This window comes from Mytilus trossulus, chromosome 8, assembly GCF_036588685.1.
Source record: "Mytilus trossulus isolate FHL-02 chromosome 8, PNRI_Mtr1.1.1.hap1, whole genome shotgun sequence".
Lineage (NCBI taxonomy): Eukaryota > Metazoa > Mollusca > Bivalvia > Mytilida > Mytilidae > Mytilus > Mytilus trossulus.
The window spans coordinates 38,375,681-38,519,859 of record NC_086380.1 but is presented as its reverse complement, the minus strand read 5'-3'; the positions used below and the strand labels follow the sequence as shown (position 1 = coordinate 38,519,859).

The 144,179-nt window shown below is 31.2% G+C and overlaps 4 protein-coding genes across 12 annotated transcripts in view; 2 read left to right on the top strand and 2 right to left on the bottom strand.

The window, feature by feature from the left end:
- The window catches only part of LOC134727643 (slit homolog 2 protein-like), an 11,292-nt gene extending 2,211 nt beyond the window's left edge, over positions 1-9,081 (bottom strand). The window contains exons 1-3 of the mRNA XM_063592024.1: positions 8,941-9,081; positions 6,257-6,453; positions 3,410-3,481 (exon numbers count right to left, since the gene is read on the bottom strand). Coding sequence (XP_063448094.1) covers positions 3,410-3,481; positions 6,257-6,453; positions 8,941-9,081 — 410 coding nt within the window. The remainder of the gene's footprint in view (positions 1-3,409; positions 3,482-6,256; positions 6,454-8,940) is intronic.
- A 17,288-nt stretch (positions 9,082-26,369) lies between these two features.
- On the bottom strand, positions 26,370-83,272 carry LOC134680917 (neurofibromin-like). 8 transcript variants are annotated; one of them, XM_063540214.1, is made up of 56 exons: positions 83,210-83,272; positions 82,615-82,690; positions 82,267-82,370; positions 81,831-81,896; positions 81,101-81,277; positions 78,574-78,780; positions 77,985-78,131; positions 77,263-77,397; positions 76,726-76,839; positions 76,369-76,448; positions 75,695-75,872; positions 74,041-74,227; positions 72,931-73,172; positions 72,323-72,495; positions 71,467-71,638; positions 70,945-71,084; positions 70,209-70,415; positions 68,311-68,418; positions 66,587-66,703; positions 65,869-66,047; positions 65,279-65,490; positions 64,854-64,937; positions 64,209-64,390; positions 62,866-62,958; positions 61,329-61,465; positions 57,958-58,132; positions 56,983-57,147; positions 53,369-53,461; positions 51,106-51,291; positions 50,643-50,766; positions 49,527-49,664; positions 48,907-49,071; positions 48,432-48,533; positions 47,857-47,994; positions 46,912-47,092; positions 44,410-44,593; positions 43,010-43,051; positions 42,309-42,396; positions 41,725-41,811; positions 40,920-41,039; positions 40,340-40,457; positions 39,507-39,647; positions 38,887-39,107; positions 38,310-38,371; positions 37,567-37,681; positions 36,968-37,048; positions 36,405-36,545; positions 35,670-35,796; positions 34,904-34,991; positions 34,677-34,720; positions 33,862-34,214; positions 33,357-33,590; positions 32,800-32,900; positions 31,895-32,034; positions 31,449-31,495; positions 26,370-29,494 (listed from the first exon to the last, which is right to left on the bottom strand). In XM_063540214.1, exons 2-56 carry the CDS (start codon positions 82,679-82,681, stop codon positions 29,162-29,164), a joined length of 7,842 nt encoding a protein of 2,613 aa, XP_063396284.1. In that variant the 5' UTR covers positions 82,682-82,690; positions 83,210-83,272; the 3' UTR covers positions 26,370-29,161. The 8 variants fall into 8 exon arrangements, with proteins under 8 accessions (XP_063396284.1, XP_063396283.1, XP_063396282.1 ...); XM_063540213.1 differs by having other exon boundaries at positions 38,310-38,392; positions 51,106-51,273; XM_063540212.1 differs by having other exon boundaries at positions 38,310-38,392; positions 57,001-57,147.
- Positions 83,273-91,067: 7,795 nt separating this feature from the next.
- LOC134680919 (protein spinster homolog 1-like) lies at positions 91,068-135,069 on the top strand. Of its 2 annotated transcripts, XM_063540222.1 has the most exons (13): positions 91,069-91,243; positions 106,093-106,281; positions 108,719-108,921; positions 110,336-110,487; positions 111,920-111,986; positions 117,709-117,845; positions 124,769-124,897; positions 125,685-125,880; positions 126,877-126,942; positions 128,461-128,559; positions 129,736-129,916; positions 130,399-130,500; positions 132,852-135,069. In XM_063540222.1, exons 1-12 carry the CDS (start codon positions 91,156-91,158, stop codon positions 130,497-130,499), a joined length of 1,608 nt encoding a protein of 535 aa, XP_063396292.1. In that variant the 5' UTR covers positions 91,069-91,155; the 3' UTR covers position 130,500; positions 132,852-135,069. The 2 variants fall into 2 exon arrangements, with proteins under 2 accessions (XP_063396291.1, XP_063396292.1); XM_063540221.1 differs by lacking the exon at positions 130,399-130,500 and having other exon boundaries at positions 91,068-91,243.
- Positions 135,070-138,690: 3,621 nt separating this feature from the next.
- On the top strand, positions 138,691-143,356 carry LOC134727642 (uncharacterized). The gene is made up of 2 exons (XM_063592022.1): positions 138,691-139,126; positions 142,983-143,356. The coding sequence occupies exons 1-2, from the start codon at positions 138,736-138,738 to the stop codon at positions 143,354-143,356; spliced, it is 765 nt and encodes a 254-aa protein (XP_063448092.1). The 5' UTR covers positions 138,691-138,735.
- Positions 143,357-144,179: the final 823 nt, after the last annotated feature.

Here is a 144,179-nt window from a genome sequence, read left to right as displayed (position 1 = left end):
TTTAATCAGATAAATTGTTATTATTCCAAAAAAACTAGTATTTATTATAATTCCGTAATACGACTTTTGTGGCGTACAAACAACTTAATCAGTTATAATTCCCGTATAATATGTCTCCGTCTGGAACAAAATGGACGAAATATGTCACTTGAGGTTAGCACAAAATTAGCGAATCACAAATTTCATTTAAAGCTATACTTAAAGGAAATTAAAAGTTAAATATATAGTAAACTTTATACATAAGTTTCAGGTTAATGTTTCTGGAAAACAACTCCACTGGAAGACTGCTTAAAGCGTTGTCGGAAAGAACTCTGGAAAAATATAAATGATTTGTTTTAAAATTAGTTCATCTCAGTTTTTACAACTCATACAAATCAACGTGTAAGGGACTGTGCAATATTTATCTGAGGGTGGGGTCGGTGCAAAAATGGACGGGCAAATACTTTTTTCATGCAATGAATGAGCAGAGCGCAAAGTGTTTGTAACAAACATTTGGCAGGGCGCAAACTTTTTTAAAAACTCTTCGTGTGTGCATAAAAAGATTAAATCAGACTATAACAGATTAAAACTGTCTTAATGCAACATGTTTATAGGTCTAAATATTCTTATCAAAACATATATTTGTGATTTCTTCAGGAAAAGGTAACTTGATAGAAAAAAACCACAATAAAATCTAAAACAAAATATCCTAATACAGTGCTTCAATATATTGATATGTGTTTATACTTTTAATAATCATTTATTAAAAAACATGAAATTCTGAGCAACAGAATGTATAAAAAAAAACATGCACATTGTACGTACTAAGAATTTTAAAACTAAAATAAGAAAAATAAATTATTGGTAATTTAAAAAAAATATTAAATTGCTTATACTACATTATTATTAAGCATTGTTTATGTTGTCTATATAAATACAATATCTGGAAAACTATAAACAATGTTTTGTAAATTAAACATATGACATAACATATGGTAAATAAATGCTCAAACATAAAACAACTTTAATTGTATTTTAAATAAATCTTTAACATAATAAAATTAAATTCTTAAACATTAAAAGAATTACAACTTAATCTATGAAAAAGCATAATTATGTCCCTTGGGAGTATTAATTTCCAACAAAAGTCCTTGCAATCATTAGAAAATGAAAAATTATATATGCCTGATATAACATGTATCATAGAATATAGAAACTACAAAATCAAGCACTATTGATATATTTTCTGCATGAATTGCCAAGAATGTGTACAATTCTTTACACAGGAGAATATAAATTCTATTTAAATTTGGCCTCAAGTGAGCATCTTTTTTTCTTAGAGGGACAATTTTAACACTGAAAATGCTTCTAGTATGACTAAATATTGCCTCTTCCATAAACAGTACAGTTAGTTATCAAATGTACCAGGATTATGATTTAATACATTAGACGCGCGTTTCATCTACATATGACTCATCAGTTGACGCTCAAATCAAAATATTTATAAAGCAAAACAAGTACAAAGTTGAAGAGCATTGAGAATCCAAAATTCCCAAAAGTTGTGCCAAATACGGCTTAGGTAATCTATGCCTGGAATAAAAAAATCCTTAGTTTTTCGAAAGTTCAAAGTTTTGTAAACAAAATGACCACATTATTGATAATCATGTTAACACAGAAGTGTTGACTACTGGGCTGGTGATACCCTCGGGGACGAAACGTCCACCAGCAGTGGCATCGACCCAGTTGTGTAAATAGTTATCAAAGGTACCAGGATTATAATTTACTACGCCAAACTTACAAACTTAACTGGAATATTTCCCATTTTGATAGATTATAGTTAGAGAAATACCCAAGTGATACATTTGGGGAATTACACAGCAAAGAAGGCAAATATCTCAGTTAAAACATTTATTGCGACTTGAATTCTGGTGTCCTCATTGAACTCTACATGCGAAAGGTGAAAAGAAATACAAAAGAACTATAGTTTGGTGTATTTTATATATTTATATATTTTACCGGATTTGATATCACATAAGTAACACGAGGGTGCCACATGTGGAGCATGATCTGCTTACCATTCCGGAGCACCTGCGATCACCCCTAGTTTTTGGTGGGGTTCGTGTTGTTTATTCTTTGATTTTCTATGTTGTGTCATGTGTACTATTGTTTGTCTGTTTGTCTTTTCCATTTTTAGCCATGGCGTTGTCAGTTTGTTTTAGATTTATGAGTTTGACTGTTTCTTTGGTATCTCTCGTCCCTCTATTATACAATATAGGTAATATTGAACTCCTAGCATAAAGTTTTATATGAGTAGCCATCAATTTGACTTATAATGATGAATCAACATTTTTCTCAACACAGCATTGTTCTTAGTGAATATTTTTTATTCTTTGTGATAAAAATCAAATGTACTAATCAAAAGCTTCAAAATAGTACAACATAACTGAATACTGATGCCCACTGTCATTTTCGACCAAATTTATGAAATTTTGAAAGTCTTTTCAAATAATTATCTGGAAAATATTTCAAAAGGTTTCAAAATTTATATTGTAAATATACACACTGCAGTTATTCATAGATAAATACACACAAATATATTGTACCCTTACATTCAATCACAGTACTCCTAAATTGACTTTCTTGAATAAAATAAAATCTTTATAATATTGAATTATATATGCATTTGAGTAATATTTACTCTGATATACATGTATTATTGAATGTTGTCTATTTTAGTTTAAAAAATATCATGTTTCCATATTTGTGTTTCATTTTTTACAGCGGGGCAAGGCCTTTTTTTCATTAATTGAAGCGGAGGAAGAACTTTTTTATAATAAATATTGGCGGGGCGTGAAGGTTTTTTTTTAATATTGCTGTACACCGGTCCCATCCTCAGATAAATATTGTACAGTTCCTAAGCTGATCTTAGTATTTATAATAAAATAATTCCGCTCTTTAGAAATTGTTCCATGATAGGAATTTTTCTTTAAAATCGTCATCTGTTTTTTTTTAAATTCCATATCTATTTAGAACTAAAAGACCGGAAAGAGATTATGTGCAATGTAAAATGGTAAATATTATTTTAAAAATGCTACTTTTAGAACCATCTATGTTAGAAGAAAAAAAATCTTCATATTGAGTTGTATGCTCAAAAACAGTTTAAAAACTCCATTTGAAGTAGTTGCTGTATATAAAATAATGATTAGTTTGATTTAAATTTACTGAGTAACAAAGTTGAATTGGTGCATAAATTTTTCATCATTTTCCTAGCTGCTTCATTTAGCTAATTGGAAAATAAATTACAGTACTGACACAGGACACATATGACCTAAACCATGACATTAACTGAAAAATGGCCCTGAATTTAACTAAATTGTGTGGTAAAGTTGCAAAATTGAGCAAAATTATTTATCATGACTATATAACTTACATGCTTTCCAAAGACACGAGATCAGCAAATGCATCTTCTGCTAAAGTCGAAATATGGTTGTCGTCTAAGTCTCTGAAAAGAAAAGTATAAATTGTATACAGGGAAAATTGTATAAAATATTAATAGTGGGTGCAACACGTGTTTTTGGATTTTCATATATCTGATCTGCATTGAGGTTTTGATTATACACTTTCAGATGGATAAACATCACGAACAGGATCGTGTGTTTGCTGTTAAATAATAGCATGTTCTGTATACGTCATTCCTGCATTTCAAAACAGAAACACCTCTGAAGTTATTATTTTACAGGTGTTTTAGATTATAAGACAACGGGTCACTGATAAGATTTTTTAGGCGAAATGTTCGACTCGCGAACAATTTTTTTTATCATAGCAACTATGATCTCTCTGTTAACAGGTGTGTTACACAATGTTGCTTATGATTTAAAGTCGAAGTGCAGAATGGAAGCAGAAGGATTCGACCCATGTAATAAATTTAAGGGAACTAACTGAATATTTAAGGCAAATGTGACAAAGGTACAAACATAAAGGGAATTATCTTGAATGCTTTATCAAGCAACCTAATCATAATCCTCTTGCAGTGGCTTTCTTAATACTTGTTCTATTGTTACAATTAATTCAACTGTTGTATAGCTGATCACAAGGAAGTTGAAATTATCTCTTTGTAAATTTTACGGACGCCATCACGAGGTGGGTGGCCGTTGTTGAATTACTGTTTCACAAATGATATCGTATTTTATCCTTACGACGTAACTACAATCCCCGTCCCTTTCATGAATGTGACCTACCGAATATGACTATTTACCAGATTTGTTATAACATAAACATTACGACGAGTGCCACATGTAGAGCAGGATCTGCTAACCATTTCCTGAGCACCTGAGATCACCCCTATTTTTTGGTGAAGTTCTTTTCGCTTATTCTTTAGTTTTCTATGTTACGTCATGTGTTCTATTGTCCGTCTGTTGTCTTCTTTCATTTTAGTCAGGCGTTGTCGGTTTATTTTTTATTTATGAGTTTGACTGTCCCTCTAGTATCTTTTGTCTCTCTCTTGTATAAGTTTTGCACATGTTTCATTTTTATTATTCGTATTCGATATGAACTACTATTAATCGTGCAATACCAATTTTCGAGGATTTCATGGTTAAAGATGAACCAGTATGTTGAACTAGGTAACTGTTGATATAGACTTGTATGTAGACTTTGGCAAACTTCAAAATAAAAGGGCCAGAGAAAACATACTTTTTTAATCCATATTTGGATGAACAGAACGTGCCGTTATGTAGAACTGTGCACACATTTGATGATATTGGTAATATATGCATCTCAAGCCATGTATGCGACTTGAGATAAAGTGAAAATTAACTCAAACAACTGATCTAATTGTATTCGTTCAGGAGTAGTCACATGTATAAACAATGTTTTCGAAATAAGATAGAAAAAACGCCGGATAGTAAAAGCGGCATTGCACAGTTTCTAAATAGTGTATATTTACAGCGGAATTTGATGAGACTGTTATTAAAGTGAGAGGGTTAGCGCTATAGAACCAGGTTTAATCCACCATTTTCTACATTTGAAAATGCCTGTACCAAGTCAGGAATATGACAGTTCTTGTCCATTCGTTTTTTTGTTATTTGATTTTGCCATGTGATTATGGACTTTCCAAATTGATTTTCCTCTTAGTTCAGTATTTTTGTGATATTACTTTTTATGGTCGGTTATTTAAAAAATCTTCAAATACATCATAAGATGTATACGAACAAAATACACCAATTATCGAAGTAACAACTAATATGGTGTTTTTGTCAAAGTGACATATGATTTTTATTAATTCTAAAAAAGATAAATGATCGAGAGAAAAAAAGAAAACAATGTATTGACAATTTTGATACAAATATGGTCGGGAATTATTAATATAACAATTACAGTTTTAGTATGAAGTTAATACAGGATATATCGACCCACAGACGTATATCGACTCGGACTTCGTGTTCAATCAAGATACTTATATTAGGTCAATATATACTTCTTTCGACCTCATACAAAGGTTTCAGTTGTATATCATTTCATATCGGTTAAGAATGAGTTTCTCTTATTTGTAAACAAGGGGCCCTATGGCATTATGTATTTTTCAGTCATAAATTCTATCAGTCTTTAACAGAACAAACAGACCGGGAAAAACTACTTTGACATGATAATGACCGGTAGGGTGTGGTTTCTCTGTTTAGAGTTTTAACAAAACATATCCCCGATTTCAATTTTATATTTAAGTTGTTGAATTGTTTACCATATATTGTATTTTTTCACGAATAATAAAAGTATAGAAAACTTTATTTTGTTCCTTATACTGACAAATTGCACGTAAATTAATGGTAGTGACTTATAGTGACTGGTCTTCACTCTTTTTCCTATAGAAATTGTTCAATAACTCGAGTTTGTTTTGAACAATTTGAATTGATGATAATTGGGGAAAAAACATGATTCCTCAATGAAATAAACGTAATAGTTATTGAAGAATTCGTCATTATCGTGATACATAATATATCACGATAAGGAATAGTTTTTCAACAACTTTTATGTAAATATTATCACCAACATGCAATATCTTATTGAATAGAACTTATTGACTTAACCCCACCAAAAATCCTCATCTAGATAAAAATTGACACAAAACAGTTACTGAAGTCGAGATGCTTCCCTTAATATAGAACGGCATTAGAAATCAACCTAATTTTTAAAGTAGTCAAATAAGTATTTGAATGAATTCTTAACCCAACGTGTACACATAACAAACAATATTAAAAATTGTGTGGAGTAGCATACTTACAGACGGGTTGTAGTTATTGGTATATCACTAGGTATTGTTGTTAAATTTCTGCCATTACAAAAGACTCTTGTGTCTTCACAATTACATACAGATATTTGTGTTCCACTACATGGCGCAGCATTAGTCTGTTCTAATAAACTGACAATCACAATAACTGTAACTACATACAGCATCTTCCAACTTTCTTTTCTGTATTCCTAAAAAGATTGTTAACCAAGCATGAGAACAGTCAGACACTTATTCTTGCTGAGAAATGCAAAATACCGCTGAGGACTGAGTATAGCTAAACTGTCAATATGCATCCATCAGTTCAAAGTCAAGGGCATATGCATATTTCTCAGAAACAATCGAAATAACTTAATATCTCTCTGCCATTTCAGTGTATAAAATAATTACTTGTTTGGGTTTATACATTATTTTGATATGAGCGTCACTATTGAGTCTTATGTAGACGAAACGTACGTCTGGCATAGTAAATTATAATCCTGGTACCTTTCATAACTATATAATAAGGTCGTGACAACTCTCAAATCGTACAGCTTAAATCGGGGCTAGTGTGGGTCGTGGGGCACATGACAGGCATTGAAATTCCCGACCAATACATCATAGACTTTGAAAATGTGTGTCTCGATATCGTAACACATTCTTTTTCTAGTAGGTGAGTTTGACCTCATGCGATTTTAAATTTCTCCAAAAAATAAGGTACGTTTTAATCACTTATTAGCTTACTGTAGCACGAACAATAGCTAATTTTAATTCAACCTTCCTTCCTTATAGCGTTCATTTCTTTAAATTAGTTTTCACGTTACTGTCATTGAAAACTATGTGTCAAATATTTTACGCAAGTGCGTCCGGTGAGACTCATACTTTGAATACAGCGATAATTTCATGATTTGCCGAATTAGAATGATATAAGACTCTTATCAATTCAACCTGTATAAGGGATTTTATCTTTGCATTATAGTTCAATGAATATGATTTCGTCCTCCTCGTTATTCTGGTGTTCATGAAAAGAGTGTACTTATGCTTCTGAACTTCCTGCCGACAAAGTGCGAAAGATCCGGACAATAGTAGAACTCAGAACGCATACTTGCCTTCAACAGTAACCCCATTACATCTTGGTTTGGCATGACTATTATATCTTGATTTTTGGCTCTAAAAATTTGATTGAATATCCAAACTCTCATGATTTTTGTACATCTTACTCTGAAGTACGTAGATATCAGACTTGTTTTAGAAATAGACAGAATCCTAGACATGTCCTACATACCTAATAGTATTGCTCTGTTTATATGTGGTCGAGTTATACAGGAGGGAGCAAGATATATCTGTCATGACTTTGGAATTTCTCCGACTTTTTTGTAGACAGAACTTAGATTCAATTCCCTTTTTTGCATAAAACACTAAACAAATTGTTCCATTTTGGACCGGTTCTTACAAAATGCTATCAAAGGTTAAATCTGAAATTTCGTTTGTAGCCTATGCTCCGGTTATCGATGCCAAGCCTAGCGACATGGCAATAGTATTTACAACTACGAAACACTGTTTATATATATCAAAACGTGTCGGTCAAGAATATGGTGTGCAAACGTTAGACAATTACGTGTATGCTGTTGCCTAACAAGTATAATGGTCTATACCAGACGTTTGTCAATCAACCTTTATAAGACTTGAATGAAATCATGGCCTTCCATGTTCTATAGTAACAGTTGTCACGTCATGGGTATCAGCTTGGCCTTATGACCTTTTTGTTGACTTTGGAACTTATGCTCCTAACACGGTATATCAGACGATTGTTGGAAAACAATTCAATCGTGGTGTTCGAGGATTACCTTTGGCATATGAAGCTCTCAAAGCTCTTTTGTTTAATTTGATAAGCATTCTTCAAACTGTGTAAAGACGAAAACCGATAAAATAATATTAAACCAAATGAACAGGAGGCGTTCTTTGACTGTCACAGTTCATTTGCTGAAACACACAAAAGCACTGAAGCTATCGAAAAGTTCTTCGTGCAGTTGATATATTGTTACAGAACATTAGGGCTGAACGGAATAGGTTCTTGCTTTTACATATGCAAATGTTAGCTGCAATGTTGCAATGCTTTTTCATTACTTATCAATCGGACGAACTATGCTAGGTGTACACTAACCCACATATTGGATATGTTGGAACGCTAATACCTGTCGTTTTGTCCGATGCGTTTCAATAAAACAAAAGCCTAGAGTCTAAAATGGTATCTGAAGTAATATGGCTACAGAGAAAACTATTATTAAAGATTCCATAGGTTATCCCCTGGTTTTTGGTGGGGTTCGTGTTTATTCTTTAGTTTTCTATGTTTTGTCATTTGTACTATTGTTTTTCTGTTTGTCTTTTTCATTTTTAGCCCTGGCGTTGTCAGTTTGTTTTAGATTTATGAGTTTGACTATCCCTTTGGTATCTTTCGTCCCTCTTTTAATGCGGCATCATAGGACTGGCAAGGAAAAACCCAGTTTTACTTCGATTGATTCTTACAAGACACATCATGGCGCATTTAGGTCTGAAATGAGATTGATAGGCATGTTTACAGAGATGCAAGTCTCAATAGATGTTCGTTGCAACCAGATAGTTAAATCTTTTGTAGAAGGCTGCTATAATGAGTCTGAAACCTGTGTCTACATTCCTATTTCGAAGTCTCCTCTTACTACCTGCGATGATATGAGCAAGACCTGAACACTAATGTGTAAACCAGGTGACTTTGTTAAGGCACATATAAATCCAGTAAAATTATTTCTTCGTGCTTTAGTTTTTGTTAATGTTCCTAGGAATGTGACTGTAGACAGAACCATGGCATATCATATTGGTCCCATACCTTCAGTTCTGTTCCATGATGATGGTACCATGTTGAAGTGTTGTAAATCTAATCTAATTCACCTCCTTCAAGAGGAAATTTGTTCTTCTTTCATTTTTTTTTAATTTGACAATAGTTATCAAAGGTACCAGGCTTATATTTTGATACACTTACACGTGCGTTTCGTCTCCACAAGACTCATCAGTGACGCTCAGATCAAAATAATAAAAAAACCAAAAAAAAGAAAAATGTAAGAGCATTGATGACCAAAATTCCAAAAAGTTGTGCCTAATACGGCTTAGGTATGCCTGGGATAAGAAAATCCTTAGTATTTCGAATAATTAATTCTTTTGCAAACAGTAAATTTATTTACTGCAATTAAATTCTAAGTGTTTCTGCAGATTTTAGAAATATACCTAAGTTATTCAATTCTTTAAGCAGATCCTGCTCCACATGTGGCACCCGTCATGTTGCTTATGAGACAACACATCCGGTAAATATGATTGATTGATTGATTGTTGGTTGCTTAACGTCCAGTGGCAAATATTGCATGCATATCTAGGACGAGAACAAGTTCACAATAAATACAATAGGTAGGTTGATACAATAGAGGCCATCTGGGATGATGGTCGGGGAAATTTTGACTGCCACTGGAAAATTAGGGTATATTGGATAGGGACAGACATTTTGCCTTGCAACAGGCCACCTCAACGGACCCCTCAAAGAGTTGTTGCAAGGGTTCTTAACGTGCAAAGAGCGTGGCACTCTCTCTACACGGCGCATCGAATTTAACGTCCCCTTCTGACCGGACGTGACTGCGAACTTAAAACATCCCGCACAGCCAAACGGACGCCCCATTTCGGCGTGCGTTCTAATGTCGGTCGGGAGAAGACCAAGTGACCATATTTCTATACCCCAGTCACTTTTGGGGTGCGGTAAATATGTGTTAACTGATAAGTGAGCAAATAATCATTTGAGAACAGTGGAGCAAATCACTTAAAATGAAATATAATATGGGCACGAAACCCATCATAGATAACAGGTTTAAATGTGCTTTCCGCCAGACGCACGCTTCGTCTACAATAGACTCATCAGTGAGCTCGAATCAAAAAAATTAAAGGCCCAATAAAGGACGAAGGATTGAGGACCCGATTCCGAAATGGTTTACCAAATACAGCTATAGTAATATATGTCTGGGTAGAGAATCCTTAGTATTTCGAAAACATCAGTTTTATTTACTATTAGATTATAAGTTTTACAAAATCAATGATAATTCTTGATGTTAATTCTAGATACTGCACAAGGTCGTTTTTTGGTTAGAAAAATATGTAAATCTCTACTTACAAGTATAATAGTTGTCAAAACTGGAGAATTCCAATCACACAACCGTATTCTTGAAGAAAACCTTCATAAATGACACGTTAGAAGAGACGTTATACTGATATAATATACAAGTATTTGCGAGGTGTGCTGCTGTAACACATGGTTGTGTCAGTTTCAATGGTTTCACACGAACAATAAATGTTCAATTTTTTATATAAATAAAGAGCATTAAGTATGAAGTCAACGTTATGTAAGACTAAAGATATCAAAAATAGAAATTTTCAAGTAACATATTGCAAATAGCTGTCTGACAAAGAAAATTTTTTATTTTGTTTTTAAGACTTGAAAAATATTTATTGAAAATCACCTGAACATAATTTACTTTGTATAACCAAGGGAAGTATACACAATGGGTCCTTTGTTTACAATGACTCATCGTCCGGTGATAAACGGTGGGCACTATTATAAAATTTATATATTTTCTATTCTTAGCACATAAGTTACATTTATATTCATCACACAAACAAAAATTACGTACAAACGATTTGATTTGATTTTTCGTGTTTTAACGCCATTTTTAAGCACCGCATTTAGGTTATTTCGTGACGGCCAAAATTGCATGGTAGAGGAAGCCGGAGAGCCCGGAGAAAAGCACCGACTTTCGATAGAAAAACTGACTATCCTAGTCAATTAAGATTTGAGACAAGTGCACCCGCACAAGCAGGGTTCTAACTCACAACATCAGTGTTGACTGGCTAGTGATTACAGTAGTTAAAGTTAAATTTAAAGTGCATTGAGGACCAAACATTCCTAAAGGTTTTTGCCAACTACGACTAAGGTAAACTATTCCTGAGGTTAAAAAAATACGTTAATAGTTCAAACATTTAGTGTTTTGTAAACAGTTTATTTTTTGTATGACCGTATCAATGATAGTCCATGTCAACACAGAAGTGCTGACTACACAGCTACTTTTACATAGGTACTATTTCTGTACTTAAAATCTGTTGAACTGGAAATCTATTTCTAATATTCAGTACTATTTTGTTACTTTAACATTATTGTAATATTTAGGTACCTGTTTTTTACAGTACTTAATTTGTACTTGAAATTTAGGTACTACAGATTTTTGGTTACTCCCTTTACATTTTCAGCATTTTGAAAGTTTTATGTTTCAAATCCCTTAAAATTATGATTTTCAAACAGGGAATATTGTATTATTTCTGTTCCAAAATATTTAGTACAAATCAAGTAATGTAAAATACAAGTACATGTACCTTAATATTACAATTAAAAACCAATTCTTCAGAGAACAATTGAAGGTCTTTCCACCTCGATAATAAGAATGAAATTTAAAAATGTTAGAAAAGGTCACCCCTTGTTGATTTAATTTGGTACCTCAAACTGATATAAAAAAAATAAGATTAATAAGTATATGCAGAAGACTTGATTGTTTTATACTGAACAAGAAAGAATTTTAAGCTAAGGTCAAAATCTAGAACGTCAAGTTGACCTTTTGACCTTGAACTCATTTTCAAGGTCATAGGTCAGTGATCTCAAATCAAAAGACCCCAGGTCGATCACTTGTATGGTTGCGGAAAAATACCGATTTCAAATACAAAAGGGGAGAAAACTCCTATAAGGGTTGAACAAAACTCTTCGACTTAAATGGGTTGTGCCGTATCGTAAACAGTTATTTTGAAAACATATCATATCATTAACTGTTACAGTTTCCTTTGAATAACGCTAACAAGTAGAATTCAAAATTTATGACATGACCTTGACGTTTGACCTTGACCTCAATTTCCTTCAAATTGACCAAGGACTTCATATGAAAAGACTGTAGGCCTCTACAACTTATACCGTATGAATTTATCCATCATATCGCCTATCTTAAATTTTCAAAGGCAAACAACTCCCATAAGATGTCTTCCTATCACTTCAGTCCAAATAGACCAAATCATTCTCAAGAGAAGACGAACAATTTGGTGAAAACTGTTTGTAAAATTCTTTTACCGTTTTAGAGATATAGCGATAACAAGAAAAAGGGGACGCGGGGAGATAACTTCTATAAGAATAAGTGTTCTGTCACACAGGGTGAGTTTTGAAACCTTCATTACTGCACAACATCATTGGCCAAACAAACATTCGATATGTTGTAAAAAAAAAAGCAGCATCTTAGACAGCAGGAAAAAAGAAAAACAAAAGGGTTTCCACGAAAAGTGGAAAGACCTAATAATTTTTAAGTAAAAAAATAGTACTAAATGTTAAAAATAAATTTCCAGTACTGCATATTTTTAGTACAGAAATAGTACCTATATTATGCGGGAACTTGGTCCCGACTTTGTGATTCGTGTTGTAGTCTTTCTTTCATGGTTTTATCGATTCTTTTGCGGGGAACTGCTCACATAGATGTTACATTGTTTGGGAACTAGCTTGGACTCGGCATGACAACGGGACCTTTAAAAGACAATCCAGTCTGCTAACTACATTTTATTCTGGTTCACAGTCTAGTCATATATTTACAATAATTAAAATAAAGATTACATAACTTTTCCATCATAGTTATACATCAAATATTTCGCGATATCAATCGAACAATAATACAAAACCCGACAATAGTATACGCGCCATAAATGAACAGTCGTGTAATCTGTTATCTCCCCTTATTTCGTTTACTTTTAATATTCAATCAAATATCAAATGAAGAATTGTATTTTCAAAGTTATCTATACGAATAAGTTAATTTCTTTTTTTATATGCTAAGAATATTTTATACAAATCATTTACCTAAATTTTATCTCAAACTTTGCCTCTTATTTATTTAAACTGTACCACGATTTTACTTGTGAATGTGATTAAAATTACTTTACTAGAAAACATCTTTTAATTATTTAAACTCTTTTCTGCTAAAATTTATAAGATAAACTATTAAACAAATTTAACATTTTTACTAACCTTTAAAAGACAATCCAGTCTGCTAACTACATTTTATTCTGGTTCACAGTCTAGTGAACCAAATAGTTTTGCACGACTTTATATAGCAGACTGGACTTAATTTGACACGTAATATTTTATTACTCATTACAACAGCTTTCTCTGATCTCTTTTAATAAACAATGGATTTCGTCGGTTAAAGGCAGAATTACTTAATCTTAATTGTTCAAGTCTATTAATTTTTAAAAGTATATACAATTATCTTTACGCCTTCGAAGCTGACACATTTATCAATTAGCTTGGGGACATTTTTGAGACAACTTTATCAAATATGCTTAAAAGATTAAACACTTTACATTTATATTTTTAGGAAATTGTTCTATAAACAAGTTAAACTTTCTTTAATCTATTTTATTTACGTTTATTTTTCTGTCATTTAATTTTACAATTAAATGACAAATATTCTCTTTAACTTCTGTGTAATTCTTCCATTATTCACGAATGCTTTACTTGTAATTTATTAATAAATATTATCTTTAAATATCACGCATTTTTGCATCATTATATTACCCCTTTGTTTCAAAATTTTTGTCCCTAAAAATTAGTTATGATTACTTAGTAGAACAAGATGTATTTTTATATGAGATAATAATTAATTGCAATAATAGTTCAATGGTTCTTGGTTGTCTGTCATCTTGGTTCGCTGGCTGTCTGCTCCGTCTTGAATAAATCCTCTGATTTGAAATTTATCGTTCTATATACATTATTTTACACAGTTTTTCTATTTCTGTCAATTTTCACAGAGTCATCTAAAATTTTAGGTTTCATTTTTTTGTCACTATGTATCTATTTTTCTCTTTAAGTGCTTCTTGTTTTCTCTAAGCTGATTATTTTTCGGGGCTGTAGTCCCGGACCAATCACCATGCAGGATACTCAGGCATATGAAACGACAATAGAAATAGTTAGCTTATGCATACACAATATAAAAAAATATTAAGTAATAAAACAATTTATGTACATCACAGAACTTTAAAAAATTCGAACAATTTTTTTTTTTTATTTACAATGTTTTGTTTACATGCAGTTTTATTCGTATATCAAGATATCTATATACTTTGGTTGTATTAAGAGGTAACAAGGTCGCGCAATTAAAACAACACACAAGTTTCCAGACACTTTACACATATTTGGCCTATTTGACTCAAATAATAGTTGCGAGTGCAGCTACGTCTAAAAGCTTGATTATACTCAGATATATATAATTATAGTAAGCTTACACAGTGCACTGTAAATTCATAAATGTTTTTAGGACAAATAACTGTCACACTCATACCATAATTTTGTCAGTTAACAAGTTTGTATTTTTTTTTTTATACAATGAAGTTATTTGATACGTATTCGAGTGCACACAAAATTTATCTCACAAATATTTGTCATAATCGGTTTCGTAAATCAACTCTTACCCTGTCTTGCAGGTGGCAGCTCAACTATTTGTAACTTTAAGCTACTTTTCTTCACAATATCTTATTTTCAGTATTCTAATACTCCTTATACACTTTAGCTAATTATTTTCTTTTCTCATTTCTATCATATTTAAGTTATCTGTACTATGGAGTGCAAGTTTACCACAAAACAGCTTATTGTTCTAAAGTATGCGACCAACCTAGGTTTTATAAATCATGTATGCATTTTTGAAGTTGAAGTTGAATTGTGTCAAGATGAATCACGGTAGCTGGTCTAGACTTCAGCTGAGCACTAATTTTAAATACTACTAAGATAGTAGTAAAAATTCTTATGCTTCATACTTGGCCTAATTCAATATCAGTCGCCTAAATTTGAGAGCTCTTAAATTCTGTGATGTAACTTGGTCACTAAAGAAAGCTAAATTGCATTATTGGTAGCTTGAATCCGACAGATGTTTAACATATAAACACTACATATGTTTCATAATATTCAATTTTTTATGGATTTGTCTGTTTTACAAGTAAACTAGCTGGTCTCTTTCTCTTCGTGCCAGATTTTGTAAATTTAGTGTAAAACTCAACCAATAGACCTTCACCTATGTTTTCTTCAGGTTCCCATGTAGTCTTTTTATAACCTACCCATTTGACCTTATAATAGTTTTTGCCTTGCCTACGCTTTTTGGCAAGTAAATTTTCTGCTATGAAGTCATTATCTTCATCATTAGTCTCATCATTTTGTTGCAACAATGCATCATTTTGTTGCATTTGTGCATTATCATTTTGTGTTCTATCTATATTGTCATTTTGAACATCATCTATATCATCTACTCTATCTCTGTCATTTTCAACAATATTTCTTTGGCTTTCAGGAAGATTCCTATAATCTCTTGGGTCAATATATGGTTTCATTCTATTTGTGTGTATTCGAGACTTAATCAATTTGTGATCTGAACATCGTCTTAACTTACATGTATTATTTTGTCCAACATTAATTACATAAAATGGACCATCCCACTTTGGATGTAATTTGGGTGACAAACCTTTTGGTACTTTCATAGATTGCAACATGACATAATCTCCAACTCTAAATTTTGGTGCTTCAGCTTTCTTATCATACCTATTTTTAGTTTTCTCTTGTGAATTTTCTACTGACGTTTTTGCAATATCTTTTACAATTTTTAGTCTATCAATAAGGGTTTCGAGATGATTCTTAGCAGTTTTACTCATACCATCTTTAGGTTGAACAGAAATATCAAATGGCAAGTTCATTTCTTTACCAAACAACATTTGAAATGGAGAATAACCAGTTGATTCAGTATTTGTGGACATACGTAAAGCCATCATAACGCTAGGGATCAACTTGTGCCAATTTGACTGATCTTTCGCCACTAATGTTCGTAAGGTTTGTGCGATCGTTCGATTCATTCGTTCACATGTTGAATTGGTTTGCGGATGGTACGAACTAGTATGATACCTTTGAACTTCAAATAGTTCACATAAAGCCTGAATAAGTTTACTACAAAAATTAGCTCCTCTGTCAGATACAATTGCTCTTGGCGCACCAAATCTAGAAAACACCTCATTGTATAATACTTCAGCTATTTCGGTAGCTTCTTGAGTCTTAAGAGGGAAACATTCGGGCCATCGAGAAAAACTATCGACTACTAATAATAAGTGTTGATATCCGTCTTTTGTTTTGGGTAGACATGTAAGAATGTCCATGTGCCATCTAGACAAAGTGTCTTCAATAGGAAGGGGAAGCAATGGTGCCGGACGATGGTGTGTTGGTTGTTTTGACCTTTGACATTTATCACATGACGTCACATAATTATAAACTTCTTGATACATACCTGACCAATAATATTTAAGATGTATACCAGCGTATGTGCGTTTGATGCCTGTATGACCATTGTGGTCATGATATGCTAACAAAGCATCTTGTCTTAGACATTTCGGTAAAACCAATTGTTCAATCATGCTTTCAGCTTTAGGTATCCCTTTTGTTCTTGACCTATGTAAATGAATTAACTCACCTGATTGACTTAATCTATAGTGGTCTCGTTCATAACATATGTTGCGAGCCTCTTTTTGATTTTCGGGCAACTCGCCCGTTTCAAGGTATTTTATCAATGGGATCAACTGATTACATTCTCTTTGTAATTTTGAAATATCTGATACATCATTCAGATCAACCTCATTATTTTCAATAGCTGCAATTATTGGCTTTTCATTTGCATATTCAAACTTAATTTCAGTTTTGATCTTATTTTCCAATAAACTGTTTACAGACAACTTTGGGTGTATTTCATCTTCAATTTCTTTATATGGAATTCTTGACAAAGCATCCGCATTTGTATTCTTTTTACCTTCTTTGTAAATAATTTCAAAATCATAATTTTGCAATTCAAGAGCCCATCTACCTAGGCGTGAGTTAGTATCTTTTGATTTGTGTAACCAAACTAAAGCTTGATGATCAGTATACACTTTGAATCTAGCATGAGACAAATAAACTTTGTTTTTAGTGATACCTTCAAGAACTGCTAAGCATTCTTTTTCAGTAATAGTCCAGTTTAATTCATTATTTCTCAAAGCACGACCACTGTATGATATTACTCTTTCTTTACCATTTTCATCTAACTGACCTAGAATATAGCCAATGGCTGAGCCTGATGCGTCACAAGTTAAAATAAATTGTTTTGACATATCTGGGTACGTCAAAACAGGAGCAGTTGTCAAAGCCTGTTGAAGACTTTCAAACGAGATTTGACATTTATCAGTCCAAACATATTCTTTGTCTTTTTGTAAAAGATTATTCAAGGGAACTGTGATTTTAGCATAGTCCTTTACAAAGCGTCTATAGTAATTACACAGACCTAAAAACTGTCTGACCTCGGTCTGATTTTTAGGCCTCGGATAGTTTTTCACTATAGTAATTTTAGATTCATCTACCTTGACACCGTCTTTTGAAATAATATGACCTAGATAATTGACTTTCTTAACAGCAAAGTGACATTTTTGTGGCTTAAGAGTAAAATTTGCTTTTCGTAATCTAGCAAAAACTTCTTCAAGATGTAGCAGATGCTCTTCAAATGTTTTACTGAAAATCAAAATATCATCAATATATGCAAGTACATACATCCAGTGCAATCCTCTTAATATTTGTGACATGACCTGAGAAAAAGCTATACTGCTATTACGTAGACCATACGGCATTCTATTCCATTCATAGATTCCAGAATGAGTTACAAACGCTGCTTTTTGTTTAGAATTTGGGTGCAAAGGCACCTGCCAAAAAGATGAAGATAAATCAATAGAACTAAATATCTGTGGTTGCATTTCTCCCATGGTATCAAAGACATCATGCATGTTTCCAAGCGTAGCATGCATCGGGGAAGTAAAAGCATTTACCCTTCTATAATCAACGCAAAATCGCCAACTGTTGTCCTTCTTACGAGTCAGACAAACGGGGCTATGCCAAATAGAATTAGAAGGCTCAATAATTTTGTACTTCAACATCTCTTCAACTTGTCTTTCAATCTCTGTTCTAATATTGGGTGCAGCTCTATGTGGAGGTAAACTTACAGGAGGGTTATTCCCTGTGTCAATTTCTTGAAAGTGTACATCTGTCATGCCAATTTCAGACAAATCTGTTGCAAACACATTCCTATTTTTATGAACAAATTTTCTTAATTTATCCTTTTGATCATTTGTTAAGTCTGCTTCAGAAAGATCAATGTTTAAGTTTTGTTTTTGCTTTTTATGACCCTTTTCAATGTTATTTATATGAACTTTTTCAGTTTTATCTGACCAATTTTGAATAGAGTTAGGTTCAATTTCTGATATTAAAGCAACAATTTCATTTCTGTTTAGCACCACTTTATCTTCATTTGGATTTATGACTTGCATTACTGCTTGCTGGGTTGAAGACGACACAAGACAAGCAGCACCTACAATGCTTTTATTTTGCAAAGACTGGCTGGTTTCAAGTATTATTTGCTTCCCTACATATTGTTTAGGAATTTTAACAGGAATAATACTTATTTTCCTAGCTGGAAGCTCAATGTGTTTTAGAGTTTTAGCTTCATTTTGTCTAGTACTTATGAGTGCGATCTGTGCAATTCCATCATACAAGTTTAATGTTTTCGTAGGATAATTAATGTTAGCTTTATTATATTCCAAAAAGTCATTTCCAATAATTAAAGAGTGTTGAATTTTATCAATTATGTAAAAATTCTGGTAAACAACTGGCTCTTTATCAAATTTAAGTGGAAGTTTTACTTGTCCTTTGACAGAAATTCCTTCACCGCCTACACCATAAACATTGTTTATACTTGACAAATTTACTCTTATTTTAGTTTTATCTAGTTTATTGAATAAGTAACTTGAAATACAGGATACAGCAGCTCCTGTGTCAATCAATCCTTTTGTTTTAATTCCTAATATATCAACATTTACAGTGTTTCCTTCAATATTAGTCATTAAATTTATATAGATATTTTCTCTCTTTTTCTTGTGTGGTTTCTGTCTACTTTTAAAACTTTTAGTTTTTACCACATTTTTATAAGATTTAGTGAAACAAACTCTTGCTAAATGTCCTATTTTTTTACAATTAAAGCATTCTTTATTTCTTGCTTTACATTTATGTTTTTTATGGTAATATGACATACCACAATATTTACAAGCATAATTTTGCTTTGTCATCCTATTGACTCTGCTATTTCTATATGCATTTACCTGTGGCATCTGTTCTTTTATTTTCAAATTTAATGTATTAATTTTCTCAGTTGTTTTATTTAGATCTTTATTTTGCTTTATTACATTTAGATTTGAGCAATCAGAATCTTTTATCATTTTACGTACGTTAGCACATTTTTCAGCTATTATTGCCGCTTGCTTTAATTTATTCAGATTTTTCGGGTTACTCAAAGTTATGCTAGTATTTAATTTAGGAAGTAATCCCTTTTTACCCATGATGAATTCTAAATTTTCAGGTATTTTTAAATCCTTTGCAATTATTCTTAGTCTGTCGAAAAATTCTAAAACAGATTCGTTTTCCTTTTGTTTGGCATCTAATTCAATATCGTCTTCATCTCTTGAAAAACGTTCAATTAAACCAATTTCTAAATTTTCTGTACTATTCTGAATATTTTCATGTAAACCATCAAACCAAACTTTAGCTGATTCTTTCAAATAAAACGGCAAATAATGACAAGCATTTTCATTTGCTATTGAATTAATTTTGATCCATTTTCTAAAGTATAATAACCAATTTGACGGGTTACCCGAACCATTGTACATAGGAGGTGTTATAATGTTAAAATAATTAAAATGTACATTACCATGTGGTTCAGCCATGTTGTTCTCTTGATATTATTATGTTTTCATTTTCTTTTCTTTAGTTGTCCATCAGTTGACTGCAATTTGTAATTTGTCGAACTGTGCCGAAGTCCATCTTTACATGTTGTTCATTGTTGTAGGTACCGATGATTTTACCACTCGTCTCCACCAAAATATATTATGCGGGAACTTGGTCCCGACTTTGTGGTACGTGTTGTAGTCTTTCTTTCATGGTTTTATCGATTCTTTTGCGGGGAACTGCTCACATAGATGTTACATTGTTTGGGAACTAGCTTGGACTCGGCATGACAACGGGACCTTTAAAAGACAATCCAGTCTGCTAACTACATTTTATTCTGGTTCACAGTCTAGTCATATATTTACAATAATTAAAATAAAGATTACATAACTTTTCCATCATAGTTATACATCAAATATTTCGCGATATCAATCGAACAATAATACAAAACCCGACAATAGTATACGCGCCATAAATGAACAGTCGTGTAATCTGTTATCTCCCCTTATTTCGTTTACTTTTAATATTCAATCAAATATCAAATGAAGAATTGTATTTTCAAAGTTATCTATACGAATAAGTTAATTTCTTTTTTTATATGCTAAGAATATTTTATACAAATCATTTACCTAAATTTTATCTCAAACTTTGCCTCTTATTTATTTAAACTGTACCACGATTTTACTTGTGAATGTGATTAAAATTACTTTACTAGAAAACATCTTTTAATTATTTAAACTCTTTTCTGCTAAAATTTATAAGATAAACTATTAAACAAATTTAACATTTTTACTAACCTTTAAAAGACAATCCAGTCTGCTAACTACATTTTATTCTGGTTCACAGTCTAGTGAACCAAATAGTTTTGCACGACTTTATATAGCAGACTGGACTTAATTTGACACGTAATATTTTATTACTCATTACAACAGCTTTCTCTGATCTCTTTTAATAAACAATGGATTTCGTCGGTTAAAGGCAGAATTACTTAATCTTAATTGTTCAAGTCTATTAATTTTTAAAAGTATATACAATTATCTTTACGCCTTCGAAGCTGACACATTTATCAATTAGCTTGGGGACATTTTTGAGACAACTTTATCAAATATGCTTAAAAGATTAAACACTTTACATTTATATTTTTAGGAAATTGTTCTATAAACAAGTTAAACTTTCTTTAATCTATTTTATTTACGTTTATTTTTCTGTCATTTAATTTTACAATTAAATGACAAATATTCTCTTTAACTTCTGTGTAATTCTTCCATTATTCACGAATGCTTTACTTGTAATTTATTAATAAATATTATCTTTAAATATCACGCATTTTTGCATCATTATACCTATGTTAAGTAGCTGTTTACAGGGCTGGTGATACCCTCGAGGTTTAAAACTATCAGTGGCATCAGTGGTTGTAAATGGACTCATCATAGATACCAGGTTTGATATCAATATTGAAACATTTCATCATTTAAGATTATATAAAGTCTCTTATCCTGCATCTTTCTCCAGTTCACATCTTACTGTTTGTTCATCTATCCATAAAGTTCACAATTTCTATCTCAAATGGTCAGTTCAGCAATCTTGTGGCGATAAAATCATCCCTAACAATCAATCTACCATAATTTGCATATATGAACTAGAAGTTTTTAATGTATGAAGTTACCATTTAGTTATATTACCTGTTTTGAAAAACTGACAGCTTGAAACTGTGTATTGCTTAACTTCCAAGCAAGTTTGTTTTTTTTCTATACAAAAGACTTGTATAACTATAAAATCATAACCTTAACAGGTAATCTTTTTATGACAAAGGGGTTAGTAAGTGTTTTGCCTCTGGGGCCTCGAGTTTGCTGAATAATTCTGCTGTTTCTGTGACTATGGAATACTCAGTAGAATTTTAGGATATGAAACACTATAGTTAGTTTTATAGAGGTATTCTTTATATGTATATCTTGTATTTGTGTATGCCTCGGTTACAAGAGAGAAAAGTCAGGTGTTATAGCTCACTTATCGCTTTTCTACAAGGCAAATAGTTATCAAAGATACCAGGATTATAATTTAGTACGCCAGACGTTTCGTCTGCATAAGACTCCGCAGTTACGCTCATATCGAAATAGTTAAAATGCCAAACATGTACAAAATTGAAGAGAAATGAGGATCCGAAAATCCAAAACGTTGTGATAAATCTAGCTAAGGTAAACACTTAAGATAAACGAGAATTGGTGAAATTCTACATGTTTTTACCCAATACAGATTGCACTTATGTAAATATAGACAATGCAATTTCCCAGAGGAACTCCATTTACTTCTAAATATGTGGCATTTTTACTATGAAGTTTCATGTTTTCAACAAAACTTCTAAGACTTTGAACTTATACTAAAACTATGTACTACCCTTCTTCTTCTTTGGGTCTTCATCAGAATTTAATTTGGCAGCTCTCCGTGTGTATTTATACTGGTAGCATTCTTAAATTGTGCCTTTACGAGACGAAGCATAAAGATCACATCTGAAACCAGTAGCTAGGTAAACAAAACAAAGTATCTATGAATATTAAATTTCTCCCCAAAAGAGGCGTGGTTTGTGAAACAGTTGTATTTCCGAAGTCCGGCCTATATACAAATGAAATCATAGTTATCAAAAACTTTTCAGTTTATGCTTATAATTTTAAAATTATGAAAATATAATACGCAGTTTTATTTAGTATTTATCTTTAATAGCTTTATAATACACAAAAACAAATTGCTTATCGTTTTTGCTATTTACAGTTTATGTCCATAATATATATCCAAATATGAGGCAAGAACATTAAAAACAAAGAGGTAAAAATCGTCATTAAGGTAGCACAATAAAAATTTCTAAGTAGAAACATTCCAGCAGCACCTGCATACAGGGTATATATCTCCCAATTGATACGATATTCCCGTGCTTCCTATCGTGATTTTCTTGATAGAGGGTTGCTACTCACAAGGAAGCTATTAAACCATGAGTTCCAAATGGTGAAGTTGAAATCATCCCTTCGTAAATTTTTCGGACGCCATTAGGAGTTAGTTGACCGTTATGGAATAACCGTTTCACAAATGATATCGGATATGTTCCTTACGTCGTAACTACAATCCTCTTCCATTTCATGAATGTGACCTTCCGAATTAGACTATTTACCTGTTTACCGGATTTTTTATCACATAAGCAACACGACGGGTGTCACATGTAGAGCAGGATCTGCTTACCCTTCCGGAGCACCTGAGATCACCCCTAGTTTTTGGTGGGGTTCGTGTTGTTTATTCTTTAGTTTTCTAAGTTGTGTCATATGTACTGTTGTTTGTCTGTTTGTCTTCTTCATTTTTAGCCATGGCCTCGTCAGTTTGTTTTAGATTTATGAGTTTGACTTTCCCTTTGTTATCTTTCGCCCCTCTTTCATATAAGGAGTTGTCTGGTAGTATTGATGTAAATGGACAGTAAATAAGCATCATCCAAGTCAGATTTTCTATTTATAGCAGTTTTCAAGATGGCAGTGTCTGCGCGTACCCGCATGCGGGTACAAATAGTCAAACTGACGTCCTAGGCTGCGCGTACCCACATCCAGTTTTATGATAAAATGCCATCGGATCGGGAATGAAACGTGAAATATATACTGAATGTGTTGCAATTAGTGAATAAATTGATTAAAACTACTTAGAATTGTTATAAATATAAACATATCTATATATATATAGATAAGTGAACAGTAACTTTTTTCTCAGTAAGTAAATATTCTTAAAATCGAAGAGAGTGATATTTTAACGGCTGTGGGGAAGACATTTCAGACATATCATGAATTAGAAAAATGTGTACAGAACTATTTTGATAGGGTTATAAAATTTCATACAATTGTATAAAAGAAATTCGGAGTCTTTAGAAGGCAAAACAATCATATTGGATATGTAAAATTTGTTCCAAATCTTAATTAGTTACATGAATCTTTTATAATGGGGTTAAATTGATATTATTACTTGCTTTCGTTTAATTTTTATAAATGCAAGCTTTACTGATTTTAGTATTCTTATTATTTTTAAATTTTCAGTTTCCGTTTTACATTTTACTAAAAGATTGTTTTAAAATATCATATGAGTATATTTTTAAATTATCAAAATTTTATTCTTTAGATTTTCATTTAAATTTTATAATAGTATTAATTGCTATCATGTTTTTCTTTTATATAGCGACTGTACAGTTACATTTTCCATCATTGTGCATTTAATTTTTCAATGTTTATTATGTACCATTATTTAATAAATCCAATTTGAAACTATTATTTTTCATACTCTTCACTCGTTCTAAACAAAATCACCATATTATCGATAATTTCCATATATATTTCTAACCCGAATAATTCAGTCGTTATATTCCGCTGATCTACGATTGCTACATTAACGTGTGGGAGAAAATCGGACACGGAAAGGGCTTGATATATTTGAGTGGGTCCAAATAAAATGCGCCCGGGAGAGCCCGGGTGAAGAAAAAGCGCCCGGGGAAAAGAAAAAGCGCCCAGAGAAGAAAATATAGCACCCGGGGAAAATATATAGATATTTTATTGACATGAGTTATGGATATTGATTTTTTTTTATTTTAGACAAGACATTTGCAAATTCAGATAAAAGACATTTGTAATAAAGCACAACAACAAGTATGGATATTTCAATTTTAACAATAATATATGAATACTATTTCGAAAGACTTATAATAATGGATCACAGTTTATGCGGAAGATTTATAACGTACATGTAAGACATCAAAAGACAATGTTTTTTCAAAAACAATATCAAAATGAAAAATGTATATTAAGACAACTCAAATTTCACAGATACATATTAATTTAATCAAAATTAAAAGAGGAACACATAATAAATCAGCAAAAAAAGCAGTGCTATACATGTACCGTAGTTAAAACAAGGGGGTAAAAAGCAGGTGTTTGGTTTAAATTTAAGTCTAACGCATTAAAACCCTTATAACCATAGCCATTGAAACAGTTTTAGTTTTATAAAAAGATATAATAAATCTATCTCAGCATATGTAAAAGAAAGTGTTCACCATGCAGTACGAAAATATTAGACCTCAGGCACCGATTATTTTTAGCATAGATGTAATTCATCTATGTTTTAGTAACACAATATATATTTTGATCGAAGCCAATGTCTTTCATGATTCTTCTATATACTCTGATTTATATTTATTTACTTACTTATATGTAATTTTGAACTATAAAATGTAAAAGTACAACAACACTTTAGATGTAGCATCGAACATCTATCCCCATTTATATTAAGGACAAAGCAAGCAATGATTAGTTATTTTTTAAGGAAAAAAAATAATGTTATAAAATATTATCATTTTCTTCTCCCGGGCGCTTATTTTCTACTCCGGGCGCTAATTTTCTTCTCCGGGCGCTAATTTTCCTTCTCCAGGTGCTTTTTCTTTTCCCAGGCGCTTTTTAGTAGGACCGATTCGAGTTAATATATTTCACGTTTCATTCCTTATCCGATGGCTTTTTAATAGAAAACCGGATGTGGGTACCCGCAGTCTAGAACGGCAATTTGACTATTCGTACCCGCATACACTGCCTTTCAAGATATAAATAGCATTTTAACATCACTGGGTCAATGCCTCTGCTGGTGGACTATCAGTCCCAGAGGGTATCATCAGCTCAGTAGTCAGTACTTCGGTGCTGACATGATTAAACAAACACTAAAATTGTCCCTTTATAAATTTGGAAATGATTAAGAAACTAATGTGTCAACTCCCTTAGGCAAAGTTTGCTTTAGATGAATTTGGCTATTTATTTTAGGTATTTTTGACATATACATGTAGCTTTTCAACAGTTTCGGTTCTTATCCATCTTCGGATTTCAAATGTTTGGCTTTAAGCGTTCCTGATGAAGGTAATCCAGAAAAGAGCTTCAGACGCAAGAAATTATTAAACACGTTGTTCTAAATCTTTTAACACCTATGCTCTGCTTTCAGCAATGTTGGTCTAAGTAGGGCGTTGTTATCTGATTTATTATCTATTTTGGTTAAATTTGACCAAATAGTTTCAGAGTTTGTTACAGTTAATGTACAACGAGGGATGCCAAGTGATGAAAAAAGGTCTCATTGCAATATGGGCCAGGGGAGCTAATACTTACAAGACAGAAAATCTACTTGGACAAATGGCTGTTTCTATTAAATAAGATTGTATATTTTGAATCTATATTTTATTCATACAACAAATTTCAATAAAATTGACAATAATGAAAGACAACAATAATCTATGGCTTCATATTGTAGGATAAATGTAATTCCCCTCCCTCTGTATCATCCATTCTTAACATCTCACTCAACCTACATTCCATCCAATCATGTCAAAGGATAATTGTTATTCCCCTCCCTTCCATCCAATCATGTCAAAGGATAATTGTTATTCCCCTCCCTTCCATCCAATCATGTCAAAGGATAATTGTTATTCCCCTCCCTTCCATCCAATCATGTCAAAGGATAATTGTTATTCCCCTCCCTTCCATCCAATCATGTCAAAGGATAATTGTTATTCCCCTCCCTTCCATCCAATCAATTCGAAGGATAATTGGTATTCCCCTTCTGTTACATCACAACCTCTCCACATCTCATCCAATTACGGTATAAGATAATTTTTATTCCCCTACTGTTACATCACCCACTTTCAACATCCCAACTTTTCGTAATATTTGATAAATGTTATTATCTCCTGTTACATCAACGACTCTCCAAATCCCTCCCTATCTACCCCTTTAATATACTTTACCTTCTAGTTTCACCTCTAAAGGTCATATACAGTGTGTAACTGTTTCTATGAAACTTGGATATTCAAAATATACTTGAACACAAAAATTGTCAATTAATTTTCAAAATCAATCACAAGTCATTGATTTCTTTTATATTACGAATGCAGATATGAATTGAACAAATTTTAAAACGATCTTGCTATAATTGGCTCTAACATTTCAAAATACACTGTTTAATGCTGTACATTTTTAACCTGTGTTTGTTGTTTGCTGTTTTCAAAGCCAAAAATAATTTTCTTTACAAAAGCTTGTTTTTTCTTTAGAAATATATATTCCAAACTATCATTTTTATGTTTCATGAATGTGAAATAATTTCATCATACAGTTTTCATCCCAGAAATAGTTGCTGTTCAAAGATGGATATCAAAGTTATACTTTCCCCTTTAATACATAATTATCATTTCTTTAACCTAAAACAGAATGTGTATCAAATTTATTCCAGCCTATAAAATGACTGTAACATGATTACTTAATTTTCTGTCCACCAATAACCTCATTAGATCACAACCATATTCATTCTGCTATGGACAAGACTTGATATTAGAACTTTATTCAGAAATTATCAGTATATATGAAGTATGTGCTAATAAAATACTTCTTCCACATTTGTGAATTATAAATTTTCATACCTTCCCCTTTGATGCTGAGAATATATACCTTTTTTTAGTTCAAATATGTCAAAATCAAAACAGGATTAATAAAGATATTTGTCATAGACACATGGGATATTTAAAAAGAAACTTTAACCAGATTGAATGTTAGATGACAGGCAATATTTCTCCGTCTCTGACCAATCTTTTCTCAGTTAAGAAATGACCCCAGATTAAATTTTACCATTTCCAGCCCACCTTTTCTCAGTCTAAAGATAACCATGGTAAGGTTTCCCTAAATCTTATCCCAGGGTAAATTTCCTCGTCTCTAGTGCAGCTTCTCCCAGTAAAATGACCTCGGGTAACATTTCACAAATCTCTGATGCAGTTGTCCCATTTATATGACCCAGGGTAATACCCCAATCTCTGACCCATCTTGTCGAGAGAAATTTTACCAGAAAGTGTCTGAAAGTAACAGGTGTAAAATAATCTAATCATTGGGATGTTGTGTTCTCATTGATGTATACTGGTCATCTCTTAACTCTCATGAATCAAGAAATTAAGAGATTTCACTAATATGAATTAAAAACCCTAAGGCATAATTGTTGTAATATGGTACAACTCAATGAATTCATGTGTCCTCAACCTACAATTTTTGGGTACAGACGACCAGCAAAAAACTTTTTAATTATGTCATAATTGAGAAGCAAACAATGCTTTAAACATTTATATATCAATGACTTTGTGGTAGATACAGAAAATGCATACCTGAGACGAGGTGTTATGAACGTTTTATTGCACTTTTTGATGGTGCAGAATCTATGTTAGTTTCTGCAAATGAAAAAAATATATTCTTCGTTTATAGCACTGCAAAACTTTTTGGATGGGACTTAAAAAATTATAAAAAAAACATTTCCAGAAGTCTTTTATCCTTAAGTTGTAATATCGGGACTGTTGCCAGCAACGTAAAAATAAATGATTGGTTTAACTTCCAAGTCTCATTTTGAACCAACGTAACATAACAATACAGTATCTAATCACCATTTGGGCTATTCCATTTCAATGTATGAGGGATATTTTGAAGGGACTATCAACAACCAACATTCTTTCTCAGATAATTTTGAATACATTAAATGTATAAACAACCAAAATTGACCTATGGACCATGTCTAAAAATAAAACATTCCTTCCTGCTCTCCCATATTCATTAAATGGAATAGCCCTAAATATATACTTAATCTTGATAAATTCTTTTCACTCACAACCATTCTCTTAACAAAAATGTTCTCCCTCTCCCTATCTCACATATAGATCAACTATAGCACTAACAAGCAAATAGAAGAGGCCCACATTGGGAAAATTTAGGATTTACAATTGCTTTATAATGTACAATGTAAATGAGTTTAAGCTTCTGTAATGTTTCTATGATGATTTGTAACAAATTAGACAAAAATGTAAACATAAAAATTTGAGATATTTCTTATTTGAGAGTAATAATTCCCCAAAATGGGCCTCAATAACAACGGAATGAAAGACAAATGAAGAACAACTAGACAACCCCAGTACAACAGGTATACAGTCATTCAATGGCTTCAATGTTTGTTTTCTTTTTACTGTCCTTTCTCTTGAAACTTCCCGTTCTGTTCTTTGATTGGATATTATTGGCAGAACCATGCCTCATTCGATTTCCACCAGCGGCACCATTTTTGTCCACAATTTCCTTATCTGTCGGAGAATGCATGCTACTAACACTCAAACTTGACATGGAACTAGACAGATTCAAATTTGATGAGATCCCCAATGAACTTGGGTATGGATTCAAAATGTCAAGGTCATCACCAGGTAAACAGTTCTCCATCATCATAGCCTCTAAACAATTGACTAATAGTTCTGCAGTGTCACTTGGAGCAGACTAAAAAAGGAATAAATTTCATGTTAATTATCTCAAAAAATAATCTTGATCTGTTTTAGTATGCACTTTCATATGAATGTATTTCATTTATAGTCTAGAATAATTCACTTCACTGAAACTAAATCAAAGAGCTGATAGCTCTGAGGTGGAAGAAGGTGAATAAAAGGTAACTTGAATTACCATAAAAGCAGCCCCTCTTACCCAGGCTGCTTTGTTCCAATATCGTTAAAATGTAATTTTTTTCTTCAGACAAGAAAAGGTCATAAGTACATGGATTTCCCATCTGTACAATCATTTTCTATGTTCAGTTGACTATGAAAATTAGGTAAAATCTTTAATTTGGCAGTAAAATTAAGAAGATCATATCAAGAGGAACACATGTGTACTAAGTTTCAAGTTGATTGGATTTCAACTTCATCAAAAACTACCTCGACCATAAACTTTATAACCAGAAGCAGGACGGACGGACAGACTAGAAAACATATTGCCCATAAATGGAGCATAAAAATAGTAAGACTTGTTACATACCCGCCAACTTTTTGAAAGTTCCCATATGGGTTTTTACTGCACAACAACAATTTTAAAGGTTACAATTTTTAGCGACGTATTTTGCAAGATCTGGATTGTCTAGAAAAAGTGTCATATTTGTATGATGAACTTACATGCATTTTCCTTAAGTCTGTTTGCATGATTCTAGTTATATATTAAATCGGTAGAAAAAATATACATGAAACTAGCAGACCAGGGTTTATTTTCCAGATTAAGAATATTAGATGCTTGTTGAAATTTCCAATTTTGAATTATGCACAAAGATGGACCTTTAACAACACTCCAAATGACGGTAACCTAACTGGAAGATCATCACAACCCACTGTAAAAAATGAGCACAAAAAAAGTCATTTATATTCATATTATTTGATGAAACTTTTCCCCAAGAACTATGCATCTATTAAGTACTGAATGGTCAAAACATTATGTGATCAACATCCTTTTATGATTATTTGATTCAAATATTAATCATTTATAGTCTTTTTACAATTTACATTTTTAAAAGCAAAATAACTGAAAACAGGATAAAACAAAGGGAAGTAACAAAAAAGTATTTCAATATTCCAAATACACATCGTTTTGATAACACAACGACATTTAGCCGGAGGTAAACATCGTTGATTACCAGTATGTTTGACACCCAAGCTGTCAAGTGAAGCCATTTAATTATACATCTTCTATGATGTTCAGGTAAAATTTAACACAGGTGTCAATTACACCCGTACAGTAGTAAGAAATGATCAAATATGGCGTCTGAAAATTTTCATTCATGAAATATTTCATACACGGGAGTTTTTTCTCCTAAACGGGAAGCGGGAGGTTCACATGTATGTTACAAAGGACAAAGGAAAACCATGAATAAAGACAACACTTTATTTATCCTTTTTATTTATATAAAAACAAAATCTTCTTGTCTGCAGGATTGCAAATTCGTAACTTCAAGGGCGAACTTGTAAACAGGGCGAGTTGTCCCGATACCAAATTCACGCATGCGTAATACAATTATCTACAGTTAAAACATCATGTTACAAGTAAACAAATAACGTTCATGTGGATGAGATGAAATCCAATAATTTACATAAATAAAAGGGATATATTTACGATAGTGATTGTTTTACAATCATAATTTACGTTTAAATGATTCAGATGCCTAATCATGTGTAAAAATCGGTGTCAGGAATCTAAGTTGTTTTGAAATTGTAATACACGAAATGAATGTGGCATACGGAGACTCAATGCCAAGGGTCAGCCCCTTAAGTCTTCAGAAGACTTGACGTCTTCTTCCACTAAAAACGTGTGCAATCTTGTGTTAAAACATATGCCCTAATTGTGGAGGACTAACTAGCCTTAAAATTGTGGACAATAGATACATATACTTTTAATCAAAAAAGTTGTATGACATTACCTTGGTAAATGTTCCAGCAAATCTCCATAGGCCACCAAAACCAATACCTAAAAGATAAAAGAATAATCAATAACCATAATTTAGTGAAACATATCTGGAATTTTTAAAGTTTCCAAAGTAAAAATGATAAAGCAATTGACTATATTTTTTAAAACACCATGATTGGCAAACACTTGAAAGTTTAAAATTTGAACATGATGAGGTATAAAATTAAATTAATAGTCATGTGCCCATCTCTAAGAATCATCACAATGTAAACTTCTTATTTTTAAAATTAATAAAAACATATTAAATAAATAAAGCATTATGGTATGTTTTACGAATTTTTTCATAGCTGCATCATTTGGTTTTCTCATTGAAGAATTTCTTGGCCAACAATCCCCTCTCCACTTTTATTGATACAGATGAGGAAAAGCTGTTGGGGACAAAATGTTCCCTCTACTTACTTTGTAGATATGAGAGCTGTTGCTGTGACACGTCTTCACAGGCTATCATGTTTTGTATAATACTCTGTACAGCATTGAGAATGGCTTGGTCATGACACAAGGATAACACATTGTTTATCTTAGCATCTAACAATGAATGGCTGAAAAAGAAACAGTTAGAAAATCCTATAACACTAGCAAAAATATAGGTTTACAAAATAAAACAGAATAAGTGTGATTTTGAACACACCATATGGTATTTATACTGGTTACAACCCTTTTTTTACCTGTAAATGTCTTTTTTGTTTTATAATATGACATTCTTCTTTCCTTTTGGAATCAGTCATATTATAATGTTATTTGCAATGTCAGTTGTATTTTAAACATTGAGATCAAAATGGACATTTAAGTTGGTGTTGTTTGATAGGAAACTAAAAAAAAATATTCTATAAGTAATTTTCATTTATCTTGTTCATAATTTTTCATCATGAAACAGTGGATTTTTTTCATGGTTCTGGCTTCATCTAATCAAAATGACTTCATTTCTAAAATGTATCACAAGTCTGCTTCAGAGTAAAAAAGTTCTAAACTCTCCTATTTGAATCAAAATATTTCAATCATGCCATGCTCTATGGATATATTAACATGGGTAGGCATTACATTTTTGACTCCCTAATGTGCAGAATAAAGATACTGACTTATATAATGCCTATAAATGAGCTTATGAAAATGGTATTAAGAGCAAACATTTTTAAATATTGTTTGATTAAATAAAGTAAATTTAGTAAAAACTGTTTTCTATTCAGGTGTATAAAGTAAGTTGCATTGTGTGTATGGAATTGAAACTTTTGTTTTCCTTTACCTGAATTAATCTATATACAACTCATTGCCTCATTATCCAAAATCCAAATATCACTTCTACTTACATAACCGGGAATACTCGAGGAAAAACTACAGAAGCTTCTGCCAAATACTCGTATAAAATTCTGGCCTCATTTTCATCTGTTGTGTTCCGTACTAATGTTGCCTGAATAAATATTCATAATAATGTAACATCTAAATAAAATCTATTACTATTAACTTTTAAATGCCACAGCTTTTCATGGTCAGAGCTCTTACAGACTTCACCTTTCTTCAATTCCCATCATTAAAACATTGAAAATTGTTTACATTAAAACTTTTATGTGTTAACCATACTCTCTATTTAGTTGGCTTGCGGAGAAACTCAATTTTTCTATCAAGTAATAAAATGATTCTTAAACTTACTTTTATATAAAGTTTAACAAGGATAAAATTCAGGAAAAGCAATGTAAAGAAACTTTATTTTATTTTATCAAAATATTACAAAAATTTCATAAAAATTTCACTACACATAACAAATAAATGTGTCATCCATAAAATATCAATTTAAAGATTATTATTTTTAAACATAACGTTGTGATTATGAAATATTATCATGATAAAATGATAATATTTTTCTTACCAGTACTGTCAACACTAGGACTTGAGTAGGATAATCTGTAAGGACTTCAGGATCTAATAAAACATTGTTTTCATTGGATACAGATCCTCTGCCAACTCTCACTGCCAGCCCTGATTTGACATCTTTCTTTGAGCATGGCAGTGGCATGGAACTACTTCTGTTTGTTTTAGATAGAGGAGGTCTGACTGGTTCACTGTCTAAGCTTCTCCAACATACCTTGGGACTATTTGCTGGCTGTAAATTATAAAGGAATTCTAACACTGAATCTGTTATCCTTAACAAAAATGTTAAAAAATTAAAAATTTCCCACATTACATAATCTTACTGTTTTCTTTAATGCATATACCCATGAAACTCATTAAATACCTCCAATTTAAGATAAAAGAAAAAAACAATGGAGTAAATATTCTAGAAAAGCCTCACATCATATCAATTTCATCAAAATATTGCTTGCAAATGATATTCAAACCTTTTTTCGTACGGACAATAATTAACTGGGTCTAACCTGCCCTTGTGATAAATGAGTATTTCCTTTCTGCATTCCTCTGGCTGTATTCATTGCTGACTGGTCTAACAAATCCCAGCTTTTCTGTCGTTTAGGAGTGGGTGTGGCCATGGGCAGAGTATTATTTTGTGTGGGAGGTACCGTTGTTACTGGTGGCCCAGGGGGTGCTGGGGCTGATGGCATTGACTGAGCAGACCCAGTTGAACTGTTTGAACTGCCACCTGGTGTCGTAGACATCTGAGGGATTTCTGCATTGAGGCTGTCACTAGAGGGCGACTCTGTCATCATGTACTGACTGATTCTGTGTTTTAGATGGCATCGACTACGAACCTCCTCAGACACAGATACTAAAGCTGAAAGAAAGAAAAAATGACTATAGTATTTCACAATATAAAAACAACCTATTGACATCTAAATTTGTAAGAGTCTAACTTAATAGAATAGTTAAAGGTATTTATTTTCACAATTTTTTTCAAATCTTAAAGTAATAAAGCTCTAAAAAAGGTCCCTCTCTAGAAATGTGAGGCTATCAAGAAACTAGGGAAATTATGTTCACATTGAAAATTAATACATTTACGTAAATAGAATCAGATGGACAATATAAAAAAAACCTGTAAAAACAGCAAATAGTATATGTGTTTTTAAGACGATGAGAAAATGTTTTGTCATGGTTCAGTCATGTCAGATTGATGCATGTCCTGCAAATACAACAATGCTTTTAATGTGTATCTATACCTGGATGTTCAAATGTAATATCCTTTCAACTTTTGTCAACTTTTTGTTCAGAAGTACTATGATATGTGTGTTTAACTTACCTGCTAAATATGGAACTGTTTGGGGAGTCACCTCAAATTTGTCCCTGAAAAAAATCATTTACATATTTTTAGTATAATATTCATTTTCTGACACCAGTGTTTTACAGATTTCAAAGACTATTTGTATGTTTGCTTCATACAGGTGCTAAACAAGAGTTTATTTAATTGTTGCTTCAAGTCATTTACACAAGGGAGTTAATTATGTCAGAAAAGGGGAGGTAACTAACCTGTTTGTTGGTTTGACAGTAATTGACAAAAGTTGGTTTAGGACCCGTATTGTTCTGGAGACAGTTGTTGCCTGAGGATGTCTGAATCCTGTAAAACAGAAATATATCTTCATTTTTATACATTGCTGAAAATTCATCACACTTTCTTTGGGATCCATGTTTTTAAACTTAAAATAATTAAATCAAACTATCTTTATCTAATGTAAATTCACTGAGTATTCAAATTTTAAATATTCAGGATTTGATTCATATATTTCATACTTTCATGCATAACAATTTTTATTTGATAGTTTATTAGAGAAAACTCAGCCGCAGAAGACTGCGTAACAGGAGCATATTTATATACACAATATTAATTACAACATAGTTCATCATACAAACATAATACATTTTTAAATTATACATCTTCAAAAATAAGTTTGTGTTTATTACAGTTTTAAATTAGACAAGCATCTTTTCTACCTTTTGAATAAAAATTGACAGCTTAAACAGCACATTACTATTACTATATTTAAGCATGCCAAGTACTTTTTTTTCATTTGGATATTTTAAATAATATGGAGGTATGAACTTCCCCCTTAAATCCTTAACTTCATAGTTATTGAGAGTGTGAAATGTAATACTATTGATATTTGATTTCATGGTTTGTAAAATTCTTTAAACATCCTGTTATTTGTTCATCTTCTAATTTGTAATTCACCTTTAACAACGAAATCAACAAAAATGGGTATACTAAACAACTTATAATAAATCCACAATATATTACCTTTGAGTAAATGACCAACCAAAGCAAAGTTAAAATTGGCTTTGAAGCTGAGACCCATGGCATGATCCAGCTGTTTGAAGTGCCATTCTAAAGGCTCTCTTGTCTCTATCATAATCACCTCTAATGGCTGAAACATGAACAAATCATAAATCACAAATGAAAAAAAAATAAGATTTTAAAACAAAATTTAATTCTGAACAAAATATTTAAAATAACACAAAAACAAATAATTTATAACCAACTAAACAGTAAGTGGTTGTTCTCATTGTAGAAGGCCATACAGTTGCCTTTAATTGCTTTCTGTGATAATTGATTGACTGATCGACTTTTGGTAAACAACACATGATGTGACCTTTTCAGCACTATTGGCTATATTGTAAGAAACAGTTTCTTTTACTAACTGAGTTCAAGAGAGAAATGCTGAACTGGCAATCCTAGTAAATCAAAATTAAGATTTGAGTGCATCTGATAAGAGCGAGTTTCAAACTCACAATCTCAGAGTTAGCAGGCTTCTGATAGAGTAGATGAACTACTTAAATCAATTCATCACAAAGGCCTATGTAAAAAATAAATCTAAACTAATGTATTTGCATTATTATCAGAAAAAGAGGAGGTCTTTTGTATCCATTTCAACATGAAGTTCATAATTTTTAAGAGTTTGACATTAATTACAGTTTATCCCTCTGTTTTTGAAACTATATAGCTGAAGAAAAGAAAATAAACTGACATACACACCTTTATATCAAATAGTCCCATGTTATCCAGAGTATGTAAGTTTTGTTCCAACAGTGCCAGGCCTGCAGCGTACAGTGATATCTCATCTAGTTGTAACACAGATATAGCTACCCAGAATAGGAATTTATGGATTGGAGAATCCTGTGTATGGAAAAAATAAAACATGTAAGAAAAAGAAACTTTGGCTGCATTTTAATTTAATAATAAAGTATGGTTTAATTTACCCTTATAATATTTTAGATACATGTAAGATTGTTTCAAGGCAATTTTTTTTTTTAAAAAGGCCCAACCCATAGATGTTTTTTATTGTCATGTTTATTATTAATATTCTCTATATCAACCACTTTTCTTGAAACATTTAAAATCATGTAAATTTTTCTATGAATTGAATTCTGATTTTTAAAGGTTTTTTTCCTTTGTACTTTTTAAGATAAAGGGCAGAAATGTGTTGATTAAATTTTTAGCGACTTAATTCAATATTGGAATAATCAATGGCATCAAAAGAAAATTTGTGCATGGTTCATTCAAAATTCTCAAGAAAATATTTTACACACATAACTTACAGATCTCAGTAGAGGCTGTAATCTGGTGAGACACATGACAATGGCTTCAATCAACACAAGATCAGTAAAGGATTCTAATGCCTACAACAAATATAAATTGTTATAATCAATATCAGTTTAATAAACTACTGAAAAAGAAAAACATGACTTAATACCTTCATTTTGGTCCTAAGATTTTCTGTGAAAAGGGCTAATGTGCAGTAAAGATATTTAAAATAAACATTTCAGTATTAAACTTACAACCAATTTTAATCATAAGAGTCATTTTGTCCTTTCTTTCAACATGTTTCTGTCCCACTGACATATACCCCACTTTTTGTTTTAATCATATGACATGAAATCTTGTGTGATGTTAAGTGTTTTGATTACTGTTTTAGTGGTTTTGGGGATGGCTTTATCCACTAATTCAAGTCAATCAGATTCTTCTCTTCATTTTTTATCCTCAGACTATAATATAATCCATAGATTTTAAGAACCCATGAACATGTTACTGTTGCTCAAGCCATGAAATTGATACTTTCAAATAAAAGTTCTTTCACAGTTATCAAAAAACATTTTTTTCTCTAAAAGCACATCTTTATCAATAGGTTAAAACTGACCTTCATCATAATTTTAAGTAACTGTTTAACTTCTGAGTCGGTGACAGTTTTACTTATACAACCAAACACAATTATAGCTCTTGGTTGTAAGGCTGGATTATACTGGAATGCAAATCTACAAAATAAAACAGGTTTTTAACAGGAGTTAGGAGGACGCCTCCGGATGCGGGAATTTCTCCCTGCATTGAAGACCTGTTGGTGACCTTCTGCTGTTGTCTGTTCTATGGTCGGGTTGTTGTCTCTTTGACACATTCCCAATTTCCATTCTCAATTTAATGGGTTTTTGTTGTTGTTTTTTTCATATAACCTAATTTTAATAAAAATTATGAATGTATAAAAACTAACTGGTTAGAAAACCATCAATCAATCAGCTTTGGTTTTTGATCAACTGAAGAATATATTGCCTTTCATTTTACATATAGCTTGTCCTTGATCATCACTGAAGCAACATAATTTGTCAAAATGTAATTAGTGTGCAGTAATAATGCGACTGGGAAAATATTGTTTTGACAGAGATACTCAAAATTTTATACTTTCTATAATCTCATTTCAATCAAACTTTGTTGGTACTTGGCTAACAGTGGCATATGATATCGAAAATGTGCGATTGACGCTGCTGACATGGAAAAAGAACTGCAGGGAAATTTCAAGAGAATTATAATTTGCAATAATTAATATCTGTCCATTCTTCCAATATTGAAACAATTTCTGAACTTTTCAGTATATCCTTATCCGATCCTTACCTTTTTGACAGATCAGTCCACTGTTGTAACCAATCACAATTTGGAATGTCTTTAACACTAGCCTGAAATTGACACTGGTCAAACTAGGAAAACATGATTTATGTATTAGTTTATTATCATCTTCATAATGTCATCAAGTTTCTAATCTACTAATACATGTTATAGTTTCATATCATCAGGTTTAATCGAATTCAGTGAGAAAATTTGCTTTGATGTAAATTTTAAGAATATTTAAAACATTTATTCTGCACAGACTATATTTATCCCTTTTTCTTGAAACTCTTGGAATAATAAGTTCCTGCAACACACACATACATTTTTGAAATTAATTTAAATTTCATTTTTTTTTATATTTATAATTTCAATCATTTTTTTTTATCTATTTTTTTTATAGAGACAACTATTAGTGTTGAAAAATAAATCATTTTGTTACATTTCTTTGAATTTCTTCAAAATTATCCTTCCATTTCCAAAACTCTTCATTTTTTATTTTTTTTATTTCAACACGTTTTTTAATTCCTATTTTTACATGTTTTAATTATTTTTTTGTGTTTTTTTTATTTTTTTTAAATCTCACCTCCATAATTTCTAACAGAGCATCAACAATTGTTTCTAATGAACTAAGTGACAATTTCTCATGTTCTGGTGCTGACATGGTGAAGGACCGATCTCCTGGTCTGAAACTTGTACGGAATGCACTGACTGCGGCAGATTTTACTTTACTGATACCAAACAGTTGGTAGAATTTTGGCAAGGAGAACTCTGCAAGGCTCATCTTCAATACCTTCAATGTAGCTTCTGTGTTCAAGAAAATTAAAATAAAAACAAATTTCATTAACTGTTCTTTACCAACACAGTCTATATTAAGATTTCTTGATTACACTAGAAATATTTAAAAATTCATGAAAATACGTTAAAGTTTCAAAGCCACTTCAAGCATGTAGAAATGATTTTTGTAGTTTATTCTTTACCAATTATTATATATGCATGTTGGATTTTATTTTTGTTCTGTAAATTTTTTTCCATAAAAAAGTCTAGTAAGCAAATTTCTTCTCATCATCTTTTTAAAATTTTTTTGTAATGCACTTTAAAATGTTTCAAGTATCCTATTTTCATGTTTGGTCTCAACTACATTCCATGTCATACAGAATCATTTACAAATTCTATACTAAAACGTAAAACATTATATAGTTTTACCTTTGAAATTAAGCTGTGAACATGTACACAGAGAATGGATTATGTTAATAACAAGTCCATGTGTTGAGGCTCTCAGAGACAATGGTCCTGTACATACAAGTAATGTCACAATGTGGAATAAAAATGGCAAATGGCTGGCAACTGTAAACAGAACGACAAAGAAAATAATAAATTTAATTCCTTGGTATTTTATGTATTAATTGCAACATAAAGAATAAATTCACCAATTTTTTTTACAAGCTGCTAAAATATAAACAGCTGCACCATTACTGCATGATACGCCCATAGTGTTTTCTTAATTCAAAGTCATTAAATTCTCAATGTCAGATATCAGAAATTCTTGAAAAACTAAAGTGTGGTTATCTTATTTAGACATAAACCAGTCACCACAAAGTTTAATGAAAATTGCTCAAACCACTTTAAAGGTATCGTTCTGAAAAATGGGAAATCACCTTTTTTTTAAGAATAAAATCCAATAACCATGATAACACAGAAATATAAAATCTAAAAAAAAATTAAATCCAAAAGGTGCTTACGTCAATAAATATACACAATGCACCAAAGTTTCATGAGAACTGCTGAAAGCATTTTTGAGTTATTGTCTGAAAACTGTAATATCCCCCTTTTTTAATGAATAGAACCCATTACTCAGAAACTTTAAATAAGAAATTTATGAAAGTCAAAAGGGAGCACATGTCAATAGATATAAACAATTCCCCAAATTTTCTTGCAAATTGGTGAAAGCATTTTTGAGTTATTGTTTTGAAAATTGAAAATCCCCCTTTTTTTTGGAACTTGGAAATGAAAATGTGAGCAGATATCTGGTAACTTACCATCTAATGAGTTATTGAATGACAACATGAGTAGGTATCTGGCTAAGATGGCTATGTCATCCCACATCAGATGTTGTTCTAGAGTGGGCGTTGGTGAGGTGCATGTCTTGTCTATCAACTGTTAAATGAAACAATGAAAAGTGAGTATACAAAATAGCACTAATGAGTAAAAACATGCTATCCAATATCTAAAATGCATTTTGTGATCTAAGAAATCTTATGTTGTAAGACATGTTTATATTTGTATTACATGTAGTCGGAAATTGAATGATTTTCATAAAATCTTCAAAGCATTATTCAAGATGATATAGACTCAAGTAATTTTATATTTTGCCTTGTGCTTTTGCTGTCCATTATCAAAAAAAATAATATAAACTCAAATATGTCTCTTAATGGTGATATGTTTAACATTCAGCAATCTTTTATCAATTGCTGTTACTGGACAACTGTTAAAGACATAAATCGATGAACTCAAGTCTTATTCAAATTGCAATATGGATGTTTCTAACAAGCATAATATCATTTGAAATTCTCTAGAAGATTTGCTGCAAAACAAGCACCTTTTTCATTGGACACTTACCCTGCACAATCGTCCAATGACTTTCCTTGACACAAGTTGTACATTAGCAGACGTCAAAGCTACAGCTGTGTCTGCCATTATCTCTGCCTGTATGGATCCTAATCCTCCAGTTACACTTCTCTGTCAAATTCAAACATAGATAATTTTATAATACAATATCGACATTACTAACAGACAAATGTCCAACTTGGATCTTTTATAGTAAATATCAATGAAGTTAGAAAATAATCAAGAAGTTAGGTATAGGTGTTTCTCATTTTTGAAGGCTGAACAGTGACATATAGTTGCTTATTTCTTTGTCATTTAACTCTTATGGATCGTTGTTACATTTATAATCATAGCATTTACATTATATGAAATATAGATCAACAGAAATTTGGGAGAATTTTGTATGCTGTAAATATAAAAAAGAAGATGTGGTATGATTGCCAATGAGACAACTATCCACAAAAGACCAAAATTACACAGACATTAACAACTATAGCTCACCGTTATGCCTTCAGGAATGAGTAAAAGTTTTTTTGGTTTTTTTTAAATTACCACTATCCATTAAAATTTTAATTTAACAGACTTAATAAGGGCTATTCCAGAAAAAAATGTATGGGGGTGTTGGAAGGCAGTTTTTGTCGACACCCACTACCCAGACAATTGTAATTGAGATTTATAGTGCATTATAGTGTGAAAAGTTGCTCTGATACCCATCACCCATGTATTATTAATACAATGTGCCTTCCAACCCCCCCATACATTTTTTTCTGGAATAGCCCTAAGATAATTTAAATGTAATGCAGCATTGATACTTTACCTTGATAAAGCTATCCAGTACCATGTCTAAGAGATCAGCTACCTGACCAATGTTTCCCCAAATCTTGGCTTGTATTGAGGGGTACATCTACAACATACATCAAGCTTTTATTTAAACATTGGACTATGTTTACTTTCTAATTATTAAACAGCTGATAGACTGTATTACATACATTTGATTTGATTTTTTAAAGCTCCAATTTTGGGCTATCTTGTTTGGTCCAGTTTGTATTGGTGGAAAAAGCTGGAGTGCCCAGAGAAAACCACCGACCTTCAATAGGAAAACTGACAATTCTAGTCAATTAAGATTGGAGTTGAGTGTACCCACACAAGCCTGGTTGGAACTCACTGCAAATTACATATAAATTTTCACTGGTGTTTATAATTAAAAAAAAATTCTCCGGATATAACAATTTAATTTCAATTACCCACATACTCATTTCCTGTCTATAATGAAGTTGTATAAATCTGTCTTGTAACAATGATGAAACATGTTTTAAAAAAAGAAAAGGATATTCCCAAATGGATAATGCAGTAGTAACAAATTATTCAAATCCATTTTTTTTTTTTTAAATATTATCATACCTCAACTTCCTCTATAGTCATTGTAATAAGTTTGTCAAGAATCAACGCCACTTTCTGTCGCTTGTTTTCATCAGTATGACGACAAAACCTGAAAGAAAATATTTTATATTTACACAATAAATTATCAAACATAGCAATTTAATAGCTATTGATTTTAGAAATTTGAAAATATTTTTTCTTTCATATATTGAAAATAATTTACTGTCAATAAGAAATGCCAAATGTGTATGGTTTCTTTACATAAAGAATAGCATGGCATAATGAAAAGAATTTTTGGAAAAATAGAGATCATAAACATATCACTGAAATATTCAAATTAACTGTAAATTATGGACAAGTGTATGTAATTAGGAGGTTTTGCAGATTTTGTATGCATTTAGAACTCATAGGACTGCACCGTACCCGATATAAATATAAATACACGTACATATGCATTATGCATGAAAACAGTGCCTTTAAAATTGTGTCTCCAATTTATATTTATTTCATAAAATATGAATTTTGTTTAAAAATTAAATATTATTTCTATTTTGTATACAGAAATAATTAATTTTTTTTTTAATAATTAACAGCAGTTTTGTTTTTGGGCAATCATTATTGGATTCGATCTTTAGAGATACAATAGTGTTGTTTAACTCATAACACTGCATTTTCTGATATTGTAAATTAAATTCTGGGGGAACGATTTGTAAAAAAATTACCTTTGCTGTTTATAATCATCATCTAAATGTTGACTTATGTACCTAAAGGAAATGATGAAATAAAAACACGATTGTCAATATCAAATGGATTTTATTTATACACATTCACATATATATAAACAACAAAGATAATTTTTCTGAATTTCATTGGCCTATGTGAATTTCAAAAGAATTTTATCAATACAAATACACACATAAACAACAAAGATAATTTTTAAGGATTTCATTGGCATACAATTAATTTGATTATTGATGCTTGTTCAACCGAATGAAATTGAAGGCTTTAAAATTAAAACATTTTTCGTGATCCGTGCAAAATCAACACAACTTGCCAAAATTGTGCTGCTGCAGATATAATGTCTGAATCCTAAAGTAAAAGTATTAAACTTAAACAACATTTAATTTTTAATAAGAAAAATAGGACAGTTTTTTTTCAGAAATCACAATTCAATGGAAAACAAGAAAGAATGTGTTCCAAGTACAAGGATGCCCAATCCGCACTATCATTTTCTATGTTCAATAGACCGTGAAAATGGGGGAAAATATCTAATTTGGCATTAAAATTAGAAAGATCATATCATAGGGAACATGTTTACTAAGTTTCAAGTTGATTGGACTTCAACTTCATCAAAAACTACCTTGCCCAAAACTTTAACCTGAACGGGACGAACGGATGGACAAACAGAAAGACCCAATGGACTGATGGACGCACAGACATAATGCCCATAAATGGGGACATAAAATTTTACAGCATTTTTTTTTACATGCAGTCTTCCCAAAAATAGACTTCTTTTTATCTGATTGTATATCTGGAACAATCAATTCTTCATGTTTATATGTTTCCCCTGAAAGAGTTCGATTCTAAATGCATACAAAATGTTACAATGCTTTTGATTTGCATATCTCATCAACTTAAATATGAATGTCCTGTTGGATTTTTTTCCCTATGTAAACAGTTGGTAGACCATGTTGCCGAAACTACTTCATGATCCAATTTAAACACTTTGTAGAACTTTCCTATCCTATGCCAACGCTATGTTGAAATGTATTAACATCATGAATAAAAATCTGAAATTCTGCCCAATTATGTAGCTTTCACATCTGACAAATTTATTTTTTTTGTTTTTTTTGCTAATACATTGGATTCATTATTATTTTTCTTTGGGTACCAAATTTTATGGGTACAGATAAACCACAAATTTAAAAGTTCAGCAATTAACAAATTTTCTATAAGGTGGTATGCAAACATGGAGAAAACATCCAAAATCAAATATCAAAGAAAATGCAAGTTTCCTTCAATCCAATTTGATACTGACAAAAATAAATAAATCCACAGTATGCTGAAAAATTGACCAACACAACATTCTCACACATTTAAACCTAATTTTAGTTCACATTACCTCGTAAGATTTGGTAACCATGGTGTGATGTACTCTAAACATAAATGCTTCAGTTCAATGTTAGAGTTTCCAAATCCCTGAATACATTCCTCCAGAAACTCTAACGTCAGATGTGGTTCATTAGCTGCCAAAGTCTCACTGATTGTCTTAATAAAGATGGTGTTGTTAGCAGGTATACATAAACCTAGATAATAATAAAAGAAACATTTTGAAGTTTTGAAACAAATAAAAGCTAACACAACTTTGTTTTTATCTATGGAATCACAATCACTTATTTTGAACAATTAAAAACCAGATGCTCCGCAGGGCGTAGCTTTATACGACCGCAGAGGTTGAACCCTGAACAGTTGGGGCAAGTATGGACACAACATTCAAGCTGGATTCCGCTCTAAATTTGGATTGTGATTAAATAGTTGACACAGCATAGGTTTCTGACACAGAATGAATGTATTCAAATGAACTTAATTTTTTTGTTTTCTCTTAGAGCAATTCACTATGCTGTTGAATATTAATCCTCTCAAAAAAATGTTTGAAGAAATTTTCTTTTTATTTATGAAATTTCAAATGAGAAAAGTTGAACCCAATTTTTTAATCACATCCCCCTTTCCCTTATTCCAAAAATAATTTCAATTAAAATATTCTAATGGAGTTTGCAACAATAACTACTCATTTAAATACATCATAAAATATTAAGATGTAAAAAAACTGCTTGTTATCACTGAATGGTAAAGATTATTTAAATTTATCAGTTGGTAGTAAAAAAGTGAATATACATTGTATATTGTATATAACAAAGATTTAAGTTGATTCTTGACAAAGAAAGATAACTCCAATTAAAAAAAATTCTTGCAGATATTTCTTGCTTACTTTACTGGACAAAGAAAGATAACTCTTAATTAAAAAAAAATTTGCTATTTCACAATATTGTGAAATTAGATATTTCTTGCCATTGCACAATACTGTGCAATTGAAAAGACTTGCTATTGCACAATACTTAATATAATAATTTTAGATCCTGATTAAGACCAACTTGAAAACTGGGCCCATAATCAAAAATCTAAGTACATGTTTAGATTCAGCATATCAAAGAGGCCCAAGAATTTGATTTTTGTTAAAATTAAACTTAGTTTAATTTTGGACCCTTTGCACTTTAATTTAGACCAATTTTAAAACTGGACCAAAAATTAAGAATCTACATACACAGTTAGATTTGGCATATCAAAGAACCCCAATTATTCAATTTTTGATGAAATCAAACAATGTTTAATTTTGGACCTCGATTTGGGCCAACTTAAAAACTGGGCCAGTAATCAAAAATCTAAGTACATTTTTAGATTCAGCATATCAAAGAACCCCAAGGTTTCAATTTTTGTTAAAATCAAACTAAGTTTAATTTTGGACCCTTTGGACCTTAATGTAGACCAATTTGAAAACGGGACCAAAAATTAAGAATCTACATACATAGTTAGATTCAGCATATTAAAGAACCCCAATTATTCAATTTTGATGAAATTAAACAAAGTTTAATTTTGGACCCTTTGGGCCCTTTTTTCCTTAACTGTTGGGACCAAAACTCCCAAAATCAATACCAACCTTCCTTTTATAGTCATAAACCTTGTGTTTAAATTTCATAGATTTCTATTCACTTATACTAACGCTATGGTGGGAAAACCAAGAAAAATGCTTATTTGGGTCCCTTTTTGGCCCCTAATTCCTAAACTGTTTGGACCGAAACTCCCAAAATCAATACCAACCTTCCTTTTGTGGTCTTCAACATTGTGTTTAAATTTCATTGATTTCTATTTTCTTTAACTAAAGTTATTGTGCGAAAACCAAGAATAATGCTTATTTGGGCCCTTTTTTGGCCCCTAATTCCTAAACTGTTGAAACCAAAACTCCCAAAATCAATCCCAACCTTTCTTTTGTGGTCATAAACCTTGTGTCAAAATTTCCTAGGTTTCTATTAACTTAAACTAAAGTTATAGTGCGAAAACCAAGAAAATGCTTATTTGGGCCCTTTTTGGCCCCTAATTCCTAAAATATTGGGACCAAAACTCCCAAAATCAATACCAGCCTTCCTTTTATGGTCATAAACCTTGTGTTGAAATTTCATAGATTTCTATTCACTTTTACTAAAGTTAGAGTGCGAAAACTAAAAGTATTCGGACGACGACGACGACGCCAACGTGATAGCAATATACGACGAAAATTTTTTCAAAATTTGCGGTCGTATAAAAAATCATTTTTACAAACATTGTGTGATTAGATGGTTTTCCAAAATAAAACTGCATTTAGAGTGTCATAGTATTATTTGAATGCAGCATCCTATTAAACCATAAACATAAATCTCTCACATTTGTACATTGATCACTTATCCCAATAATAAATGACATTTCTGAATTTACAGTTCAATGGCTTACTTTGATAACAGAAATAATTGCCCAAATTTCAATATTGATGGTAGAGAAATTCCTAAAATTATCATTAATCCATAGAACTGACCTGTTGTTTCTAAGAGCTGTCCCTCTATTTTGAGATCAAATGTCTGCGTCAGAGCACATAGTAAATTGTAGGCAGCAGATCTAAGACTAGGATCAGAGCTGCCTAAATTTAACAGAGCTACATTCAATAGTGTCCCTGGCACATCCTTAGGTCTGATCTTTGTATGGACTGTTACAGTGTCCTGAAACATGATTTATAACATGAACTGATGGCTAACAAAAATGTAATTCATTACAATTGTAACACATTTTAACTTGATTTGTTTATTTCATAAGCTGTTGGCAAACAAAAATCAAAAGTCAATTAAAATTTATAACCATCCAACATTTCAGTTAAATTTGTATTTTCACAGTTAATCATTAAAAATTTCTATAAGCAGAGTAAAACCTTTAACTTTCTATTACATACATGCATAAAATCTAATGAAAAAACAAAAAATTGCATAATTTCCCACATAGAAATTTATCAAATTTTCTTTTGAAATTAATTACCTAGAAATTTTTATGCAACATGTTACCATTTATAAATTCTAAAATTAAATTAATATTTTTGACTTTTTTGTACTTGATCATTGATTATAAGCTCTGCAGTCGGTATGCCTGTACTATCATGATTTATTACATTCATCCCCTTTAATAGTTATAAACAAGAATGTGTTTATAGTACATGGATGCCCTACTTGCACTATAATTTTCTATGTTCAGTGAACTGTGAAATTGAGGTAAAAACTTTAATTTGGCATTAAAATATTAAGATAATATCATAAGGCACATGTGTACCATGTTTAAAGTTGTTGAACTTAAACTTCATCAAAAATTACCATGACCAAAAACTTTAACCTACATCGGGATAGAAATGGACAGCACAGACTGAAAAACATAAAAAAAAAATTCCCTGGTGTATTACATCATGTATAAAATGTTGTCACGGTCAATCTATACTTACTGGTTGTGAGAGTTCCCATCTAGTTCTGATATGAATGATATCATGTACAATATTGTCACAGTCGTTATGAATAAATGATAATGGTCCACTCTCATTGGATATCGTCAGAGTAAACTGGTTGTCATCTACTAAACACACCTGATCAAAACAATAAACAAATATTAAATGAAAGAATTTTTATAGAATAAAATATAATGTTCACTCTACTATGCACCTGTCCCTAAATGTGTGAAAATCATTAATTATACAGATTCATTCCGCTAAATACACACTTCATTATATATGGTACATTGTCATTCACCATTATTTTCTGGTTTTTAGCTTTTCCACAGATTTAAACAAAAGACAAAGCTCAAATAGTTTATTTCAATATGTAAGTAATATAGTATGCTATTTAAAGTATCAAAATCATCAAATATATAAATTAATTCCGATAAAAACATACTCCATTCATATATTCGGTACATTTTCATTTATCTTTCTTTTCTGGTTTTTACCTCTTCTACAAAAAAACATGTGACCATGGACCAAAAACTGTCAAAATGGCAGCAGAATAGTAAAGTTAAATCACTGACCTCCTCTATCTCTGAAGCATAGTAGACATCATTTAACAAAACCTGGTGTCCCAGAACTCTCAACTTCTCTGCTGATGTTATCTGTATGGCATTAGGACCAACCTGAAAATACAAATAGTCTTACAACTGTTACTACCAACAAAATCAAACAAACAATACTTTAATTACCCTTCGGGAGAACCTAATAACACCCCTGGATTATTGTCAGTTCATGTTGCTAAGTCTGTCTATAGGAGTTTTTTTCATGTTTTGTCGACTGTTAATTAACTTTTGTTATATTTCCTTTAGACCATTTGTTATGTGTTTTTCTTTGACTTGTGATGTTTGATTAACGTTTGTCTCTTTTTGCTCATCCAAGAGTTTGTTTTCATCTTTGTTGTAACTTTGGCTTCTTTATGAGATACTTTGAATGCACTATTTGCATTTTAACCGGTGTTGCGACTTTAGTATCTTTGCTAGGCAAAATATATTTTACCTTTATAGTAACTTTTGTATCTTTGTGAGACAGTTTCAGTGCATTGTTAGATATTTTGAGATCTTCTTCCAGAGACAATGTTGATCCTGGCAATTTGATCTGGTCTGGTTCTATAAACTCATGGAGCTTTGCAGGATGGTCAATAAACACCAACTTTCTGTTACCCTATAAAAAAACACAGTATAAACATTACAAGAAGAAAATTCCTATTATCATTTCATTTTTATTGTAATGAAGAGCTCAATTTAGGCATTTATTATATTGAACAAGGCTATTTCTATTTTATTCCATCATACTTCAGCAGCATCTTTTTCTCAAGTATTGCATGCATTCACATAATTTATGTGACAAAATACTAAATTTTAAAATAAAGTTATGACTCAAAATACTCTGTAACCAAAATAATAGATACAATATTTAGAACCTTCATTTTTCTATTACTAAACCTTTACTAAAAGTGTGAATATCATATCATTAAGTATACTCTCTAACCAAAGAACTTCTTGATCAATATACATGTAATACCTACCCTGAGTGGAGTCAGGATCCTGTCATGATATTTTTGTATACTCTCTAACCAAAGACTATTTAGAGATTATCTTGATCAATGTTATACCTACCCTTAGTGGAGTAAGGATCCTGTCATGATATTTGGTATATTCTCTAACCCAGGAATTACAGTTGTAGATGTAGGCCTGCACGATGTTTTGATAGACAGCTTCTGGCATGACCACAAACCATTTGGACAGGAAATCAGTCTGCGATATACGAAAAAGCTAATAAATAAATTCACTTAATTGGCATAATATCAAATACCGTAAATCATAAATTTTGGCATGCAATTATTATTGCGATATTTGAAAGGACAAAAAATATAGAATACCTGTATTAGATATTATTTCAGAATATGCTGCATCAAAAAATTGGCATTGGATTTTTAAATAAAGTTTATATTTTTGAAAATCTATCCAACTTCAATTTTTGAAAATAAAAACATTGCCAAAATGTTCTAATGAACAGTCATGCCTTTCAATTGTATAAAGACATGTTTAGTTATCTAAAATAATATTTGATCAAAATAATCCAGTTCTGTTGTAAATTGGAACTCTACTATTATAAACTTGTCATTAAACAAATCCCGTTTGAATGGTTTTTCACTAGTAATTTTGGGGCCCTTTATAGCTTGTTGTTCGGTGTGAGCCAAGGCTCCGTGTTGAAGGCCATACTTTAACCTATAATGGTTTACTTTTTAAATTGTTATTTGGATGGAGAGTTGTCTCATTGGCACTCACACCACATCTTGCTATATCCATTCATTATTATATTTGTGCAAACAAATTTAATCAGATATCAAAAATAACATTTGCTGATTTGTTTCTTTCAACATCTTTTTGACCTACTTAGATCACCCCAGTTTCGTCATCTTTTTGACCTACTTAGATCACCCCAGTTTCGTCATCTTTTTGACCTACTTAGATCACCCCAGTTTCGTCTTCTTTTTGACCTACTTAGATCCCCCCAGTTTTGTCTTGCTCAGCCTTTGCTTATCTGTTTGCTGTTCTATAAGTTGTTGTTTTTGTTATTCATTCTTTCTATATTTTTTTTTCTTTTGGTGTCATGATTTTGTCTGTCTCTTTAACATACGAGTTTTGAATGTCCCTTTTAGTATCTACTGCCCCCCCCCCCCTTTTTTTATTTTTTTTTAAGGTTTTTGCTTGGTACACTAGAAGACTTACTCTGAATCTGTTTTCAGCACATGTATGTGTGAAATCTATGACTAACTCAAATGGTTTATTGTAAAATGGCTTCAGTGTCAATAGAACATGGTAGATCAACAAATCACCATTTATTTCTCCAACTCTGAAAATTAAAACAAATATTGCATTTAATTACACAAATGTCTTTGGTATTTTTTATTACCTATATATATCCCAGGAAAGTACAACAAATTGAAATAGATCAACTGACCACACCACCTAATGTTTCATACTGCTTTTCCCAGGTGTATGTACATTTATACTACAAAGTAATATTTTGAAAAAGGAATATGTTTCGCTAATTTTGTGTTAGAGATTAAATTGTGAAAATATCCCATATCATAAAAACATGAAATCAAATATCCATGATTTTTCTTAATCCACAAAAATTGATACTCCCAAAAAGATATGAATCGACAGCATGTCTACTGGTTCTACTTACTTGTATCTCCTAGCGATATAGTAGAACACAGGGTGTCCCTGTTTACTGGTCCCAGCTTGATAGAATATATGGAGATTTTTCAGTGATTTGAATTCATCCTTCTCATGCATGTTGTGTTTTGACATAATCTCTTCAAACTTAGTACTGGTCATATCCATACTGCTCCACCTACAAGGCACAAGGCTTCTATTGTTTACATGCTTTCACTGTTCTATGATAAAGGCATGGCTTCCAGAACTGTACAAATACTTTGGTACTTTACAGCCCAGATGGATTACGCCATTTCAACTTGCCCCAAATAGGAGTCGACATAGAGAGGGCAAAACTTTCAAGAAACTCCTCTTAACAGCCCTTATCAAGTTTGACATTTTCACTCATACTAAGAGGGGTATTACAGAGATTTCTAGAAAGTCCCCTGTGCTTATCATGTAGCAGGAGATTTCTTACTTATCATCATGATATATTGAACTGATATAAACTGTCACAAATTATTTAATCTTTACAAAAGATGGATATGTGTAAGTGATAAAATGCACATGAGCTGACGTTTAGATCATGATCCAATACTGTGGATTCATTATTATTCGTTGGATACCAATTTTCGTGGGTTTCGTGGGTACAGGTGAACCACGAAATCAAATGTTCAACGAAATGCATATGTTTATTAGGCTTTGTATACAGAGAAGGTCAAAACCACGAAATCAAATATCCACGAATATGCAAGTTTTCAACCATCCACGAAAATTGATACCCACGAAAATAAATGAATCCACAGTATTTGGGATTCAAGTATAAGATCTAAAGCAGAGCAAATTTTTTTTTGTTAATGGGTACCTTTCAGAAACTGTCTTCACAATTGGAATTTATGCTTATGCACAGGGTTCATATAAAGGCCGTAAAATGTCTATTTCTCTTACTGGCCAATATAATCTAACCAAAAATAATTGTCAGAATGGCGATGGTAATAAGTATTTACTTACCGTAAGTATTCAAAAATTAAAGTCAAAACCAATAAATTTTGTTTAAACAAAGACTAATTAGGTCTATTTGTTCATGACAAAATTTCTAGTGATTAATAACATGACAGAAAAAAATGAGTCTCTCTGGTGCCTCATATCTGGTAGGTGAAGAGGCTACCAGGGTGTAACCTTACAAAGGAAGAGCACATACAAAATATGAAATTTCAAATTGAGCTTAGTTTTATAAATTGACATAAAAAGGGTAAAAAAAAATTATTAAAGCAAATACAATTGAGGCCATAATAAATAAAAGGTTTGTTTGCCCAAACGCTACCTACCCAGAAAAAAGCTGCCTACTCAAATTCTTTTATTGTTCTGATTTGGAGAAGTTTTTTTTTAATCAAATAGGCATGAAGACTAATAAACATCTGATACTTCAATTTCTTTTTTTGAAAAAAAAAAAAAAAAAAATGCCTACCTACCTACCCACTGTCTCAACCTTTGGGTAGGGTTTGGGCAAACCAAAATAATTTTAATTGAGGCCTGAGTGTGCATCAATAACAAACAATGCAGATAATTTTGGCTCTTCATATGTGGATCCTAAAATCAATACAAGTATTACCTTTGTTCAGCATCTAATGAGACATTTCATAATTGTTTTAACTTAGCCAATCAAATTCTAGTACAGGTAACAAACAGATAATTTGTACATTACACAGTTTTGAATAAAAAGCAAATGAAAATGTAATGCAGTAGCTACACACTAACATTTAATTGCAAATTTTCTATATCAGTTCATTATATCAATGATATTGATAACACAACATAGTTGTCAAATTTCACAGATCTTTTATCTGAATTAAATGTCGTATTTATCATTTTATGGTTGCAACAATGAGGACATTTAGGTCAAATAATAAATTAATATAGTTCAAAAATAAACATAATGGTAGTCTATAGCAGAGAAGGAAAAGCTCACTGTTCTGTAGCACCTGAATAGGGCTCTTCACGGTTAGTTCGGCCATGTTGGATAGGGGGCAGATTTTTTAGAAAGAGGTGGAAATAGTATGAAAGTATGGGAAATCCTGTGTGTTTCCAGGCAACTGCTCTGTTTCTACGATGTTTTCCCGTATTTTTGCCCCCTATCCAATATGGCCGAACTAACCGTGAAGAGCCCTATTCTTCCCTTGTTTTAATGTCTGAATTTTAGATTTCTGTGTCTTGTTGGTCTTTTGGTCATTATATTGTCTGTCTTTCTTTAACATCTGAACTTGAAACTGAGTGAGTTTATAAAAAAAACTTACTGTGAGTCCAATGGCCTGTGTTCTGGAGGTCCCAAGTAGGCCAGTAAAGTTGCCATCTTGTCAAATGGTCTTCTTCCAACAGCTTTGTGATCTCTATAGGTCAAAAGTTCAAATAAGGATTATTTAATACTAAGTTGTGGCAAGAAATCTTGATGGTATTTTACTACTTTAAATAAATAAACTAAACTGAAAAATGCATCAAAAATTGATAAAAAAAAAAAGTCTTTAAAAAATCAGACTACTGGATACATACCTGATATTTTAAGAATAACTAATTTCACCAAGGAGTCATCTGTTTGAAACCTGTACTAGAATGATTGACAAAAAAAGCAATCATTAATGACTCATTAGGTTACTGTACAATAGAAATTTATGATGGCATGAAATATTACCTGAACTGCAGCAGTACCTTAAAAGTGACTATGGTTATCTATGGATCATATACAGAAAACACACTTCACTGTGATGTCCATTTCATTTGATGTGTTTGAGCTTTTGATTTTGCCATTTGATTTGGGTCTTTCCATTTTTAATTTTTTTGAGTTCAGTATTTTTGTGATTATATTTTTTATTTTATTCTTCCCAGACCAAGAATTTTGAAATTCATGGAACATGAATGAACAGTTCATATAAGTTTGTTAGGGCATTGAATAACTGAAGATATTTGAACTATTAATTAGTTATTGCCACTATTGCTAAAGAAATGAAGCTCTAAGTAAAGATTACTGATGGATTTTCAGAGACGAAAATTCTGGGCTATAAATCTAGCAAAAGGAAATAGCCCTGAAGTGTGATGAGGTATTCAAAAATCTGTTTTCCTTGGCAGTGTTAATGACCTGGGGTTATGACCTCTAGCATTCTTTCTAATTGACTGAAAAAAATCATGTCACATATTCTATTTTTACTGACTGAGAAAAACTTATATAATTTAGTGGCATGAGATACAAATAATAATACAGACTAATTAGAGAAAACAGCAATGATAGGTTCATAAAAAAAAAAAAAAATTGTCTATTGTATAGCTATAGATATATATAAACTAAGTATTCATTGTCAAAGTTCATTATTTACTGGATATTTTTTCATGTAGGAAATTTTATTATTTATTCTATTTTGTCCAAAATTTAGTACATATCCCCATTTGTTACATAATATGTTTAAGATTTTCTGTGATGGGTATAAATGTCAAAATAGACCAATGATATCTTTAATGCGAGGATAAATTTGATTAAAGAAATAAACTTCCAACATATTTCATTCATAATATGTTTTAAGTTTTCTTACTTTGTCAAAGAGACTTTGCTAAAATATCCAATGAAAATCTGATACAAATACTGTAAAAGCAGGAATTTTCGTCAAGGATTTATTTCTTTTAATACATGGAAAGAATATATCCACAAAATTTAAACCAGATGCTCCGCAGGGCGTAGCTTTATACGACCGCAGAGGTTGAACCCTGAACGGTTGGGGCAAGTATGGACACAACATTCAAGCTGGATTCCGCTCTAAATTTGGATTGTGATTAAATAGTTGACACAGCATAGGTTTCTGACACAGAATGAATGTGTTCTAATGAACTTAAAATTTTTTGTTTTCTCTTAGAGCAATTCACTATGCTGTTGAATATTAATCTTCTCAAAAAAATGTTTGAAGAAATTTTCTTTTTATTTATGAAATTTCAAATGAGAAAAATTGAACCCAATTTTTTAATCACATCCCCCTTTCCCTTATTCCAAAACTAATTTCAATTAAAATATTCTAATGGAGTTTGCAACAATTACTACTCATTATAATACATCATAAAATATTAAGATGTAAAAAAAACTGCTTGTTATCACTGAATGGTAAAGATTATTTAAATTTATCAGTTGGTAGTAAAAAGTAAATATACATTGTATATTGTATATAACAAAGATTTAAGTTGATTCTGGACAAAGAAAGATAACTCCAATTAAAAAAAATTCTTGCAGATATTTCTTGCTTACTATACTGGACAAAGAAAGATAACTCTTAATTAAAAAAAAATTTGCTATTTCACAATATTGTGAAATTAGATATTTCTTGCCATTGCACAATACTGTGCAATTGAAAAGACTTGCTATTGCACAATACTTAATATAATAATTTTAGATCCTGATTTGGACCAACTTGAAAACTGGGCCCATAATCAAAAATCTAAGTACATGTTTAGATTCAGCATATCAAAGAGGCCCAAGAATTTAATTTTTGTTAAAATCAAACTTAGTTTAATTTTGGACCCTTTGCACTTTAATTTAGACCAATTTTAAAACTGGACCAAAAATTAAGAATCTACATACACAGTTAGATTTGGCATATCAAAGAACCCCAATTATTCAATTTTTGATGAAATCAAACAATGTTTAATTTTGGACCTCGATTTGGGCCAACTTGAAAACTGGGCCAATAATCAAAAATCTAAGTACATTTTTAGATTCAGCATATCAAAGAACCCAAAGGTTTCAATTTTTGTTAAAATCAAACTAAGTTTAATTTTGGACCCTTTGGACCTTAATGTAGACCAATTTGAAAAGGGACCAAAAATTAAGAATCTACATACACAGTTAGAATCGGCATATTAAAGAACCCCAATTATTCAATTTTGATGAAATCAAACAAAATTTAATTTTGGACCCTTTGGGCCCCTTTTTCCTTAACTGTTGGGACCAAAACTCCCAAAATCAATACCAACCTTCCTTTAATAGTCATAAACCTTGTGTTTAAATTTCATAGATTTCTATTTACTTATACTAACGCTATGGAGCGAAAACCAAGAAAAATGCTTATTTGGGTCCCTTTTTGGCCCCTAATTCCTAAACTGTTGGGACCGAAACTCCCAAAATCAATACCAACCTTCCTTTTGTGGTCATAAACATTGTGTCAAAATTTCATTGATTTCTATTTACTTTAACTAAAGTTATTGTGCGAAAACCAAGAATAATGCTTATTTGGGCCCTTTTTTGGCCCCTAATTCCTAAACTGTTGAAACCAAAACTCCCAAAATCAATCCCAACCTTTCTTTTGTGGTCAATAACCTTGTGTCAAAATTTCATAGATTTCTATTAACTTAAACTAAAGTTATAGTGCGAAAACCAAGAAAATGCTTATTTGGGCCCTTTTTGGCCCCTAATTCCTAAAATGTTGGGACCAAAACTCCCAAAATCAATACCAGCCTTCCTTTTATGGTCATAAACCTTGTGTTAAAATTTCATAGATTTCTATTCACTTTTACTAAAGTTAGAGTGCGAAAACTAAAAGTATTCGGACGACGACGACGACGACGACGACGACGACGACGACGACGACGACGACGCCAACGTGATAGCAATATACGACTAAAATTTTTTCAAAATTTGCGGTCGTATAAAAATTTAACCTTCATATAATATCAGTTCCCATTTAATTGAAACCACATAATTAAATCCCAATGAAATCTTATATAGAGGAAAAAAAACATGATTCTTTTACCCTAAGTACGTTAATGTTTCTGCAATATTTACAGAAAAAATAATGAGTTTTGACAATGAAGTTCTATACATACGTACAACACCTACGTCTACAAACAACATCTATAAAATTCAGAAAAAAACATTTGCCTTTTTTCTCCTGTATACCTGCTACTGGATAAATAATCGCCAATTTTTTCTTGATTATTCCAGAGCAGGCGATGAAGAGCCAACACATTGGCATCATTGATGAAAGAGAGGCTGTGGTTACCAGTATCAGGAATGTCACAGTCTGATGCTATCTCTGTGAAAAATCTACAAAATAAACAATAAAAATATATTCACTGCATATATTTTATATAACAATTTTTAGAACCAGTCTTTGTAAGAATCAGGCAATTTATAAGAATTTCAAAACATAAATGAAAAAAAACTTGCTGACCTAAGATGTGGTATGAGTGCCAATGAGACAGCCTTCAACATGTGAGTCTTGAAGATATATCTGGAACATGGCTCCATGTTGAAGACCTTACTCTGACCTATAATGGTTTACTTTTATAAATTGTGTGTTAGATGGAGAGTTGTCTCATTGGCACTCATACTACATCTTCTTATATCTATGTAACAAGAAAAGATTGTGGTATTTTAAGAAATAGAACTTCTATTTATGTGCAAGAATTTAATTGACAGTGTTAATTCATATTTTGTGCATGCTCAATCTTTTCAATATGTATAATAAACAAGAACTGTGTTTTGATGTTGTAGATGAATGGGAAGGTCCACGTTTGTCATATTTTCCAAAAATATCTTGGGGCTATTCCAGAAAAAAATGTATGAGGGGGTTGGAAGGCACTGTTTGTCAGCACCCGCCACCCAGACGATTGTAATTGAGACTTTTAGTGCATTATAGTGTGAAAAGTTGCTCTGATACCCATCACCCATGTATCATTAATATAATGGGCCTTCCAACCCCCCCATACATTTTTTTCTGGAATAGCCCTTATGCAATTTTTCAACCCATGAAAGTTGGGTAAGTAAACCTAATTAGTATGCAAATGTCTGATTTGACAGTCTCTATGTCTCAACATAACTTAATCTACAAGACAAAAAAGTAAAAGTATTCACCTCCTTCCAGCTTCAAAGTTTGTTTTGAGGAAGTCATTGAACGTCCTCATGTGTGTTTCCTTGGTAAACAAGAGATGGTTGGCAATATTCTGCATGATCTTACACATCAATGTCAATCCACGCTTAACTTTAGTCGATGGCTCCTCGTCAATTATACCAGATTCGTATGGCGACACTAAAAATAGCATGCTACATGTATACTACAATCTAAACACAAATCATCTGAAGGTGCATATAAAATATTCTTTTTGAAATTTTATTTAGAAAGTTATTTTGAGATTTAGACTAGGCCATAAGAATGGACAAAAAATCTCTATTTTACAGGGAAAAAAAACATTTTGATAGATGTTAGATAGGTCTCTCAATTTGGACTCTGCAATACAGGGGACATAAAAAATAACTTTTTCATCTGATTCGATAAACGAAAGTGATGTGTGAATTAACACTGAATCTTTGCATTTATATGAGTTTCCAATCCAAAAACTCCTTTTACATAATTATAATATCATCTAAGCTTTAATCTATCTTTTCCCAATTAATGCTATGAACTTTGCCAGTTTTCATTTCTTTTCATATTGCACACAATGCTCATATATGCACATTTTCTTTAAATTTTGAAAAGGATGCCTCCGGGTGAGAGGGTTTCTTGCTACCAAGAAGACCCATTGGTGGCTTTCGGCTGTAGTTTGCTCTTCACTAGTATGGTAGGGTTGTTGTCTCTTTTACACATTCCACATTTCCATTCTCAATTTCATCAAAATTTTATGTCAAATACATGTATATCACAGACAGTGCTCATGAATGTTTAAGTTATTTTTCAAAACTTATTCTATTTTTCCTCATGAAAATGACATTTTAAAGCATACAGACAAAATAACAAACATCTATTTGTTTGACTATTGAACATCATTTCCATGATAAATTTTATAATATTATTCATCTTAATTTTTCTTTCTTAAAATTTTTTTTGTTATCAATAAATGGTTAGAATAAATATGTTCATACATAATCATGCCTCTATAATTATGGAAATTCATCAATCCCAAAGCACAGAATTTTATTTTAAATATTAGGGCATTTTCATCATGCTTAATATTTTGTTTAGTATTTTTCCAGGTATTTGCACAAATGAAATTATTCTCCATTAATGCTCAACATCAAGATTTAGTCTTGGATATATATATATATATTAATGCACGACGCTATATACTCAGCAGCAAAACACAGATCAGGGACAAAACATTGCATTCCATGGCAAACACAATGCAACTCATAATATATCATTTTTTTATACATGTTTACGTAAAACTGACTTCCTACTAAAAATTGCAAGCCATACATATATCAGTTTGTTTGATTGAGTGTTTTTTTCTTTATGTTCAACACCACTTCAGCAGCTTTTGCTATATAATGATGGCCAGTTTTTTATTGTTGGAGTAAGCTCCAGCGTACAGAGAAAACCAACAACCTTCAGCAAGACACTTGTCAAAAAAGTTCGAGTCAAACACCGAACTTCAACAGTGAAGTTCACACTCAAAACCTCAGAGTTGACACACTAGCATTCAAAGATGCACTACAAAGACCACTCGGCCACCAAGGCCCTGAAGTGTATATTTTTTTTACATGTATCTTTATATGATATTTGCATATTATTTTTTTTTAATCAAATTAATAATTTAATATTTACAAATGACTGCAGAGAAATATAAAAGAACACAAAAAAGTAATAATATAACATATAGAAATTATTAAAAAAGAAAAAAATATTTTAAAAAATAATTTCAAATATTTGAGAGAAAAATATTTACAACATTTAGTGCTGACAGTAACGTATCAATAAGAAAAGAGTAGAAATTATGAAATGGTGTGCTACATGTAAGCTAAATGTCTTGCAATAATTCTTTTTGGGGGATTTTCAAACTCGCCTTAATGAAAATCCTATGCCACAAAGATCTTTCAATCAATTTACAACATACATAAAATATTTTTTGTTTGTTGATTTCCGGTTTACTAAGATGTTTTTTTTACTATTCTGTATGAAATTTTTTTGGGATCTTATTGTTTAGTATTTTTTGGCTTAAATACTTTTGGTAACAAGCATACCTGATAATGGTTAGCCCAAACATGTGGGTTGTTTCTATGGAATTTATTTCTTTTATACTTCACCAAACATTTCTTTCCCCATTTCCATTTTCAATTTTATAATGGCAAATTAAGTTTATTGACACCCATCACCAACACTTTGTGTTTTTTATGACAACATACAATGTAAACCTCCATATGAACTGTCATTGTAAAATCTTCTATGAACAATTTCAATTTTAATTTTCTAATCTGTTCCTCAAATTACAACAATTTTATATTGCTTGAATTTTATACTCAAGAATCTGCTCTCAGAATGGGAAAAAAATAAACAGACTTTCAAATCAGTGACTTTACCAGAATAGACAGACGTATGAAATAGAATGCTATGATGATTTTTTTTCTAGAATTTCTTTTTTTGGCCCTTTCAGGCCAACTTCTCCTTATTAACTTGATTTTCCCCAATTTTTTAACTTTGTTGAATACACTTTATATTTTCTATAGGAAAAACAGTATATAGTATCCCTTGTGAAAAGTAGTTGGTTAGATCTTTCCACTCACCTTCAATCATGGCATACAGCAATAGTTTAAAAATATTTAAAATCCAGCACATGAAACCAAAAGGTTAGAATATTATAGGATAAATTAGGAATCTTAAGCTAAAAACTGAAATTAGTTTAATTAGTCTTTTTAGAAGTTAACTTTTGTGTTACATCGCAAATCAGTAAAAATAAAAAATATATCAAAACTACAAACTCAACCAAAATTTCATCAATTTCCTAAAACAAACCAAAATACTCTTTTAGTAGAAAAATATATCAACTAAAACTGCCAATAACAGAATATCAACCCAACTTGATAAATTACAACAAAAAAGCTTTTCTCAGGTTTATTTGTGAGATTTGTTAACAAAAAAATTAAATGGCAACAATAAAAGAAAACTATAAGAGAAAAAAATACAACCAAAGACAAAGTGGAACCAAAATTAAATTCTTGAAGGTAATGAATGACCTTGAAAGAGGCCAGTGGACAAATCATTACTTTTCAGCTACTTGGTGTAATTTGGAGAATAAACTGTTTGGAATATAATTGATTTTAAAATCAAGAAAACAGATGTTATTTCCAAACAAAAATAAGTTCAACAAAAAATAAATGAAATGATGAAAAATAAATATAACTGCCAAAATTTCTGCAATCTATTTATAGCTTAGTATCTCACAAAAAAATCTTCAAAATGGAGGTTTACATTGCATAACACCACCACATCTATTAATAGGAATCTTTGTTACCTATAGCAGGGTTGATGAATCGTAAAAATATAACCGTTCCTATAACGGTCCACACGGCTTCAGCGCTACTTTGCTGAAATCGCTGAACCACGACTTGGTATAAACAGTGGCACATACTCCGTAGTTTTGATGGAAACCTGTCAGTAGAAGGTTAAAGGTCAATGCAGGGTTAGCATACGACAAGCTCTAGATACAAGTGGCCATGCCAGTACTGAAAGGTCAAAGGTAAAAGTGTTACAAGCAGACCTTCATTTTGTTGATGGTTCATCAGTTCATTTGAATTCTGGGGCTTTTTTCATAAATATTTATACCACAAAAATTTATCGTAACTTATACTGAAATGTTCAGGACTTATTCTTTTTTTTTTCAGGTGGTTTTTACTGACATATGATTAATAGCATGCATGCAGTTATTTTGCTTGCTGTTTGGGTTTCTTTTCAGAAGAAAAATTAAGATTATCTTGCTCTTAATTTTAGAAAACCAATTAATAAACTTCATGTCTATTTTGTGCACCATACTGATTCCAAAATATAGGTTTACATTTGTCAAAGAAATTTTATGTAATGAAATATAATGCTATGGTTGGGTGAATTAATTTACCAACAAACAAAATGAAATTATAGCTGATTTGGACTCTATTCTCTTCAAACTAGCAACTATAATTTTGAAGAATTGTATAAAATAAAATGGAGAATGTACCTGTACTTAAAAAATAAGGTAAAACCTTAAACAGACTCTAATCCAGGCCTGAGATTTGTTCTAATTAGAAAGGTGCTGGGTAAGAATTTCATGGTATGTTCTGATAATTGATTTCAAGCATTACTATGAAACAATCATTCAATACAAATAAATCTAAATATTATTAACGCTATGAAATGATTTTTTAAGCGACTGACAAACGATCAACAAAATTCAGGATGTAATAAGAAAGATTCTGCAATAGAAAAAAATCTGCATGTTACCTAAAGCTGGGTTGAAAAACCTCAGAAATATAACAGTTCCTGTGGCATGAATGCTGTGTACTTGTGGAAACCTCATTGATATCACTTCATAAGTACAGTGACACATTATACGTAATTTTGGCGGGAAAAAACTGAAAATTATCATTCAAATAAGAAATCAACTAAACAAAAAAGTGGTCCATAACTGGCATCTGAAAAAACTAAAAATGTATATCAACAATTGTAATTACTATGTCGTAAGAACAAACGAATATATATGTAGATTAAAATACTTAAATCATCATTCATATATAGGTATCAGTTTCATAATACTCAAGCATATTTCAATTATTTTCAAATTTTATTTCTACATTTGAAACTGAATAATTTCAACTTTTAATTATTTTCTAATCCAACAAAAAGATTTTTTTTCTTCCTCTTTATATAAAAAAAAAAGTATATATAAATATATAGATAAAGTTTTCTTCCATTGTATAACTGAAAGCGAATGATTACTGGATAGAAGAATTGAAAACTATAAATAACATACGTAGATGAAGATATAATATTGTCATGCTAAACATTGAAGTACATACGAATGAGCCGATTCTACGATGGCGTTGAATACTTTCTGTGTGATCAGCATCAGATGTCTTTTATTATCTTCTAATTTTTCTCCTTCCTCTATTCTGAAAAAGAAAAACATAAATACTGTGAATTCTTGGTAAAGGATTATTTCTGAGAAATCTGGTATTTCATAAACAAAACTCTGATTAGATATCACATGATTATTTTCAATAATTTAGTATAAGAGATACATTTGGCCTTTTAACTTTTTTGGAATCGAGATGAGTAGTTTTTTTAGACAAAATATGTGTATAAAATTTAATCCTGGTATCTATGATTAGTTTATTTGGGTCCTTTTGTGGTTACATCTTCTGACACCAGACTCGGACTTCTCTTGAACTGAATTTTAATGTACGTATTGTTATGCATTTACTTTTCTACATTGGTTAGAGGTATAGGGGGAGGGTTGAGATCTCACAAACATGTTTAACCCCGCTGCATTTTTGCGCCTGTCCTTTGTTAGTCTTTTTTTTTTTTTAATTTAAGTTTCTTGTGTACAATTTGGAAATTAGTATTGCGTTCATTATCACGGATCTAGTATATATTTGTTTAGGGGCCAGCTGAAGGACGCTTCCGGGTGCAGGAATTTCTCGCTACATTGAAGACCTGTTGGTGACCTTCTGCTGTTGTTTTTTTATTTGGTCGGGTTGTTCTCTCTTTGACACATTCCCCATTTCCATTCTCAATTTTAAACCTCTAATGAAGTTTGTAAGAAGAAAGCAAGTATGAAAAAAATGCCTACAAATGCTTCTTTCCCCACCTTGCGTCTACATGGCAACATATTCAAGTCATTTATAGGTACTTAAATGATAAATTAACTGTCAAGACTGCTTAAACCTGAGATATATGAATGCATTCAAAACCTGCTGTAAAAGTCGCCTGAATAAGCAAAAACCTGCTTTTCTCGTTGAAAGCTGTACTGTGACCTATAGTTGTTAATTGCTGTTTCATTTGTTCTCTTGCGGAGAGTTGTCGCATTGGCAATCATACCACATTTTCTTTTTTATACTTGTGTAAGAATACCCTTTTATGGTCATGCTGTGCTTAATAATATCTATACATTTTGAACCTGATTTCAACATCAATTCTCTTAAAAGGTTAGTTTTCTCAGTTCCCAATGACTGAGCAAATATCTACACATTTTAAAGTTCATTTTAAAGGTCACCCTTTAAGCTTTCATGAGGTCAATTTTTTTCCAGTCTGATATTAACCTTTGTATACAAGTCTGACTGTATTCATAATTATTCTTGTAGATTGCTGATCTATTTATACAGGTTTTACTGCTTTTCAAATTTTTCTATTAGATTAGTACCTTTTAGGATCTATTTCATATGATTCTTTTTGTTCTTTCTCCATGACAACCATTTCCATTATTAATGGATATAGTAAATCTCTTAAGTACTGCTGGCCATAAAATCTGAAACAGTATGCCATGATCTTACTGGCAAGACTGTTACCCCTGAATAATGTCTGCATACAATCAGCTATCTCTACCTGAAGAGACAAATAAAGTAAAAAGTTACAGTTACTAGAAAACAGCATATTTAAAACATTAGAAAGCTAGTTATGTAATTGGCAAAGCAACAGCCAACCATTTTACTAAATATTTCCCAAATAAAATGTGCATTTTCAGTTACTCGCTCGAGATAAACAATTATTGCTAGGCATGTGGCATTGCTAATGAAATTGACAACTTCGTAATAGGTAAAATAGAGATAGATATATTATCATTGGTCATCTCAACTCAATTGCATTTCTCACTTTTGCCGTATCAGCTCAACAATAATCTATAAATATTTGTGTTTAATGCAATCATCTAACTCTTTCAAATTAATTCTTTCCAAGAAATATCTAAATTATCATACAAACAAAACCATTATACAAAGCTGACAGAACAGAAATATAGAATGCACTTTTCCAACATGTATTCTATATGTAAAATAGATTTTATACAAACCTCTTTGGAGAACATGTTCCACAAAAGCTGGTACAACAGGTGCTTGGCATCAAATAAATTAACAAATACTCTGGCAAGCTCATCCTTAAATAAAAATATTACAGAAATTCCAGTTTGGTTGTTTCATTTAAAGATGTTTCTCTTTTCCTTAGACATTATTATGTGGCCCTTTCCTATGTATGCTATGCATTAAACTTTGATTTTGATTATCCCTAAAAATCTCAATAATTTTTCAAACTTACACTTCAATAACTCTTCTAATAAAATAGTTTGAAGATTTGTATAATGCTGTATATATTTTTTCACATAGCTCAATGTTTCTAATTTCTTTGATTATATTTCACTCCAAAATCCTGCCACAGCTGCATGAGGTCTTTTAAAAAATGCAGCAATTACTTACGAATTAAAAATATACAATAGCTTACCATTTGCTGAGTAGGGACAACAGTGGCCAATGCCATGGCGATGGGTAGTTCCCCTTTATCACCTATCATGGTTACCAGTTCAACCAATCTTTCAAATCTATCTGCTAGAGCTGTCTCAGCTAATGTTTCAAACTCTGTTCCCTGTTGTAAAATCTTGGTCAATACTTCCATGAAAGCTGCTCTAGTCTGAGGATCTTTGTGGTACCCCAAGGCTGTAAATATTAATGTTTATTTGTAAGTTTGCTCCATAAGAAAATCAATTTTCACCACAAATTGTATAACTAAATGTCATTTGTCTAACTTGGAATGAAAGAAGGCTTTGGTTCAACATAATTAATAATTTTAGTATACTCATATAAGTTACCTTACTTATTCATCTTTCTAATGATTAAAAAGAAATAGGATAAATGTCTATTACACATAAATGTCAAGTACACAGCTATCTAAAATTTCAAATCAACCAAATATTGTTCATGGATGGCCAAAACTGGAAAATCCTATAATCAAATTTCTGCAATAAAAGTATCATCCCTCAATCCTTGAAAATTGGTAAATTGAAAAATAAATAAATCCCCATATTTTAAACCTACCAATAGAATGCATCAACCCACTGTCTATGTTAGCATTGAGTAGGTTAGACATGGCTTGTACCGTACAGTTACGTAGAGCACTTAGATTGGACGTGCTACGTTTTCTGTTTGGGTCCATAGCTGTATCCTGCTCCTCTTCTGAACAGTCATTCAACAAGTTCATAAATAATGTCAAATACCTATAAAACAATTAAATTGTAATGCAGTCACACATATATCCATATTATGGGCAAATCTTGTATTTCATCATCACCATTTATTTTTTGCAAATAAATATTAAAACACTTATTGATCATGCTTTTAAAATGGCTGCATATCTGGTTTTAGCCATTTGCAAAATGGAAAGGTCTATTATAAATATCCAGTTAAAGTAAATACACTAATTATATCAATATTCATAACTATCTTTTCAAAAAAAAAACTTTTTTAATAACATTCTGATAGCTTTTTAGCTAGTTTCGAACTTTTAAAGGTTGAAGCAATATACATTTAATAAAATTGTGAAATCAAAAATTATGAATTTCAATTGCAAGAATTCTCAGTATTAATATTTATTACTGTAAGGCCAAGTTTTCACTGGTTTAAGATCGTGTTCAATTTTATCAAAGGAAATTTGCCCTTAAACTGATGTCTAGTCTCCATCATTTTCCTCCCAATTTTACATGCATTTTGAAGACAAATAACCAGTTACAAATATTACATGCATATTCATACTCACTTGAGAAAGAGTTGAGATTTAGCCTCCATCAGATCTCCTCTATCACTCTCCTCAGGCTGTAAAGGTAGTCCAGCTAACAAAGCAGCTACGGCTTCCATACTGGCTTGGTCTAAATCTCTACAAAATTTAATGAATATTAATATTTCTCAGGTGATATTTTTAGCATTGTTTAACTAAGCCTTACAGTCAATGCAATTTCCAGTACACATGGTACAATTATCTAACTCAGACCCATATTAAACTCAACCATTCTAAATACTGCATACAGTGTTCAAGCAAAAAAAATTGTACCCCCACGTTCCTATCTTATCTCTCTGACCAAGAGCCCTGATAATAATCTTTTGGATATAATGTGACAAAATGTGACAGAAATGTGTAAAGGTTATCAATGTCCTGCTAGCAGTTAAGGAGGATAGGCTAATTGAAACCCACTTTAATCTAACAAACCATTACATCTGTAAAATTCTAGTTTATCAAAGTACTGTGGATTCATTTATTTTCGTGGGTACCAATTTTCGTGGATAGAGGAAAACTTGCATATTCATGGGTATTTAAATTCATGGTTTTGACAAAGTTCCCATGCATTTCGTTAGAAAATTTGCCTTTCGTTGAACATTTAAATTCGTTGTTTCCAAGTACCCACGAAACCCACGAAAATTGGTATCCAACGAATATTAATGAATCCACAGTAAGTCATTGCTCTAAAATAAGGTTGCAATGTTGACCTTAGAAGGGTGTGCTTGTTCTTTGAATGCCATGTAAGGTTTTAAATATTTGGCTATCATAACTTCATATATATTTTCAAGAAGAATGCTTTTCACAAAATATGTTGTCCGTACTGGAATGATATCATACTATTTTTTTTACAAAGCAAAGTCTGTTTTTGAATTGACCTAAGATGTACTCTTCCTAAATATGTCTGCTCGACTTCTGTCATGTATTAATGTATAAAAATTTATAAGATTGTTTTCAGCCCAAAACTTACTTAAATTTTATCAAAAGAAATATAATACAACATTTTAAATAAAAATTCACAAATAATTTAAATAAAGACTTAAAAAGATACAGGATACAGAAATAAACTAGAAAATGTCATATAAGCTTCAACATAAAAAAAGATAACATGCACATTACTAAACTAAGCGTAAACAACAAAAGTTTATTTATAATAAAGCAGTTAAGCGATGTGAAAAAAGCTTCAAGTCATCCAAAAACAGTTGATAAATGTTAATGATTTATAGTCAGATAGTTAGTTCTGAATTCAAACGAAATACAGAGACAATGTATTTTATAACCAAGATAAGAAATTTGAAATATATTTTGCACTTTATTCATCTTTTTATTGTTTTAATAATCTTTCAAGGTCACTTTAATGCTACTTGTGCTAGTAAAATGACAATGTATAAAACCCTCAACTTCTTTTTTATTTCAAGTTCTGTTGAAATATATCAAAAGGAATTTCTGATAACACATTATAGCTTTTATTTTGGATGGCATAACACTAAAATCAAAATCAAATTTTTAATGTAGGCAATATAGGAAAGGTGTAAAACTTATAATGTACTTTAAACATGTAATTTTCCTCATCTTGAAATTCAAAATCTAGAGGTTTAATGATGATAACTGAAAAAGGTACGAGTGTAGAAAACTCCAAACTGTATCCCTTCTAAATTTGAAAGCAACACTGACGTTGAACTATTTAAATCTGTCTGACTGATACTCACACATCCGTTTGAGATCGTAGAAATAAAGGCGTGGGAGCTTTATTTGAATTCTGATTGGTTGTTTGATTGGAATGGATGATTCTCTGAATAGCTGTTCGTGTTGGTCGCCTGGCAACAAAGGAAACAACACACAATACACAAAATAAACTAAATAGACTTTAAATAAGAATACCATCATAATAGAAATAAAACAGGTACATATATATGGGACTAAGTGATTTTTTTATTTCGGATATTCCTGCTTAAAGATAAAGTAGAATTTCTAATAAAATTGAGAATAGAAATGGGGAATGTGTAAAAGAGACAACAACTCGACCATAGAAAAAATAACAGCAGAAGGTCACCAACAATATCTGTCTGGTTTTGTAGTGCAAACAAAGTCTGATGGTTAACTTTTGCATATATTTAGAAATTATTGAAGGGTTTTGCAAGCAATTTTTTTAATATATTCTCAAACTGCTAAGCTGTTTTTATTCAAACCACAGCTCCTTGCCACACCAAACATGTCAAAGCCAATGTATGATGATATGGGTTTAAAATACAATTAATGAATTGAAACCAATGTTTGCTTACAAGCCACAAAGAATGCACAAAAATTAGCTTTGATGAAAACAGCCCAAGTTGCAATCAAAATAAGTTTAAAGTTAAAGGACGCTTTATTAGTGCAGTAAAAATCATACGAAACCTTAATGTGATGATAAACAACTGTCATAAAAGTATAATTCATCCATTTTTCTTAAATAAAGATCTTTCATTTTCATAAAACGACAATAATGATATAGATAATTGACAATTCAAAATAGTTGTACTAAAACATATTTTGAAACTGCATACTATTTTCAAGTATCTAGAAATCACATTTTTCTGCACAAAAATCATATACAAAAGTAAGAAGATGTGGTTTGATTGTCAATTCATTTAGACAAATATCTACCAGAGACCAAAAGAGGTATGCTTTATAATTTAGTTTTACAATAAACAGGAATATCCCAGCTAAACACCAATTCCTATTACACAAAATAAATAATAATATACAAATGTATTTTAATAGATAAAACAGCAACAAAAGAATATATTAAAGAAATGTGGGGAGAAGCATGAACACAACAGAATTACATACAAATAGGCTATAGCTACAGTGAATTTTGTTTCTTATGTCTCGTCAGTAAACAGTACTAATGGCACTCGTTCTGAGACACTTTTTTTGTTACTGTTTCTTTATTAATCATGGAATACTTATTTTTAAGCATTCTGTGGGTAAAGTTTACCACAAATCTAAATGATAGTTTGTATCCAGTCTTTTTTTCCTGCGACAATTTAGGTTTTCTAAGGTCTGTGTTGTGAAATTTTTTCGCATAAAATGTATTTTTCATCTCCTCAAATAATTTAAACCTTTTGAACTGTAAATTTAAATGCTATGAGACTTTCAACTCATGCATGTTGAGAAAAGTATAAGGATCAACAATCCATCATTTATTTCTCATTCTCTAGACCAGCAAATAATTGCATTGGATGCCTTACTCATAACTAATTCTAACACTGGCTCACAGGCCCTATCCTAACACCTATTAAACTTAAATCTTTTACTTAAACCTCTCTCTAAGATACAGAATCCCTTAATGTAAATGAAGTCCATTCTCGAATATAAGAGTAATATCATTAGTTTCAGGCAAGCAAATCCAAGATTTAGCAAGAACATGATTTTTACATAAAATGAGATTTGCATATAACCAGGATAGATTTTGCAGTATACAAGGCAAATTCAGTTGCAGTCATTTTTAAATCAGCTAACATTTGTAAAACAGGTATCACAACATGCACAGACAAAATTAACCTGACCAGCAATGATAAATGATCAAGAAAAGGAAAAGATTTCCCACAATTCCATATTTTGTTACCTTGACATGCTACAGATGTCCCCAATATTGACCTGGTGGGAATTCCCCATGATCCAGTCAGTTAAGTACTCCACCAGTTTGTTCCTGAACTTCATTTCCTGTCTGAATGTGAGGTCGTCCCGTCTCTGCATCATTGTTTCTACCAACTGACAGAGTTTGATCTTTATCTGTATGGCATGAACTGTTGAATCAAGATGTCTGACATATCTATTGGAAAGAGAAGACTTCATAAGTTTGTTTTATTTTACTTATATCTTATCCATTTTGCATAATTTGAGCACTTAAAATATGTTTAAAATAAACCTACTGAATGGAATTTATTTAGATCCAACTTGTTTCAAAGAATCCAAAATCGAAATTAATAACTTGCAACTTCCAGTTAGCTTTAAAACAGAAAGGACCGTTATCATTTTCATATGTATTTTACAGTTTTAAGTCATGAAAATCATTTAAATTTTAGCCTGCTGTATTTCATCAATCGTTCTTGGACATTTTATGAAAAAAACGGTAAGAATCTTCATGAAGTTAATGCATTGAAACTGTTAATACAAACTTAGTTGATGCACTGAATCTAGTATAAATAATTATGCTGCACTGAATCTAGTATAAATAATTATGCTGCACTGAATCTAGTATAAATAATTATGCATTTCAAAATAGGACCCCATCTTTCAATTCATCTGAAATTGATCAAAATTGTGTGATCCTTCCTGTGAATATTAAAATTTCCACCCACCTGACAATTGCCAACATAAGTGATTCAATACTTGTAACACCAACATTATCACAAGGCTGGTCTGTTTTGATTTCTAAGATGTTTTTCATGATGAAGATGACATTTTCTATAAACTGAGTATTCAAATCTGTCACTATTACCTGCAAATAAAGAAATGAGCATGGAAATAAAATAAAACTATGAATTTTAAAATATGAACTATAGTGTATCATCAATACATAGAAAATTCTGCATTTAAATGCAATAAAATATTTCTGCATTATCTAGATGCATATTGAAACTGATTATTTTGCATGTTTCTGAAATTGTAGAAAATAAAAATCTTATTTAACGACCTAATATTTTTTTCAATTATAGGTTAAAATAATTATAATATGGGAGGTGTGGAACTCTCTTTCAATCCTTTTAAAACCTTTCTGTTCTTCAGAGTCCTGATTCTTTGTTTTATTCGTCAATTGTCAATCTTCGTTTTAACTTTTATACACTTTTTCAATAAAATCCTACACATAGAAATATTGTTACCTGACCAGATGGATCAAAGAATTTATCCACACACACTTTGATTTGATCAAACAGTATTGGGAATAGAGCTGGGTTCAGTTCATGACCAACCAGTTCCTTAACATGCTTCTGTATCTGAGCACCAAACTTCTCATTCTGACAAACTAACAGCTTCAGTAAATTACTAATAAACCTGAAAAAAACAAAAAGGTGTTGGGAATTGGTGTTTAGATCAAATGCCAATTGATAAAAGTGTATTTTATATTATAATAATCTTTATTGTCATATCTTTAAAAAAAAAAGTTAACATATTTGTGACAAACTAAAACAAAAACAAACATTTATCTTTTTAAAAGTTCGCATATAATTTGTCATTCGATAGAAATAAAGGTTGCTGTCTTGGACCTTACATAGTGAATGATGTATCATTGTCCAAATATAGCAATTTGTGGTTTTAAATGAATTTTGACAAAGTTTTTGTTTGCTTATTTGGCTTATTTTGCAAAAATGGTGATGTTCTGAATACATCATATTGCATAAATAAGCAGATAGGAATGAATAACAAGAAAAGTGTGAAAATAAAACCTCACAAATAACTTTAGCCCTAGAAATCATATAATTCAAAAACATTGGGAAAAAAGCCTCTTTACAGTACTATGAATTCAGATTCTGTTGTGTGCATTTACTATTGCTATTTGTTAAGAATGAACTAAATTGTGGGATTAAATATTGCAAATTTAGTCAATGTTTTCATATTTAAAAAGACTTTTTATGTTTCAATTTCTATTTTTTTTTTTTGGCAATATTAGAAACATTACAAAATTTTCTTAATTTACAGTATATACAATTTGTATAACTGAGCAAACAACAAACTTACTGTGTGACAGGGCAGTACTGAGAGTCTCCACAACTTTGCATCAAACTTGTCTTTCTAGAGTCCAGACCACTTGGTATACTGGTAGCACTGATTCTGTGTGGTTTGTTCTGTAACCTAACTCCACCCAGAGCACATAAAAACCCTGTCATGTTAGCCCATTCATTCAACTGGTCCTGAAAAAACAAAATGTACATATAAAAGTACTGTGGATTTATTTAAATATTTGTGGGTACCAATTTTTGTTTTATGGATATCTGATTTAGTGGTTTGGTCAGCAAACAAGCTATTACAAATTTCTAATTTAGAGAACAATTGAATTTATAGCTTAACTTTACCCACGATATCTATGAAATTGATATAATTAGCACCAAGGAATAATAATGAATCCACAGTAACAAAACTTTTCAGTTCAAATAAAGTTTTCCAAAAATTAACAACACAAATTTCCAAATAACTTGTTTAATTTTGACTAAAATAACAATAGTAAAGACAGACAAGTTTTGTTAAAAAAAATGTATCAGAATTATAAATAGAAAAGATGCAGTATTTTTAAATTCCACAATAACTTAATCTAAAACAGCATTAACCAAACCAAGACAAAAGTCTACCTCAAGTTCATGCTCAGTACTGGCATGGTGTGGAGGTTTCCTCTTTATTGTATTACTAGCTCCCAGTCCAGGGGCTTGGCATTCCTCCATTTTGACTTTGGGATCTTTAGGGAAGGTCTCTAAGTACTGAGTGATGAGATCCCAGTTTCTGTAAGTGTCGTCCCAGGCTTGTGAATTACCTGACGTGTGTTGGTCTATCTTCCTGAGTAACGCCATGATTCTTTTCTGTAGGGCAGCTCTTCCTATAATAGGGGGATATAGATAATGTATAAAATTGACCTACATGCATGTATGTTTTGTGTTTTTTTAACCTATTGATTGAATGATTGGAGATTGTTTTACGCTACACTAGCACAAAAAGGCTATATCACTGCAATACAAGTTTTGAATGTAAGTTTGAAAAGAGTTAAAGCAGTGATTTTTATTAGCTTAAGAAAAATGCTGAGAGCAACTTTAGAAGGAGCTGCTTCAGCTGTAATGGTAGAGGAACAAATATTATACATTTGGTTTTGCAGAAGCCTTTTTAAGGAAGCTCGCTTGTCATGTTTTGGAATTTTGGTCAGATTTTCGGAATCCTCTGGTTTTATCCATTTGAATGCCTTAACAAAATTTCCCCGGTGACCCCCATTTTTCTTTTTATAATTCTTTTACATGTATAATGATAAGCTGTCTGTTAAAGTCTTATAAAATTTTAATTACTTTTTAATAGCTTTTGAAGACTTAAACTTGTTAATGATAAAGCTATGAAAAGTCAAGAGAGAACATTTTCCCGCCAAAATGGCTAATATCTCGAAAACAAGCACGGTGACCTATATATTTTTTTGGCTCTTTTGATTCCTTTATTAATCCCCTATCAATATATGCTAGTGTTTTGAAAAGTTTATTACTTTGAAACTGAGAAGCCAGCTCCCTTAAAGTCAAGGTGAACAAGTTGTGTATTCTTAATTGTATCATTTGGTTTTCAATGGATTCATAAGATTTGGATATTTTCAAAACTGCAAGTTTATGTGTCTGTCAGGAGTGGTGTATACAAATACTGTAGGTATACATCTATGTCACTGTGTTCATGTTTTTCTTATCAAGATTTAAAGTATAATCAAATATACTGACCTGTGGTTAAGACAGTACTGGCCTGGGCTAAATCGGCGTACACATTGTAGTTTGGTAAGATCTGTGTGACGGCCATTTCATCAGCCCCACATCTGATATCAGCTTCTTCACACAATAAACTAAAACATGACATGGCCGTCAACACAGCATCAATATCTATACTCCATAAATACATGAAAAACACAACCTGTAAATAAAAGTTACTATCATTTTTTGTTCTGCTATTGCTGTATATTCCATAGGAATGTACAAAAGTCATGAAATTCTGGATTTTTCTAAAATATCTTTATTGCAGTGTTTACATGAGTTTAATGAATGGCCATCTTTTTGCAAATATCTTCAATTCACAAAGTACTTTATAATCATGCCTTTATTTGATGTTTCGCCTCCTAATTTGTCTAGCGCATGTTCTTAAGGATGTATTCTTCTGACATTTCAGTCTCGTTCAGTCTCGTTGAAAATCTCGTTCTGGAATTATGTCTAAAACATGTGGTACAAGTGGATAATATGAATGAATTTTAAAAATGTTATAATCAAACTCAACTATTTGAAAAAATTGGGTATTTCCAATGAGTAGTTTTTGAGTAATCAATTTTTCAAATTTTATTACCAATCAAGTCAGTATTTTTAGCCAAAATTTCGAGAAAATGGGTGAGGGATACAAAAAAGTATGTTACCAGTAACATGTACATCGCACATCCCTTTTTTCTTTTCAAATTTCTTAGATATGTATGTTTTCAAACATTTATAACAAAGAAGTTGAAAAAATATGCAATTTGTACTTAAAACGGAGAAAAATCACAAATTTACAAAATTGACAACATGGTAAATTTGGCACAAAAAAGCATCAAAATATGATAAAACTTTCTTATATTAACACCTACCTATAGTTTTTGTAATTCAAATTTATTCAGATTGGTCCCCTTTATCTTTATTGAAAGTATGACAAAAAGTTTAATTGTGGAAATGTGATTTTTTTCATGATTATAGCCCAAAAATAGGTAAAAACTGATGAAAAATGAGAAAATCATCAAAATTGAGTACTTTCAAAGGGCCGTAGCAAAGAAAGAAGTGCACCACCATATGATTTTTTCTTCACCAATTATTTTTTTACAGTCATATGAACCCAAAAAACAGGGTTAGAAAAAAAGTTTAATTCTAGAAATTTTTGGCTCCTCAGAGGTGTACATCCTTAATACACTTTACCAAACTTTACTTGTTTTTCTGTCTTTAATTTTCTATGTGGTGTTTTGTAGTCTTTTGTTTGTCTTTTGGTCACTTTTCTTTTTACCGTAGCATTGTGAGTTTTGATGAAGTTGAATAATCATATAGCTATGTTATTTTCAGCCTCTCTTTTAATTTTCCATATCAATACAAAAAGTCCAATCTTAAAAATAACAATTTTCTGCACAATATCAAATACTTTTGAATGAAAACAGTTTAACAAGTCAGGATTACAACAGTTGTTTTACATTGGTTTTATGTGTTTCAACTTTTGATTTTGCAATTTGAGAAGGGACTTTCCAATTTAAATTTTCTTGGGAGTTCGTTAAATCTGTTATTTTACTTTTCACTACTTCAAGGAAATTTTTAATTATTTAAAGAAATTCTATACATCAAAAACACCCCAACAAAACAAAGGGGTGTAACTCACCTCTAATTTGATATGTATGCAGATAGTTTTATTATTTCCAATGTTAGCATTGGCACTGTTTTTGTTCAGGAAGATATTACGACAGACGAGGATTTCACGTAGCCATTTGAGAATGTCTGTGTAGTTAGCTAACTGTCTTTGGATCAGTTTCTGTGATATTGAAAACAACACCTGGGAACTGAAATAAAGAAAAGCAAATTTTATTGTACAGACTTATGCAATGACCAGTACCTAACATTTTTGAATATACACAAAAATAGTATCTTACAATATTACAAAGAATAATCACATTATTGATGGTGGCCAAGAAATGGTAGAATTATACAGAACAATTCTGTGTGTAATAAATTTGAGTGACTATTTATTTCTCAACTTTAATTTACATTAAACATGGTTGTTGCATGTATTTCACAGATCTTATAGATGTCTCTTGTTTTTATTGTAATTCTACATGTCTCATAGATGTCTCTAGGGTTTGTTTTTGTGTTTTGGGTTTCTACATCATTTAGATATACACCACATCTACTTTTATCCTTAACTTCATAGATACAATCAATCAACAACTGTAGGTTTTACCATTCTCATCAAATAGATCAAATAATCGAAATGATACTATATTTTTCCATCATCACTTTTCTCACTGTAACAATTTAATGACAAGTTTAGAAATTTACCTGACATCCCAGAATGTATGTATAGGTGATTCTGGATTCCACAACTCTATGTTCTCTGGCTGATGTAAACACAGTAATGCCTGAAAAAGAAAAATCCAAATATATAACAATTCTAAAATCATATGGTAACAAATATTCAGGTAAAATTTTTCCACTTTTTCATTAATTTTGCATCATTTCATTTCCGCAACCTTCATAATTTATTGGAGTATCATATAATAGCAGATTTAAGTTTTTCATATTTGTATTTTATATTTCAAATATTTCTGTACATGATTTGCACACAAAAATTTAGTTCTAGCATTTCAAATGTTTTGCTGAACTGCCTCATACTAAGTAATTCATGTTGTAAATTACCTCCATAGCCTCAGATGATACGTCAGGCATACACTGTTGATGGACCAGTGACACAAGTCCATTCATCAACTCAAGGGTACTACTCTGTACTTCATGGCCAGGTTTACCTTGATTCTGAAAAATAAATAGTATTACAGATTAAAACAACAAATTGTGACCTCTTGAATGTAAGCTTACTCAAATGGCAGAAGTTAATCTAGCAAAAGGAAGGTATTGCAAGGTGTGAGTCATCAACAATGAATTATTAAAAGTTGGACTGCCATTGGAAACTAAGGGTGTTAGGTAGAATGCCTACCGATAGAAAAGTTAACAACGCCCCCGTTTAAAGAGCTGTTGTAGCAGATCTTTAAATACAGAAAGCATGCAATTACTCAACCAAAGTTAACAATGGGATTTAATTTCTTCATTCCACCTAACATTCCTACTAACTCATAGCCAAACAACCACCCACTTAAGCAACAGTTTTTCTTCTGTAACATGAGAAGTCCTGTTGACCATATCTCTATACACACTTGAGATCTAAGTTGTATGACTTACATGTAACATGAGATTTGGATCATCATGGATAAGTCGTACAATCCACAACAGAAGGTATCTATAGGTTGTCATAGTTTCATCTGTAGTTTTATTTATCTTCTGTAATGTTAACTTAGATATGGTCTGAAATGACAGCTGTAAATAAATAATAAATGAGTTAACAATAATCTTTCAGTGATTACTTTATAAGTAATCTAACTTATCAAAAGGAATTCATTCATTGTACAAAGATTTTTATTTAATTATTAACTCTATTCATGACTATGTGACAGTTGACCCTAAATCTTATACCCCTTGACCAGTTCCATGTCTTCAAAAAATTATTACCCTAATGTGACGTAAAAAACGTAATTTTGTCCAGTAACTATTTTATGACAGCATTTATTTCTAAGGTTATGATTAACAACTGATATAGTAAAAGGATGTCTAATATATGTTAGTATTTATCCTTCATATAAGTAACCATATGTCTGAAATATTATAAGCAATTTCTAATACAAAGCAGTCAAAAGGTAAATAATAAATGACATTTTTCAGGTTATATAATCTTGAGGTATCAGATTGTGTATTACTAGAGATCATAAAACTTTGAACAGGACAGATTACAATAATCTTTACATGTACCTGAAGAATTAATAACTGACTTAACCAGACATGTAAATTGTGTAAAATCAAACAGCCAAGTTGCAAAATTATGTACTACATGCTTTTCACAGACTTACATATGGCAGGAAAACCCCAACTGATTTAGGTGCTGTGTGGGCCGCCATTCCTTGTGTAACTTTGTTTAATGTGTCTGTAAACATGTTCCGTAATTCTGCTGCTTTGCCGTATATGATAGTAATGTTTGGCCACCAGGGCAGTCTGGGCTGTAAGTAAAACAATTTTGTTCAATTAAGCTCACAAATAAAAGTATTTCCCATTAGCTTTCAAGAAAAATCAAATTTAATACAATTTTGATCCATTTTTCAAAGCAAATGGAAAGCTGATATTTTCCAGAACTTTCAATTCTTAGTATTGATATTTTATTATTAAATTCATTTAAACTTGCACAAAAATGCTTTTAAAAATGTGAATTTGTTATTTTTCCATACTGTGGATTCATTATTATTCGTTTGATACCAATTTCCGTGGGTTTCGTGGGTACAGGTGAACCACGAATTTATATGTTCAACGAATTACAAATTTTCTATAGGCTTCGTACATAGAAATCGGCAAACCACGAATTCAGATTTCCACAAAAATGTAAATTTATTAAATCCATGAAAATCAATGAATCCACAGTATATGAATATAAATCATGTGACTAACCTGAGTGATGATTCTGTGTAATGCATTGACTAGAACAAAATGATAGATGGGTGGCGAGTTAGGGTGAAGACACACTTTGAGCACATCATTGTTGTGTGGTGTGATACGGAAACATGATACAAAACAGTCATTATATAAATCCAGGTCAACGATACTCTGTCCACGGGAAAATGGCTTGGTGTTGGGTGGTGGGTTGAACAACAATTGCTGTAATGGAAATTATGATAAATTTCTATATTTGTAAGGCTTAACAAGCAAAATATTTTTACATCAATTGAAACCAGATGCTCCGCAGGGCGTAGCTTTATACGACCGCAGAGGTTGAACCCTGAACGGTTGGGGCAAGTATGGACACAACATTCAAGCTGGATTCCGCTCTAAATTTGGATTGTGATTAAATTGTTGACACAGCTTAGGTTTCTGACACAGAATGAATGTATTCAAATGAACTTAAAATTTTTGTTTTCTCCTAGAGCAATTCACTATGCTGTTGAATATTAATCCTCTCAAAAAAATGTTTGAAGAAATTTTCTTTTTATTTATGAAATTTCAAATGAGAAAAATTGAACCCAATTTTTTATTCACATCCCCCTTTCCCTTATTCCAAAAAAATTTCAATTAAAATATTCTAATGGAGTTTGCAACAATTACTACTCATTTAAATACATCATAAAATATTAAGATGTAAAAAAACTGCTTGTTATCACTGAATGGTAAAGATTATTTAAATTTATCAGTTGGTAGTAAAAAGTGAATATACATTGTATATTGTATATAACAAAGATTTAAGTTGATTCTGGACAAAGAAAGATAACTCCAATTAAAAAAAAATATTGCAGATATTTCTTGCTTACTATACTGGACAAAGAAAGATAACTCTTAATTAAAAAAAAAATTGCTATTTCACAATATTGTGAAATTAGATATTTCTTGCCATTGCACAATACTATGCAATTGAAAAGACTTGCTATTGCACAATACTTAATATAATAATTTTAGATCCTGATTTGGACCAACTTGAAAAGTGGGCCCATAATCAAAAATCTAAGTACATGTTTAGATTCAGCATATCAAAGAGGCCCAAGAATTTAATTTTTGTTAAAATCAAACTTAGTTTACTTTTGGACCCTTTGCACTTTAATTTAGACCAATTTTAAAACTGGACCAAAAATTAAGAATCTACATACACAGTTAGATTTGGCATATCAAAGAACCCCAATTATTCAATTTTTGATGAAATCAAACAATGTTTAATTTTGGACCTCGATTTGGGCCAACTTGAAAACTGGGCCAATAATCAAAAATCTAAGTACATTTTTAGATTCAGCATATCAAAGAACCCAAAGGTTTCAATTTTTGTTAAAATCAAACTAAGTTTAATTTTGGACCCTTTGGACCTTAATGTAGACCAATTTGAAAACAGGACCAAAAATTAAGAATCTACATACACAGTTAGATTCAGCATATTAAAGAACCCCAATTATTCAATTTTGATGAGATCAAACAAAATTTAATTTTGGACCCTTTGGGCCCCTTTTTCCTTAACTGTTGGGACCAAAACTCCCAAAATCAATACCAACCTTCCTTTAATAGTCATTAACCTTGTGTTTAAATTTCATAGATTTCTATTTACTTATACTAACACTATGGTGCGAAAACCAAGAAAAATGCTTATTTGGGTCCCTTTTTGGCCCCTAATTCCTAAACTGTTGGGACCAAAACCTCCAAAATCAATACCAACCTTCCTTTTGTGGTCATAAACATTGTGTTTAAATTTCATTGATTTCTATTTACTTTAACTAAAGTTATTGTGCGAAAACCAAGAATAATGCTTATTTGGGCCCTTTTTTGGCCCCTAATTCCTAAACTGTTGAAACAAAAACTCCCAAAATCAATACCAACCTTCCTTTTGTGGTTATAAACCTTGTATCAAAATTTCATAGATTTCTATTAACTTAAACTAAAATTATAGTGCGAAAACCAAGAAAATGCTTATTTGGGCCCTTTTTGGCCCCTAATTCCTAAAATGTTGGGACCAAAACTCCCAAAATCAATACCAGCCTTCCTTTTATGGTCATAAACCTTGTGTTAAAATTTCCTAGATTTCTATTCACTTTTACTAAAGTTAGAGTGCGAAAACTAAAAGTATTCGGACGACGACGACGACGACGACGACGACGACGACGACGACGACGCCAACGTGATAGCAATATACGACGAAAATTTTTTCAAAATTTGCGGTCGTATAAAAAGTTTATAATGATCAAGGCTTATAAATACTTTTGTTTCCCTTAGTCATTTTACTAATGAAAGAAATGTGTATAAAGAGAAAGTCGGTTTTTCTATGATTAGCTTAGAAAACTGACAACAAATAAATTATATTTAAAATTTAAAGCCCCAAATTATATTTATCTCATCAGTTACACAAATTATATTACAATTTCATTTATCTTAAAATGAAGATAATCCATAGTTTGAGGAATAATAATCCCCAAAAATTTAGTTTTAAGAAAGGGAAATAACTTACCTTGAGATCATTTATAACAGATTGAACCAGACTGAATAAAACATTTAGACGATCATTGATGCTGATGTATGTAGATGCTTTACAAAGACGAACACATGTGACTGCAGCTCCCTCTGTCAACTTGGATCCTGCATGATGTGGTGAAATGGCTTTCTTTACCTCATCTATGAAATGTTTCTTAAAGAAAAAAATCAAAATAAAACTAAGTTTTTCCATCATCAAGAACAATTAATATTGAAAAGATGCCAGTTAAAAATTATTCAATCATCTTAATATTTAAGTAATTTATCCAAATGCAAAGAATTCATATATTTTCTTCAATTAAGCATCAATCGTATTGAGGCATTACATATTTTAGCATGCTGTAGTCAATTGTACATATCATATACAGTCAAAACTAACTCTAAATAGCATGGTGATGCCTTAATAGGGAGGACAATGTTAAAATAGCACTCCAAGAACTTATAAATTTCAAATTTTGATGAGAAATGGTGTATATTTTTGGCTTATGTCCTGTTATCTATAATGACTAAATAGTAACAAAGTTCTGAGTAGGGTAAGATTGATTGTTGGTTGCTTAATAGATATAGGAAGATGTGGTGTGAGTGCCAATGTTAGGTTGCAAATATTTCATGCATGTTCAGGAGGAGGGTTAGAGGAAAAAACATGATTGAACCTCACAATCAGGTCTGATCCTAGAAATTTTGAAAGATTATCTTAATTATTTTACCTTCTTGAGATGTTGTGCTGAACAGGGTGCACCATTGTCTGCATTGTTTATCTCCTCCAAAATTTTCTACAATAAAATTGTGAAAATTTATTTGGAAAGAACTCAATGTTTTAGAGTCTGATGCATTCTGGGTAATACTATCAAAAGTCTACATATCAAATATTGCAATTGGTTATAATATTAAACAGATGATGTAATGTTATTATTTTATTTATAGATATAAGAAAATGTGATATGAGTGCCAATTTGTTGGTTTACAACCATTGACCAATGAAATTCTGAAATCATGAAGGCTATGAACGCTATTTATAAAGCAATAAATAGCTGCAAAATAAAATACTTTAAGTTACAACTGTTATTATTAGTTTATGTTTTGTTCTAAATTACAAAATTTTACAAAATTCAAAGCTTGCAGGTATTTGATTTGAGTACTTACAGGACATAAGACCAACAACATCATCTGTAGTGGCCAAATAGCAGCTTTCTTCTTTGAATTCTCCATACACTGATTGAACTGGTCAAATAACTTATCACAACAATCTGTCAAAAAAAAAATTACTTTATTTTACTGTTAATTCAGAATTTCATATTAGCAGTAATTTGTTTAAATCACTCACATCTGAATCAATAAGAGAATAATCTGATGTTTCAATTTAAATGCATTTTACTTTTCAATTCAAAGCTTTCATGAAACATTGTGATCAATTGACAACTTTCTAAACATTGAATATTTATTTTACAAAATGCAGCAAGGACATTCAGGAGGAGATAACTCCTATTTTACCTTGAAGTTCATCATTTGGCTTTTTCTGTAGTTCTGTAAATTCTTCAGGATAATTATCCATCCACATCCAAATTGCCTAAAATAACATGAAATTGGTAAACAGATGTCTATAAAGTTTTCTCAGATAGAAATGTTCAGTTCTGAATCTCTATTTTAATTTTATGTGTTGTTGTTTTGTCAAATATAGTTGTCTTTGTCTTGATATCTGCTCAAAAGAGAAGATATAATCATTTCAAAAGCAACTTAGATTTACAGGATAACTAATCAAAGACTTCAAATATCAAAAAATATTCAAGTCATGACCGAACAACACAGTAACTCATCGAATAATTTTCTCCATAATAATTCTCAAATAAGTTATCGTATAAATCTTAGTTTCTTAAGAAATGATTATCTTCAATAAATGGAAGTTCTGTACATTTTTCATACTGAGGAAATCAACCATGAATTTATTACTCTATCCATTGATACTTCTGGCTGTCATTCCAAATACACTTAACCTTGGATGTCTGTCTGATTGTTTTTTTAGTGGCTGGGTTGCTGTCTCAATACTGCATACCCCACATCTCATTTTATTCATTTCTATTTTACTTACCTTTTCCAGATTATAAGCCAAAGTAATAACATGCTTGTTCTTCAAGAATTTAAATTTGGAATTAATATCTGAAAAAAAAGAAATATGTTTTTACAATGTACGGTATTAATTTTATTCAAATTCACATTTTGTGCATACACAAATTGATATCATTTATTATTTCATAAACAATGACTTGTGTTTATTCAGAATCTTATGAAGATAGAAACTTAGTGAAAGCCACTTTATTGAAATAGTTAACAGATATGCAATGCTCAAAACAAAAAAGATATATGAAGATGTGGTATGAGTGCCAATGAGACAACTCTCCATCCAAGTCATAATTTGTAAAAGTGAACTACTATAGGTCACAGTATGGTCTACGACACGGAGCCTTGGTTCACATAAAACAGCAAGCTATAAAGAGCCCAAAAAATTAATAATGTAAAATTATTGAGTATTCCAACAGGATAACCAATGTCAATATAAAAAAAAACGTATCGATAACCTACCATTGAATAACTTGATAAGTCTGAGGACATCTACGTTTATGTGTTGTATCAATTCTAAATCTGACAGATCAGGGTCATCACTGGCACTAGATAGGGATGTCAACCTGTAATTGCCACAAAACTTTAAAAATATCTTTTATTATTATGCATATCTTATGCAAATTTTTGCAATGTCAGTTCTGATTGGACAACGCTGAAAAATTTCATGCATCAATTCCATGACTGTATAAACCATTTTCACAACATCAAAAGTATGAATTTCGACATAGGTGAAAAACATGACTATGATATTATCAAGACATAATTTTACTGTATTTTATTTATAGTAAAAGAGGTTATTTCAAAGGAACTATATAAAAGTACAAGTTATAGCTATTTCTGAGGATTGGATGTTTCAACTCTACCCTTTCTTCCATAGATAGAATAAACCCTGCCAATTCACTCACAATCTGAATAAAGTCCATTTCAGAATGAAAATGAATGTGATTGATAGGCAGAGCTTATACATGTATATCACTTAGCTGCTTCAAAATCTTTTCAACTATAATATAAGTCTTTCAAAATAACCTTTTCTTCTTTGATATAGTTCCTACACAATAACTTTTATTCTTTTACCATAACACAATTCTTTAAGCATGTTAAGTAATTTTTTTTTTTTCAAAATGATAATCAAATACTGTATTCAAGTTTATGGAGTTGCTTCAATTCATCAACACACAGAGCAACATAATTGTGATCTGAGATTAGAAGAGGTTGGACCTGAGAAGTGTACAGAGAATTCTTCAGTTAAAAATCCTTTAGTCCAAAATATAAGACTACTGAGGCAACACATATGTTATAAGCATTCTAATGTTTTTAATTTGTTTAAGAAGGTATATTTGACCATGCAAATTTACAGACAAAAAAGTATGACACCACTATTAAAAGCAACTCTTAAAAGTTCAGAAAGAAAACTTTCAGAAATGTTTATTTTAGATTTAATAGATCTAACATAACAATTTTCAGTGACAGCATAAAAGTCATATCACAATTTATTTTGAACAAAAACTGAAAATTACAGAAACATTTGGCTAAATAAACATAAAATACATGCATTACGTAAATCATATTCTGCCAGGGAATAAAAAAAACACATAACACCCTTCATGAGTAAAAAAAAATTTTGCTGATAGTTGCATGTGCTTTAAAAGTACATTTCCCATAATTTTGAGTCAAACAAGCCTTTTTTTTTTTTGGTAATTTCGCCATTTCAAAGAATTTATCATCTGTACATAAAATACTTACAACCGAAAATCTTGTGTTTTATTATATTACATATTTAACTTTTAATTCTAAAATTTTTGATAAGCTGGAAATACATTCAATGTTAGACCTCCAAAATCATATTCTTCTTTAATCAACTTCAAACATTTAAAACATCTCAAAAATTTAAGAACATTTTTTAAATTCTGGTTCTGCCTTATAAGCAACATTAACTTACTAGATGAACTAAATATTAGTAAATGATTACACACAAACAGTAAATGCAGGGAATCCTATATATATAGTATACAGTGTAACCTCGTTATAATGACACCTATTAGATAAAGCCTATTTTTGGCAATAAACGAGGATCGCAAAATATCACAGGAGATATTTGTAAAAACAATTTTCACCTCAGAAAAATGTATATTATGTTTTTTTGGCAATTAACATTGCAGTAAACATTGCAATGAAAACTTTTTTCATGTCAGAAAACATTGTCTACAGAAATTAATGACTGCACGATTATGAGGGGCATTATAACGAAAAAATACTGCATCTGCACTGACAAGTGCACTTGTGCAAAATACATACATCTTGTTAAGGTCACTGCTGTCATTTCTAAATAGATAAATTTTCACATTTGTGGAATAAGTAAATTGGAACATGGGAATTTTGATTTTGGAATAAATCAATTCTTACATGGGAATTTTGGAATAAATCAATTCTAACATGGGAATTTTGGAATAAATCAATTATAACGCGAGAATTTTGAAATATATCAAATCTTAAGTGAGAATTTTGGAATAAATCAACTCTCACATGGATATTTTGGAATAAATCAATTCTTACATGAGAATTTTGGAATAATTCAACTCTTACATGGATATTTTGGAATAAATTAATTCTTACATGAGAATTTTGGAATAACTCAACTCTAACATGGCGATTTTGGAATAAATTAATCCTTACATGAGAATTTTGGAGTAACTCAACTCTAACATGGATATTTTGGAATAAATCAATTCTTACATGAGAATTTTGGAATAACTCAACTCTAACATGGATATTTTGGAATAAATTAATTCTTAAATGAGAATTTTGGAATAAATCAACTCTAACATGGATATTTTGGAATAAATCAATTCTTACATGCGAATTTTGGAATTAATCAACTCTAACGTGGGATTGTTTGCAATTATAACATCACTCATTATTTTACATTTTTCAAAATTCCATGCACTGCAGATATTATATATAATTCAAATCATTGACATAACTTTAGGAAGAAATTGTACAGTAGATATGACAATCACTTTAACAGCACAACCCAACATAGAAATATTACAGACCAAATATCAAATCATTATATAATATAGAAACTGAGTTATATGTAAGGAAAAAATTAATATTCAGAGAACATTGGTATATTTATATATTATAAAGATTCAAATAATTGTCAAACAGGAAATGACAGACAATGACAGAACCATAAACCTGAACATCACTTACACAGCAAATCATTCAATAATACTAAGCGGAGTTATATATGAAAGTTACAGATGGACAGATAGGGGATGTACAGATGGACATGGTCAATACAGAATACCATTTACTTCATGACAGTCAAATGTAGACATTATTTTACGTGTATTATTTTTTTGTAAAGTTCATTAAATTACAATTCATATGACATGTCCAAGAGGCTTTAAAAAAAATCCTTTTTTAAATGTTTTTTCCTGTTTTCTGTTTCTTATGATCTCTAAGTCTGCTTATGCTAAAAGCTCTCACTTTTGTTATTTCTGATTAAAACATTTGAATGTTTAAGTAACTCACTTTGCTGAGATCCTGTTGAAAACCGCTCCAAAGTTGTTGAGACTGAGAGCAAACAAGACCTTGGATGAGAGATTCTTCAGCTGTAATACCAACGTGTTTGGTGTATCTGTTGACTGGTTCAGAAACTATTGGAAATAAAAAGAAAACTGCATGTTTTTTTGTGTGTTGTATAAAAACTTAAAAAGTATAGATCTAAAAACAGTAAAATTCTAATGCACCTATTTTGTATCAAAGGTTCTGATTGGATGACAGTTAGCATAAAATGCTCTATCTCCTTGTCTGTAACTAAGAAAGCCGACATTTCGAATTGATGAATGTATTGACATGTAATTTCTATAATAATAAGCCATAAAACTCACAAGTTGCACCTAAAAATCTTCTTTTTATCAAATTTTATTACATTCTGTAGCGGCACAGAAGTTAGAAAACGCCCAGTGTTTATGTTTGAACACAGAAGCATACCTATGACGTCACCTAGTGTAGGGACCAAAGAAGATAACATCTTTTCGTGGAATTTTCTTTCATGAAGATTTTACACTGACATAATGATTGAAATTTAGTTATACACTTGTTTTGCATTAGAATAGAGATAACTGTATTGTATTTGAAGCTTTGCGGACATCCATCGTTAGTTTTACTGTCGCAAATACCCGGTTACCAGTCTCTTCCATGGGTCGCCAGGTAAACTAAATTTGTGACAGTTGAACTACCAATGGACGTCCTTACAGCTTAAATTACAATACCTTTATCTCTTAAGTGTCACTAAATTCAGTGAATTACAGATATTTTCTTCATAAATATAAGGAGATGTGGTTTGAGTACCAATTAGACAACTCTCCATCCAAGTCACAATGTGTAAAATAGAAAACCTTTATAGATCAAAGACTCGAAGTATGGCCTTCAAAAATGAATAAGAAATTACCACTTACCTTACAAATTTCTGGCAGTAACAACTTTACATAGATGGCTTCATCAAGTCTTGACGTATCTTTTGGTTGCTGAAAAATCAATCATATATAACTGTAACATCTTTACAAATTTGTGTAACCACCAGCCAATTGTTTAATTTCATACTCTTCATATTTCCAAAAAATAAGATAAAATATTATCCTCAATACAATCCCCAGTCATTTCAATGTTAAAGTTGGATCAGAATCTTTTGAAAAACGAAGAAAAGCATCTTCTTTCATCTCTGCAATGCCAATTTCATTATACAATGTATTACAATTATATAACTAGAGGCTCTAAAGAGCCTGTGTCGCTCACCTTGGTCTATGTGAATATTAAACAAAGGAAGCAGATTGAAAATTGACTACAAAGCAGGGTTTCCCCTGGGTCAATTATTTTTTTCGCCACCTCTTTCGCCAAAACAATATATTTTTCGCCACTTTATTATTTTTTTCGCCAAGTAACACAATATATTCTTCTTTTAAAATTTTCCTTTTTTTTTCAGCGGCGGAAACCCTGCTACAAAGGTCAATAACTCCTACAGGGGTCAATTGACCATTTCGTTCATGTTGACTTATTTGTAGATCTTACTTTGCTGAACATTATTGCTGTTTACAGTTTACCTATATCTATAATTATATTCAATATAATAACCAAAAACAGCAAAATTTCCTTAAAATTACCAATTCAGGGGCCGCAACCCAAAAAACAGGTTGTCCAATTCATCTGAAAATTTCAGGGCAGATAGATCTTGACCTGATTAACAATTTTACTTCATGTCAGATTTTCTCTAAATTATTTGGTTTTTGAGTTATAAGCCAAAAACTGCATTTTACCCCTATGTTCTATTTTTAGCCGTGGCGGCCATCTTGGTTTGATGGCCAGGTCACGCCACACATTTTTTAAACAAGAAACCCCAAAGATGATTGTGGCCAAGTTTGGATCAATTTGGCACAGCAGTTTCAGAGAAGAAGATTTTAGTAAAAGATATATAAAATTTACGAAAAAATGGTTAAAAATTGACTTTAAAGGGCAATAACTCCTAAAGAGGTCAACTGACCATTTTGGTCATGTTGACTTATTTGTAAATCTGACCTTGCTGAACATTATTGCTGTTTACAGTTTACCTATATCTATAATAATATTCAATATAATAAACAAAAACAGCAAAATTTCCTTCAAATTACCAATTCAGGGGCCGCAACCCCAAAACAGGTTGTCCAATTCATCTGAAAATTTCAGGGCAGATAGATCTTTACCTGATTAACAATTTTACCCAATGTCAGATTTGCTCTAAATGCTTTGGTTTTTGAGTTATAAGCCAAAAACTGCATTTTACCCCTATGTTCTATTTATAGGCATGGCAGTCATCTTGGTTAGTTGGCGGGGTCACCGGACACAATTTTTAAACTAGATACCCCAATGATGATTGTGGCCAAGTTTCAAATAATTTGGCCCAGCAGTTTCAGAGGAGAAGATTTTTCTAAAAGATTACTAAGATTTATGAAAAATGGTTAAAAATTGACTATAAAGGGCAATAACTCCTAAAGTAGTCAACTGATCATTTTGGTCATGTTGACTTATTTGTAGATCTTACTTTGCTGAACATTATTGCCTTTTACAGTTTATCTCTATCTGAAATAATATTCAAGATAATAACCAAAAACAACAAAATTTCCTTAAAATTACCAATTCAGGGGCAGCAACCTAACAACAGAATGTCAGATTCATCTGAAAATTTCGGGGCAGATAGATCTTCACCTGATTAACAATATTACCCCATGTCAGATTTGCCCTAAATGCTTTGGTTTTTGAGTTATAAGCCAAAAACTGCATTTTACCCCTATGTTCTATTTATAGCCATGGCGGCCATCTTGATTAGTTGGCAGGGTCACCGGACACAATTTTTAAACTAGATACCCCAATGATGATTGTGGCCAAGTTTGGTTAAATTTGGCCCAGTAGTTTCAGAGGAGAAGATTTTTGTAAAAGTTAACGCAGGACGACGACGACGGACGACGACCACGGACGCCGGACGCAAAGTGATGAGAAAAGCTCACTTGGCCCTTCGGGCCAGGTGAGCTAAAAATAGATTCTATCACAGACTCAAGACAATATAAAAATTCAATAAATGGAAATATGTAGACTATTGAGAAAAGAGATATATGGTGTCGCCAAGATATGGTGGGGACTCTCATTCTCTAATGACTATAACCATTTTTTTTCATTCTTGACTAATGTATATTTAATGTCTAATATTTTTTCTTTAATTAATCCACAGGCTCTTTTCATAGGTCAATATTTCTATCTGTATAAATCATCTAAAAACGCGATACATTAATGTGTACTAAATTATTTCATTTCAAAAACTTACTGAGTTGAGTACTTGCTCTAATGTGTCTAGGATAATCAACTGAGATTCAAAGTAATTCCTCTCTGCCTCTGGTCCAATTATTCTCTGAAATAATAAAATTACAATCAATTAGTAAAAGTCCAGTAATTATGTAAAAATATCTTTATTTTAATATACATGTATATCATAAATCACATGCATTGATTTCTCAAATGCAAAGTATATGTAGACTTATATGATTGTACATGTATGCAAGTATGATTGAAATGTTCTGAATAGGTGATAATATGGATGACAGAACTTAATAAGATTGAGTTTGAGATGGATCAAATGTAATCCATTATAGACTGACTCATTTAGGCAAGTTGTAGGCATTCCTGTAAGAAAATTTTAATCAGTCTGCTTATAACATGTATTTATAACAAAAAATGCTAATTAGTAAGAAAAATTCTACACAAAATAATTTTCATCCATACATTGACCTTACAGAGACACATAGAGCAATAAGATTTTATATTTATTGTGGTACTTAAGGAAAGGAGGTACTAACAACTTTAAAGTTGACTTTGCAGGCAGTAGTCCAGTGACATGTACAAAATGTATATTTAATTACTTTTTTTAAATGTTTTACTTTATAGTATAAATAAATTCTATATGACATGGCTTTTTCAGTAACACACAAAATATAGAGCCTGAATCCTCTCAGGCTTATATTAATGTTTCTGACTGATAAATGTTTGATATTTAAAAAAGAACATACATTCTCCATTTATTTGTTTACTTTCAATAATGTTTTAAATAGAAACTAAATTGATATGAACGAGATAAAACACAAAGTATGTCAGTCAGACCTAGTAGTAGATATCAACAACTAGTTCCATATAAATTAACTTTGTATCAATTAAGGTCATGTTAGGTAAATTCAGGTAAAAGTAGACTAAATTACAATTTATCAGTAACAGATAAAGTATTTGTAAACTGACACTCCCATAGCGTACCTCGTATGACATGTTTGATAAGGGTCATGATAATGGAAACCACGTGTAGCTGAGACAAAAATAGTGAAATTTCAAAATATGGATAATAAAAATGGAATTACAAATGGACTAAAAGGAAAAACCATTTCTACAGTAGAACTACTGGCTATGACAAATGGAAAATCAAGTAAGATTTATAGAAATTCACATGTCTTATGTTTAGATTATTTGTCTTATTATCAAGTATAAACAAAACTTTGTAACTTAGATGTTTGCTTTGTATATATGTATATCAAATTTGAGTATTCAGATAAATGTTTGCAACTGGATTTTTTTCTAATTTTATAGTTTCCAATGATGAATTAAGCCTCAAATTAGTTCAAAAACTGAATAATGTGAAAGTTTCTAATTTATAGACAGAGAGAATGTTGTTGTTTTTTTTTGCATTAGTTTTTTGTATTTTTTATGCATGTTCATATTGACCTTCTCTCTCATATTTTGTTTTGGATTTATGCATTGAACAAGAAAAATCATTTCAATAATAATTTGTATTCATCTTTCACTAAAACTTGTTATTTCATCATATCAAATTCTAACAATACTTGTAATTTTTTTTAAAGCCAGTCAACTTTTACAAAAGCATTCACATTAAGACTTGCATTTGCAGAATTATTTACAAACCAGTCCTGAATGACTAAATACAAGTCTAAATGTGTGAGCTAGCAATAGTGAACCAAGAAAGTACCCCCCTTTTATTATTTAGAAGGACACTTATAATCCCTATAATATTGTACAGACAAATCATGCATGTCCAGTTTGCACAATATTTCTTGTTCTATACTTTCTTTATATTTGAAACAGAAACAATGCCATACAAACAAAACGTCAAACATAGATGTACCCTAAAGATTTCAATATGTTTTTTAAAACTGAGTTTTAACAAATATTCAAAAGTGGTTTCATAAGGGTAACTAGTGGTCTCCAATAGATAAAAAAATGCAACTTAAGATCGGTTATAAACCAATCAACTATAGATTATGTTATTGGTTGTGTTTTAAAAGATATAAAAGGAACAAGAATGACATCATCAATAAGCAAACACATTCCAAAGGAAGAACAATACTTTAAATACTATGTGGTATAGGCTTTGCTCATTGTTGAAGGCCGTATGGTGACCTATAGCTGATAATGTCTGTGTCATTTTGGTCTCTTGTGGACAGTTGTCTCATTGGCAATCATACCACATCTTTTTTATATTTAAAGTTCACAGAAAATGAAAAGAAACTTCTAGCTTGATCATATAGAACATCTTTGCAGCAATTCTACATGTACTTGTTTAACCATTCAAAATTGGATTCAAGCCTTACAAAGAATTCAATTATAACTGATTAGAATCCACTTTCAATAATTAATTCAAGTTGCCTATTTGGATAGCCTTAAAGGACTGATATGCTATTATAATGGATCATAAGAAGATCTTAAAATTGACATTTATTTATTGACCATACCATACAGCAATAATTTAATTTTGGATGTAACACGTCTTCTGATTGGCTGACTTTATTTTGTTATCAGCCCATAGACATAAATTAGTCATGTGACCGTGACGTCATCAAAGTTTTTTCATGGTTTTCTACGGTTTAAAATGGAATTTAGAATTAAATTATAAGAAATGACTGTAATCATGGTAATATTTTTTCTGTTTATTCGAAATAACATGAAAAATGTGGTACACACTGTTAAATAACCCGCTGCGCGCGTTATTCAGTGTGCACCACATTTTTTATGTTATTTCTTCATAGACAGAAAAAATATTGTAGTCATTATTTAAATGGAATTATTTATATGTATATGTTATACTAAGGCTAATAAATTCCTATCAATTGTACATTTCAAGACTACCAGTACAAAATGAAATTATCGTATTCACTAATCAGAGTAAGGGAGATAACTCTCTATACAAACAACATATATACTAGTAGATAAATCTTCAGTAATTGATAATGATTGGTTGATTGATGTAAAATGTATAATATCCAGTGGAAAATGTTTCATGCATATTCACTTCAAGAATAAATTGGAACTTTTTCATAAATTCACCAAAGAAGACAATTCTGCAAAGTCGAGGTTGGATGTGCCCTGGGTGTTATGCAGGCAATATGGAATGCCTATGAAAAAACTAACATATTGTATAGGGGTAGAATAAGGTTTCCTACAGACCCCTCAATAAGTTGTTGCAGGATTTTTTATATGTACTAAGAGCTTAAACCATTCTCTTAGCATTGGCCTCAGATAAGTGTCTATTTCCTACTGGACATGACTGCACATATATGTACCATGTAGTTTAAATTGGTCATATGATAAAGTACCAGACATAATAAGTTCAGGTAATCATATTTTTTTTCCTTGGTTTTACTTGGAAAATACTTGAATGATTATGCCAGATAATGAAAGAAAGACATAGAAGAGAATTACTGTATGATTTTATATTTTGAAAATTTATTGTCAAATAATTTCATTGATTTATGAAACTCATCAGCCATTAACGATCAATACCTAAATAATGCTCACCTGGCATACTGAAAATAAAATTAAACACAAAAGGACTCTGTTAAAAATCTCTTTCGTGAATCTTGGTGATTGCTGTTGATCCATTCTGAAATATCTCATCATATTGCTACAACCAGATGTAAAATTAGATTATTTTTACTCTAAATCACCAGATATCACCCTGTTCCTCTGTGATTCACTCAAAACCAGCAAAAGTGATTTTTATAACTGACTCACCATTTGTGTAATGTACATAAAATTGAGAATGGAAATGGGGAATGTGTGAAAGAGAAAACAACCCAACAAGAGAGAAGAAAACAGCAGGACACCATTGAGTCTTCAATACAGCGAAATTGAGACACTTACCATACTAGAAACAGACTGCAGTGTCTTTGTAAGGCCATTGATGACCTCTCTGAACTTGTATTTGCTAACATTGATCAGACATTCTTTATTCTGTTCTACATTCTGTATGGACTGTGTGGTGTGTAAGCCTGTCTTGATAGGCAGCTAAATAAAAGAAAACATCACTGTAAATATATTTTACCTAAATACATGTATAATACCTAAAGATTTCCCAGATCCTTAAGACACATGCAAACCTGGAGTTCTGACCCAACCTCCTCTTGGTGTCAAGTTAGGCATTTTCAATGATGAAAAGGACTGAATTTACATATACTAGTGTCTAGTCTAGTACTGCAGTTGTACAAACAAGGAAAACATTGATGAAATCATTAATTAGCTGTTAATTCACAATGTAAATCAGTAATATTTGGATTATAAATATTATTGCTATATTTTTACTGGAATTAACACTTTTATGAATTTCAAATAGTTCTTAGTAAATTTGTGCCAATACATCATGTACATGTATAAATATTTCTTGTTTGGCATGATGAGTCAAGAAATTGTGCGATTGAAAGAAGCATAACTTGTTTTCAGAGAACATTTGCAATTTTTGTGTTACCATCATAAGAATTGAATATATAAAAATCTGAAAACATTCATTTTATTATATATATGTTTAATATTTTAAAAAGATATGATTATATTTGAGTGGACATAAGTGCCTTTCCTGAATGGGCAGGAAGAAATAGCTCAATCTACTTGAGCTGACGTGCCTGTAGTTTTTAAAAAATTAAAAAAAGTTTCCGTATTTATCAGAAATTAATATTAATGATCAGTAAAACACTTGACATTTTAAATGTTGCCTCCTTTCTTGTTAACTTTTAAAAGAGTACTACATATACATGATGAGAGTTGTCTCATTGGCACTCATACCACATCTTGACTTCTTTGTCTTCTTATATCTATGATAAATGTACTTAAATTTTAGTCTAAAAAATTAGCATTAGTAGCATGATTATTGTTTTAATTTGAATATATTGCATGTACCATTTTCTGTTCAAATGCAAATTTGGGAATTTCCTTTATATTCAGATTGTTGCTAGTGATTAAAGAATAAAAAGGTTGGGGAGAGATTTTCCAAAGAAATGATGTTGCAAGTTAACAGAAGAAATGACTGAATATTTTTCTGTATTTTGAAGTTCATTAAAATCATTTGTTCATGCAATTCAAATAACAATATGCAAGTACTAGTTCAAGCTTTTGATTATAGAACCATTGATGATCTCTTTTAAAAATAAAATCCCAAATATCAAGGATTTGTATAGTAAGAAGTCAATGTTTCAATATTTTTTTTTAATACATACAGTGATCCTGTTAAAAATTGTAGGTCCTTAGATACTTTATAGCATGGGGGATGCATATGGTTATCACCAAATTTAAACATAACTCTTCAGACTTCCCAGGAAACAACAAATTTCAATATAAAAATTTGACAGTTGACAATAACATCAAAAAAGAGAGATATAATATACATGATATAGGTACACATACATGTATGAAAGACCATATGTACATTGCATATATACTGTCTTTGACACATATTCATTAACATATATACAAATGTATATGATTGGAAGACTGGACTATCATGACTATGAAAACAACATTTTGTAGTTTCAAATTTTAATCACAACATAGTAGCCAGGAGTTGGCAGTGTTGTTAATAGGTAAACTTGACAAAAATCCTTTTAATTTGGATCCATTTTATATCTGACTTAAAGATTCTGAAGCTGACTGCATTTATCCTGTGATTACATCACTGCAGTTTTTCAACTTATTTGAGACGTTTCTGTTAATAATTTCAATACAAATTCATGGATTTCGATGTTTGAGTTTTATAAAACAAATATAAGAGATGCTAAAAATACAGAATTTATTATGGCGATAAGTCGTCAGACAGATAATAAATTATGAAAAACGCCTACGCAGAAACCTATCCTATTTTCTTGCAAAACAAAAATCAAGGTTCCAACAACAATTATGTTTCGTGCATACAAAATGTCAATTTAAAACAGGTATATTGTTTAAATTTTATCAATGACATTATCCAATTTAATCTGTAACGAGTGAGTAAACAAACATAAAATTCGGTCACACGCTCCAGGGCATTGTGTCGGTGACATTCATTCATAAATTTTTGAAGCCAATTCTTACAGCTGCGCTTTTACTACGACGAATTCATCAACTCACATCCACCGATCACACATGACAGTCCTACCTGAGCATCAAATCGACTGATCAGTGCCTGCACCCATTCTCCTGGTTTTTGTGTTGCCATCATCAGAAAGTTATACAAATAAATTCATTCAACATCTAGCCTTCCGGTTCTGTACCCGCCATGTTTATTATGTTGATATTATTTACGCATGCGTATTGGAAATTTGACCTTATTTGGATTTTAATCAAGATAGCGATGCAATCCTATGACCATTAAAATCATTGGATTTTTTTTTTTTCGGTAGTCATGATTTTAAAAACTTTGAAATTGTATTTTTGAATCTCGTTTATTTCTACTTAAGTACAAATTACGATCTGTATTTGTTTAGGGAAAACAATTTATAATTTGCAAAAACTTTGGTGAATTAAGGTTATTTATTATATTTCTTTTATTATCAGAGGCCCTTGGGAAATGGAACCCCTTTTATTATTTTTTTTAAAACCGGTGTACAATTTCAGCATATTCTCACTTTTTATTTAATATGTTCTTGTTCTATTCTAAGCAATTTTCATTTGCAAAATCAATTTCACTGAATGGTCATCTCATTACTGTTATAACTCAGTTTAAAAATATTTTTTTTTAGTATATATGGGGTCTTCTTCAATGCATGTGTATGTGTATCCGGATCATTGAATGTTATCCTTGGACAACTTTCTAGTGAACGCCCTAGAACCGTACATAACACTTTTTAAAGTTATTTCGTATGATACTAGTAGTTAAGTTACTCTTCAAAATCGCACCTGATTTTTCTCAACTATAATCAAATTATTTTACAGTATGATGTACACCATTTGGGACAAGTTATAGATAATTTCACCAAAAGTCTAATAAGAATCGTATGAACAGTTTAATGCTTAAAAAAAGGGGGGGGGGTCTTGAATTCTATTTGACAGCTGTAGACATACCGTACTGTTTTTCTTTTTTAACTGGACCAAATCACTTTATCAGTTTTAAATTGCAAGAGTTGAATGATCAAAATTGTGTGGCAAAGGATTGTTGACAAAATATGTGTTATATACTATAATCAACAAAAGAAACGATACAATGCAATGTATTTTCAATATATAATGAAATTGGAAACACCATACCAAGGTAAATAATTCCCCAACTGGTCGAATATTTACAAGTGTTATTTTCTTATCAAAACCATTGATTTAAGGCAAAAATGCTTTTTTTTTGCAATTTTTGTTATTTCAAACATCAGCGTACTTTCACCCAAAAATTGCATACTAGAACTAAAAATTTCAACCTGAACATGCTCTGGTTAAAATGTTGAATGGCTTTGCAGATATTTGAATACTTAATTCTCATATTCGAAATTAAGTGACGGCTTTTGTCATCATTTCCTGCAAAAGAAAGGAGTAAGGGTCGGTTTTGGCCTCAAATTTCAAGTTCATCTGACGAAAGATTTTAGACACTTTTTAAACACTTAAGTGTCTATTTCAGCTATTGATTCAATTAGTTCATGTGAATGATTTTAACTGATTTACTCATTTAAAACGCTCCGATTCTAGCTTACACATGAAAAATCTATCAAATATGCCACAAAATGTCACTTTTCAGAGGGTTTTTGTCAAAAATGAAAGTGGCCGCATCCGTGTTCATCCTCAACCTTTATATATGTTATGTTTTATCATCAAATACAACTTACTTTTCAATATTAAGAATGAACACAAATGCGGCCACGTTTCCGTCTAAAATTTAACTAAAATGCTAAAATTGTGAAGATTTCAGTAATTTAGCAGGGCTTAATGATGCTTGTACCAGATATATGTGCATTGTATTGTCAAAAAACAGCCCATGTTTATGTAACAGAAGCATTCTACTTTCCAATAAATAACTGAAAGTTTGCATTTTAACAATTGCTATATTTTGGGGCCAAAAAGGGGTCTTACTGAACATACTCCTTTGACCCCTTGTTCAATAACACGGTATTTTCTCACATTCCAAATTGGTTATAGATCCTTTCTACTTTCATTTTTAAGCGAGATCGAGAAATCGAGAAATGGAGAAATGGAGAAAGCGAAATCGAAAAATCGGGAAGTCGGGAAATCGGGAAATCGAGAAATAAGGAAATCGAGAAATCGAGAAATCGAGAAATCAAGAAAGCAAAAACGCGAAATGAATTTCTCGATTTCGCAATTTTGCTTTCTCAATTTCTCGATTTCCAGATTTCCTGATTTCTCGATTTCCTGATTTCACGTTTGCAAAGTGAAAGTAGAAAACGCGAAAACGCGAAAAGATGAAATGGCCGCATCCGGCCACCATATAAATTGGAGTTTAAACTTGTGTATCGTTACTAGTATATATGTTTAATGATAACAGGACAAGCTATTTTCGTTGTGTGTCTTTATACACGAAATCTCGTCTTTTCCAACATGACAAATACATCATTGAATATTTACTTTGAACTGGGAACAGTATATCTAACAAATATATATGTTCTAGCTGCGGAACCGTAGCTCATAGGTCCTTATTTTATGAGCTACGGTTCCGCAGCTATATCATTATGTTCCTGCTTTGAACAAAAAATATAATAATTTTTCAGCAATTTTCAAATTTGTTATAATAGAATAGATAGAGTTGAAATGACATTTAAATTATGTTTAAAAATAAACTATTGGTCAGCAGCAGAGTTTTTTGTTGTTGTTTTTTTTTTTTTTTTTTTTTAAATTTGAATATATTTTCGAAATATTGTGCTTTGCAATTACTGCTGAACAATATAAGAGATTTAACTTTTGTTCAAGGGGCAGAGAAACAAAGCGAAGATGCTACTCTTTTGTTTTCCATTAAATTGTATCAAGGAACACACTATATGTATATGTTCTGCATCACTGTGACTGAAGTTGTCTTTCGAGAGTATGTTTAGTATGGTTGATTTGGACCTGATCGCGGTGCGGTAATGTCATGATACTGTCTTATTTAAGGTTTGTTTGATGTGTTTTTTCATATGATTTGGCCATTTGATTAGCCGGGGACTTTCCGTTTTGAATTTTCCTCGGAGTTCAGTATTTTTGTTATTTGACTTTTTACAGTGTATCAGAATTACAATAAAACACTAATGCCATTTCAATTATATCTGATATAGGTGTACTTACTTCTTGAAGTCATGATATTTTTCGTCGATTGATTCAAAAGTTGTCCGGCAATTGAATTCGCCGGAGAAAAAAAAAATATCCTACGAATATTGTCAGTGGAATATAGAATAACTGTTTCGTTCTGTGCTCTTATCATTAAATTAAACTAGAGGCTCTAAAGAGCCTGTGTCGCTCACCTTGGTATATGTGCATATTAAGCAAAGGACACAGAAGGATTCATGACAAAATTGTGTTTTGATGTTGGTGATGCGTTTGTAGATCTTACTTTACTGAACAATCTTGCTGCTTACAATAATCTCTACCTATAATGAACTTGGCCCAGAAGTGACAATGAAAAATATTTTGTTAAAATTTACAAAATTCACAAAATTTATGAAAATTGTTAAAAATTGACTATAAAGGGCAATAACTCCTTAAGGGGTCAATTGACCACTTTGGTCATGCTGACTTATTTGTAGCTCTTACCTTCCTTTACATTATTGCTGTTTACAGTTTATCTCTATCTAAAATAATATTCAAGATAATAACCAAAAACGGCAAAATTTCTTTAAAATTACCAATTTAGGGGCAGCAACCCAACAACGGGTTCTCTTATCCATCTGAAAATCTATGGGCAGATAGATCTTGACATGATTAACAATTTTAAAGCGTGTCAGATTTGCTCTAAATGCTTTGGTTTCAGAGATATAAGCCGAAATCTACATTTTACCCCTATGTTCTATTTTTAGCCATGGCGGCCATCTTGGTTGGTTGGCCGGGTCACCGGACACATTTTTTAAACTAGATACACCAATGATGATTGTGGCCAAGTTTGGTAAAATTTTGCCCAGTAGTTTCAGAGGAGAAGATTTTTGTAAAAGTTAACGACGACGGACGACGACGACGGACGCCAAGTGATGAGAAAAGCTCACTTGGCCCTTTGGGCCAGGTGAGCTTAAAAGTGGCAAAACATTGAGACCATTCATTGGTACTGAAAAATTGTATATATTTAAAAGTAAAGACTCCTAGCCAAATTCTGATGACTGCAAGATGTCGATCGATGTCAGAGTAATCATGTAAGTCCGATTTCGAACATTTATAATTATCATGACCATGCATGCACCAAAATCGGTGCAAAACGAGGTCATGAAAAAGCTGTAGGCTAATAAAAAGATTAGTGATTCTATCTCACTGTGTCTAAAACAATAATATATATATGGGTCAGAATGTCTAAATACGAAAAATTATTCTTCTAAAATGGTACGCTTCAAACGAGACAAAGTCCAATCCTATATATGTACAGAACTAATAAATTTCTGCAAATCGTAAGCAATCATTTTGCACAAAACTTTTTTGGCAACAAGTAAGATGCGGCTTTGGTGTCCTGGGTCTCGTTTCTCTGTCAAAGAAGCTTAAAGGTCTCTTATTTCGTGTAGTAAACTCTAAAACATGTATAACGTTTAATTGCTACTTTGGTTTTGTTTTAAGCAATATATGCGAAAAGCTGGTTGTGAATTAAATATCAAAAGTAAACATCTAACATATAATAGGCAGATTGTTGATTGCAACCACAAAATGACATGATATAGATAATCGTTAAAAAATAGTTGCTTGAATTTTTCGAAGTATTTTTCTTTTCCATTCAAATTGGCAAAAGATAACTTAATATCATACTTCAAATCAATATATCCATGCATGATAGTTAACAACTTTTACTAGCAAATCCTGTCAAGTATATAATAGCTAAAATGGTTTCAGAGCGATGTACTGATTATGGCTTAGTCTGGGAAAACCAGTTTGCACGAAAGGCCTAGCCCTAATAACCTGATTTTTACAGTTTTGTTATATATACATGTACTACTATTTGAGGTTATAAAAAAAATGGGGAGGGGTTTAGTGCTCACAAACATATCTAGCTTAACATAATTATCTGTGTATTTTCTAAGCACCTAATTACAGCTTAAATCATGTCATTTGTTTTCTCTTTTACATTATTTCACATTTTGTTATCCTGGTGCCCTTTACGACCTACTACATAACATATATGTTTCGCCCACAGTTAAAGTCATATAAGTTGACTTGTATAGGTTTACATCCTCATCCTTTGCTGGAGCTTTTGAGTATAGATATTTGCCTGATTGGTAAACATACAAAATCAATTGAACCTTCATTTTCTTATAATAAAAAATAAATAAGAGAAACTCTGACGGAGACAGAAAGGTTTAGAATGTTTAAATCTACTTAGGTCTATTTTAAGACAAAACTGTCAAACGACTTCTTAATGACGAATTTAGTCAATTTGTATACGCCCGTCAAAATTTACGTATTACGGTATACAAATGTCCGGCGTCTGTCCGTCCGTCCGTCCGTCGTACCGTCCGTCTGTCCGGCGTCCGCCTGTCCGTCCGTCTGTCCGTCTGTCTGTCTATTCGTCCGTCCGTCTGTGAGTGCGGCGTAAACATGTCGCACTGTAACTTGCATGACTCGAACGATTTTTAATCCAAATTTCACGAAACTTAACATACCTCTTTCTTATGATGGATAAATCATCTGTATACTTTACACACTTCTTAGTTATATTAATCTCAAGATCTGTAAACTTTTTGGTGATGTTTCGAAATGTTATTTTAGTGTTATTGAGTTGTTGGTAAAAATAGGGGGGGGGGGGGGGTACAGGTCGCGCCGTATGTCAGAAACTATTTATGATTGTTGCATAAATATTCACACACAAGACGACGGGCGTATCATGCGCTCATGGCGCATCTGTTTATTATGAACCTCATACACAATACAAAGCACTACAACATGCAGCCATAGTTTTAATTTAGACAGTGAGTTCTTTACCGTTCTAGAGTTTTGCCGCTTTTTATCTTGAAAATTACAAAGCTTTTATCATAAAAACGTAAAAACATGATTTAGTGAGAAATTGTAATTGGCTTTGAACCAATCTAATTGAAAACCGATCTCTCATCGCTCCCGTTTTCTGAATGTCGCGTGCGGATGTAAAATCATTCAAATTGAACGGGAAAACCAACGGTCTAATCTATATTGGTACATTGAAAAATATAAAGTAAAATAAAGTATATTGAATTGATAATATCACTGTCCTATATATTGCTCGGTAAGATATATATAATTATCAGCTATGAAAATCATAAGTGCATATGTTCTGTTTGTTATCCCGATATACCATATTGATATGTATATGATAGTACACAAATAACATGTCATCAACATGTTATTGACCGTAGTTATTTATGTAAACCAACTTGTTATGTAATGCTCAGGACGGACCAAGCCCGGCATTTTTAAAAGGGGACTCCTAACCCAGACTGATGCTAGAGATACTTTTTTAATTGAATAATATTCAACTATTGAAATTAAAAACAAACGTTCTAACAAAAATCTATTCAAAATCTTAAGAGCCTTTATATTGACCCTAATAGTCTTTTTCAAAAGAGGTCATGCGATATCAAAGCCGCAAGAAAACAACACGATATCAAGTTATCATTTTAAACTTGTAATAAATGGTAACTGGCCAAACTGTAGGGATGGGAGTCTCCTCTCCTCGTTCTTTTAACTGAAAGGATTTTCCACATTGCACCATTACGTCCTACGTTACAGCTGCAGTGGAAAGCCAAATAATACTAATTATCACCATTCGACATTTTTACGGGGCGCCGAATGGGACTCTTGTGGTTTTGTACAAAATTCAATTCTGTCATAACAAAATCATTTTTGTCTTACAAAACTATGTGCTACAGACTTGTTTTGTGAAAACTTAAATTTTGTGATGACAAAATTCATTTGTGTAGACAAAATTCATTTTTGTCATGACAAAATTCATTTTTGTAGACAAAATTCATTTTTGTAGACAAAATTCATATTTGTCATGACAAAAGTCAATTTTGTCTAAAAGGTATGCAAATATAAACATATTTGCATACAAAATTGACTTTTGTTACCTGATATGGAAATTAAATCACAAAAGTCAATTGTGTGAGACAAAATTAACTTTTGTGAGACAAAATTGACTTTTGTGAGACAAAATTGACTTTTGTGAGACAAAATTGACTTTTGTGAGACAAAATTGACTTTTGTGAGACAAAATTGACTTTTGTGAGACAAAATTCAATTTTGTCATTTTTGTTGAGACAAAAGTCAATTTTGTTAATTTTGTTGAGACAAAAGTCAATTTTGTCAATATTGTTGAGACAAAAGTCAATTTTGTCAATTTTGTTGAGACAAAAATCAATTTTGTCAATTTTGTTGAGACAAAAGTCAATTTTGTTAATTTTGTTGAGACAAAAGTCAATTTTGTCAATTTTGTTGAGACAAAAGTCAATTTTGTCAATTTTGTTGAGACAAAAGTCAATTTTGTAAATTTTGTTGAGACAAAAATCAATTTTGTTAAGACAAAAATCAATTTTGTTAAGACAAAAGTCAATTTTGTCAATTTTAATGAGACAAAAGTCAATTTTGTCAATTTTGTTGAGACAAAAGTCAATTTTGTGACGACAAAATTCATTTTTGTGATGACAAAATTCAATTTTGTAACAACAAAATTGACTTTTATGAGACAAATTTGACTTTCGTGAGACAAAATTGACTTTTGTGATGACAAAATTCAATTTTGTAACAACAAAATTGACTTTTATGAGACAAATTTGACTTTCGTGAGACAAAATTGACTTTTGTGAGACAAAAGTCAATTTTGTTGAAACAAAATTCAATTTTGTCAATTTTGTTGAGACTAAACTCAATTTTATCAATTTTGTTGAGACAAAAGTCAATTTTGTCAATTTTGTTGAGACAAAAGTCAATTTTGTTAATTTTGTTGAGACAAAAGTCAATTTTGTCAATTTTGTTAAGACAAAAATCAATTTTGTCAATTTTGTTGAGACAAAAATCAATTTTGTTAATTTTGTTGAGACAAAAGTCAATTTTGTTGAGACAAAAATCAATTTTGTCAATTTTGTTGAGACAAAAATCAATTTTGTCAATTTTGTTGAGACAAAAGTCAATTTTGTTGAGACAAAAGTCAATTTTGTTGAGACAAAAGTCAATTTTGTTGAGACAAAAGTCAATTTTGTTGAGACAAAAGTCAATTTTGTTGAGACAAAAGTCAATTTTGTCATTTCTGTCTCACAAAAGTCAATTTTGTGTAACAAAAGTCGATTTTGTATGCAAATTAGCTCACAGAAACCAAACTGAACTAATTTGAATACAAAATTGACTTTTGTCGCCCAATTTTCAAATTAGGTAACAAAAGTCAAGTCTGTGTAACAAAAATGAATTTTGTCATGACAAAAGTGACTTTTGTCCGCTGATAGATAATTTTGTATGACAAAATTTTAAATTTGTAGTATGATACAAATTTTGTTAAACTGAACTCATTTTAGTTGAACAAAAGTCACTTTTGTCCGTACAAAATTGAATTTTTAGTACAAAATCACAAGAGTCCCATTCGGCGCCCCGTAATTTTGATGTCTTAAACTACTTTAAATAATTGTCTGATTGTTTGCCATGACGAATTTTGATATATTCAATAAAGGTCATAAAACGCTAAAATAATTCTATAGTATACTATAAATTAACAGAGGTCTATAGATCTAAGACTAAGAGTATTGAAGCTATATGCATTTTCAATATCCAAATGGGACCTCGGTGGCAGCCTGAGTGATCTAGGAAAAAAACAAGTTAAACTGAGTATAGTCGAACTACTGCATGTATCACTAGACTGTTACTATTGATGTTGTGAATTCTAATATGGCAGGTGCATGCGTTCGACTCCAATCTCAATTGACCGTAAGATTGTTAGTTTCCAATCGAAGGTCGGTGGTTCTTTCCGGGCACTCCGACTTACTCCAACAAAAAAAAAAGAATAAGAATAAAAATTGTATTAGTTTAAATCCAAACAATAAGATTGTTTACTAAAGAAAGACATATAAATACGATAGAAAGAAAACAAAACAAACATGTATAAAAAAAAGAAGATGTGGTATGATATTGCCAATGAAACAACTCTCCACAAGAGACCAAAAATTATAGAGAAATTAACAACTATAGGTAGCATTGATGAAAACTGGACACCAAGAAATAGCACAATAGTACTGACAGTGGCGTTGAACACCAATCAACTCAATCAACTTTGCAATTTCCGAAAAGTAAATCTGTCGTCAATGTTCTACCGTAGCCTGAGATATAATAGCCATCTATGGCTATATCATATCTATGGGTCTACTGAAATCTATTGTTGACGTCGATTTTCAATGAACTATTAAGGATGTTTATATAGGGCTAGCGTCTGCCCACCTCCTGGTGTGGGATTTTCTCGCTTCGTTGAAGACTCATTTGTGGTCTAATTGTCAGTGTCTCATATATAATCCTTACAAATTGAAAATGTTTTAATTTTTCACAATTAAAGGTTGGAAGGTGAACTATTATGATCATTATATTTTTGTGGTATAAAATCAAAGATTTCAATTCTATTAAATTCTTTTCCCCATGCAACTAAATGACCAACTTGAACATTTTAGTATTCCGTTGATAATTATGATTCGTAAAATTTTCATGCTATTTCCGTCATTTGGTCTACTATTACATAGGATCTACCTACTTCCTGGTCATTCACGCAAAAGAAAAAAGTCAGTTGACTTCTTTTGAACTGTCACTAACCAATGAATCACCAAACTTTTGTAAACATTAATAGATAAATGAGTTTAGTAATAACACCAATAGACGATACATTTCAGCTCGATGCTATGCCTGTTGATATTTCAGATACAGAACCGATAGTCCCGAACAACCCAATAAACGAAGATGACAGGACCAATAACGTGACAACCACACCAGAACCGATCATCCAGTCGGGGACAACATCTGATATTAGTAGAGGACGAGCTTATGTCACAGTAGCAATACTTCTCACCATTAATTTGTTAAATTATATGGACAGATATACTGTTGCAGGTAAATCATAAGTCCAAATAAGTATGGTGTCTTGTAGTTGTTGTCCACAAAATTATGACGTCTTGCAAGGAAAGGTGTCCCAGAAAAAAATAAAAATAGCCTTGCACATTTGCCACTAGGTGTCTCGAAACTGAATGGCTACAACTTTACTTTAGTCTGTACTGTTCCGCCTATATCAGATGACCCACTTTTCAGTGTGAATATCATTTAAATTGTCAGTTAATCCGATGTACTATTATTATTTGTTTATACACATCAACCACTACCTCTATTTACACACGAGAATAAATACATCCCATGAATATATACATGACCGAAACTGGAGCGCAAGTCATTGGACTAAAAGTTCAACATGTACTGTTTTTTTTTTTTTTTTTTACATCAAACAACTTGGACCGTCATGACTGTCTATGAAGACAACTTTGAGCGTCAATAAGAAAACTTGGAAAATTTATAATAACAGCTCAGACTAAGTGTAAAATTAGAATTTTGAAGAAAATAAATGATTAAGGAAAAATAGTGTCTGATGAGAAGTCTTTCACAAAGTTTTGAAGCTGATTTTGAGTATATAAATAACGACAACTCAGAACTTCTGTACAATGGAAGTGTTTATACTTGTATGCATACTTGTCCTCCATTATGTGAAATCACTCAGATTCCTGCATTCCTGTAAACTTTGACATCACAATTCAAAACATTTGATTAACAAAATGTTTGACGTCACAAAAGTCCATTTTGTCAATGCAAAGTATAATGATTTCAAGTGATGGAGGCCATCATGTGGCGGGGAGTTTAATTAATTTTTCATGAAAAATAATTTCTGATGTCAAAAGTATTTAGCTGAATTATATATATAACAACAAATTAATGTAATTAAAAGATTTGAAAACCTTAAAGATTAGTCATATTACGCACAGGTAAATTTGCTTTCTGCTAGCTCTCCATTGTAAATGAATTAATGAAAATTAATGTCCCTTATAAGGGAGACAACGAAAAAGGGATCTCTAATAACCATAATAATAGGGTCAAATAGGGATTGTTGACTAATGTTAGAAGGTTATTTGGAGCAGATCTCAAGTCATATGCAGTGTTCTCCCCAGGATTGTTTTATAGTGCTGTGGTATGCGAGCGATGTTGGATTCATTATCAATATATATATTTACACTTTTGATATTAAGCTGAATTTTTTCTCATATTATGAGACAAAATTCAGCTACATGTAACTATCAAAAGTGTAAATATATATATATTGAAAAAATAAATGAAGCAAATTGATTTCAACCTACACTTTATTTTTGCTTTTTAATATGTTTTGCAAATTCATGCCCAATAAGATCTTGCCATGAAAATAGTCTGAGTTGTCTATAATGTCTATTGGAGGTTTGAGTTGTCTTCATAGACGGTTAGAGTAGATTTATTGAAGATTGTCAGAGTTTTTTCATATTGACAGTCCAAATTGTCTTCTTATAGACATGTTAGACATGTTAGATGGTCCAACTTGGGACAGACACAAATATACACTGTATATATATTCATGATATTGTTTTAACAAAAATGTGAAGTACAAAAACATAAGAAAAATGAAATTACATTGAATATATGTTCATGCTGTTTGTATGCACATTTGTGCATACAAAAATAGATCTTTTGCACACACATTGATCATAGTTACATCAGTGCCTAGCAGTATGCAGGCAGAAAGAAATCTGAATTATTATGAAGATGGATAACAATCACATTGTAGCTTTATCATTTCAAATTGAAATTGGTAACAAATTTAACACATACAATGTAAGTTGTAACTGCAAACTTGTACAATTCCAAAGCTGCATTTAAGGATGTTCACTTCTCAGTTTCAAAATAAATAACTTTTTATAAATCTAGTATGTATTGAAAGGGAATAAATTGAGGAATCAAAAAAGCAAAAAAAATATAAGGGTCAATGGGCTTGTTTTCGAGATATTAGCCGTTGGAATGTTGACAGGAACATGTTCTCTCTTGATTTTTCATAGCTTTATATTTGACCTGTTAAAGTTCAGCTTCTCAAATACTATTATGAAATAAACAAAATTTTACAAATAACTTATGTTTATACATGTAAAAGATTTATGAAAAAAAAATGGGGGTTTGTTGAGAATTTTTTTTAAGACACCCAAATGGATAAAACCAGAGGATTCCGAAAAATCCGATAAAAAAATTCAAAACATGACAAGCAGACATCCTTAAATGGACCCAAATTGATACATGAAGTTGTATTACATTTGTCTAACTTTTGTATTTTACTTAGGCCTAAAACCCTGCCATTGTGTGCATAATTTATCGCTGTGTTAAAGTCGCAATGCTGCATTTGTGATCTTGGGCATGTTGGCCTGTTTCCATTCATTTTTGTTAGGTTGTTGTCTCTGACACATTCCCCTTTTCCATTTTATTTTTCTAGGTGTTCTGAACCAGATACAGACTTACTACAACTTAGGTAATGCAAGTGATGGCTTGCTACAAACAGTATTTATTGGAACCTACATGATTTTCTCTCCTATTTTTGGTTACCTTGGTGACAGATATACCAGAAAATACATCATGGCAGGAGGCATATTTTTTTGGTCATGTGTTACTTTAGCAGGATCCTTTGTTGACCAGGAGGTAAGAACATGAAAAAATGCATACTGTGGATTCATTTAAATTTCGTTGGTATCAATATTTGTGGTTTGAAGAAAAATGGTATATTCGTGGATATTTGATTTTGTGGATTTGCCAGTCTCTGCATTCAAAGCCTATATTAAGTTTGAAATTTGTTGACCATTAAAATTCTTGGTTCACCTGAACCCGTAAAACCCACGAAAAATTGGTATCCAACAAATAATAATGAATCCACAGTATTATATAATAAGTATGTCTGAATCAGTAAAAACTCTGCAACAGATCATTGTATCCATCAGATCACCAGTGATGGTTATATAAGACTGAAAACACATTCTGTATATATAATTTGTCTTAATAACAACCCTACAATGTAATATCTGTTAATTTGCAGAAGCAAATTTTTTTTTTTTTATCTAGCATCGTAACACCGTAAATAATATTTAGGCATGAAGATGAAATATTACAGATCACCTGAATTATCTATCTTAGAGGATTGTACATATAAATGTATAATATATATATATATATTTATGTACTGTCAACTTAAATCAATATACACTATACCTATAACACACCAAATTACGAAATATCAGTACTGCAGATGCAAAAAGTAATTTAAATCAGAATCTCTACACAACTTAAAAAAATGTTGTATTGCAAGGACAAAAGGACAAACACAATCTGCTGTTATACACATAACAAAACAATAGACCACTTTCTAGTTATGTCCTTCATCAGAAAAAAATATCAATTTGGCGTGCTTTATGACATCATTGATAGAGGGAATCGCCTGTATCCCTGCACTATTAATGTTTATCAAGCCTCTTGGTGATCGTCACTGTGTAGTATAAACAGGAAATAATGTTTGTTCTGTAGGAACTTAATTACAATTCCCTAATGACAGCAGTGCTGATAGTCAATTATAAGATATATTCGGCCCAGTAATTTGTTCAATATAGCATCATATTTTTCCAACAGCTGGTTCAATAGAAGGGATGATGCCCCTAAAAGCGTGAATCATGTTCATTGAAACCAAAGTTTTTGACAAAAGAAACTGCTATTTCTACTCTCTATCTTTACTGTGTGTAAACTGAATGTTATGGAATTGATACACAGCATTTATAACCACCAAACATATATGTATATATATAAATATATCAAGTTAGAATTTGGGTGGTGTCACTTTCACAGTTTTTGAGTTACGTCCCTTTATAAATTTCTGCATTTGCCATATATATGTTCAACTTAAGGCATTTTTTTCTTCTTCTTATCAGTAGCTTATATATATAATGTTTATCAAAATAATGCAATTTTTTAGAAGCTTACACCATCCTTTTGACATCTTACAAACTGTGACCACATGCAAGATAACGACCTGAATGTTTTGAATTTTTCTTTTGTGATTTTTTTCCAGCATAAGTTATGGTTCTTTGTTCTACGAGCTGCAGTAGGAGTTGGAGAAGCTAGTTACTCCACCATTGCCCCTACATTGATAGCTGATTTATTTGTGGGAGATCTTAGAACAAGAATGTTGATGATATTTTATTTTGCCATACCTGTTGGCAGGTTTGTACTTATATTGGTTTAAAAATTACTTTTATAAACAATCACATCTGAAAATCTGTATTAGGTAATATAATAGAATTATAGTTTTAGAAGTTTTAAATTTTAATTCAGCTTTTTCATAAACAGAATATTCTGTTATTGTATGAAAGGACTACGGAACAGGAATTACTATACAATTTTAAAAATGGATATTCTTAATTCAAAAATTTTAAAAATGTTTTTCATGACCGCAAAAAATTTTGCAGTCGTATATTGGTTTCACATTGTTGTCGTCGTAGTTGTCTGCAGACATCTGGTTTCAGGATAATTACTTTTGTATCAGTTTATAGAATTCTATGAAATTTAAACACAAGGCTGATGACCACAAAAAAAAGGCTGGGATTGATTTTGAGGGTTATGTTCCCAACAGTTTAGGAATAAGGGGCAAAAACTTGCCAAAATTAGCGTTTTTTCCAGACAATTTATACTTGTGGAATGGTGTATTGATCTCTCTGAAATTACACCATAAGTTCCCATACCACAAAAGGATGGTAAGAATTGGCTTTGAAAGTTTATGGCTTACACTGTTTTGGAATTGGGGGCAAAACAGGGTGTCCTGGTTAATATTAAAGCAGTGTGAGAGAGGTATTTAAAATACAAAGTTTTGAATTACCTCCCTTACACTGCTTTTAAATTATAAATAAAGAAATGTTGTAAGGTCTGAGGTGATAAGCTGTCAATTTATTTTTAGAAGTTACTTTTTGAAAAATGGTGAAAAATGGTAATTTAATTTAGCCATGATTATGTATGTCATTTTCTATTTTTGAATTAAGACTTATGATGTATTTAAATGGTTTATTATGGTTGCAAACTCTATTGGAAAAAAAAATTGGGGTAGAGGTGGTCAATTCGCAACAGCATGGTGTACTGGACAGAAGCAAAAAACTGAATATAAATTCAAATCACATAACAAATTCAAGTTCTATGACTTATAGTTATTATGTGTCAGAAACCTATTATGAGTCAAATATTTAATGACAAACCAAATTCATCCCCTTATCAAGTGCAAATATTGTGTCCATTTTTGCCCCAACTGTTTTAGGGTTTGACCTCTGCAGTTGTATCAAGCTGAGCTTGGCAAATCAATTCATAACTTAATTGTTTTATGTTTTATACAGCTGTACGAAAGCATTTCTTTTATAGGAATCTTACTTTAAAGTAACCATTTGCAATTGTGATAAGAACTGTGAATTGACACTTCAGGTATCTAAATTTAGTATTTCAAGAAGAAAATTATCATTGTATCTATCCTAATGACTGCAAAGATAACGAAAAACATGTTGATCTATAAATTATTTATGACTGCAATCCTTTAAAGTGTTGTCAATGTGCTTTTTATAATTTTTCACTTATTATGTATTCAGTATGTAATTGTTTATGTTTTCTTTTTCAGTGGTATGGGATACATTGTAGGATCTAACATTGCAGAGGCATTTGGTCACTGGCAGTGGGCATTAAGGGTAAGGTTTATTTAACATACTGTTAAAATTATGCTATATTTTTAGCTCATCTGGGCCAGGGTATGCTAATTTTCGGAAAAATAAATCTCACTTTGTACCTTGAAAATTTAACCACATACATATGTACCTGTATGTGAAAATGTCTCAGCTTCAAAACCAGTCATCATACATATCCAAGTTAAGAATTTGGACTGAGCTATGTACAGGAAAAACATTACATTACTGCCTATGGGAAAACAATTAAGGATATTGACCCTGATAAATTTGGTTACTGTAAATTCAGAAATTATTGCGTGCATTTATTATTGCGATTTTGTCATTTTAGACTTAAATGCGATTTTAATTATTACGATTTTGAGAAAAATCCTGTTAAATTCATATGAATTATTATCAAAATGCGAGTTTAAATTAATGCGTTTACAACTCAGTCGCATTTTTCGCAATAATAAAAACCTCGCAATAATTTCTGAATTTACAGTAATCTTATTTGAAGAAACAAAGGACATGAGGTATCAATCTTTGACAACAAAATAAACAAAAACTTCTAAAAAGCAAAATAACAGTGCTTTTATTGCTGTTCTTTGTCTCATATTTACAGCTAGGCCTTCAGATATCAAATGTAAGGTAAAGGATGAAGGACTGGTGATGTCTTTTGGTAATTAATTTGTATTCAATACCTGTTTTCATATAAACCACAACATGCACAAAAGTTTTACATTTTTATAATCACATGGTTTTTATAATTTATAAGATATCACAAATATAATACAAAATGAATAGCATATATATGTTTATTCAGCAATTTTAAAACTTAGATTTTAAAACCTGTGAAAGTAGACCAAATAGTACCAAACATATATTTCTGTGTCCCTTGAGTTCTTATGCAAACTTTATCCTTTGGTGCCAGTTGTAGTACTATACTTTGTGTTGCTGTCATCTGCTCTGTGGTTACTCCTCTTGCTCCGGCATGATTGCCTGCAATTTGTTTTCCGTTGTGCATAATACTAGTAAAGAAGTGTTTGCTTGCTAGGGTAGTTGTTGTCCATGAAAAAAAATAAAGACCTTCATAGGGGGCAACAAAGTGACCGTTACTAGCATCATAACCACTGCCAGTATTAGTGATGACTGTGTCATAAACTACGTCTCCATCCAAATTCTCTATTGTTTTTGAACATCTCACCAGAAATGCAACCTTTTTATGATTGTCTAAAATGAATAGAAAAAAAAAAATACATTGTAAACATAGCCAGAATTTTCTTAAGAACTGTCTAAATTTACTTACAACCTTTGACCTTCGAATAAATTTAAATACCGTATATTTTGTGTACAAGTTTTTGTCTCCCCTTGAAGGAGTCAAAAAGCAAATCTTAAGTATGCTGTTTCTAATGGCAACAATGTATTGGTTTGTGATTTAGTCTAGTTTATAGTGATCCACTTTACTATCAAAATTGCACACAGGAAATACATATCACTGTGTCAACATTTCATATAGTTTGGTTGCTATTTTTTTATGCACACCCCTCATCCGCAAAATATAGCTAGTAGACAGTGTCCAAATTCTAGTTTATGAGAAAAAAAATAGCAAAATGCATACTTTTTAAAATTACACAGTGTAGACAGTGTTAAAATTGGACTAAATGAGAAAATAAATTGCAAAACAAATTACACAGTATCTGTATAGGCAAGTGTAGATATTTAATAACCTACTGGAATTTGTGGATCCACAGTTACCTCTTCCTTCTGTACTCTCAACCAATTTTAGCTGATATTGAATACTTTTCCAAAGGTTGGCATTTTTAGAACATTGCTTGTTAGCAATTACAGCTGTGCAAAGGGCTACCAATGCAATTGTTTTGAAAAGACTGAAAAAGTGAGAAAAGCAAAACGGTTTTTTAGTGGAAGAAGACGTCAAGTCTTCTGAAGACTTAAGGGGCCGACCCTTGGCATTGAGTCTCTGTATGCCGCATTCGTTTCTGTGTATTACAATTTCAAAACAACTTAGATTCCTGACACCGATTTTTACACATGATTAGGCATCTGAATCATTTAATTTGTAAATTATGATTGTAAAACAATCACTATCGTAAATATGACCCTTTTATTAATGTAAATTACTAGATTTCATCTCATCCACATGAACGTTATTTGTTTACTTGTAACAAGATGTTTTAACTGTAGATATTTGTATTACGCATGCGTGAATTTGGTATCGGGACAACTCGCCCTGTTTACAAGTTCGCCCTTGAAGTTACGAATTTGCAATCCTGCAGACAAGAAGATTTTGTTTTTATATAAATAAAAAGGATATATAAAGTGTTGTCTTTATTCATGGTTTTCTTTTGTCATGTGAATTAGATGCCCTTCGTAACATACAAGTGAACCTCCCGTTTAGGAGCAAAAACTCCCGTGTATGAAATTTTTCAGACTCCATATTTGAACATTTACTACTGTACGGGTGTAATTGACACCTGTGTTAAATTTTACCTGAACATCAAAGAAGATGTATAATTATATGGCTTCACTTGACAACTTGGGTGTCAAACATACTGGTAATCAACGATGTTTACCTCCGGCTAACTGCCGTTGTGTTATCAAAACGATGTGTATTGGGAATATTGAAATACTTTTTTGTTACTTCCCTTTGTTTTATCCTGTTTTCAGTTATTTTGCTTTTAAAAATGTAAATTGTAAAAAGACTAAAAATGATTAATATTTTAATCAAATAATCATAAAAGGATGTTGATTAAATGAATTTAAATGATTTTGGACAAATAAAAAAATTAAAATTTGTAAATTATTTTAGCAATCTAGACCTCCTTTCAAGGATTAAATTGAAGTTTATATAATAAATTTGTTTACATCTGATTAGAATTCAACATACAATATGTGCAACTAGACTAATAAAAGGTCTAGTAGTTAGATCCTAGTAAAATTTTGAAAGTTAAATTTGTAAATGTTAGTAAATAGCAAGACATTTTACACTGTTTTTAAGTCTTTTTAAGCTTTCTACAAATATGACTTTCATAATGCTTAAAATCCATGCAGTACTAGTGTTAGTGTATGTTATTTTTTTAATTAATTTACGATGTTGCAAATATACATGTGGAGCTTATTTCTTTCTTATTTGTCTATACATTTACAAATGATAAGGAGATGGAGACACGAACAAAAATATATACAGATAAGATATATAAATATAATGATTCATTTGCAAGCAGTGAACAATCATTTGTCAAAAACAAAACAAGAAACAGATTCTTCTTATTATTTTATTTAATTCAAATAGAGAGGCAATAAGGGAACTATAAACATTACAATTTGATGGAAATTTGATGAAAAAACACAATTTCTACATCATTTGGTTACATTAACGACAAAATTTATGTCGATAAAAAAACATGATGTTTTGACCATTCAGTACTTAATAGATGCATAGTTCTTGGGGAAAAGTTTCATCAAATAATATGAATATAAATGACTTTTTTTGTGCTCATTTTTTTCAGTGGGTTGTGATGATCTTCCAGTTAGGTTACCCTCATTTGGAGTGTTGTTCCCAACTTGTTAAAGGTCCATCTTTGTGCATAATTCAAAATTGCAAATTTCAACAAGCATCTAATATTCTTAATCTGGAAAATAAACCCTGGTCTGCTAGCTTCATGTATATTTTTTCTACCGATTTAATATATAACTAGAATCATGCAAACAGACTTAAGGAAAAGGCATGTAAGTTCATCATACAAATATGACACTTTTTCTAGACAATCCAGATCTTGCAAAATACGTCGCTAAAAATTGTAACCTTTAAAATTGTTGTTGTGCAGTAAAAACCCATATGGAAACTTTCAAAAGTTGGCAGGTATGTAACAAGTCTTACTATTTTTATGCTCCATTTATGGGCAATATGTTTTCTAGTCTGTCCGTCCGTCCTGCTTCTGGTTATAAAGTTTATGGTCGAGGTAGTTTTTGATGAAGTTGAAATCCAATCAACTTGAAACTTAGTACACATGTGTTCCTCTTGATATGATCTTCTTAATTACTGCCAAATTAAAGATTTTACCTAATTTTCATAGTCAACTGAACATAGAAAATGATTGTACGGATGGGAAATCCATGTACTTATGACCTTTTCTTGTTTGAAGAAAAAAAATACATTTTAACGATAATGGAACAAAGCAGCCTGGGTAAGTGGGGGCTGCTTTTATGGTAATTCAAGTTACCTTTTATTCACCTTCTTCCACTTCAGAGCTATCAGCTCTTTGATTCAGCAATTGGTTTAAATTTCAGCAATTGGTTTAAATTTCAGACAAGCTTGACAGTTTGATTTGATGAAACAAAGTAAAATTTGGTCAGAATTTTTAATGAATTGCAACTGTGAAGAGCAACACATACAATCAAGTCACAGTAAATTTATATTATATAGAAAATCATGTAACGAGTAAAGAAATGAATTTCAAAAAAGTTAAAACATTAGGTAGAAGAAAATATACATTTGACTGTGCAGCCTATTTGTTATTATTATACAATTTTAAAACTTAGAAATAAAATTGCCCTACCTCATGGTTCCACTAATATGTTAAAAAATGTTAATGTTTGAATACAGGTTCTGAAACTGTTTTCGTCCAATCTGAAATTTTATGTTATTTTATATGTTGCTGGGTAACATAAAACATCAGTTGAGACATGCAAGTTTTCCATTAGTGATATTCAATATTTCTGTAGAACTCCCTTGTCCAATTCTTGGAAATGATAACATTTATCATTCTGTAAATTTGATAACATAATTTTTTGAAATGTCTGCAATAAAACAGGGCAGATCCAGGCATTTTTAAAAGGGGCTCCAAACATATTTTACAATTCAAAAGCATTGATTGTCCAATAAAAAGGGGGGTCCAACCATATGCTCCGATTCAAATGCATTGATCGTCTGAAAAAAAGGGGGGGTTCCAACCCCTGGAACCCCACCCCTGGATCCGCCACTGCGAAAGTCCCAGTATGTGAGACTTAGTATTGCTATCTGGCAATGTCATACCTTGTATGCAGATACCTTACGTGACTAAGTTTCAGTCTGTACTATGTTCATTGTCTTTTACCTTATTTTCATGGTTCAGGGACTGCTTGAAAAAAAGTGTTTATGTCACTTATTATGAGTAATAGGATATTAGTATTTGGTATATGGATTCCTTGCAATGCCAATATGTCTGTCAGACAGGCTTAATCTGACCTCAACCTCATTTCATGGATCAGTGATCAAGGTTTAAAAAAAAAAAATCAGATACCATAAGCAGTAGGTCAACTTTGTTTGGTGTATGGATTGATTAATAGCTTAACAAGTTTGTCTGGCAGGTATCAAGTGACATTGACCTCATATTCATGGTTCATTGGTCAATCTTCAGTTTTTGTGTTTTGATCTGTTTTCAAGTATGGTAAGCAATACCTTAACTACATTTGGTGTATGGAATATTTGCCAGGTATACGTGTCTGTCTGGAAGGGTTTATATTTCTTTGACCCCATTGTCACAGATCTTTAAAAATTTTAAGTTTATGTAATAGTTGTAGTAAAACCTTCATATTTGAGACTCTCAACATAAAAATCAATGGTGTCAGAGTAAAGCATACAAGATGTATATATATATATGTGCGTGTGTGTGTGCACTTTTGTTTAATCCCTGTTGTTGAAATATGATTTAAATTTTGCATTTATGTTTTATATTTCAACTTTCAGTTTACACCCACATTGGGTATGGTATGTGTGATATTAATTGTGTTTGTCTTGAAAGAGCCACAGAGAGGACATTCTGAGGGAGGAAGAAATCTACATAATACTACATTCTGTAGTGATCTCATGTATTTATTTAAAAAGTAAGTATTTATAGTTTATTGTTAATCATCTCAACGATATTGATTTTTTGGCTTGAGCCAGCATGGCGAAAGTAATAAAAAGCAATTGTGTTAAGATGACCAATGATAATTTGTTTATCGCTATTCTACCTATGAAGAGGTTGATAATTTCCTGTCAATTTCATTAGCAAGGCCACTTGCGCCCTTCCTTTCTAGTAATAATTTTCGTATCACTTGACTCCACTGAGAAAGAAAATTATCAGTCAGCAAGATCAAATGAAAATTTCCTAAAATAGCGACAAACAGTTTTAAAGAGTTTTTTGTTGAATTTCAGTTAACAATGTTGGCATCTTTGCTTTGCAATTGAGTGTGTGAACCATCTCTTTTTATCTCCCTTGATATACTTCCCCATTATGGAGTTTTGCCATATTGGGGAGCTTTGTTCCTTAAAAAGATATCCATCAGTAAAAACAAAAAGTTTTTTTTATAGATTTAAAGGAAGTTTTGAAGTAAATGGTAAACTAACTTTGAATCAATTAATTCTTTAACAAGCAAAAGTTGGACCTTGACTTTGATTATGCCCCCTGCTGCTATTAATTTGTACACTTAATTGTCGGTACCTACAAATGTACCTCCAGAATGCAGTTTCCCTTCTTGAACTTTATTTTGCCTCAAACAACTGTTATGATACACAATGCTTATTACCACCACACACAGATAAAGTTCAGATTTTGGATGATTGTTGTTACTCTTGCTTTTTTTATTTATTTCAATTCTTATGATGTTTGCACAATGTTTTATAAAAATTTATTTATGCATGAAGATAGATTTATATACCAACTTGTTTATTCGTATAATATTACAGTTTTGTATTTTCATAGACAGTTGTATGAGTCAAAGTGTGATAAAAGGAATAAAAATTATAAATGGAATGTTTATGCTATTCTAGCTATTTAAATGACTAAGGATTCTTTAAAAATTTTCTCATACAACTGTCAAGGTTTAAATTCTAGAGAGAAGCGGAGAGATGTATTCGAATACTTAAAATCAAAGCTCTGTCATATTTACTGTCTGCAAGACACACACTTTACTGAAAAAGATGAATCATTTATAAGAAACCAATGGGGAGGAGAATGCATTTTTAATTCTTTTGCTTCAAATCAAAGAGGAGTTGCCATTTTATTTGCAAATAATCTTGATTTTAAAATAAATAAGATAAAGAAAGATGATAATGGAAATTTTCTTGGTGTAGATATTTCAATTGAAGGTAAAAATATAACACTTGTTAATTTATATGGACCAAATAATGACTCACCATCTTTTTATAATAAAGTTAATGAAATAATAGAAAACTTTAATTACCAACAAGTTATTCTGACAGGGGATTTTAACTTAGTTCAAAATCAGGCATTAGATACATACAACTATCTTAATATAAATAATCCAAGAGCAAGAGAAAAAATCTTTGAACTTATTGAAACTTATGATCTAATTGATCCCTTTCGAGAATACTACCCAGACAAGAAACGATTTACATGGAGAAAAACTCATCCTCTGAAGCAAGCTAGGCTTGACTTTTTTCTTATATCTCGAAGTTTCTATCAAAATGTAAAAGAAGTAGAAATTCAACACAGCTATAGATCTGACCATTCACCTATAGTTCTACACTTTAAAATAAGTGATTTCAATATTGGGAAGGGTTTGTGGAAATTTAATAATAGTTTATTGTACGATATGGAATATGTTAAATCTGTTAAAGAAAAAATAAAACAAGTAAAAGATCAATATGCAACTTTAGTATACAATAGAGACTCACTGGACCAGATTGATTGCTTAGATATTCAATTTACAATAAATGATCAGCTGTTCTTAGAAACATTAATGACAGAAATTAGGGGTAAAACAATTTCCTTTGCATCATATAAAAAGAAAGAAAAAAATAAATTGGAAAATGCTTTAATACATGAAATTCAAAAATTAGAAGAAAATATACAAACCACAGAAGCTCTTGAAGATCTCAACCAAAAGAAATCTGAATTACAAATTTTAAGACAAGAAAAAATGCGTGGCCACTATGTTCGCTCAAAAATGCAATGGGTAGAAGAAGGAGAAAGATCCTCAAAATATTTTCTCAACTTAGAAACTAAGAACTTTGTTAATAAAACAATTCCAAAACTAGTCAATAATGAAGGCTGTTTAATAAACAAACAAGAACATATTTTATTGGAAGCTAAAAACTTCTATAAAAATTTATATTCAAAGAAAGATACAATAAATAGTGTTGATCTCAATAAGGAAATTCCATTTTTAGACGTTCCCAAGTTAACAAATGAAATAAGGGATACCCTTGAGGGAAAAATCTCCTATTCAGAATTAACATCTGCTATTAAAAGAATGAAAAGTAACAAAAGCCCAGGATCTGATGGATACACCAGTGAGTTTTTTAAATTCTTTTGGATAGATTTAGGTAAATTTGTTCTTAGATCAATCAACTATGGGTATAATATGGGTGAAATGTCAGTATCCCAAAAAAGAGGGATAATTACTTGTATACCAAAGGGAGATAAACCAAGACAATATATGAAAAACTGGCGACCAATAAGTCTTTTAAACACAATATATAAACTAGGGTCTAGCTGTATCGCAGAGCGTTTGAAGTCTATTTTATCACTTCTCATAAATAATGATCAAACAGGGTTCATTCCTGGTAGATATATTGGTGAAAATACTAGACTAATTTATGATATTTTATTGTATACAGAAGAACATGATATACCTGGTATTCTCCTCCTTATTGATTTTGAAAAGGCGTTTGATTCAATTTCTTGGAGTTTTATTGAAAGTGTATTAGACTTTTTTAATTTTGGGCCTTCTATTAAACATTGGATCACTACTTTTTATACTAAGATTCAATCTGCAGTAACTCAAAATTGCCATCTCTCAGATTTTTTTGAGATTCAGAGGGGCTGCCGACAAGGGGATCCCCTATCACCTTATATATTTTTACTATGTGCAGAAATACTGGGTATACTTATACGAAATAATGACAAGGTTAAAGGAATCACTATAGATGACTCAGAATATCTCATATCACAATATGCAGATGATACCTCTCTTATACTTGATGGATCACCTGAATCTTTGGATGCATCTCTCCGTACTCTAGATAAATATGCAGATTTATCAGGTCTCAATATAAACTTAGACAAGACCAAGGTTGTTTGGATTGGGAAGAAAAGGTTTAGCCAAGAAACTATGTGTGTCAAGTGGGGATTGGAATGGGGTTCCAGCAGATTTACACTTCTTGGGATAAATTTCTCAGTGGATATTAGTGAAATTGAAAATTTAAACTATAACCCAAGGTTAAAAGAAATTGAAAACATTATAAAAACTTGGACTAATCAAATACTCTCACCAATTGGAAAAATTACAGTGATAAAAACACTTATAATATCAAAATTAAACCATCTATTCCTATCCATACCTAGTCCAAATAGCACAAAGCTGAAACATTTTACTGAAAAAATATTTTCCTTTATTTGGGATAACAAACCAGATAAAGTCAATAGAGACACCTTATCCAAACCGCACTGTTTAGGAGGACTAAAAATGATAAATATTGAAAACTATATAAAAGGTCTTAAATTAACCTGGATAAGAAGAATTAATAGAAATAATTCAAAACTAGTAAAACTATTCCTCTTTTCAGAAAATTTGAATTTTTTGGAAATGCAATATCTTGGTCCTTATAAAAAGTTGAATAATCCATTTTGGAAAGAAGTATTTGACGCTTGGCAAGATCTACAAAATGTACAAAATAACTGTCAAATTAAAACATGCCCTTTATGGAAGAATGATAGAATAAAGATTGGTAACAATCCAGTACTATATAAAGATTGGACAAAAAAAGGGGTTTGGCTGATCAATGACTTGTTACAGGAAGATGGAAATTTTATGACTTTTGATCACTTTAATAAGGTATACAATATTAAAACTAATTTTCTCACATATCAAGGCCTAATTTCGTCAATCAAAAAGTATTTAAAAGAATATCAAATATGTCCAAATGACTTAAAGAGAGAAAACGGTCCTGTTTTGCCCTCAGTGTTAAAGGTTTTTTTTAAATCCCAGAAAGGTTCAAAAGATATGTATAACATTTTGAATGGTAACAAATCAAATCCTAAACAAAAATGTGAACAAAAATGGTCATTAATTCTCAATGCAAACTTCAATTGGAAAAATATTCATGTACTGCCCTTTCATATAACAAAAAATTCAAAATTGCAGTGGTTTCAATACAGAATAATACATCGAATCTTAGGCACAAATGAACTCCTCCTTAAAATAAAAATTAAAGATACAAATATTTGCAGTTTTGGGTGCGGAGGGGTCGAAACAATAGAACATATATTCTGGACGTGCCCATATATATCAAAATTATGGGAAGACCTTAACTTCTGGATATTTGAGAAGACAGAAATAGAACTAACTTTAAATATTGATTTGGTTTTATTCGGTATTTTAACAAAAACAGATAAAAATGATATAAGAAACATAATACTTCTGTTAACAAAATTCTACATCTATAGAAGCAAATTAGCTATGGAACAAACCAATATAATAGCACTTAAAAATTATTTGAAGGAAAACTTATTGATAGAAAAAAATATATTCTATAAAAATAAATTACTCAGTAGGGCAGAAAACTGCTGGAACCCCTGGACTCCTTTACTATCACAAAAACAAAAAAAACAAAAACCATATAGACTTCACATATATTGTATATATTTCATATCCAAACAGCCTCTGTCTTAAAAATAAGTATCTGCAATGTATCAAACTATTTTTTTAGTGTATTATACACTAAAAAAATAGTTTGATACATTGCAGATACTTATTTTTAAGACAGAGGCTGTTTGGATATGAAATGGAGGGGCGCCGCGCCCCGCCCCCGAAATTTTGCGCCCCTCTGCCTTTTTTAAGCGCCCCTGCGCCCCTCTGTGCCCTTTTGAAAAATAGTTTAAAAAACGATCTTTTTTCCTCACATCGTCGCCATTTTGTTGAGTTCTTTATACACACACTTCATTAAGACAACAGATTAAAATTGTTGACACTTGTTACCTGATTATAATCACCTATTTGATTAGAGTCAATTACTTAATCAGGTGAAATTTACGACCCTGTCTAATCCCTTTACCCTGAAGCACCAAACATCGAAGTTAAATAAATTGATTATTTTAACACCTGACGATGCAAAATATAATTTATAAAATAAATGTGAACGGTGTTCATTTCTATTGTATTTGTTATTTATTATGTCATTTAAGAAGAATCATTCCAATAGGTCAACACGCAAAATGCATGAAACATGATGTAACTTTGACCTCCGTAGCAGAGTTCAAAAAATTTATGGGTCACTGAATATTCACAATTCAGATCGTTTTTGTTTTGATGTTTTTATTTTTGAAACTGATCTTTCAAACTAGTTTTAATCCAGAAGAAAGTAAAAACATTGCTTGACTGTACCTTAAGTTGAATATCTATGTCCAAATTAAATTAATTAAAACTGTAATCCATGATCACAAATTGAATGCTTTGTTTACAATTGTTCAAAGCCATGTGCTTTTTGGCGGGAAAATTCGGGAAACCCCTTATTAACAGGAAACAGTTACATTTCATTGTTATTTATAGACAGTAGGAATTTCATTTTGGAAATCATTTTGATTACAACTTCTAAGATTTATTCATGAAAAATTATAATAATTTCTTGGGGTGAAACTAATAATACTTTTTTTTATTTATTAAAATAATTTACATCTAGGGGTATGGAAAGGGGGGCTGTTTTTTTTTGTTTTTTTTTTCAATAATATTACAAATATATATAAAGTTCACCAGTCTGAAAATACATGGTTAAATGGATTTTAATTCTGAAAAACTCATGTTTATTTAATTCCTTTATTATTTTCATCATAATAAGAAACAAGCTACATGTATAAGGTATTTCAAACATATATTTTTGGCTTTTATATAAGAACATTCAAGACTATTAGTATGTATGTGCCTGCAGTAAAAACAAACCTGTTAGAGCCTAAAAAATTCTACAGGGCCCTTGAAAAAACTTTTGAATCCAGGCTGGCCTTCAGAGAAAATGTTAAGTATTGTTCCTGACTGTATTGCAGATTTATGTGAAGTTTTTAAACTGACATGCACAATTCATTTCACAAGTGTAATAAAAATAATTCTACAAAACAACGCAGCGCATTGCGTTGCAAATTCATCTTAGACCCACCATGCATCAAGAAATATGTCTTTATGTGGTAATATTAAGTATTTGATTTTTTTTCAGTGAGAACGCGCTAAAGTGCCCTTTTTAAAAACGCGCCCCTCTATTTTCAAATCCTAGCTGGAACACTGGTATATAACTATTATGCATACAAATGTGTGTAACCTATTATGTTCATGTGCAAATAAGGAAAAGAGAAATTTAATATAGAAAACAGTATATATATTTTTCAAAACCTGTGCATTTGTTATACAAATAATTGTATTTGAAAATCTCATTAGTAAACTTCGTTCTGTTTATTTTTCTTTTTTTTCTTTTTTTCTTTCAAATTTGAAAATTGAATGTATAATACTAACAAATACTAACAACTGTATAAATATAATATTTACTAATGTTAACGAGGCCGGGATAAGGTACCGGTACTTAATGTTTTAAACTAACAAATGTACAGATTTCATTAAAATATGATAAATTTAAAAAAAAGATTTTGGTGGTGTCACTTTTGCTGTTCTTGAGTTGTCCCTTTATAAATGAAAAAATTGCTGAATTTGATGTATATTTACAAGCGGGGACATCTCTGCCCCATGGACACATTCTTTGTTTTATTATTTTATTTCAAAATTTATATTAGGTATTATAATTAATAATTTTTACATTTCAGTAAAAGTTTTATGTTATCCACATTTGGGTTTACATGTGTAGCCTTTGTAACAGGAGCACTAGCGTTGTGGGCCCCACTTTACATGCAACGCTCTATCAGTGTTCAGGGAGGAAGTCCAAAAGAAAGCGTGTAAGTAACAGTGTCTGTCAATAAAATATTGAACACCAATATTTAATTCCTTTAATGCGGATGCACTCGACTCCAATCTTAATTGACTAGGATTGTAAGTTTTCCTATCAAAGGTCGGTGGTTTTCTCCAGGCACTCTGGCTTCCTCCACCATTAAAAACTGGCCACCACTAAATAGCCTAAATGCGGTGCTTAAAAGTGACGTTAAAACACCAAAAAAAAAAAAAAACTTTTTTATGTTTTGTGTACCGTAGAATACCAATTACTTTTAATTTCTATTGTACTTATATGTAAACTGTCAATTTAAATGTTAAAATATGAGTTTCAAAAAAAATTAATGATTTGTATGCAAACTTTCAAAAAACCATGAAATAAAATATTTGATCTATGAAAATGTAAATTTTCCTTGATCCTTGAAATTGGTGTCCGCAACTTAAATGAATTCACAGTATCTTTATATATTTTAACTTCAAGTGGAGGGAGTTATGTTTTTTTGTACGAGTCAGAATTCTTTTTTTGGCGTAAAGCACAAACCATTTTATATAGCTTTTCAAGGCTTTCAAAAAAAGTATTTTGTTCAGCATTTAACACTATAAAGTATATGAAAACCTGGATTCAGACTAATTAGTTTTGTTTTCTGCTCGACAAGAATTTTTTTTTCTCATAAAAAAAAAAAAATTATAGGAAAAAACCTTAACCCTCCTTTTTTTGCAAGTTTGATCATATTTTTTTTCTCTGTTCTAAATTCAAAATCATTTAGCTAATATGAAATGCACTTGAACTTTCAGAGTGAGTTTGACCTTTGGAGGGATAACTATAGCTGCAGGTTTTCTCGGTGTGTTTTTAGGCGCTGAGACTTCACGGAGGTACAAGCGAATAAACCCCCGAGCTGATCCATTGATTTGTGCCTTTGGGTTGTTATCGTGTACACCATTCCTATTCTTTGCATTAGTCGTATCAAAATATAATACAACAGCCACATGGGTAAGTCAAGAGACTGGAACATCACAAATATTTTAATTTCCAAGGTTAATTTTATTTTGAAAGTTTAGAAAAAGCGACCTATAGAATTTAGATAAATGGATGTTATATTTCTGATTTGATATTAACTAGTACATTTAGTACATATAGCACTTAGAGTAAACTAATTGTTGTTGTAATAATGTGCTCTATAAATATTGTATTTATTATTATTTCTTACATATTGCAAATTAACAATTCAGTTTAAAGTATAGGAGGGTTGGGTGTATGTTAATAATAAAACAACACAAAAGACATCTCACATTCAATAAATGGTCCTTAAGGTGGTACCCAACACTTTCACTAAGATTAATTTGGCTCGTTTAATTTTCATAAAATTTTGGAAAAGCATTTACTCTGACCCTTTGACAAAAATATAAAACTTTCAACCAAGCATTTTATCAGAAAAATTACACTGGTTATATAGCAATTTGACAAACACCAATTTTGATCATTGAGAATCTTAATATTCCTTTTACAACACAATGTTATTAAAACGTTTAGGTGATTTTACAGAGTTATCCCCCTGTAGTGTTAGGTACCACCTTAACAACAGATAAACAGCTATCACAATTGATTTAAAAAAAAACATATGACAAAAATCAAAAAATTCTTGAATTTTCAAAAAAAAAAAATTATATCCAAATCAAGAAAACATGTTTATTTGCATCTACACAGCATCAGAGAGAGACAATGATTAATAATGTATATTGCATTAGGCTTTATTAAATGCATGGGCGATAAAAAACAAACAAAAAACAACTTGAAATTGCCAGTATCTGATATATATATATATGTTATGCCATATCATTCAATCAAGTTCACTCTTATATTATAAAGATATTACACACATTATTTAAAAAAGTATGCTCTCTATTGTGTTCAACCTTTGTTTAGGTTTAAAAAGGGATTTATGGAGACATTTTGTCATTTGTTTACTCTAATTTTTCTATATTTAAGATACTTATATTCCTGGGAGAAGTATGTTTATGTTTAAACTGGTCAATAGTAGCAGATATGTTATTGGTAAGTATGAAAATTGAAACCAGAATACAGTTCATAGAATTTGCAACCTTCATAGGATTTGGGCTGGAACATACAGATTTACTTATGTCTCTACATACCTACATACATCTTCTTTTTTTAACTCACCTGACCTACAAGGCCATGTGAGCTTTTGCTATCAGTTTGCATCTGTTGTTGTCCATCGTCGTAAACTCTTCTCTGAAAACTTGTGGCCCAAAATTTTGAAAAGTGAATTAATTCCAAATTTCACAGTTTTGGTTATTATGTTGAAAGTTATAATAGACAGACAGAACTTTTCACTATGAAACAATGAGATCTTTAAACGATTCAACAGGGATGAATTGTCAATTGGCTCTTTTAGGAGTTACTGCCCTTGGAAAAAATATATTTATTCATTTTTGCAGAAACTATAATTGATGAAGAGAAATTGAAAAGCAAAAGTGTTAATCAATATTAGAGCTAAAAATTAGTCAACTTAAACTGATATTGTCAATTACAGCTTACAGGAGTTATTGCCCTTGAAATATCGTAACTTGTCCTTTTTTCAGAAATCATTATTGATAGAAAGAAATGTAAAAAAGCCTTAAAGGGAAATATATTGAGCACAATAAGATTTAAAAGTAAGTCAAACATGCCTGTAATTATTCAACTTAACTAATTGGACAAACCCCTTTTTGGAGTTATTGCCCTTGAAGGCTAATTATGCTCCCATTTGCCTCATATTAAATGTTATGAAACTTGTACACAATGCTTATTACCTCAAAACACAGTGTGGAGATATAGAAATCATATACTTAGACAATATACGTATAGTGTCTTGAAATATGAAATTTATTTGTATGAGGCTTAGAAACGGGAAAATGCGAGGTTCTACCGAGCATTTTCCCGTTTCGTGCCGAATACAAATAAATTTCATATTTCAAGACACTATACGTATATTGTTTTTATACTGAAATCGAAAAAAAAATGAAAAATGAAAAAAACATGTAACAAAAATTGTTAAAAAAACGTGTTTGGAATTTCCCTCTTGAGGTACCATTTTGGGGTATTTCCCTATGAGCGTAGTCCAGGTGGTAAGACATTGGCGTATTAAGGAATTAGAAAGGGAAAATGAACTTAATTAATAACATTTGATAAACATGATATATAAATAACCAATTTGAAGACATAAAAGTTTAAATTGAAAAAAGTTTGACCATTGTTACTTTACGTTGTCATGGTTGTGACGTGATGTTGTTGATGAAATACAATAAGGAGGCGGGGCTTATAGGTCAGTTGGGGTCATTGACGTATAAAGCTAACGTTTATACGTATAGCTTTATCTGTACAGTAAACTAGCTGATTGCAGTATAAAAGTATGTACATGTAGTTGAATTAGTTGCCTGACAACAAAAATTTTCAGACAAAAAAATTTAACAGTAACAAAATTTGAATGGATGGAAAGTTTGTAGATTGTCTCTGTTTACTTAAAATATGGTATATATTTACATTATTGTTAATGTCAATTATGTGTTTCAGTATTGTGTCATACCTACAAGACGTTCAGCAGCCGAAGCAGTTCAGATTTTAATGTCCCATGCTTTAGGTGATGCTGGAAGTCCATACCTTATAGGCCTTGTGAGTATATATGTAAAAATAAGAAGAAGTGGCATGATTGCCAATGAGACAAGTCTCCACAAGAGACCAAATGACACAGAAACTAACAACTATAGGTCACCTTATAGCCTTTAACAATGAGTAAAACCCATATTGCAAAGTAAGCTATAAAAAGCCCTGAAATGACAAATGTAAAACAATACAAATGAAAAAATGGCCTGATTTATGTACAAAATAATGATGAAAACCAAATATGATATACCATGATATACAGCAACAAACAACAACCTTTGAATAGCCACACACAGAATGTGGTGGGGTTAAACATGTTAGCAGGCACCCAATCCTCACCTAACTTGGGGAAGAGTACAACATATGAACCAACTATAAAAAAAGTATATGGTCCATTTTATTTGAGAAAAATATTTAGAGCTATATTAAAAAGAAGTATGCTTTCACTGGATGAGAAGAACCATATATTTCATCAGGTTTCAAGTGAATTATAATAGGAATAATATTTACCTAAATTACATATTACATGTGAAACATTATCAAATGATTTCTTGCTATATTGACCTCTATTACTTGAAATTACCAGTTTCTCAGTTGACAAAGAGCATCCATAAGAACACCATCTTATTGTATGATTTACCGTATAGTGGGTTATTTTCGCGGGGTGTTAATTTTTGCTTATTTTCACGTATAGAACAAAATCGCCAAATTAAAATCCACCAATTTAAAAGTGCACATGCAAAGGTATTGATAAAAGTTTAGAATCCACCAAAATAATAACCACCAAAATATTTCGTATACCTTAATCAATGAAAATCGCGAAAATTTTACACCCGCGAAAATAACCCGCTTTACGGTATTATGATGACATTCTAATAAGAAGATGTAGTATGAGTGCCAATGAGACAACACTCCATCCAAGTAGAAATCTCCAAAAGTTTACCATTATACTGTCATCAACACGGAGCCTTGGCTTACACTGAAAAACAAGCTATAAAGGGTCCCAAAAAATGACTAGTGTAAAACTGTTGAAGCAGGAAAACCAAAGATCTAATTTATACAAAAAGCAAAAAACATTTATGATCCACATCAACAAATGACAACTACTGAACATCAGGTTCCTGACTAAGAATAAGAAAAGAATTTTCAAATGTTTTAATAGTATGTGTGAATGATATATTTCAGATAAGTGATGCATTAGCTAAGAAGTACAGAGACCCACCTAAGACACCAAGTGTACAGTTTGCCACGTTACAGAGTGCTCTATATATGACACCCTTTGTCTGTGTAGTCGGAGGAGGATTCTTCTTAGCTACAGCTTTATTTATAGTAAAGGACAGAAAAGAAGCAGAGAAAATTACTAAAGGTTAGCTTGATTTAATACATATTTTGTTAGAATCTGAATTGATCAAAAATAGTATGGTATGCCAAAAAAATAAATAAAGGTCAGCCTTTTTGATATTTTGAAATACATATTTTTGTATGAATTTTAATTGAAAAGAAATTACATAGTTTGCAAAGCAGTAAGAATTTTAAATTGTGAAATCACTGAAACCTCAAGGTAGGATTCAAGTCTTAGATGAAAAATTAGAATGTTAAATTTTGCATGTTGAAATTCTGAAATTGACTACTTTGTAACAAATAGCAACAGGAGGATGAATAATTTTACTTAATTTTGCATGTTCCTTAATTGCATTTTGTAAAACTTCAAGGGTAGGATAAAGCATTAATATAGGGAGAATTTTGTAAATTGATGTACACTTTAAACTTTGAAGGTGTGATTTTTGCATTACTATAGGTACTTATAGGTACATTTTGTAAATTGATTTACTTTTTAAAACTTTGAAGGATATAGTGAGATCCTCGTAGATTCAGAGGGGGATGCTGATTTTGACGATGTTAACCAGCTGTTAGATGATGACGATGATGGACTACTTCCGTATGCGTAAAGTGTGTTGTTTGTTTATTTCACTAACAACTAATCATTTTCTGTTTACTTTTTAGTGCTGCATGGGCTTGTCACAGCTTTTTCATTTTGATTTTAGTTATCTAGTTTTTCAAGATTTTGCTTTATAATTAGGGATAGAAATTTATGTTCTGTACAACTGGAAAGGGAAATTACATTTTAGGAGGGAAATTGTGTATGATTGAGAAATTATGACAAGATTTTGCAAAAATATATATAATGAGTGGATTAGAATTCCTTTTACTTGCATCTATATCCAGATTTTTGAGGGGTTTAAAATATTCAATTTCATTTTCAAATAAATCATTATGTTTGGGGGGGGGAAATTATTAGATAGTGTAGATATTTTGACTGTTTGGACTTGTGAAGAACAAAATATAAATTTTATTTTCAAATATCTCATGTATGTAATGTAGTTGATGTTTTTTGGCAGAAAAGATTGTTGGGTTGAAGCTAAATGGTTTCAATCATAAAATTGCTTTGGGAAAGAGGAATATTCTTTTACCTATTAACTTTATTGTTTGTGTTCCAAACTATCATAATTACATTTTCTTCTTTGATGGATATTTACATCTTAACAAAATTTCTCTTTTAAGATTAGTTACTATTTACTGATTTAGGCATGTTTGGTTTATATATATAACAGTATAATTTTAATCAATTTCTATAAAAAAATCTAGTAACTTTGTACTAAATATTTCTCTTTAAGCAAATACAATTAAGTTTGAAGTGATAAATTGATACAATGTATTTAAATTTAAAGAAAATCAAGCTTTAAAAAAAAGTTAAAAGTTACAAAGATTTACCTCCCCTTGATTAGGTTTTTAAATTAAAAACCAACAGGATTATGAATTCAAAATCATAACTTTTTTTATGGAATTGAAAGTATTTGAATTATATAAGTGTTCCTTGTAATATTTCTGTAACTGTTTCCTCATACTCATAGTAAATAACCTCTTAAGCTTATGTTGAAATATTCTCTTAGTCTGGGATATGAATGGACATTATTTCTTTTAATATGCTTGTTTCTTTGAACATAATTTCTAACATTTAATATTGTTTACTTCATTAGCTTTGTAGACCTGCATGGATTTTGTTTATGTATATTTATTTTATTTATTTTATCATTTAATTAGAAGAGCCATTTTGTTCACATTTTGTCATATTGTACTTTCCATTGTATTACTCTGTGGTTGCTTGGGATAGAAATTGTTGTAATGGAAATTTGAATTTTGAAAAAAAGCTATAGTTTTCTGAACACATAAATGTAACAACTTTTGTTGCCAAAAAATTGTGATTTCCGCTTATAGATCATAAAACGGTTTTTCATAATTTCTGTTTAATTTAAATTCTAAATATTTTATATTAAATATGTATTAAGATCGAAAAGACAGTCAGTAAGTTATAAATGTTGCTATTGTCCTTTGACAAATTCTACATGCCAGAGTAATTATAGATTACTAGATTACCACAGGAAAAGATTTTAATAAAATTGAGAATGGAAATGGGAAATGTGTCAAAGAGACAACAACCAAACCATGGAGCAGACAACAGCAGAAGCTCACCAACAGGTCTTCAATGCAGCGAGAAATTCCTGCACCTGGAGGCGTCCTTCAGCTGGCCCCTAAACAAATATATATACTAGTTCAGTGATAATGAACGCCATACTAAACTCCAAATTGTACACAAGAAACTAAAATTAAAAATAATACAAGACTAACAAAGGCCAGTGGCTCCTGATTTAGGACAGGTGCAAAAATGCCTTGGAGTTAAACATGTTTATGAGATCTCAACCCCTTATATCCTAGCCAATGCAGAAAAGTTAATGCATAACAATACTAACATTAAAATTCAGTTCAAGAGAAGTCGAAGTATGTTACTAATTATTATGAAAATAAGGGACATAACTGACTTTATTATTTTGTCTTACTGTGGATTCATTTATATTCATTAAATACCAATTTTCATGAATTTTGTTGGGTACAGGGGGAACCACAGATATAAATGTTCAATGTAGCAATGTATTTCAAATTTTCTAAAGATATGTATGCAGACTTTGTCAAAACAAAAAACAAAAAATATCCATGAAAACACAAGTTTTCCTAGATCCACGAAAATTGGTACCCATGAAAAATAAATAAATCCACAGTATTGCTTGAAATGCTATCTTTATCTGATGGAAATCCAGGTAAGTTAAAATTTCATTTTTGATTCAAAATGTATAAATTCGCAACTCACAATTGATGAGAACTTACCACATCTTGACAAAGAATGTTCTTAGAAATAACAGCAATAGAATGTCATACATCTAAACTTTGATATTATATAATTTCAGACATGGCAGTAATTGATGAAACAAAAGGAATAGAAAATCCTGTCTTGGAAGGAGAAGATATAACAGTTACAGTGGCCGATCCAAATAAAAGTCAGCCACTATGACCTACTTATCTATAACATTAACTTAAGGGATATTTCTATGAAATGAAAACTCATCAAAATTTACAATACTAATAATTTGTGACATCTTTTTATTTTCTATTTTTGTATAAAACTAGTCAACACTGTAAAATGTTCTTAAGCAGGGTTGTGATCAAGGAACATGTTGACTTGTGTATGTTATGTATACTGGTGTTGTAGTTCACACATCAATACATTTTATTAATAAGCACTTTCTTCTTACTGAAAAAATGACTATTTTCTTTGCTGTATTACTCCATCACTTTGATCTGATTGACTTTTAAGCAAATATAAGATTCTTTTATATTGTGTCTACCTAATTTATTGCATTCAATGATATAAAAGAAGATGTTGAATTTTCTACAATGAGAGCCCAAGCTACAGACACACCATGTAAAGTCCTCCATGTCAACATACTTATTTTAGCAGACGACAACTATCTATTATAGATTATAGGTTTTTTCTTCAGCAGACTACAACTGTCTATTTATAGCTTATAGGGCTTTTCTTCAGCAGACGACATCTGTCCTTTATAGATTATAGGGTTTTTCTTCAGCATGTTTGTACCATAAAATACCAGACACAGGCCACAATGTAAGCCTGAATTGGCGAGGTATTACAGTGAAGAGGTCAACATAAAATTATAAGTGTGATGTGTGTGTTTTCTGTAGATGACCCTTAATTTATACATTTGTAAAAAGTGTTTATTTGTAAGTAATTTTGAAGTGGGAAACATGTATAATACTCATTTTTGTACAAGTAATTTATCATATTTAAGCTATAGAAATTGAATTATCCTGAACGAGAAGAGTATCATAAGCCATGAAAAATAAAATAAAAATCAAGTTGTTATAAGAAGGCATAAAAAAGTGAATTCCCTATGTTGGATAAGAACTGACACTTGCATTTTCTAAAAGGTGATTTGTTTTGTTGACTTTATTTTAAGTTTATACAAATTTGGTGTGTTTCTTTATAAAAGTATATAAAGTGCTATCTTCTATATTATCTTGATCCTCTTGTTGAAATATTTAAAGCCTGCCTTGTATGTACTATCTTGAGAAAAATTACTTAATTTTTCGGTTTGATTTTGTACACACATAAGCTTATCTTTGTTTGGAAATAAGGGTGCTACAATGTTGCCCAAGGTAGTGCAAAAAGGTCTCCTCTGCATTATCGTGCTACCTCTTGAAAAATAATATTTGTTCTGAAATAAATAAATTACTATGATTATGTTTAAGTTTTTTCAATTATAAATGTAATTCATATGAGATGAAATGCAGTGACTGATTTTTCTAGGATTCCAGACTAATCTATTTTTGAAACTATTTGATGTGCTACATGTATGTTATTTAATATTTATACTATTGAAAATATGGACTGCATTTCACAAAAGTTGGTCCACATTAAAAGTTGTTAAGGTTTTTTTTAAGTTTGACTGTTCCAATTAAGTAATTATCAAATTCGACAGATTAAATGAGCATTTCAACAATGTTTAAGGCTGATTTATGTTTTTGCAATCCAATCCATGTATCTATTTCAATTACTTTGTTTTACAATTCTGTGATTTTTTTTTTGTAGGAACCAAATTCCATAGATTGAGGTTTTTTTTAATATTTGCATGGATATTTGATTTCATGTTTTTTGGCAGCGACATATATAACTTTCAATATTTTTGTTTTTTTGCCAAAATCTGCAAACATGACTACACACATTTTTTATTTTGTTGAACATTTATCCACAAATCCATGAAAATTTGTATCCCACAAATAAAAAATGAACTCACAGTACTTGTAAGATTATATGTTTCAAGGTTGCTGTCAGGAATGCCTACCATATGAAAAACTGAATTATTTACTGTTATTATTTATGAAACGGCTATTATTGGAGGTATTGTTTTCCTCAATTATATGAAATTCATAAAGTTAAATAATGCCTTCTATGAAAGTTGAAAGATGTTACTTTTTCACTTGTAAATAATTCATTTGCTGGTAGATATTTATAGATAATTTTGATATAAATCAAGGCAGCTTATAAATATAAAGACTGTCCAAATCCAGTCATTGTGTAATACCATAACATCACAGGTTTTTCTAATAAAATTTAACACTTTATTACAGATTGTTTTGTTTTTATTTAATATAAAAGATAAAAAAAAAAATACGAGTTCGAGGATTCTGTTTTTCAAATGAAAGAAAAAGAGATGTGGTATTTTTTCTAATGAGACAACTATCCATCAAAGTGAAATGAAGATAAGAAAAGCAATAATAGGCAACAATTTGTCCTTCAACAATGAGAAAAACACATACCATATATTGGTTACTCTATTTTACTAGGAAATCAGTAAACAACTTTTTACCCTTCTAAAAATGTTAAGAAAATTGTTTCAGTATGCTTTGTTTGACATTTTAAAAAAAAGTGCTATAATTTCCAATGAGACAACTCTCCACAAGAGACCAATTGACACAAAATACAACTACAGGTTACCTTATGGACAATTCTCAGCTCAGTCAACTCCTCCTGAACCAAAGACCTTATGGATTTAAACAGAAACTTTCATACTTTTAATATACAGTCACATTATGCATCTTTTTAAAAAAAAGTCATCAAAAGAATTGCTGAATTCTTAACTCCTCCTTAGATGGCATTCATACAAAGAAACTTTTGAAGTTTCTTACTTGCATATGTGGTCCAAGGACACAGTTATCGTCCCTAGTATAAACAGTGTATAACTTGCATGTTTTATTTGATACACTTTCCCAATTTATTTCTTGATATTAAATGCATGAAATATTAAGTAGGATGTATTTACATGTTTAAAAAATTTGGGTGCTGAATCTTTATGTTAAGTAGTGATTTGGTCCAGTGTAAAATCAAGTCTGAAGCTGTCAAACTGAATTTTACACCCCTTAACACAGAATTGTCAATATTTTGAGTTAGAGCTGGTAGAAGTTTCTATAATTTTGATATTATTTGTCTCACTGGTAGTGCACTACACTGTAAAAATCTTTTTAAGAAAGAGCAGGTGTTATTTTTTTAATTCAAATTTATTGTCTAAAAGAAATGCGCTACGAAATAACTGTGTTCTCAGGCCATGCTGAGACTACTATAACACATGTGTTATAGTAGTCTCAGGGCCATGTCATGGTGCAAATTTTTGAATTAAGTTTAGCTTGAACCTCTTCGAGTTATAATGTTATTCATTGATATATACAAGCCTGCATGTATCTGTTTACTTGTAAGCACATTATGAGATAAGCATCTATAGTAAAAATTGTAGTACTTTAGTTGTCTCTGGTCAGAGTTGTCTCATGGACAATCAGACCACATCATAATTTTGTATAGAAGAATGTCAAATGATTCTCCTGAAAATGAGGATTTAGAGTCATTTTGATCTTTTATAAAGCATCCTAAGATCTTTGCAAAAGTCAGATCAAGTGAGATAAGAACAGCAATACTAAGAATATTGGTCATTTTGACCTGTTTTCTGTAAACCCCATCCAGACCTTTAAAAGTATTCCTGCAAAATGAATTGACCAATGCCCAATACTAAATAATAAGTGTCTCAGATGAGTCCCAGTTATTTAGGTTAATATAAATATAACCTCCTAGTATCTTGAAAAAAGATTCAAGTTATCTCTATTAGGTATTATAGAAACATGAGCTATACAGTCGTGGCTTATGGTTTAAGTGTTTTGTAGATTGTTGTTTGTGTTTTCTTCGTTTTCGTTTTCTTTATGGCATTAGTATTAACAAGTACATGATTTGCAATGCAACTTTAAATGGGATAATAGCATCCATACTCTAAGTTGTGAACTTTATAACAGTATAAATACTTCTGCTATCCATTAATACACAATAGATGTATTTGGGAGAATTTAAAAAAAAAAATGGAATTCGATGATTTATCATATACTTAGACTAAATAACATATGATTTTTACTGTATGATAATAGCATTAGATTAACGTAAATTCCATATTTTTCGAATTGGTGCTTAGCGGGCTGATATGAAAAGTTTATCACATGCTTCGAGTGTTATCACATGCCTTTCCGTAACGTTATCACATGGCATTCCGGTGATACTCGGCAAATTCCGGAAAATACACCTCAATGCTACGATTTTACTGAAAAACATTACAAAGTAGTGGACAAAACAATTATTTGGATACTGGAAAGTATGTTTTGTAAAATAATGAATAAATAATAAAAAAAAACAAAAAACCACACAATCAAACTATTTAATAAATGCATTTTTTAAAAGTTCCAAACATAATTTAGAAAGTTACTTAAAAAAAGTTTTCGAAAAGTGCCATTATGTATACTTTAAATTATTTTTTTGTCGTTTCATCCATATTGAAATGTTTTTCTTCTCTGTTCAGGCATATGATAAACAAGATTTCATACCGAATGTACCAAATTTGGTGTCCGAAATCCGTGAACTTTTCACTCTTTAAACTTCTATTTGGGAACCAAGTAAAAGGATCAATATATGAATCTCTGATTTTTCTCCATTGTTGAAGCATACGATAAAAAGATCATAACATGTCATTTTTAATATCGCATGTATTATCAGCCCTCGGTCAATATGAGCCCTCGAGCCATGCGGCTCTTGGGCTGATATTGAACCTAGGGTTGATAATTCATGCGATATGAAAAATGCCATGTAATAATCTGATATTATTAGCTAAAAGATAGAGAGAGAATCAAAGATACCTAATGAACATTAAAACTCTTAGATCTATATACCAAAATGGTCATTATGGAAGCATGAAATAGGCAGATGCTTAAAAACACATGACAGTAATGCCCGTTGTAAAAAAAATGTACAAAAGGCCAAACGATAAGTGTTGGATCTCACAGTAGTGTGTTGTCGAAAATTTGCACCCATCTATTTTTCACACAGACATTTTAAATATTATAAAACATTTATCTTTATGTGCTACTTATAGATAAATTGGAGCCGACATTTTCGACATCTACTAAAAACATCAGTTGCGTGGACATTTCTAGCATAAAGACAGACATGCACAGCTTATTTTTTGTTTGTTTTTAAAATGCACGGAGATGATACATTTCATCAGATATTTTTACATGTGTAGGCTCCTACTATTGAACGATAACCGAAAATCGTTCTAAAGGTTTGTACAAATAAGTAATTGTTAATGTTGTTTTTACACAAAAGATATACACAAAACAGGCTTGTGCATATAACTGATATCAAAGTAACATGCATCATCTCTACAGAGCTCATAAGAATTGAGAGAATCTATTGCTAACATCACACTTATTTCTTCTTTCAAAACGAAAGACTACACACGTATAATTACCCTTAGCGCTCAGCATTTGATTGAATTTAAATATTTTAATGACCAGTCTTTATGTATAATTAAATCCTTTTTTATTATCGGAAACAAATCTGTTATTTCAGGACACAACATTACCCACTAAATATTTACAATTTCGTGTTACCTATAAAACGCTTCGTGCGGAGAAATAGATAGCTTATTGATAGCCTAATATCCAGTGGCAAATATTTCACCCATTTGAGGACAGGAGCGATGTTACAAATTACAGGAACTATTATATATGATAAAATTCACGTACTATGATCGTTAATATTTTAGCAAGCTTATCATTAACGATGAGCTTGGATCTTCAGTATTTCGGACAATACAAAGTCTGGACAAAGGCTATTATTATGACGTCGTCCTTTGTGACGTTGGTCTTAGAGTGTGGAAATGTCATTGACAACCGCTATGGCTCATGATGGCTGAAGCCGAGTCATGTTGCCCCGAAATGACGGAAAACGTGCCATTCGTATTTGAAACGCGTTATATAACACAGAATGTCAATCAAAGACTTGCAGTATCTGGATCACTAGAAATATTGGGTAACTGGTCGGTAGAAACAGCTGTTATCGCCGAAGAAACGACCGCGAACACCGGAAGATGGCGTGTGAATGTAGAAATTCCAAGGAACACATCGTTTGAATGGAAATGGTTGGTTATTGAAAATGACAGATCGCGAGTTTACAGATGGGAAGAAAGGCCAAACAGAAGTTTGTCGAGCGGAACGAGCCCAGCACATGTCCGATCTGCATGGAATCTTGGAGAAGAAGTAGAAATTCCATTAAAGTATAAATTCAAGCGGAAAGGTAAACTTAAAAAAAATATGTGTAAAGACGGACTACAAGGCAATAGCAATTTCCCTAAATGATCGTTTGACCCTGAAAAATCGGAATATAGAGATCGGTAAAAATTATCAAATGTTTGCAAGCGGTGTTAAATTTGTTGTAGCCTTATGTTCTGCGATATTTATTCCCTCGCCGAAAGCAGTAGTACTTATGTTGAAACTTTGTCACAGATTTTGGTAAAATTTGGCATACAGCTATTTATCTAGATCAACTATTACCGACAATCGAAAATAATATATTCATCTCTATTTTTTTCTGAAATATTACTGATTATGTGAATCTTTTTAGAGAACGCACATTAAATCGGCGGGAAAAATCTCATATTTCTAATCTTTTCATGTTTGATGATTTTTTTTCCAAAGCTGAATTCAAATTTCACCAAAATCTGTGACATAGCTTATTTACTGCTAATCTTTAACGTTTAAACTTGACATATATCTTAACATATAAAATTTTGAAAAGTCTTATATTCACTTTGTTTCCAATTTTTTTTTTACAAATTTTATGCGGTTTTAATACTGGTAGTATTATTTAAAGACAATTTTACAGACATTTTTTTAATCCAACACGTACGGACGTTTTTCATATCAGCATATTGTAAAAGCTGCAAGTAAACATGGAAAACAATTCCTGCTATTCCGTTTGAAATTTGAATAATTTTCTAATAATTGTGACTCATAACGTACACAACATTCAAAATATTAGTATTGTTAATTAGCAAAAATGATAGAATTCGTCAGTATATATATATATATATATATACAACTCGTCTAAACATCAACCCAACAATGTTAGATCTGTAAATTTGCTTTCGCAAATTTTTGGTTCTTCCCTCGCCGGGATTCGAACCCATGCTACTGTGATATCGTGACACCAAATCGCCTGCACTGCAGCCGTCCCGCTAGACCACACGACCACCTGGGCTCTCATAAAAAGAGCTTTCGGTGGCCATATGTTACCTTTCCACGTCAGTTTTAATCTAGCGGCGTACTACAGTACATGATATATAAGGCATGAAGATGTTATTGTTACAGATCAGCTAAATTATCTATAGTAAAGGATCCTACAAATTAATGTAAGATACAGTCACAGAAAATAATTATATTCATAAGTACGTCTGAGTCAGTGACAACCCTACAACAGATGTATCCATCGGATCGCCATCAATGATGGTGATACATGGCTGTGTACATAATGTATATACAACTCGTCTAAACATCAACCCAATATATATGAGCAATTAATCGTTTTGAATTTAGGCAATACAGTTTTGAAATGAAAACTAACGATTCTGGGCGAGAAATGAATGTGCAGTACAGCCACTGGTATTAGAGAACATGTAGGAAACCACCATGATTTCATTAAGTTGTTTAAATACTTAAGCATACTCTGACAGTAACTGCAAGCATTTAATTGATTTTTTTTGTAACCTCAATTAAGTATTCACTTGTTATCAATTATTCGGTTATTAAATTGGTTTAAAATAAAATTAGTGATTGAAAAATAAACAAGTTTAACACAATGTTCAGCATAATAATTTTACCATCGCAAGTCAGGAACACCGTTTGTGGTTTGCTTGTTTCGTACCTTAATGTGTTATTTCATGATAGCAAATAATTTTTATGCCAGGGTCGTTAAAATGATAACAAAACCTCGACACCGACACTAACACTGGCAATGCATCCGGTTTCGCGTTTTAAGAAGACGGTGGCGGATCCAGAACTTTTCATAAAAAGGGGGCTGGGGTGGCGCTGACTAACATAAGGGGTTAGAAACTTCAGTCATGCTTCAGCTATTCACTATATAACCAACCAAGTTCCCCCCTAAAAAAAGGCCCCCTGTTTCTGCGTTGGAAGATCCTGCTACTCCATTAATTCCCCCCTTAAATGGATTTTAAAAATTTAAACTAAGAAAAACTACGGTTGCTTCCATTTTGGCTACAGTAGTGTCTATATTTCATTTGAACTACGATTTTTATATTGCACCGTCGCAAAATATCTTCTTAAGGTAGCACAATACAAAGATTTTTTTACTTCCAATCACTAACCTTTGAAATGCTGTAACTTTCTTATGAATGCATAGAAAATAATAAAAGAGGTACATATAGATAGATAAAGGATAAATCTTTTAAATGAATGCAATATTTTTATTATGTAATTAATATGTAATCAATTATTATGTAATTAGTGGCAACATCTGGGTAAGGTCACTTGAATGAATTTAGCTCTATCGTCTCTTTAACTATACTGAAAATTTTAACGAAATCTTAATCAACACATTATGGGCTTCAAAAGGGTGTCTCAGATTGTCTCTAAGGTATTCTATTCTCTCATAAATCTCCAATTAGTGAAAACATCCTAACCACATAAAAGCAGATAAGGTTTAATTATGTGTAAAATTTGTTCTATACATTCTATCTGAAATCTGATACACCCTTTTGTAGATAATGGCCATAGGTACAACATATAATAAAATCAACCCTCTAGGGATACCTATGCAGAAGCTAATTTCATTTGAAAGTGGAAATTTGGTGAAAAATATTTTAGACACCAGTTAACATTATAATTGGTTTCATAATTGTTGCATAATACTAACATTGCATTAATTTGAAAGAGTAATCTGTTAGCTATCCAAAACTACCACTTTTATAAGTTTTCAAGCATTATTAAGAAAGTAACAGCATTTTAAAACTTGGTGGTTGGAATTATAAAATCTTTGTATTGTGCTACCTTAAATCTGTATTTGCATTTGTGATAAATTACGTTATAGTTGGAACCCCCCTTTATCCTGGGTTAGGACCCCCTTTTTTAAATGGGCTGGATCCGCCCCTGGATTTCAGTATTGAGGCAAACATTGCTTACTCTTCCGGAGCACCCGAGGCCACATTGGTTTAGGTCGGTTAAACTAATACAAAATTTGGTGACTGTTAAAAAACGAATCTATCCCATCGAACTAGAGATAAAGGATACTACAGATATAGCTAAGTCTCACTCATATCTTGTCTTACACATAGAAAACGACAATGTGGGTCGGTTGAAAACAAAATTTTACGACAAACGAGATGATTTCAGCTTCCCATTTGTGATTTTTCCATTTCTATGTAGCAACATTCCAGCAGCGCCTGCATACGGAGTGTGTATCTCCCCATTGATACGATATTCCTGGGCTTGTATTTCCAATCATGATTTCCTTGATAGAGAATTGCTGCTCACAAGGAAACTATTAAACCAAAAGTTCCAAAAGGGGGAGTTGAAATCATTCCTTCGTAATTTTTACGGATGTCATCATGATTTGTTTGACTTTGCAAAATATCTGATGTTCTTTTATGTCGTAACTATAATACCCTTCCCTCTTCATGAATGTGATCTATCAAAATTAAACTATTTACCGGATTTGTAAAAACATAAGCAACACGACGGGTTCCACATGTGGAGCAGGATCTGCTTACCCTCCGGGAGCACATGAGATCACCCCCAGTTTTTGGTGGGGTTCGTGTTGCTTAGTCTAGTTTTCTATGTTGTGTCTTCTGTACTATAACTTGTCTATTTGTCTTTTTTTTTTATCTAAGCCATGGCGTTGTCAGCTTATTTTCAATCTATGATTTTTGACTGTCCCTTTGATATCTTTTGTCCCTCTTTCAAATCATAATGAGAGTCTTATCATTAGACATATGAAAGAATGCAAGATACTTAAAGAATACGATTTATCAACATCTAAATTTACAATTCGTCTTGTGTCTTCTCATCATTAAAGTTGGATAGCTAGCCTACTTCGTTTTATTAAACAGAATATCTTATGATTGTCATTGACTTTACAGGTACCACCAACAGCTGCAGTGAAGAGGAAGAAGAATGGAGTTATCTCCCTTCTGAGGAAATTTTACAGAGGCTAGGCAAAGCTACCGATGGCGTTACAGATAATGCCATTACTGGTACATCTAGTTCACCTCAGAATGGAAATCGAAACTGTTTTAGTGGACATCAGTCTGAAGATAGCGAAAAACTACTGGTATCAGAAGAAAATAATGACCAACATTTTGTAATGAATGACTCTTTCGACCCCAAAAATGAACCAACAAATGTTGGTACAAACATTGATGAAAGTGTAAAAGAAGAACAAAGTGAGATGTTTGACCCGTCGTCGAAGTCATTACTTACTCGAGTAACAGAATGGTTTTGTACAATATTATAAATAAAGCCTGATCTATAATAAACTATTGTAACTCATATTCTTAAGCCTTCTTCTGTAATGAAAACTTGAAAGTAAATATGGTAGATTTACTTACAGGAAGTATGATGATGATCAAAGCTGTGCATTATCTCCTTGAAAAAATGCAAATACGTTTCTGCAATAAAATATATATAGGGATACCTGCAAAATTGACATTTTGTAGGTATTCCTATAGGCACATTTGAGCAGACTTGTCCATGTACTATCGTGAATCACAGTTAAACCCCAATAGAGATATCATTTGATTGACAAATTTCTACAACATCTACCATTATCTTGGTGATGTTTTTTTGTTTAATAACCGAACTGTACTGCCGAAATGTACATTATTGAACTTGCAATAAACAAATCAAGTACAAAAAGTTGTAACTGTTTCTATTTTGGACGGCGTTGTTCCTTTGGCACCATCTAATTTATAGGTTTAAATTTCCCAACTCGTTCGCTATGCCCGTGTGTGTTGATTTCAATGAATGTAATCTATGTGCTATCGGTAAATTATTGAGTAAAGGGTTTCGTTATCACAAATTACTTACAGCATTTACTCAATTCTTTAAAAGATAAGAAGATATTTTTTTAGGAAGTTTGACTGTACCTATAGAAAACTAATTACAAACGAGAAAGCACATCCTGATATTTAAGATGGTGTTGTTTACCAAGCCCGTTGATTAAGATACGATCCGGGTAAACTTATCGATCGTTCAAATAAACTTATTGTAAAAGGTTATCAATTAAGCACTTTCAGTATTGTGGAAAATTTTCTTGCTATAAATATAATTTCGTACTT

What these genes read in the sequence shown, in the direction of transcription:
- LOC134680917 (XM_063540213.1), bottom strand. Translation starts at nt 82,681, where the DNA reads ATGTGGATGGATAATTATCCTGAAGAATTTACAGAACTACAGAAAAAG. An exon ending in GTACTGAGCATGAACTTGAG is followed by an intron (nt 72,496 to 72,930) that starts GTAGACTTTTGT and finishes TTGTTTTTTCAG; the next exon opens with GACCAGTTGAATGAATGGGC. An exon ending in ACAGCTCTTAGAAACAACAG is followed by an intron (nt 44,594 to 46,911) that starts GTCAGTTCTATG and finishes ATTATTATCTAG; the next exon opens with GTTTATGTATACCTGCTAAC.
- LOC134727642 (XM_063592022.1), top strand. Translation starts at nt 138,736, where the DNA reads ATGATGGCTGAAGCCGAGTCATGTTGCCCCGAAATGACGGAAAACGTG. An exon ending in GTATAAATTCAAGCGGAAAG is followed by an intron (nt 139,127 to 142,982) that starts GTAAACTTAAAA and finishes TTGACTTTACAG; the next exon opens with GTACCACCAACAGCTGCAGT.
- LOC134680919 (XM_063540221.1), top strand. Translation starts at nt 91,156, where the DNA reads ATGGATAATAAAAATGGAATTACAAATGGACTAAAAGGAAAAACCATT. An exon ending in TTTGCCATACCTGTTGGCAG is followed by an intron (nt 110,488 to 111,919) that starts GTTTGTACTTAT and finishes TTTCTTTTTCAG; the next exon opens with TGGTATGGGATACATTGTAG. An exon ending in GGAAGTCCAAAAGAAAGCGT is followed by an intron (nt 124,898 to 125,684) that starts GTAAGTAACAGT and finishes TTGAACTTTCAG; the next exon opens with AGTGAGTTTGACCTTTGGAG.